This window comes from Alligator mississippiensis, chromosome 1 (assembly GCF_030867095.1).
Source record: "Alligator mississippiensis isolate rAllMis1 chromosome 1, rAllMis1, whole genome shotgun sequence".
NCBI lineage: Eukaryota > Metazoa > Chordata > Crocodylia > Alligatoridae > Alligator > Alligator mississippiensis.
In genome coordinates this window covers 109553361-109697539 of record NC_081824.1, presented here as the reverse complement: position 1 = coordinate 109697539, position 144179 = coordinate 109553361, and the positions used below count along the sequence as shown (strand labels likewise).

Below are 144179 nucleotides of genomic sequence, written 5' to 3'. Positions count from 1 at the left end.
AGGCTAACTTGTGTTCCAGCATATAGAGTTTTGCTTGGAGATTTCTATACACTGTGTAGTGAAAGGGAAATATTTCAGAAAAATTCACACCTCTAGGATAGGGCCTGCACATGCAAGTTAGACAAGAAAAAAACCCCAGCACTTCTAAACAGTTGTATGATTGCATTTTGGGGGGGCCCCACTCGCAACAGTTCAGGGCATAGCCATGAGTGCTAGAGCTGGCAAAACTTGCCTTGCAGCTGTACACAAACTTCTTGAACTAAGCTATGTTTCTTGACCTATATCCCCTGACCTTTGTATGCCCCAACCTCCCCTGCCCTGATTATATTTCTTGCAATGGCAAACTTAATATTTAAAATGTTAAATGGTGGTTTTTTAAATAAGAAAAGCCTTTCAGGCCCTAATTCTTCACGGACACACAGCTGCCTACATACTATACCAGGGGGTTTCAGCCTTTTTTAAGAAGTGTACCTTCTGGTAGTGATGGCTGGACGCAGAGCAGGGGGTGGGGTTTGGCGGTGGCTAGACACGGGGGGACAGTGGGGGGAAGGGGCTTGCATGCAATGGCATGGGGTGGTGGATGGCGGCAGTGGCCGCCTTGTGCAAGCTCCCCCTCTTCCACTCCCACATCAAGCCAGCCTGTGCGGTCTGCAGAGGGGAGCCACTGCCCTCGCCCTCTCCTCACCCTGGCCCTGCTCCTGGGAGGCAGCAGTGCTGGGTGGTAGGTGGCAGTGCTCTGTCCCTGCCTGCCCACACGTACCCCCAGCACCTTTCCAAGTACCCCCAGGGGTATGTGTACCCCCAGTTGACAACCCCTGCATTATACCATCATAACTCCCTGCAAGTAAAGCAACCTTGAGGAATACAGCTGCCATTTACAAACATTTCAATGAAAGGATGGGGCTGAAGAAAGCAAGGGCATGACTACTAACTGGAAAGACATAGTTAGTTGTGTTAGTCTGAAGTCAGGTAGGAGGCAGGGTAGACTTGCAACTTATAGACAACCAAACTAGATACAGATAGAGCACAAGCTGTCTTGGGCTGAAGCTCAGCATGTGATGAAGTCAACTGCAACCCATGAAAGCTTCTGTTTCATAGATTTCTTTGACATGAGGGCTAGAAGGGACCTTGAAGATTATCAAGTCCATCCCCCTGCCCCAGGGGCAAGAAGTCAGCTAGGGTCAAAGGATCCCAGCAAGATAAGCATCCAAATGTTTCTTGAATGAATCCAGAGTAGGTGGTAAGTTTTTCTTTATGTCCAGCCTAAAGTGGTCTTGGAAGAGTTTATGACCATTGGTCCTTGTTATCCCTTGGGGCGCTCTGGTGAACAGACATTCCCCCAGATCCTGATGCACACCCTTTAAGTATTTATAGGCAGCTACCAGATCACCCCTGAGCCTGCGCTTTTCCAGGCTGAAGAGTCCCATGGCTCTCAGCCTTTCATCATAAGGCCTATTCTCTTTCCCTCTGATGATGTGCGTGGCTCTCCTCTGGACTCTCTCAAGCATCTCACCATCCTTCTTGAATTGTGGAACCCAGAATTGGATGCAGTACAACAGCTGTGGCCACACCAAGGCTGAGTACAGCGGGAGGATGACATCCTGGGATTTACTTGAAAAGCATCTATGGATGCAAGCCAGAGTTTTGTTTGCTTTACCAGCTGCGGCATCACATTGGTGGCTCATGTTCATCTTGTGGTCAATCATGACCCCCAAATTTCTTTCAGCCATGGTGCTAGTGAGCATGGTGCTAGTAGCACTGCTGAACCTATAAGCATGCTGCGGGTTTTTTCCCCGAGGTGGAGTACCTTGCATTTTTCAGTATTGAACGTCATCAGGTTTATATCCGCCCACTTACTAACCTTATCCAAGTCAGCCTGGATCACTAGCCTATCCTCAGGTGTGGACACTATGCCCCAAAGTTTAGTGTCATCGGCAAACTTGGCCAGTGTGCTTCTGATGCCAATGTCTACATCATTGATAAAAATGCTAAAGAGAACTGGTACAAAGACAGAGCCTTGGAAGACACCACTGGTCACGGAGCACCATAACGATTTGTTTACATTGACTACTACTCTCTGGATCCAACCTCAGAGCCAATTTCCCAGCCATCAGACTGTGGTGTAGCCAAGGCCGCAGTTGGCCAATTTTTCCATGAGGAGGTCATGGAACACCAGATCGAAGGCTTTTTTAAAGTCCAGATATATGTTGTCAATCTCTTCTCCTTTGTCCAGGTGATATGTCACCTGGTCATAGAAGGAGATGAGATTGGTCAGACAAAACCTACCCGTGACAAACGCATGCTGGCTGTCCCTCAGGATGTTGCCATCAGCCAGTTTATCAAGAAGGGTCTCTTTGATAATTTTCTCCAGAATCTTACCAGGGTTTGAGGTCAAGCTGATTGGCCTGTAATTCCCGGGATCTACTTTCTGCCCTTTCTTGAAGATGGGTACCACATTGTCCTTCTTCCAGTCTTCAGGTACTTCACCTGAGCACCACCAGTTTTAGGATATTTTTGCCAATGATTGGGCTATGACACCTGCCAGCTCCTTGAGTACTCTAGGGTGTAATCTGTCAGGACAAGCTGACTTGAAGATGTCCAGCCTCTCAAGGTGTTCCTTAATAAGGTCTACACCAATGCTGGGTATAAATATGCCCTCACACTGGCTGCCCCACATCATGCTAGGCAGGGCGGTCTCTTGGGCTGATGAAAGACCAATGCGAAGTACCCATTAAGCAGGTTGGCTTTTTCCTGGGTGTCAGTTATCAGTTGTCCCATTTGGTTCAGCAAGGGTCCAATGTTACCCTTGCTTTTTTCCAACTCCCTACATATCTGAAAAAGGACTTTTAATTATCCTTGAGATGTGAAGCCAGATGGAGTTTGATTGCAGCCTTGGCTTTCCTGGTCTGCTCCCTGCAGGCACAGACCAGTGCTGAGTACTCCTCCTTGGTGCGATTCCAGCCTTCCACCCTTTATAAGTCTCTCCTTTTAGGCGTAGGAGGTCCTTAAGTTCCCTGCTGAGCCAAGGGGGTTGCTGTGCCCTTTTGCTACCCTTCCTCTGAGAGGGGATGGACAACCCTTGTGCTGTCAGGATCACTCCCTTGAGGAGCAACTGCTCTTAGACTCCTCTTCCTGTCGAGTCATGGTCCCTTAGGGCCTCGACAACAAGCCTCCTGAGCTTGTCAAAGTCAACTTTCCTAAACTCTAGGACTTCTGCATTGCTGACTGACTTGCAGATTCTTAGGTCACTGACTAGATCATCCCCTTTGGCCAGTACCAGGTCCAGCAACGCTTTACCTCTTGTCAGCCTATAGACTTCTTGAGCCAGGTAGAGCTTATCCATGCACGTGAGGAAGCTTTGCAACCAATCAGATTTGGCTGAGTGCTCTTCCCATGAGATGTCCTGGAAGTTAAAGTCTCCCATGACAACCATGCACTGAGAGCGTGCAGTCTCAGCCAGTTCCCTGGCAAATTCCTGGTCTAGCTCTTGTTTTTGGTTAGGGGGTCTGTAGTAGACTCCTACCATGATGTCCCCTGTGCCATGTTCCCCATGTATTTTAACCCAAAGGGACTCCAGTTGTCCTCCCTGGGTCCAATGTCACTTTGCAGGGATGTGTAGCTTTCCTTGACAGAGAGAGCTACACCTCCACCCCTTTTAACTGCACGATCTCTCCTGTACAAGGTATAGCCATCTATACCTGTGGCCCAGTCATAGGTGGAGTCCCACCAGGTCTCTGTTATCTCTATGAGATCGTAGTCTTTCTTGCTTACCAGGAGGGCCAGTTCCTCCTGTTTGCTCCCCAAGCTCCTAGCATTGGTGTACAGACACATAAGTGTCCTATTGGAAGCCCTAGGCTTCCTTGCACTCCCAGGAGGACACCATTCCAGGGCTGGGGTAGGTGTGGATTCCCTTGGGTGCCCTAACCTGCTGGCTATGTAGGAGTTGCCTAGTGGACTTGCATTGGCAGTTACCCACCCATTCTCCAGTGGGATTAGTGTTATGTCTATATCTACTTTGGTTAATCTATAAGGTGCAAATCTTCCCTGCTTTCTGCATATATATAATACAAGCTTTCATTGGCTGAAACTCACCTCATCATATACTGAGCTTCAGTCTATGAAAGCTTATGCTATATATATGTTTCTAAGCGCTTGGAGGACAAAAAGGTGCTTAGGAACACTCAGCATTGATTCACCAAGGGTAAATCATTCCTGACCAACCTGATTGCCTCTATGACAAGGTGATTGGCTCTGTGGATGTGGGGAGATGAATGGATGTGGTGTACCTTGATTTTAGCAAGGCTTTTGATACAGTCTCCCACAGCATTTTCAAAAGCAGGCCAAGGAAATACTGGTTGGATGAATGGACTATAAGCTGGATAGAAAACTGGCTGAAGCACCAGGCTCAGACGTTGTTAATCAATGGCTCAATGTCTAGTTGCCAGCTGGTATCAAGTGGAGTGCCCAAGGGGTCGGTTTTGGGGCCAATTTTGTTCAGTGTCTTCATCGACAACCTAGAAGATGGCATAGGGTACAGCCTCAGCAAGTTTGCAAATGACACCAGGCTGGAAGGAGTAGTAGATATGCTGGAGGGTTGGGCTAGGATTTAGTGTGACCTAGACAAATTGGAGGCCTGGGCCAAAAGGAATCTCATGAGGTTCAACAAGGACAAGTGCCAAGTCCTGCACTTAAGATGGAACAAACCCATGCATGAGTACAGGCTGGGGACTGACTGGCTGGGCAACAGCTCTGCAGAAAAGGACCTGGGGTTACAGTAGACAATAAGCTGAATAAGCCAACAATGTGCCCTTGTTGCCAAAAAGGCTAACGGCATCCTGGGCTGCATTGGTATGTGTGTTGCAAGTAGGTTAAGGGAAGTGATTATTCACTTCTATTCAGCACTGGTGAGGCCACATCTGCATTATTGGGTTCAGTTTTGGGCCTCCCACTACAGAAAGGATGTAGAGAAATTGGAGGGAGTCCAGCGAAGGGTGACAAAAATGGTTAGGGGGCTAGGGCACATGCCTTCTGAGAAGATGCTGAGGGAACTGGACTTATTTAGTCTGAAAAAGCGAAGACTAAGAGGGTATTTAATAGCACCCTTCAACTACCTGAAGTGGGGTTCAAAAGAAGATGGAGCTAAACTGTTTTCAATGGTGACAGATGACAGAATAAGGATGGTCTCAAGTTGCAGCAAGGGAAGTTTAGGTTAGATATGAGAACATGTTCTTACTAGGAAGGTAGTAAAACACTGATACAGGTTACCCAGAGTGGTTGTGGAATCTCCATCCTCGGAGGTTTTTAAGACCCAGGTAGACAAAGCCCTGGCTCGAATGATCTAGTTGGGGATGGTCCTGCTTTGATCAAGAGGTTGGACTAGATGACCTCCTGGGGTCCCTTCTACTATTCTATATATATATAGAATCATAAAAATAGAATGTGTGTGTGTGCATGTGTGTCTGTATACATACATACATACACTTTGGTTAGTCTATAAGGAAAAAATCTACTCTGCCATCTGCTGATTGAAAGACAGCCCTGTCCTTTTTACTGTCGTTCATCATGAGGGCTACAAATGACTTGGTAACACCTAGGCAGCTGTGCTCTCTGATTGTCACTAACTACCTGTCTCATCACCTCATTATTGACTGTCTGCATTATCATAACATTTAATACCCCAAAGGGCCCTGGCATATCTTATACTTATGGCACAATTAACGTGTTAATCATGCCATAAATTGCAACATGGCACATGTTCAGCCAATTTATAGAGCCATAAAATGGCAAACCAGCCACAAAGATGTTTCATTGGTTGTCCCAGACTGATGTTGACATTCACCTTATTGTCAGTATCAGCCTGAGACAGCCCCAGGATCGAGAAAACAGTTGCCTCCTGTCCAATTGCTAGGATTGGACTGGGGCCTGTCCCAGCCCCACAGTAGCACAGTTGGAAGCTAAGGAATTTTATGCCCCAACCCAGAAGTCGCATGTTCTGCCATGCATGTTTGAAATAGCAGGGCACAGAATTTTTATAATAGGACTGTAAGAGGGAGCCAAAGGCTCCTGCTACTTTAAGGAGAGAGCAGCAGATCCAGCTCGCTGTGTGGATCCACCAACTGGGCAGTTTGAAAGCATGCTAGCTCATAGAGCAGGGGCGGGCAATTATTTTGGGTGGAGGGAAGCTTAATAAGTTTTGGCAAGCTGTTGGGGGCCATGTAGGTAGCCCTGTCCCTTGACAGTTGCCTCATCTCCTGGTCACATTAGGACTGGAAGTCCTGGCCCCTAACTCCTGACCTTTGCCACTGGAAGTCCCTCCCCTTGATGCCCCCTTCCCTGAAATACTCCTTTTGGGAGAGGGGTTCCCATCTTAGAACCAGAAAAAAAAAATCATACACTAGAAGGCAAACACCTACTATAGTATAGTTTAATTTTATTACAAAAAATATTTGTCATGACTTGTGTTTATGTACTGTATATAGAAGGGATTGCATAATAGCTCAACAATAAAGTCTCACTCTTATATTGTGTGTGCATGGTAGTGTGTGTGTGTGGGGGGGGTGTAGGGACCCCCCACACACTCCCCCCCATGGCGTGCAGCCCCCGCTGCTGGCAGCAACAGCAGGCAGGGAAGTCAGGGCAGTCGTGTCCGGTGCAGGCACCCAGTGGGGCATGGCTTTGGCCAGTGCTGCGTGAGGTGGGGGGGAGCACAGCCTGCCCAGCTGTCTCTGTCACTGGGGCTCTGTGCCACGTGCCTGCAGCTCCAGCGTTCACAGTGGGGGAAGCCCAGTGCTGGAGCCGACGGCCATCCCTGCCCCTGCTACATAGGCCCCCACACTCCACTGGGAATGGAGGAAGTCCCACCCCCTGCTTCCCCATAGAGTCAGGCAGGGGGCTTCCCCACTGCAAGTGCCACACTGAGCCACTGCAATAGAGGCAGCTGGGCAGACTGTGCTCCATGCCCCCAGTGCAGCACTGGCTGCCTCTATCACAGGGGCCACGCCTGCAGCTCCTGCACTCGCATCAGGGAAGCCCCACACTGGACTCTATGGGGAAGCAGGTGGTGGGGCTCCTTCCACTCCTGGTAAAGTGCGGGGACCTGCACAGCAGGGAACAGGGAAGGCAGCAGCCTCCAGCACAAGGCTTCCCTTGCTGCGAGTGCTGGACCTGCAGGTGTGTGGTGCAGAGCCCTGGTGATGGAGGCAGCCAGGCAGGGGTTGCGGCTAGTGGCACTGCCCAGCCAGGGCAATGCACTGGGCCCAGCATCCGGGACCAGAATCTGCAGAGTCCAGCTGGAGAATGGGACAGAGCCATGGGCAGTTTGTCCAGGGAGTGAGAGGGAGCAGCTGCCTACCACTGTGTGCCGTCCTGGGAAGGGACATATGAGGGGACACCTTGTGCACAAGGTGGGCGTGGATGTGGGCTCAGGTCTCCCTGCCCTGCTATCCTGCCCCAGAAAGACCTGGGTGGCCACACCACCATGGCGAAGTGCACCCTGCCAGCCCAGCCCAGCAGCAGCAGCACAAAATTGTGTCCCCCGCTGCTGCCAGGCAGGCAGGGGTTGCCTTGCCATGGTGGCATGGCCAGTGTGGGGTTTCCAGAGGCAGAAAAGTGGGGCAGGGAGCCCCAAGCCCACAGCTGGAAGCCCACATCCACCCTTGGTCCCCACAGGCTTTGCTTAGCTCTGTCACGGCAGGAAGGGAAGAGGCAGGCATGTTTCCCACCTTCCAACTTGAAAAGGGTGATCACCCTACTCTGCGGTCTTGGGTGCAGTCTCCCAAAACCTAATAAATAACAGTAAGGCATGGTAGGCAAGATCAGAAGGGAGGGGACCCCAGAGAGCCAGAGTGGAGACAAGGGTTGAGTGACCACCGGGGGCATCACAGCCACCCTGGGCCCTGATCCTGTCACAAGGGCATAATAGCAATTGCACCATTATGTTCATGTCTGTCAGGGGCATAAATTATAGACAGAACCCCATTCTCTTAAATGCTGCCAAAACTTTAAACAAAGTGCCAGCTCCTGCCGCACCTCAAGACATAGGTAATTATAAGACAGCAGGAACCTCATTTTCATTCAGCCTTTGTAGAGCACTTAGGTAAGTATGGTCCTGGTCTGGAACTGGAGCTGTAAGCCCGATATATATTAAATAATCATCTTAATAGTTGGCCATGAGACTCCTGTCTCATCATTGCCTCCTCTTCTCCTTATACCCCATGTCTACCCATTTTGTTTTTAACAGTTACAAATTTAACATTTAAACTTATTAACACTAATGCTTTTAACCATTAACCATGTACACCTAAAAAAGCTGAGGCTATAAAGTAGAGTCTCAGGGAGGGGCCTGGGAAATGGCAAGCTGAAGTCATAACCCTCTGAAAATTGAGGGAAAGCCTGACAGATCCTTAATTGTGTCCTTTGCAATCATGGCTCTATAATCCAGAAGGGTTGGCTTTCTGCTATAGACTTTTTTTGTAAAGGTTTATATCATTGGCAGGGACATTTCCTCTGGGCTAAAAACTTGGCATAAGAAGTCTCATGGTTCACACTGAAAAACAATAGATCTAAGCAAGGGAAGGGTTGGGTTTTATATTTTTTTTTAATGCTCTTGTATACTCCTGCCCTTCCATAATGGCTGTTTCCTAAAATGGGGAGATTGTCTTTAGTGGGGTCTGATTACTTTAGATCAAACTAGTTATTTGGTTTTCAAGGAGAAGTTATTGTTCCCATGTGCAGCAAGTTTTATATGGCCAGCAAAGCTTTGTGATGTTTCTAGCATATGGAATGAGTGCACACACTTGACATTTCACTTTCAGTTTAGTCCAAGACAGTCAGTATGGTTTAACAGAGGGAAAATGGGGATAGGATTCAGGAACTCCTGATCTTTAAGTGACTCTCTGTGTTGACAAGTCACTTAAGACTGATGGTTTTACAAGTGGTCACTGGCTTGGGGTCCTAAGGTTTTGGATGCAAGATCTGGACCTGGTCACCCATATTTTAGATATGAGTGAACTAAATAACAGTTAAAAAAATCATCCAATTAAAAAAACAGGGGTGGAAGAGGCACCTGATAATTGAGGTGCCCCAAATTAGTGGACACGAATGAAAATTTGGAGCTTCTGTTTCTCAGCTTCTCCATTTGTAAATTGGGAGTGTTTACTTATTTAACTACTTTGCTATGAGAATAAACAAGTTAATATATGTAAGTGGCTTTGACAATCATGGCCCTGGTTCAGCAAGGAATTTGAATACAGAAAAAGTATTCTCACTGATCTCAATTCAGGCTTAAAATCAGGTTCATGTTCATACAGTTTTTTGAATTGAGATGTGAATGTGCTACATGCTGTGTAAAGCAATAAGACCATTTTTAAATTATTTACCCAGCAAAAATGCTTTTTAACAAGGTCATAATTTCAAAGGTGTCATCTGAGAAAATACATAGATTTGCTTACATGAATCCCATGCCTACACATCATTTCTGAATGTATAGTTCTCCTCTCAGAGACAATGACAGAGTTGCTGTCTTCTTTCTCAAGATAAAGAATTATGTGTTTTGAAAAAAGGCATTTCAGAGAAAATATACAATGAAATAATGAGCCTTACATGTTTACCTCACCAAGTGATCACCCATCTTCCACAAAGAGACCTGCCACATCTAAGCCACTTCAGGTCATCTTCAAGACTTTCTTATTTTGGGCATAGTCCCAAATTTGTACGGTCTCAGGTCAAACATTACTCCCCATCCCCAATTCAAGGTGATTTAATCTGTACAATTTCAAATCTCTTTGTCTGCTAAGGCCTTTGATTTTTATCACACCATCCTGAGCATGTTTCTCCGGGGACAGAAAAAGGAAACTTCTTGCAAGTTTCTGCATTTGGCTAGCTTTTGGGATTTGCTATAATATTTTTCCATTGCCTTTACTGCAGGAGGCATGCTTATCTCACCCATTTAGCTGCGAATATAATTACTGACGAACCCATTAAGATATAGATAACATTTATTGTACCAACAAAATAGTTTCTGATAGAATAGTCTTTGATTCCACTGCATCAGTCACAGGTACAAAATCCATTTGACCTCAGTTCGAGATATTTTCTGGCAAGTAAATTCTACTATTCTTTTCCCACAATTGAAAAGAAGACAAAACAAAGCAAAAAAAACACATAGCAAGAAAACAATTCATATCAAGACCAACTCTGTCTTCACTAATAAAGGCCATGTTTTAAAAATCTGGCCTTACCTTTCAAAATTCTGTCAAAGTCCACTGGCCAACAGGCAGTATTATACACTGGGGTGGGGAGCAAATTGTTATAACTTGACTGACAGGTTTGTGGATCACTGCAATAAAAAGCATAATCCAAATGACAAAAAATAAAGGGTTTATATAATTGGGTGAACAAACTAATAAAGAACAACATTTCTTCCTGCCATCACACCTGGGAGTGATGCCATTGAAACAACTGATGATCTGAAGATTGCAGAATTTTCTCTTGCATGCTTTCCAAATATTGGTCTATAGTTGTGTTTCAAAGCAAATGCTGGGATTACTCACTGTAACTAACTGGGACATTCTAAAGGCTGAAATAATTAAGTACAGTTTGCAAAATATTGTCCTGAGATTTAAAAATAAAGGGGGTCAAGCATGGGGGCGTGTGAGTGTCCACACTGAAGAAGGAAGAGTTCAGCTGCAATAGCTTTTTATAAATGCCTGGATAGATATGAGGAACAGGTTGCCTTAGCATACAAATATGCATGAGCACATACACACACAAACACTAACCCATTGTCATTTATTTCACAGTTCAATTCCTCACTCCAGCACAAACTCCCTGTGTGACCTACGCAAAGGCCAAGGTTCACAAAAGCATGTAAGTACTTACATTAAAATATTTTGGATGCTCAAAACACTCGTTCACCTGCCACCCAACCTTGTACAGGCCTAAAGTTCACAGGAATCTGATGAGTGGCAGCTTTTCTGCATGCCCAGACTATATATATATATTATATAAAAAGTAAGGCATATATATATAGGAAGAGAGAGAGAGAGAGAGAGAGAGAGATATCTATATCTATATAGATATATATAATATATATAATATAAAATAAAAGAAACTGTGTGAGGAGCAAGAGTATTTTTGTATTAGGAGAGGCTTATACAAAACAAAAAATGTTTTACTATTTTCTGAACCAGAAGCCAAAAGGCAATTCAGCTCAAAAAACATTACTTTGTTACAACAAAACTCTCTCTCTCTTAAGATACAGATAATCTGTCAGTGGAGGCCAACCTTTTTGGTATGAATGCTGATCCAATCCCTTTCCCCTGCCCAATCTGCCACTGTTTTCTGCCCCCCTGCCCTGTGCTACCTGCCCAAGCTGATGCTCTGCTTTTTGCTTCCTGCCTCATCCACCACTGCTGTTTGCCCCCTCTCCAACCTGCTGTGCAGTGACATAACTAAGGTGAAGCAGCTAGGGCAACCTCCCCTGGTGCTAACTTGTGGGAGAGGAGAAACAAAAAGAAAAAACCCAGGTGCCAGCAGCCAACACGCAATCACACCAGTGGTGTACCAGCAACTAGAAGTCTCTGCTGCCCCTGTGACCTGGATAGATAATACACTACTACATGGTGGTGAGGACAGTTTCCTGGGAGATATGGATTTAAATCTTGTCAGAAAATAGGGTTTGAACCTTGGTCTCTGATCCTGGATAAACACTCTGGCCTCTAGGCTGTTGTTAAAAGGGAGGGTACATGTTCACTACCTATAGTTGGTGTGGTCTGGTATGCTATGACATCGCTTACTGACTGGGGGCATGCTGGCGAGTGATGTAGGATGCTCTGTTCCTGAATACCAGCAGGACTTAGATGCCTAGCTTTTCAAGATGCTTAAGACTTAGGTTGAAGTCTGGGCATGCAGATCTTTAAACAAAACATTTTTGTGCAAATATTTTTCTAAAGCAAAGTGAAATTAAAAAAATGAGAGAGAGAAAGATTGTAGATTGTAGCCTACTTGCTTGGGCACTCTCCTGGGAGAGAGAAGACCTGGGTTTCAGTCTCAATGAATATTTAGCTATCGTATTTTAAATAGTATTGGAGCAGGGACTGGAAACCAGGTCTTCCCCCATCTAATAGAAATGACTTAGCCTCTGGCTCAGTGATTGTGTCGTATTGTCTGCAGTGGAAGTGGAACAGCTTCAATGGGAGGGAAAGAAAGTTCTCACATTCCAGAATACATTATAACCTGGTGGTTCACACACTCTTATGGGAGAAGTGAATCTCCTCAAACAGAGGAGGTATTTAAACCTGGGTCTCCCATCTGAGTGCTCTAACCACTGGTCTACTGGATAAGTGGGGGATACTCTATAACATGTTTTGTGAGAAAGTTTAGCACCTCACTCCAGCAGAGGGTTCGAGTCAGAGCTGTGAATCCCAAGTGTAGAGGGAGGTGTCAAAGTCTCTCAAGAGGGCTAAGATTTAAGCTGCAGCTCTCTCATCAAGATTTTCTATTGGCTTAATTTAGACAACTCTGTTCAGCTTTCTGACTTCTATGAATCCCGTCTTAGAAGCCAAACTGTCCTGTGCATAAAATAGGGAGCCTTTGCACCTAACCTGGAGGCTGCAGATTTCTCTAGGCACTAAGGGCCCCTCTACATATGCAGGTAAAGGTGCAATAGGCTTTAATGTGCAATCCATGGAATTGCACGTCCTGCCATGCAACACATGCATGGCAGGAGGCTCGATTGTAGGATCATGCATTAGAGCCCATTGCACCTTATTGTTGGTGTGGGGGAAGCCCAATTCCAGACTCCCCCTGCACTGAAAAGAAGCAAGCTCCCATGGCTGGGACCCCCATCAGCTGACAGATAGCTACTACTATCTCCCAGCGCAGGGGAGGTGCATGAAATCCCCAGGGCTGGGAGATCGGAGCTGCTATGGTCTCCCAGCCTTGGGGGTGCAATCTCCCAGCCCCGGGGGTTTCATGCATCCTCAAGGTTGGGGGACTATGACAGCTGTGATCTCTCAGCCTCAGGGGTTTCAGACACCCCTGGGGGTGGGACATCACACCTGCAGCCCATGACTGCCAGGACCTAGATGGGTCCCAGCACCACGAAACATATCACCAGGACCAGCATCCACAGCTGTGGGTTCTGGCATCTGCAGGGTGCTGCTGGGACCCAGAGTTGGTAGCTGCTGGGGTTGAGAGTCCCCTCAGCTGCAGGACTCCCAGCCTCGGCTGGGCATGATGCACCCCTGCAGCTGGGAGCCCTGTCAACAGACAGGGCGCACAGCCACAGGGATACTCTGCTACATATGCCAATTAAAGCTGGATAGCAACCAGCTATAAAGTTAGAACATATTTTCGAGGTCTAACTTTATGGCTGGTTGGAGCTTTTTATGGTGTGATAGCTACTTTGCACATGTAGCTGGTCTCAAGGTAATTGTGCAGTTAACTGGTTAATTGTGCAAGACCTATAATTTGTAGAGGGAGCCTAGGACACAAAGTTCAGGACAAGAATGCAGAACACTACAGCTTGCAAGTCCTTTTGTGACTGTAGTCTTCCTAGAGCAGATCTGCAAAGGTTATTAATCCCCTAACTTGAATTGATTTCCACAGGATTTAGGTCCCTAGGTACCTTTTAAAAATGTGGGCCTCTGGGCCCCATTGACCCATCTGGAAAAATAATACTTTCCTACTTCACAAGGGTACAGGAACATAAATACATTAACATTAATACCATAATACTATGATTATTTATCCATTCAAGAATTTAAATAAGCAGATATAGTGGTCATGGATAGATAGAGTGGGCAGATATTAGCTCTACAGTCTAATCAAGCAAAGATTTTCCAAAAAGGAAGTAAAAATGTAAGGCATACAAGAGAAAGCAGAGAAGAATAAAAAGTTAAGAGACTGGAGAGAACTTCCCCTCCACAAACTTTGAAGCAGCTACTTTATCTTCTTTCAAATCTCAAAACTTACCTAGGTTGTGCCAGCTAAGGTTCATTACAGTCTGGCACTAGTTAAGCAAGTGAAGAATTGCAACATGCTTTTCTGCAATTCTCTGTTTGTCACCTCTGTCCCAAATTGGCCAACATACCATTTGTCTATTTTATCCTTTAGCATCTCTCCGGCATGTAGACTGCAAGCTCTCTAATAGCTGCAACTGTCTTCTTTGCTATTTTTATGTATCGTGGTTCCTAATCCTTGCTTGAGCTTGCTACATCCAATGATAAAGCAAGCCATCATCATCACCAAAATTAAATGCATCCTTTTTAATATAGATGTTACTACATCAAATACAAAGGGCATTCATGTATACCAAGACAATTTTCTAAATTTTATATAGACGCTGAATTAAGTTTGAGACTTATCAATGGGGATCTACTCAATTTGCAATTTTGTGATTTTCATGGAAGCTGCAAAAAAGGCAGTTTTCACGATCGCCACAAAAACTGGTGTTCCCTGCAATTTTGCAGGGGTTCACCAAAAAAACCCCAAACCTACTAAAAATATCATTCTGGCTCCTCAGTGGGAGCCAGCAGTTGCTGTGGCCCCGTCTCGCAGCCTGCCAGGTAGGGAGGAGGAAGTCGCTAGCATGAGGGGAGCCATCAAGACGGTAGCCACCCCCTCCTCCTCCCACCGCTGATTGGCTGAGGGGGCTGCCTTTTGTGTGGCCCCAACCTTTTTGTTAACCAGCATCAAGGGGCAGGGCACATGAATGGCAGCCCCCTCAGGCAATCAGCGATGAAAGCGGGGCTGCTGGGGCTCCTCAGCCAATCAGCAGGGGGATCTTGCCACAAAAAGACCACATAAACGGTGCCAGGTGCCACAAGTGGTCCACAAATTTTACTTCCCCCCTGTGCACTTTAGGTAGATCCCTATTTTTCAAATATCTCTGATGCTATGTAGCAACTTGAACATACCTCTCTCATACACACTGCTTACTAGTGTGCTCTTAGCTACTGGGAGCTCCTTAAATGAAGGCCAGCCACTGAGTTTTACTGGTCAAAAGTTGCATAGATATTTATGTTTATGAATTTCACTGAGATACAGCATTTGAAAGCACTTTTGGAAATGTAATCCCACATCTGCACTTTATGAGCCTTATTAGTTTATTTGCCACTGCTACGAATGCCATGTATGCTTTGAAGGCACATGCTGAATTATTTTCTGCTAATAATGGTAAAATCTTTGGAGAACAAACGTTCACAAAACAAGTTAGCAGCTTTGACAAAGCCACTGTTTCACTCCAAATGGCAGGCATCTGAAGGAATGTATCAAGAAATAATCCATTCTCTCTCTCATGTGGAGCGCACAGCAGTCTCTTCAATTACTTACAACAAGGAGATAACTTGGTAGTGGAAAATTGAGTTACCATGTAATTAACATTGTTTTGGAAGAGGTTTTTAATGATGTTATCATGTATTTTTTATAAATAAAGTGTGTAATTATTCCTCTTTTTTATTACAGAGATTTAATATTGAATAGTAGCCTGAAGCATATTTCTAAACCACAGGCTACAATAAAACTGTTGTTTTGGGGTTTTTTTAATTCTTAGATCTGACAGATCTTGTTTAAAATGGAAAACTGGCTACATCCCTTGAAGCCCAAAGAGAATATCATTTATTATAGGAGGCTTCTAAATGTCTTCATAAGCATTGGATATTATCTGGAAAACTGCCTCAGTAAAGCAGCCAGTGATTACTGTCTACACGGTCAAGCTAATGGTCTTATTTTTCCTCCTGCTGACTGCTGTAGGTCAAAAACATTTGGTTTTATGGCTAGTTATTCTTGGAATTAATTTACCACCAGCTGTGGCACTACTGTATGTCAAATATTTCTGCTTTTAAAAGTACGCTATATTGTTTTTAAGGGCTAAATCTAATTGCCGCCATTTAAACTTTTGTCTCATCTTTGTTAATAATGGGGATTTTTAACTTTTGTGTTTCTATTTCCCTTTTGCTCTTCTCATTTACTTTTGTCCAAAGATGCTTCTAAGCATTCTGATGGCATCCAAGCTAAAATCATGAATAAAAGCTGTGCCACCATGTTATATTAACTTCCTCACAATAAACATTTTCACAGACTTGAGAGAAGAGCTAGAGTTTGCAGAAGCAATGGCTATTGAGAAAGACTGTCTTGGAAGCATGGATGAATCAAGGATTTTGAAACAGGGGTGTAGACAGTGTGGCACATCATTGTATATAATACAACACTATTTTTCTCCAATTAAAGAGAAACTAGAACCTTTACTAATATGCTAGTGGGCTAACACAACTATGTTCAGTTTATGATCAAAGCAAAAACAAATAACTATTGCAATATGCACTCATTTCCTAGATTTATATATACATTTTAAAAAGACAGGAAAAAACTAGGCAAAAAAGTGAAAATATATTGTCTCCGTCATGTCATTACAGTTAAATGCACATATCCTATTCAGATGCCTCAAACGCTTCGCTATCAGTCATTTCTATGCTTGAGTTAATATTACCTCACGCGAGTTAAGGTTTTTAAAATTTTTTAAATTGTCTACAAGACTGTGAAAATGAAAAGAGACATTACCAAAAAAAGCTAACAGACAGCAACAGTACAGAAAAAAGGATAGTTTGAATGGTGGAACATCAAGACCATTAAAAGGATAGAAGGTTGTTAACATCTGTGGAGTGGAGAGAGATTAGCAGGAACTGGGGAGATGATAATGAGCTATGAAGTCAATTGACTCATTCAGCCGTTCCTAAATAGAAATACCTTTCAGGGGTGGAGCAGGGATCAAAAGGGGGTAGAGGGTGCAACTGCACCTCTGCACCCTCCCTTGGATCCATCCTTTGTAGCAGCAGAAGTGAAACCCAATTGACTGGGTGTCTCTGTCACTCCACACTTGGTATATATTTTAAGATTGTTGCTTTCACTATAAAAATTACTACTTTTCTTATAATAAGCCCCTCTAATGTTTTCCTCCACATGCACATATTGCTTGCAGAGTAGACTATTGCTCTGTTTCTCATTTTAGCCTGTTTACTCTTATTTCATACACGCGAAGCATATCTTCCACTGTTTTGAATGCTTTCAATTTTTCTAGTTTTTCTTTGTCACTATTGTGGCAGATATAGAAAACACAATTAAGTTCCATCACAACACAGGAACACGTTTTCTCTGCCTTCATTTACTAGCAAAGAAAATCCCTACATTCAACTGGGTGGTATTTTAACTGCCTTGTTATACTTTATGCTGTGAGCCACACAAATGTTGACTGGCTTACTGCTAGGTTGGAGTTTGGGGTAGTCATACCTTTAACTTAAGTCAAACATCTGTGGGTAGTGTGGATCAGAGATAATCCTGCCCTGAAATGGCATAACTTTGAGCCACATAATGGGCATCTACACAAGTTGCACTAATGAGCCTTAGCCTAGTTTACTGAGCAGTAAGAGCATGTATCTACACATGTATGCCCTTACTGCGCAGTAAAAATGGCTAGTCACAACTAAATTTGATATTTGCAAATGCAAGTATCAAATTTAGTTGTGATTAGTTAATGCACAGTAACGCACATGTAGATATGACCCAGCACTAAGTTTAGTGCTGGGTCTGCCCTGCTACTAGGGGTCCAACCTGAGCCCAGCCCCAGGGCTCCTGCCTAGTAGCCTTTCCTGGGCCAGAGATGGGCTGCGATCTAGCAACCCCTAGCTGCAGGCTATAAAAGCCTGCAGCCATTTTGTGCCTTGGGGCACACTGCACAAAAGCCTGGTGGCTCCTGTGCAATCCCCAGGACCACTGCAGGTCTCATGCGTCCCCCTGGGAAGAACACAGACTGCCACTGCCTGGCCTGTCCCCTCTCCAGAGCTGCTGCTTAGCCACAGGTGAGGGTTGCAAAGGGCTGCAGGTTGCTGCACCCCTTACCCAGCCCTGATATCCCCCCAAGGCTGCTGGCTGGCTGTCTCTGGCACTAGGGCCACCACCTGCTTCTTGCTGCTGCTCACCTCTGGCAGTGTCTCCTGTCCTTGCAGGTCCTGTAGTAAAGCTTCAAAATGATGAAACTGGTTTAAATTAAACCTGGCTGAATGTAGTATCAGATGTAGCTGATTTGGGTCAAACTGATTTATGAAACTTCTGTCCCAGACCCCTTCCTGGTTCAAGTTAAATCACAGTCCCCCAGCATCCGAGCATGTTTTCCAGCCCTGGGCTGGGCTTTGCTGTTTGCTCCAGAGACCAGAGCTGGTCCCATCCCTCTGCTTCCTAGCTGGAGCAGTGTGGGATGGCTGACAAAGTTGGGGAGAAGGGTGCAAGCCTGGCTGGGGATGCAGCCCAGTCTACAGGGGGATATTGCACACCCCCCACCCCCATCCCCTAAGCCCCAGCTAGGGTCTGGGTCCAGGGAGGGAAAGCTAAATATCCCTCTTGCAACTCAAACTTACTGCTGGCTGCAAATGTGGACCACAAATCCCAGAGGCACTTGGAAGCAGGAAGAAGAGGTGATGAGCAACCCTGCAGAGTCCTTCTGCTGTAATTCTGGACTGCAAATCCCAGAAACCTCAGGGGCAGCAGAAAAAGGAAGTGAACACACAGCCAGAGAGCCATGCTGTAGTGTCCCCCAGCTTCTGGACTAAGGCACTGCAGACATGTGGCTGTATTTCCTGAATCAAAGGTAAATATCTGTTCACTTCTGTTTCAATTTAATCTGTACAGCATAGACTAACCTGCAAAGACTGAATTGATTCTGCCTTGGGCTTTTTGAATGTCTGTACCTAGCCTTTAAGGTGTTAATGTGCACACAATCTATGGGTTAAGAGCTCCAGGAGCTGCCTGAAATTACCATGTAACAAGACCCTAATGCAGTAACTCACATGGAAAGAATTCCACATACTTCATATTCAAAGAATTCCAAACCGGCAGGGAATGATCTAAATCTCCCTGGACACAAGCTTGCCCATTTTGGTAAAAATGAGAAATTCCAAAGGGACAGATCTCCACTAAATCAGGCCCAGTGTTTGCCCATTTGTTGTTACAGAGGGTTGAATACCATAGGCAACAGCTTACTACAGGACAAAACCCTGTTCTTGCTTGTGTAGACAAATCAGTCTGCCCACCTTTGTCCTATAACACCCAGAAACTGGGCTGCCTACTATAGCTATTGACACTTATTAACTAACTACCGGCATGTTAGAAAAGCTTATTTAACAGAAAAGATCAGAATTCCTAACAGAAAGTAAGCCTGCTTTATGCCAGGCTCGTAAAATATATTTGACATCCAGTGTCCTTTCCACCTTAGCCATTGTAGCAGCAAAGACCAAGACTGGAAGTGAGGAGTTGTACCAGCTACAACATTCCCTACTGCTGTTTATTTCCATGCAACTCACACCAGATACTTTGATTGCCACGTCTTATCTCACCTGGAAGAACGATAGCCAGTCACAGTTGATGCAGGTGCAGTGGTTTGATGCACAGCCAAAAATGATGAAGCACAGCTGAAAAGTGGAGATAGACATGTTTCCCTGTGACCTTGGCAGAGATCTTCCATGAAGTAGACTCACATGCACACCATCCCCATGGAAACAAGCCTGTAAGTAGCATTCAGTTTTACATAACCCTACATTCTCATAAACACAGGAGTGCCAGTATCTAGAACAGTAATTTTCAACCTGTGGTCCATGAACCTCTGGGGGTCCACATACGATGTCCATAGTGTCCATGAAAGATGATTGTGATCAAGCAAAAGTATGTAATGTAATGTATTACATTTCAAAGGGGTCCACACTAGAGCTGTGCAAAGCTTTGGGTGCTGATTCAATTCGGAGGAGATTTGGCCCAATTTGGTGGCTGAATCTCTGAATCCAAATCAAATTGAGAGACAATAAAAAGGTCCAAATTGATTCAGAGAGCTTTGGAGATTTGGGCAGTCCCCACTTGCTACTGCAGGGAGCTGGACCCAGACTCCGTGCTGGTAAGTAGGGGGTGGAGGCTGGAGGAAGGGGGAGGGGGACCATGGGGTGACCTCCACCAGGGCCCATCCCCTGCCTGCTCCCCCAGCCCCCCGAGTGTCCTCTGGCCTCCTCCCACTCTTCCAGCCCCGTCATTGGCTGCCCTGCCCGGCCCCAGTGTCCCAGCTCTTTTAAAAAAAAAAAGCCCCGCACTCGCTGGCTCCAGCCAGGCAGGAGTGCAATCCCTGCTGCCTCTCACTGCTCTGTGCTGTGTGAGGGGCTCTGCCATGAGCTCCCCGACACCCACTCGCTCTCCTAGCCCCATCAATGGCTGCCCCACCTGGCCCCAACATCCCAGCTCTTAAAAAAAAAAAATGCCTCGCACTCACTGGCTGCTGCAACAGTTGTCAGGGCCTCTGGGGTCTCATGGCAGAGCCCTCCCCCCACGCAGTTGGGGGCAGTGGATCGTACCCCCGCCTGGCAGCAGCTGGTGAGCATGGGGCTTTTTTTTTTAAAGAACCGGGATGCTGGGGCCGAGCAGGGCAGCCATTGATGGGGCTGGGAGAGCAGGCGGGGGGTGGGCCTGTTCAATTCAGAGATTCGGCCAATTCAGTGGCAGCTGAATCTCTGAATCAGATCCAGCTGAATAGATTTGGTACAGTGATTTGAATCACTGAATCGAATCACTGTCCCCCAAATCGGCCAAATCTAAATCCGAAGCAAATACTAGCCACTTTGCACAGACCTAGTCCACACTTGCATCTGAAATTTCCAAAGGGGTCTGCACCTCCATTCAAAATTTTTTAGGGGTCCACAAATGAAAAACTAATTTAGGGAGACATAATCAAAATGGTAATTATCATGCATCAGACTAGGATCAGACAATTCCAGAAGGAAGACTGCCTTTGAAAAGCAGAATCCAGGGTTTTTTAAGGAGGAAAGAGGGGGTTTTGGTGCCCAGAAAGAAAGTAACACTTTTTCAGGGAACAAAGACTAAAGTAGGGGGGAAGAGAAGAAAGGGAGAGGATTAGGCATAGTGAAGGGAATGTGTGAGGGCAATGCAGAGTGTGTAAAATCTTCCTCCTCTTTCTCCCTACTGAGATTGTATCCAAATTATGGGAATTCTCCATTCCCCAGTATCTGCCCACCAATTCTTTTTCAAATCAATGAATCAGGTGTACCTGAGGAGAAGAATCTGACCTACAGCAGCATTAAAATGTATGGGTGGTGGGGAGCAGCAGGCTGAGAGGGAGGAGAGATGTAAAGAAATCATTCAGTTTGATTCAGATGTCAGGGTTTTATAACTTACTCAGCTCTAGAAAAACAAGTGGAAATTGCAGACATAAGTTTTGAATAAATAAAATCTAAAAAACAGTCCTGCTGTTCTAAGGAGAAAATAATATTTGATCAAAAGACAAAACATGATGGGGTAACTTTTTCATTTCCTGCTCACAATGAAGGTATTACTAACATTATTTAAGCTGTGTTGAGGACATATAATGAGGGGCCAAGCAGATATAAATGTTCTTTTGGAATGTTATTTATAGTTCCTTGGTACCCAATGCCAAACTTAATAAGGTTTATGAGAAGCCAGTGGAGACTGTAAATTGCTAGACTTCTCATTTAAATCTTAGTGCTGACTCCATTTGTTTCTTACATGTTGATCTGACATTCGGAGATAAATCTGATAAAATTCTCCAAGTTGGAGAGAGATTTGTTTTCTGTCAGTGGGAATCTAACTGTTAGAAAGATATGGGGAAAGGTTATTGGGAAGAAAGCCACAGACAGTAACATACTTTACTGGAATCACTGGCTTTTTTATTTATTTGTTATAGTATTTGATAGATTGCTTATGCAGCCATTTAAATGACTCTTATGGAAAGTGTTTATTTGCAATCACCTCAGTGTCAGCAGTGAAATGAGTTGGGACTGAAATTTCATTAAGAAAGTCATATTTCAATATTATGGCCCCAGCAATCGTCGCTTTGTATACATTAAACATAAAGCCTATAGAATGTTTCAATAATGTTAAAACGAAGGCAAAAAAAATGAGGACAAGCCAGACAGGAAATTCATTGTTAATGCATAGACCCCACCCTGCACTCATGCTGTGGTGGGAAAAATAGCAGAAAAAGCATGTTGGCCTCAACTTTGAATTTCCTTTTGATTTGGCCATTATAAAATCACAACCTTAATGTCCTTTTGATGCAAGCTAAACCCCAGGATCCCTTTTCTGGGCCAGGCTGCTCGCTTCTGCAGTAAAACCTAAGGGAGAGAGCAAGAGGGAAGAAAAAAACTATGAGGTTTGTTTTCACCAAATTCTTCCCTTTGGATGGGAGGATGTTTCTCTCCCTTTGTGAACCCTCACACAGAAGTAGGTCACTCCTCAGATCCCAATATTTCTGCATCAGCTCAAGGGCCAGGGCCTGGCCCCTTTTGAGCCCCTCTTTTCCCGAAGATCCTTTGGAACGGATGATTCATTGGGGCCCAGAAAAAGGTTATCCAGCCCACAGGGAGAGCCATCTAGCAGTTAGGCTGCGTACAGACATTCTCTGCACCTGGTCTGCAATCATGTGGCTTAATTAGGCATGCGATTGTAGACCAGGAGTAGTGTGTACAGGCATTTGCTCGTCCCAGGAGCTACTCAGGGAACCCAGCATAAGTATCTTGAGGGTGGGAGGAGGCTGGCAGGATTGTGGAGGGGTTGCTGGATCTGTGGAGGGGGAGTGGGGTTTTTCACCTGGTGCGAGGTTGTTGGGAGGCTAAAAACAGCACAGTAGGGGTTGGTAGGAAGAGCACAGTCCCAGGGCTGGGGCAAGCAGTTGAGCTTTCCCAGCCCCAGGCTGCACTCCAAATGCATGCAGACCTTTGCTAGATTGAGCTAGCCCATTCCTGATATGTTAGTTCACCTACTCTGGTAAACTAATTTAGAATGGGCCAGCCATTTTTGACCCAATTTAAACAGCATGAACATTTGCACAGGTGGGCATTTAGATCAACCTAACCCTGTATGTACCCTTAGTGTCCTGGCCTGGATATTCCATGGTCCATCACTTCCTATATATTGCTGAGTAAGTTACTTAGGGACAAATTCCTGCAGGTATTTAGATGCCTTGGTTTCCCACCTGTAAAGTGGAAATAATAGTAGTTAACAAGAATAGCGGTCATATACAGATTTAAGGCTACACACAGAGATTATTATCATCTTCCTCAGACTTGTTTCTGGAGCAGATTAGGTGTATGTTCCCATGTTCTTATTCCCCAGGTACAGAACCTAGGCCAACGAGAGGTGCTACAAAAGGGAAAGGGTAACTGCCACTTGGTCAGGCAAATCCTCAGCTGTGTGATGAAGAGTGTCACTTAACATAGTCAGAATAAAACCCAAATCAGGCCATTTGTTTTAAGCCCTTTGTGCTTTGGTCACTTCCTCCTTTTTCATTCTCTTAAAAGTCATATAGACCCTTCTGATACACACACTACAGGCCAGGCAGGATCCTTCTGAAGTGGTGGTTCCCATGTTTTCTTTTCAGAGGGTTTTTTTTGTTTTAAACACAAATAAGATCTGATTCTCCCCAGCTTCTGACTGTCAGTGCCAGTGCAAGGCAGGCATAAAGGATAGACTGATGACATGGTGCCAGTTTTGCGCTCTATTTGCAAAGGAATGGATGACGGCATGAGGCAGCAGAGAAGGATTTATTTTCTTGAATGAGGTGACCGTTTCTCTTCATGGCTTTGCATTACAGCTGTACCCTTGGTCACAACTGAGAGCCAGATCCCATTGTGCAAGATGTAAAACAAATGCATGGGAAAGAGGGCCCCTATCTGGTAATGCTTACAGTCTAAACAGGCAGACAGAGCACAGGAGGGGAATCCAGAGCATGGGGAAGTGATGTAACCCATCCAAGGTAATACAGGAAGTTATTGCCAAAGCCAAGAAGGGACACTAAAAACATGTGTACACCCCAGCAGCAGCATGTCCTGGTGTCCATGGGCAGCCAGATCTGGGGATCACCCAGGGCCAGAAGAAACAACCAAGATCTGAGGGGAGCATGCAGAGTCAGAGTTTAGGGAAGCCAGAAACCAGGAGATGTCTGGGAAACTGAATCAAAGATCCAAAAGGTTGGGCAGAGCATGGGGTCAGAAACCTAGCTGAGTCAGGTATCAAGGGTTGGGTCAAGGAGCCATAGGGTCAGGCCAAACTCAGGGTCCATGGGCAAGCCTGGTCAGGTAACCAGAGAATCCAGAGAACCAGGACAGGTACAATCCAAGGGTGCAGCAGCCTAAGTACAATGTTGAGCCTTATTGCCCAGACACTTCTTCTTCCAGGTTATGGGTTTATATTAGAAGGGGTGAAGGGTCAGCTAGCTTTGACTGTCCACTCCAGTGCTAGGGAGTGGCTAGGCCCAGATAAGGGGTTCTGGCCACCTTTATCTGTACCAATACTCTATAGAGGAGGTGGCAGACTCGGATGAACATGTGCACCAGGCAGGCTAAGGCCCCAAGGTTCAAGACCATGGCCTGACCCCTGGCCAAGCCCTCCCTAAGGATCTGGGCAGTCACACCCACACACCTGCTCCAAACCTGGGAGCATACCAGTGAGCCCCTTACAGCCACTCTTGAGACCTTGAATCATGATTGACTTTAGAGCAGTTGCTGAGGATGACCCTAGAGCACCTCTAACAGCATATTTTCACATGTAGGGAGTGCATGCAGAAACAGGTTAATCCTCTGGAATGGCTTGGCCAGGGCACACCACTGTTGTTGTGGTATGGATATGTCCCAAGTCTCCTGCAACCCAGTTCTCATCCAGTGGAATGCAATACTTCTTTAAGGTCAGGTGGTCTATCAGGAGGGTTTTCATTTATTAAGGGACAAATTATCAGAACTGCCCATATACCATAGAGGTCTGATCCAAAGCCCATTGACATCAATGGCAAAACAACTGACTTTAACAAGATTGTACAACACTCTTCCCCTAGCAGCTGCATAAGCACTTGCACATGAACAACTCTGAGTATTTGTGCCACATTTTATTTTTTTAAGGCAGTTGCTGAATTGACTGACCATTAAAAAGCCCTTTTTGCTTAGAATGTAGCTTTTACATCAATATTCTCTAATGTATCAGCATCATCTTTTGATGTGTCACCACATTATGAACCAAAAAAGAGTAACAAATTCTCTTTTCATTCATACCAATATAAATCTGGAGTAACTATACTAAACTCCAGTGGTGTTACTCCTGATTTACATGAGTGTAAGACTGGAATTTGGCTCACAAATGGCAATCAGTTACCATACATTACTCTCCCTGACATTTTGACCATAGGCCCAGTCTGGATCCTACTGAAGACAATGCCAGTTTTATTATTGTTTTGTGTAGGAGAGTGTCCAATTTAGCCATGGGGTGGGAAAGAGACATGCAAATCTGCTTTTACAAAAACAAAACAAATTAATTTAATAGGGGAAAAAAGAAGAAAAACTCCCTGCCAAGAGGTTCTAGCCCAAGATGAGTTGCTTAATGACAAAGGTTTTAGTAACTAGAACATAAGGCTCAGAACATCTCCACTGTGTGAGGTAAAAAGCTGCTCTATATTCACTGGAACATGCAGTGCAAAACAATGATATTGAATGCAGTTACTTTCTACAAACCGGTTTTTCGTTCGTATGTATTTTCCACTCCTCTCTAAGAAATGACTGTGTATTTGTACATTTTTTTTGGCTTCTGTTCTGGCAAGGAGACCTCACAATTCACTGGCAGACTCTCGATATGCCTGAAGAAGGGTGTTTATGCCCGAAAGCTTGCAAAGAACAATTTTTCCAACTACTTAGCTGGTCTAATAAAAGATATCACATTTACCCAAAAAACCTTGTCTGCCTATGTCCTTAGAGCAACACAGCTACAACCAACAACTCTATGCATTTGTACAGCACCTAGCACAAAAGAGTCCTGATGCATAATTGATCCATCTGGTTCTAATCAACCGGTAGGGAAGAGGAGAGAGAGAAAGGAAAAGGAGACGCATAGGATCAGGTATCCTGTATTCTCCATATCTTCCTATAAGGCTGTCCACTTCTTAGGTTATGGGTGGTCTCTGTTCGTGTATCTGGTACAATAATAAGCAGTGCTTATCAAGTAATGTAAAATAGGAAGAAGAATTATTGGTATCATAGGCGACATGTATGAGGGGCATGAGTGGGGCACGTCCCCCCCAAAGATTGGCCACCGCCGGCTTCTGCGGGCAGTCGCGGCTTGCCACCCTCCCTCTACCCCCCTCCACCTCTAGAAAACCACCTCTAGAAAATCCATCCAAGATTTTACGCCACCAGCGTCTGCAGCTGGTCCCTGCTCACTGCTCGCCACTGCCAACACCTCCAGCAGTGTCTGCGGGTTGTCCCTGCTTGCCTCTAGCCACCCCTCCACACCCTGCCACCATCACCACCACTGGCATCTGCAGGTAGTCCCCACTTGCTGCTGATGCTGCCGCCTACAAATAGTGCCCCCCAAGTCTCGGAAGACACCAGTCGTCCATGACTGGTATGTTATTATTGATACAATGATTATAATAGTAATGATGATAATGATAGTAATAATTATAATGTACATTATACAATACATAATATACGTCTGCAACACCTCTTAAGGGCACAACACAGAACTCATAGCCCAAAGGTAGTGAGACCTAAAGTGGTTTTAAACCACATTTGCACTTTCCCCACCCTTTACTGCTCTGTGAAACAGATTTATCTCTAGCACAGTTTACACAGCCCAGTGGATCCCCTCAAATTCATGACAGCCAGCCTGTGCTTACAGATCCTGCCCTGGCATACACCAGGAATTTAACTTTAAGGAATATCTTGTCCATTATTTATATATATCACAATAGCAGCCCAGTCGAGAATCAGGGCCTCATTTGTACTGGGCACGAAAAGACAGTTTTACCTCAAAGAGCTTGATAGTACTATGAGTTTTCTCTCAGTTTTGTGCCCGGGGAGAAAAAATTTGGAGTGCCTTAGGAATTAGGCACACAAAAGTTAGCACAATTTAAATGCAATAAAAATGACACAGATGGGGTTTTTGTTGTTTCATTTTTTTGTCATGTGCCTTTAGAATGTACCACGTTGCATGGACTGGAGTGCACATTGACCCGAGACAGTTTATCTTCTGCCATAGGCGACTGGTAGGGGGTGCACATGTCCCCCCCTGACGGCCAACACTGATGCTGTCGGTAGGGCTGGTGCCCCCCCCCCCCCCCCCCCGACAGGGTCAGCGGCTTCTGCGGGTGCCCCCACCAGGTTCAGGAGGCACCAGTCACTCATGTCTTCTGCTTCCCCTACAAAGGCTTGAATCAAAGTCTGTTGAAGTCGACAAGAGTTAGTAACATCACTGGAGTAACATCACTGAAGTAACATCACTGGATTCTGAATAAGTCCTCAAGTTCCTTAGCACCTTTGTAGAGCTCTGGGGATGTAGTTTGTCCCCCCACCCCCAGAATTTTTCCAAAATGGCACTTCTGCCTTTCTACATTTTTTAAAAAAACAGTACACATGTATTCCTAAGAAACTCCACTCCACATTCAGGATAAACTCATGTTTCCTCCTTCTGCCAGAAGAAAATGAAAAGTAAAGCCTCATCAATTTTATTGCTCATAATTGTGGATAAAATGCAATATATTTGGCTCATATAAATTTGCTAGCAAATTATATTCAATAAAACCCTGGTGAGCAATTTAAAGGCACAAATCCCCCCATGCTGAAAAAGCTCATAAATTATACAAGAAAAAGGAGTGATTTCATCAAAGAGCCACGCTCTGCCCCTGGAATGTTTCAATTGTACTGAATTTATAGTTTTCTGAGGGACAATTTATGACCCCTAATTTTCTGCAATAAAAAGCTCAGCAGGGATTCTCTGAATGAAATATCTTTCACAAAAGAAATAAATAAAAAATACGCGTGAGAGTGAACGCAGACAGTGCCGTGTTTGGAGCGCTGTCCCTTTTGTGTACTTGTTTCAAAATGAATCACGGAAGACCCTAATAAAGACTGCACAGCAAGAAGAGAACAAAAGACCGTGACACTAAAATAAATGTATTAATGCTGTTGGAAAGTGCATTTTTAATAGCAGATTCATCCATGACATTTCAGAATCTGTCCCTTTAAATAAGAATAAGGTGACTAGACATGTTTAGTGGAGAAGTTCAGCATTTTAAAGAAACATGTTATGTAAATACCAAGCGGGATTGATTATGCACCACATATGCACACAAACACAGACATGGACACAGCTCCACAATCTATCAAGCTACTCATATGTTCCCTATCACTGTAGGACAGAGAGCCTCACAAGCATTTTATTCGTCCTCATGGAACTCCAGTGATGTAAGAAACTGCTATTCCCATTTTACAGATGATAAACTGAGCAGCACAAAGCCTGCATGAGTTGTGTAAGATAATGTAAGAAGACTGGGACATAATCCCTCATGTTCCAAACCACTGCATCAGCTGTCCAAGCATCGACCTAAGATAACAATTAGTAAACATCAAACTATAGAAGAATTTGATTTATGCTGTGCAAACTTGCATAGCTGTAATAAATAGCTGCAGCTTATATTTTAGTAGCTTTCATCCAGGAATCTCAAGATGTCTGACAAGCAGAAGATCAGTGCAGTTTAAGATAACTAAAGCTGACCATATGTTGCTACTCACCAGCTCTCCTGCCTCAGTGCTGACTTTAAAAAGGCCCCTAGATTTATAGTACTGTGGCAAAAATACAGCTCATAGTCAGCATGGGTCTGATCTAATGCCCATTCATATCAGTGAAGGACAGATTCCTATTGCCTACACTGGATCAGACCCTTAAGATGAGTTGGGTACAAAAGGAAAAGGAGATCCTCAGCAGTGTGGGCTTTGTCAGCAATACAGTTAGGGAAAGTGCACTGTGCACAAGACATTTCACTGGCTATTGTTTTTCCCATCAGGTGTTATTTCAAAATAGGATGAAAACACTGTTGGGTACAACCTCTCTCTCAACTGCTCAACAGTCTCAGGCTTAAAAGCAACAAAGCAAGGAAGTGTACGATAACTGAATCCTTCCCCATGGCTTTTCAGGAGATGAGCTGAAGCATGCAGTCAGGTTTTAAAGGCTGACAAATTCTAGAGGACTGAGGTCGAACTGTGTGTACTAGGAATGAAATTTACCCCAAGAAAGGTAGTTTGTGAGTATTAGCTGTGCTGCTGGGTTTGCTATTTAGCATCACCCTCTGCTCCCAACCAATCTGTAGGCACCAGATGAATTGTGAATAAGGTAAACTGGGACAATGCATTCATCTTGTGTTGTGAATCTTCAGTTCCAACTCCCCTGATTGCTCAACAGTACACTCACAGACACAGCCCTCTGTTGTGGTATTATATGAGACAATAATGACAACTCGAGCACACCTGATGGTTCCCCTTCTCTCCCCCGAAGTTTGCTTTTCATCAGTTATGGCTGCCTGAGAACACAGGGCATCTCTGCAGCATCAAAAATCCAAATCCAAATACATGTATAAGGGAATGTTGTGTTTGAGTATTCCCATCAACTCCTGAATTGTATATTCTTATCATTCAGGACTGATCACAAAACTGGATGCCAGCTAGGCTATATGGTGGTATTTCCATGTGGCTGTATATTCATGAATTTATTTGGTAACTCAGTGCAACAGAGATGTAGTTTTTCTCAGGCAAACAGTGGTAACTGGCTTCACTACTGAATAACATTTATTTGACAGAAGTGAAAACAACCCCTACAAAACAACAGCTCTCAACAAAATAAAGCTTTCAAAATTAGAACACTGCTATCCTTTGAGTCAGCTGGCTGGGTTGAATTTCAGAAATGACATGTTATTGTATATATTTATTTATATCATAGATACACACACACACACACGCGCGCGCGCGCGCGCCCACTGAAAAAGCTGATACTTAGGAGTGAACAAGCGATATTAACATATGAGGTCGTAGCTCTGCCCTGCAGTGTATAAAGTAAAGCTGACTAGCTTCAGCAGGATTTATTCTTATCCTGTAAAGAGAAAAAAAAGGACCTGTGAAAGATACCATCTGTGTTACTAACTGCAACTTTGGAACAACCAAAGAAACCACCTCTACAGAATCCATCCAAGATTTTACAGAGCACCTAATAAATGCTGGGAACAGGCTTTGGAAGTTTTTAGTTGATTCTGTGTAGAAGCTCAATAGACACATTCAAAATGCTAACTGTGTGCCACATTGCGAGTGAGCTTCATATTAATTCCAGACTTCCCAGTAATCTGCTGCAATAAGTACAAGACAATTTGGGAAGAAATCTCAGACCATGTGTAACTAGAATACTGGGCAACATATCCAGCAAAGGTTATATGTAAGGAAGTGATGAGACCCGATGTCAGATCCTCTACCCAGCCCGATTCAATACAAAATAATTAAAGTACAATATATAATCGTAGCAAATGCAAAAGCACAGAAAACAGCCAAAAAAATTCTTACATTAAAAATACATGCAAAAATATCAGGATAAGAAAAAAAAAATAACAAAAAAAATATAGTGAGACATAAAATAAAAGTTCAGCAGTGCCTTAGAGTGAAAGCTGTGTACAATTTGTGGAAACTGAAGATAATGGACCAAATTCTGCCCTCAGTTACCTAAGCACGTGGGAGGTGGACTTGCCACACCTTGCTCAGTCTGTTCATTTTACTATGTTTTAAGTCATAAACATCATAGAAATGTAGAACTGGAAGGGGCCTCATTAAGTTATCTACTTCATCCTCCTGGCTCTGAGGCAGGATAAAAATAATCTGACCATCCCTGACTCTGAAAGACATTTGTCTAACTTGCAGACAGCACATCAAGACTTGTACTACTGGTGGAATAAAGGGAAAGACAAAAGGAGGGGAGGCAAAGCCAGAGGTACAGGGAGGGACTGGTGGTGAAGGACACTGAATACAGGGTCAAAATTTCAGGAGAATCAATTGAAACCACTTAATAATATATATAGCAAGAACTAGCCTACCTCACCTAGAGGACAGAACCATACACATTGCTAAATATTCTTTCTAGGATTCTGTACAAGACAAGTGAATTAATAGAAAACAAGAGAAATATGCCTGGGAGAAGTGCACTAATCTGCCAAACGCCTGCATATCCCCTGTGAATATCAGATATCACTTGGCAAGTCACTTTTATGCTGAGAAATGTTGGCACTGACGGATGTGACACGCCATGGATATTACGTCCCTGGATGTGTTAGGGAATTATCTACTGCCTTTCTGGCAAAATATTTCCTCCACATGCCACCAGTGAGCAATATGGAAACACTTCCCTCTGATAGATAAGAGGTATGCCCTCCAACCAACAGGAAAATAACAAATTCACAAGTACCTTCTGGTACTCTGAAAACTTAGAATGAGAATGATGGTATACGCCTACTAAAAAGGAACAGGAGAATTTACCAAAGTGTAGACCCACTTCCTTTAGCTTCCTAAAGCTGAACTCCACAGAAATGTACATCCTTGCACTCCCTCTGCAAACATAGGGAAGATTTTGGCTTAGCAATTGCATGGCCATTTTCCATAAGGTTTTCTCATTATTATTATTATTTTTGTTTGTTTGGGGCAAAAAAAGAGGCCAGTTTGGCAGCTGACGAAACAAGACAGGTATAACTGGGATCAAAATATGACCTTCTCAGTGTACTTCCGTGATTGGAACACATCTAGAAAAAAAGAGCAGCTGACAGTGCCTACATCCATTTTCTTCTTGGGTTCTCTGTTGAGTCCCAGCAAAGATGCCAATAATGTTTGGAACTTTTTTCTCTGGACCTAATGCTTATGCTCATTAAACAATGCATGGAGACTCTTTCCCAACTTATTTCTTGCAGGCCACCAAAGAAATGGTAATAACATTCAGTCAGTAATGACTTGTACTATTTGTTTTCTTATCTTTTTGTACTTCCTATGCATGATTCATCCTCTAAGCAAGGGCTGTCCAACTGGTGGCCTGCAGAGCTGCATGCAGCCCCTGAAGGGTTAGCATGTGGTCCACAGGCTCCTAGCACAGCTGGCACTATCCCCCTTCCCCACAACACAAACACATTCACCCATTGCCATTGCTCCTGCTACAGCAGCTGGGCTTTTTGGGCTTCCTGCCCTCCTCCACCTTCTACCTCCTGCCCCTGCTCCTGATGATGGAGCAGCAAACTGGGAGCAGGCTGGGCCGCTCACAGTGCATGCATGACAGAAAGGGGGCCGGGCTGTTCACGCCAAGTACAAGAACAGCAGGAGCTGGGCTGGCCGCATGGCACACACGGCTGGGGAAAAGGGCAGGGGGAAGCTGGACTTGTGCAACCCAGAGGAGAGAGAAGCGGGGAACTGGGCTGTCCACATGGCTTGGGATGAGGCTGGACTGTGCACACTGTGCGTGCAGTGGAGAGTGTGGCCATGGGCAGATCTAAGCTTTTGAAATGGGAGGTGCAGCTGCGGTGGTGCGTCATCACCTAGAGCATAACACACTCGTCTCCAGGTAAGAAGAAACTAGAAGTTTCACTAATAAGTAGGGGCCTAGAGCTATGTAATACAATTTAAGACTGAAATTAAAAAAAAAAACTTTATTCAAATGTTCATTAATTTACTATATCATATATTTTATTTTATATATATATATATATATATATATATATATATATATATATACACACACACACACACACACACACACACACATATACATATATATACACACACACAACAAACTAGGGGCAAAAATAATCCAAAAAATAGTCCTGGAGTCACTGTAGTTATATTACATCTCTTTTTTTAAGCTTCATAAAACAAAATCAAACCCTCTTGAGCATCTGGATAGTTCTTCCAGTGCTTCATTGAAGGTGATTTCCACACCTGAGCTATGTGCACCTGAGTTAACATTTCCACAGTTGAGTTAATGGTTTTCACTAGAGTTAAAAAACAGGCTGCAGGGCTGTGAAATGAGAGCTACGCAACTAGGAGCAGCTGACAGACAGGGGCATCACAGAAGCAAGGAGAGCTGGAGTAGTAGGACCATTAAAGACCATTTAAAAGAAAAGAGGGTCAGTAACACCTGTGGAATAAAGAGTTTAGAAAGAAGCAAATTATAATGAGCCATTAAATCACTTGATTCCTTCACTGATTCCTGAATAGAAATCCTGCTGCCAATGCTAGGCAGTTGGCTTTAAACTTTGGGTGGATCAGCAATCAAAGGGGAGTGCAAATGCACCAGGGCACCCCCCTGGATCTGCCCTTGAGTAGAGTGCACTAGGCTGCCTACGTGCTCTGGGAGAGCAGGGGATACCACCTACATGACAAGCAACCTTTCATCTGCAGCCCATACCTTGTGTGGCCCCAGAACTGCAGTCCACGTGCATGTGACCCCCAACTTCCTGGAAGTTGGGCAGCCCTGCTCTAAGCTGCCCCATTATATTTTCTACAGGGTTTTAGTCAGAGTTAGGTGAACTAGTCACAATTATTTATTATCATCAACATCTGGCAAATGTATTCCTTCTTTTGGGGTACGAATCATACAAAATGTGCAAGAACATACAAATGTATTCACTGCCAAAATTATTTTTTAAAAACCTTTGCTTAAGCAGAAATGGTTTGGTCACTGTTTAGAACGAGTATACTATTTATTAGGCATGTGGGGAGGGGTGTTGTTTCCTGTCCATTATTGTTCTGACTGTAAGGAAGGTGTCAGGTGAAAGTTGGTATGTGAAAAGAGCATAACTAATACAAAACTCTCCACTGAATTTTTGGTTGGGTGTTATCAGGTATGACGAACAGGGAGCTGCTTTGTGATTTATGAGAACTCAGCATTGACCTACTTATTGTACAAATCTATTGGTTGATTGAATTCATAGCAGGCCGTAAAGCAAACAAATGGGGAGTGAGAAAAATGGCTCCATTTAAACCAGTCTTCAGCAATCACTTGGGAGTTGTCCCAAGTGTCATTGGCTTTGAGGACTCTGCTTCAAATTCCTACTGAGCCTACTGAGCTGGGGTTTTGGCAAGCAACTCCAAAAGCCGAGCCACTGACAAAAACAAAGGAACACTGGCTGGAATAAAATGGATTCTCATCTCAGAAGTGCTATCTGGGGAAAGTACTCAAGCATTGGCTAGACTATCTGAAGAAGTTAGTCCTGCCTAGTGTACCATGGAGGAACGATAGGACATCAAGCATGTTAGACAGATATAGAGCCTTCTGGGTGTTTTAATTTTTTTCCTCCTAAATGGCTAGTGCCTACTGGTAAAATAAATAATGCTTCAGTTTTGAAAAACCCATTTAGTGACTAGACGCATACCACTTATCATAGATTGGCCGTGGGAAAAATGGTAGTACCTGAACCCAGTCCAACCTGAAGGGTAAGTCTAATTGATACCAACGGCACAGTAGCCCAGAACAAGTCTAAGAGTGAGAACAGAGAAGAATCCCACTTGAGGAGAAAGGCTGGAACAGGAACAAAGGTATTACTTGCCCTTTATCTATGACAGCTGGCTCAAGTTAAAACCAACTCTTGGATTACATCTTTCCCCTAGTATCTTTTTGGGATTACCAACCTCCTCTAAAACCAAACCCAGAATTGCTCACTTGGGCAAAAGCCATTGACTTCCATGGCAGCTACATACATACATACATCAACAAGGGAGAATATATCCCTTGCTGGGTAACAGAGATCACACATTGGTTTACGTATATAAGAACAAGCAACTGCTAGAACATATTTAATTCATCCTTACCACACTGACCATAAGCCTGCCTAACCAGAAGAAAACATTGCATGATAGGGAAAAGAGGCAGACCACATTGATCTAAGGATACACCACAGAACCCCATACAGCATGTTGAGTAAGCAGAAACCACTGAAACCAGAGCACAATCCTGTAAGGTGCTGGGAACTCTGTTCTACCAATGCAGTTTTTTTATTTCTGGCTGGGATTTTGGTTTTACTGTCCGTTTTCAAGGTCTGACTTTCACTTGCTTAAATTCTGTCAGGTCACCTAAAACGCTTATAATACATGGTTATGATTGTTTTAAAGAATTATTTTCCCTGTGATTGGGAAATTCAAATTGGCATCCTGTTACAGGTTGTTTAAGGTTTCCTGGTGCTACATTTCTGGTTTGTTCATGGGGATTCATTTACAAGAGATGTCTTGGGTATTGGTGGGTTTGAAAATGAGAGTATTTGTGCTGGAGAAAGGGTGGGAGGATCCTTTGAAAAACTTAGAAATGCAACAGGGTTGAAAGTACTGAGTTCCCTACACAGCACCTTAAATGAGATTCTCAGTAATGTCACTGAGGGGAAATGGAGACTGGGCCAGCAGCTCCAGGCACTACCTTTGGAGAGGGCAGGGAGGTTGTGAAAATAGAGGCCGCTGCCAGGGGCCTCTGAAGACTCTGTTTCACCAGTTAGGCATCTAAGTATGCTAAATATGATTCTATTCCATGCTGTCATTTTTATAATACACTGCCATCTTACGTTTACATTTATCCCAAAGAAGTAGGTAGAGGAAGAAGAAAAGGAGGAGGAGGGGGAAGAGGAGGAGGAAGATGAGCTACCTACTTTGGCATGAACTGTCTTTCAGAGACTTGAGCAAGGTAGAATAGAATTGCACTTAGGGGCCTAAGTCTGCTTATACACCTAATAGGTGGAATGAAATCTGGCCCCTTGTTACTTAAAAGCTGTCCCTGATAAGCAACAGCAGGGAACATGCTACTTGTGCCAACCACACACTTCTCTATTCTCTGTCTTGTGGGTCACCAAAGCAATAGCTCCAATTTTCACAAGTGGCAATTCTGGGTGCAAGTCTGAGGCACATTAAAGGGGTCTAATTTTTTAGAAACACTCAAAGTAAATCTTCTTAAGGGGTATCAAGTTGGGCCCCAAAATTACATAACACAGTGTTATTACTCACTTTGGAAAACCTTGGCCACAGTGTACATCTTTCCTTCAGCAATTCATACATCTTCACAGGAACCAAATCTGCTTTTTTAAATGCTTGGCTCACTAACTTCAAGTAAATGCACTAAGTCATTTGCAGGATACATAGCTGGGCATGCTTACATGATAGTAATGATGCTAAAGTAGAACATTTGTTTGATTTATTACGCCACATGAAAAAAAACAAAGCTAACCCCTTTCCACCAGCGGAAGTACCAACTCAGTAAAAAATGGAAACAAGAAAAGCTGAAATACCACCCAGACCTGGTTCAAACATGCAAACTTCCTAATAATATATCAGAACCAGATGCTGCTAAAGATGAGTGATAATTAAAGAAGATAAATTAAAGAAATGTTTTCCAGGGAATGACTCTACTGCACACAAATTGTTTCTGCATGGGGAAAAATATAATACAATTACTGCCTCTGTCTGTTTTTTAAAGTTTCCATTAATAAGAGTCAGAGCAGTTTCCCTGCTAAATCCTCTCTCTCTCTCTGCCTCTTCTGGTTTAATCCCAGTATGGTTTAAGCAGAGTGGACAGAAGACTGAGCACCAGGACTCCACTCCAACACTTACTCATTTTGTGGGCTTAGCTGTGCCACCTGTAGGGTAGTTAAGTCTTGAAACATGATTCAATAAAACTGGTGCTGTTGATCATTGCATCTCCCCAATTTTCACAGCAAACATGTACCATTTACAAGTAAGATATTTTTCCTACCTGCCAGCCTATGAGGCAGGTCCTGGGTTCTGACAGACAGTTTGGATTCTTTCTAGTTCATTTCCCATCACCAGAAATAAACTTTCTATTGGGCAAATTTTGCTCTTGTGATACATTTGCAAACTCGCTTCAGGGAAAACCATCTCCAGCAACTATCTGGGTGGTGCAAAATATATAGACCTTCAAGGACCACACTGACACATGAAACTCCTATATACAGATCCATCATTCATTCATGCTGTGGTTAAGTTTCATTTTAATTAATATGATGTTTATGTCCTGCAAACATTTTCATTTAACTTTAGACTGGTTGCACACAGAAAAGTACCTATGCAACTACCATAGGAATTATCACCGAAATTAAAATGTTACATTATACAAGAAAAGAAGCAGTAAAACTGGTTAGAACACATTTAATTGATTCAATGTTCCCTCTACGGTGTAGTGATCTGTGAGTGCGCCGCTTCGGTTCCGCCTCCCCCTTTTGCTAAGCCTGGATCCGGACTACGCTAAGCCTAATAGACTAGAATCCTCATGTAATGGATCTTCACCATTATTCTCAGGGTTAGGGTCCCCACGAGGGGCAAGGGCACCCTATAGGCAGTGCGGCTCCCATGGGGGCACAGGGGCCCCCTATAAAGGAGGATGGACACTGGATGTTGTCTATAGGGTTCATAGATTGTAAGGGCTGGAAGGGACTTCACAAGATCATCGGGTCCAGCCCCCCCTGCACCAGGCAGGAAAGACAACTGGGGGTCAGGGGACCCCAGGTTAGGGTTGGTTGGTTAAGGTTAGGGTCCCATGGGGGAACAGGGGCCCCCTATAAGGAAGCATGGACACCCTCGAGGCAGTAGGGGCCCCTGCAGGGGAAGCTCGGGCAACCTAGGGGCAACAGGGTCTCAATAGGGGGCAGGGGTGCCTATAGACAGCAGGCCCCCCCACTCACCTGGCTCAAAGTGGCCCCTGTAGCACTCCCCACCAAAAAAGGTGCAGAAAAACATGGCTGCTACCAACTGCCTGGCCCAGCCCCTCCTCCATCCCTGCCCACGCCGCTCCCCACAGCCACCAGGGGGCACTGTCGGACAAGGTGACATGGGTGGGCAGGCGGGCAGCCACATGGGGCAGGTGCAGCCCGGGCCAGTGGGAGCCGCTCCAGCTCTGCAGTATAAAAGCAGCTGAAAGTTGGAAAGCAGCACTGATCCGGCACACCAGTTTCCCAGTGCCGGCAGAACCCGCACCAGCCCCCAGCCCCAGCCCCCACCTCACCTTGCTGCACTGCAGCCCAGCTTCTCTTCAGGTGGGCACATGGCATGAATAAGTTAGTGGGCGGCATGGTATTAAATTGTGCGTGGCCATGCACGCACGCAGCTTGGAGGGGAGGGAACCTTGGTTCTAGCCCCTCTTTACCTCTATTCCCAAGCATTTAACCACAGTAGAAGCCTAGGAAAATGGATGAGGTTTGTAGTGTGCCATTAAGGTCACAAATATGGGCTATTTAAGACAGAAGGAAGTCAATTCCAAAGCTGAGGAGGCTTTATAGAGAAAATTCCAGCTGCAGGTCCTGCTCTCATATATCAAAGTTACTCTTGTGAGAGTACACGTTAAACCACCAACTGATCATTTAGCTGGCTAGTGCTAGAGATCAGTCTCATAAAATAGGCACGTACCAGGCCATTTCCAGCTTTGTAGGCCAAGAAACAAAACTCAATACTTTGCCCCTTATCCATACCATGAAGGCACAAACTACAGCTCTCTCAGCACTGGTATAATCACGCAGAATATACACAGAATATGTCATGCAAAATTTGTTATCTGCATTCTGCACTAGCTTCAGTTTCCAAATAGGAAAGCACTTTGAACAGGTTTAATCAGAGGGTGACAGACAAGGGATGATGGTAGTGAACCCCAAAGTTGTGAATGAAAACAACAAATCATAGCCATGTACCCTGTCTTAAGACAACTGCCAATATCTCCCCAATCGGCTCCACCACTTACCGCAACCTCAGTCTTATCTGAACTAAGCTGAGATCAGGTAGCTCTCACCCATACCCCAATCCTATCCAGAAATATTGTGTAATGGGTTTAGCCACAACAGCTGGATCAGTCACAAACAAAGACATAGATATGGGTGTGTAATTTATACATGAGGGAAAGCTGAAACCCAGCATGATTGGCAATGTTACTGAAAGCCACAGACGCTCTAATTGGTGAGTCATTTCAAGTAAACACTATTGATCTTGTGACTATGCCAGCCGTCAATTTTCACTTTCTCTTCAAAACAGTCAGAAAAGAAGACTGAACAAGCAACGCACTCTGAGCGTTCTTTTTTTAAAGCCAACTACTAGCAAATTGTTCTTTGTCTTGAAAGGTGCACAAATGACATCTCTGAGGAATGACTCTCTGCAGAAGAGTTACAGTAAGCTTCATCAATGCAGCCTTCTTAATATGCCTCTCTTTTACCTGGAGAATGAATGCCTGGTACAAAAGATAATGTAGTTTGCATCAGCCTTGCTGCCGAGACTGCAAACTGGCACTGAAAATGGTGATTTCTGCTATGTGAATAACCATTGCTGTAAAAAAAGTGGGGCAATTCTTTCCAGAAAGCCCATCAATAAATACCAAGGGTAGGGACAGAAATTACACATAAATCAGTTTAAGTGATCAGAAACTGGTTTAAATCTGTAACAGAACAGAAGCTCAGTGCATATAAACCAGTTTCAAAATGGCTGAAACCAGTTCAAGATAAACCTGGTTAAATGTAGTTTCCGACTTAATTGATCAAACTGTTTTATCAAACTTCTGTCCCAGAGCCCTTCCTGGTTCAAGTTAAATCAGAGTCCCCCAGCATCCCAGTATTTTGCAACCATGGGCTGTGCTGTGTGCTCCAGAGAGCAGGGCTGGCCCTGCCTCACTGCTCCCTAGCCAGAGCAGTGAGGGCTGGCTCACTGCCCCACCTCCCCCAGGCAAACCCTGGCTGGGGTCTGTGGCCAGGGAGGGTAATTAAACTTCCCTTTGCCCAAGTGCAGACCTGCCCTATCCTGCTAAAAACTTACTGCTGACTGCAACTGTAGACTGCAAATCCCAGAGGCACCTGGAAGCAGGAAGAGGAAGTGATGAACAACCCTGCAGAGTCCTGCTTCTGTGAGTCTGGACTGCAGATCCCAGAGACCTCGGGGGCAGCAGGAAGAAGAAAAAATACACAGCCCATGCTGGCTACATGACAGAGAGTGGTGTTTTAGTGCCCCTTGGCTTGAGCCACTGCAGGCATATGGCTGAATTTCCTGAATCAAAAGTGTCTGTGTCTGTTCATTGTTATTGGTTCAATCTTTGCTGGTTAAACTAACCTATAAAGACTGAATCAATTCAGCCTTGGGCTTTTTGACTGTCTGTATTTAGCCCAAAAAGATAATGACTTTACAGCATTACTGAAATGAGATAGATTTTAACTGGTTCATTAGAGTCCAGTGGAAGTATGCACCTGATTCAAATTTTATTCTGAGTCAAATTCTGTCCTGCCTTGTATCAGTTCTACTGCTTGCTTATTTCTGTAATAACTGAGCATTCTCCAGAAATTCATTCAGTAACATATTACATATCCTATCCATGTTGGTGGTGACTTAAACTTTATTACTGTCCCTTCTCTAAGACTAAAACAGAGAACTGATCTATTGTAGAGATTTTTTTCTTAGAGAAAGGAGTATTAAAAGCACACAGGCTTTCTGTATTCATAAGCAAAATATTTACTTTGAAAGTGTTGAAACAAAAATGGGAAAAGTAAAGAATATCTATTTTGACAATGTTAAATAACTTTAAAACTGAGAATGAAAATTAGATGCATGGACATACAGCAAAAGTGCTTATTGACTGATCAGAGGAACATAAGAGACCTTGAAAAATACCCACCAGCACCAGTAAAACAGGTCTGGACTAAATTACAGACAAAAAATATAATTAAGCAAGTTATTATTATCCAATGTCTAAACAGATGCTGACCACGTTTATGATGATTTGGATAAGAATTCATCTGAGGTTTGATTTCACAGCTGTGTCCATAATGTCTTGGACCTGTTATGCTGAGAAGTATTTCTAGGGCAGCTTGTTAGAACTGGTGTCTAAATGTAGTGCTTACAGTTTCATATCCTTTCTGCTTAACTGATTAGGGAATTTTCCTTAGCTGCTTATAAAACAGAAAATGATTCTGTTGATCTGACTTCTAGGCTTTATGCTTAAAACCTGTATTTAATTAAATCTCAAGCAGTCTTTAATATTATTCTAATACATTAGGGAATAGAGAAGGACTTGACTTTCTACCAGACCGCCAATGTGTTTTTCTTGTGGGTATATAGTTAACTTGGGTATAGAACATAATTTGCTGCATTTAAAACTCTGAGCATTGCTAGCATGAGAGATGAGTTGCCGCAGTGTCACAGACTCAGTAGTTTGTACATATAAGTAAGAATTTATGGAGCAACATGAATAGCAACAGCCCAAGGAGTTTATGATTAAAACATGATGTTGAGTTTTCTTGATTTTTACAACTAATTAGCAAGGTTTATACGCATCCAACAGAAAAGCCCAAGAGAAGACAAAACTGAATTCAGTGATTAATGATGCATTTCTCCACTTGGAGTGGAAAACTACTACACTCTAAGACAACAGTAAAAGGAGATGTGCAAACACTTGCATCTCTCCATTTGTTTGTTATTTAAGTTAATCTCTTCACTCAGACCACAAAAAAGAGAGAATCCTTTTTTACTGCAGCAGGGATGAATTCTGGACACCAGTGAAATCAATAGCAATACATTCACTAACTTTAACAAGGCCTAGATTTCACTCCAGTTTCTCTCTCACCCCGCATCTTTGGACCAGCACTGCTTCCCCTTACACCTGGAAGGTGAACAAGGAAGAGCAAATTTGAAATCACTTTTATTAAAGAATAAAAAGACAACAGTACTTTTGTAGCTGGATTTCCCCTCTCTTTACAGCTTTTGATTTGAATTACTTACCATGGTTTTTCTTAGGACAGTCCTTACACAACAGCATACCAAAGGAAGGTACGTGCTCTCCTCAAACGTTAGTTATTATTGGTAGCAATTGTTGTAGAAAAGCAGATTCCAGCAGAGATCCACAGCACCAAAAGTCATGCCCATTGGAAGATGGTTAGTTACTAAATGGTTGCTCATGTATACATTTTGAATTAAATATGGTCCCTAACCGAGTGAAACCATTCAGAGCTTTGGCTAGGATTTCACCTTCTAAGCTTTGACATGGTCAGGTGGAGGCAGTTGCTGTACCCTTTAAATCATGTTTCACCTAGTATTGCCTGCATGGATAGATACCACTTACACAAGGTAAATCCATGCTTCCAAACTGAATCCCATTTCCTCTGGGTCCTGTAGCTCTTCCTGGCAGCACTATCTGAGCTCCATGCTGGGCTTAGGAATGTTTCCAAAGGAGGGAAGGTGTCCCTACTTACCTCCTCTTCAGCATACCTGTGGAACAGCAACCAGCACTTAGTGGATGCTTGACGGGTGGATAGTGTAAAGAGCTTTGGGAGACGAGATGTTACATGCATGTATTAATTAATTAACCCCCTAACGTGCCAACATCAGATCTAGTATGCACTAGTGTTACCAGGCAAGGTTCTTTGAGTAGATGTGATCTTTTATTAGACCAACCGCGTAGCTGGAAAAAAGTTCTTAGCAAGCGTTTAGGTGCAATCACCCTTCTTTAGGTGTAGGAAGTCTCTGCTGTTCTGAGACCACAGCATGTGAAAAGGGTCACATTTCCAGGCTCACTATGGGGGTAACATGTTTTGTTCTTTATACATTATAAACTGTTTGAGGGTAAAGACTGTGCATAGAAAATGTCTCACATACTTGGCACATCATCAGTCAAAAAATTATGACAATGCCGTCTTAAAAACATGAAGCAATCAAGGTTTCAAAAGTCATGATTGATTTTTTGATTTTTTTTTTTTTTTTTTTTTTACAGTCCATTAAATTATACTGGAGAAAATGGGCATATTTGCCCAAACGTAAATGGTAACCTAAAGCATGGGCTGTGCCCTAAACCAGATGCCTCAGACAGCCTAAAGTAGTAGAATAATTACCACTGCTGAATGATAATGCTAATTAGCCCAGGATCTAGATAATTTGCCGGCCCCTGGAACTGCAAATACCCCTGCATCTAATTTGGTAGGCGACGTGTGTGGAACAATGTGTTTGAGGACACCATTAGCTGGTACAGTGTATAGATTCACCCAATGATAGATTGGTGTCCTGGCATTATTAGCATCCTAGATTGGTTAATAGGTTTTTTAATGAACTAATGTTATCACCTCTTCCTGTAATGTTTTATTTTCTGCTTTTTGTTCCTAGACAGCTTGGTTCGGCTGGGGAAAATGGGATAACTGCCACTCCAGCAATAGCTCAGCATTCACACTGAATACTATATAGTGGCTGGCACATACTTGAAGAGTAGAGTTCGCTGGGATTTGGGGGGGACACTTACACTGGAACTGTGCCATCCTATATATTTTCACCTCCAAAGCTGTCCTTTTTGTGAAACAGAATAAAAAAATAATGACACAAAACTATTCAACACATGCCCCAGGTCTCATCCAATAGCAATATGGATAACCTTACACCTTGTAGTCTAGATTTTCTATGAGAGGGGAAATCAACACACTGCTTTCTCCGTCACGGGTATTTTAGATGTTGGCATGTAGCTCTGTTATCTCTAATTGAAAGCCAAATTAAAATAAGAGAAGAATTACTAGAAGGTTACATTAATAATATATCCCAGCAGAATCAACTGTGGATATTACATCGGCAATATGATGAAAGATGGTAATGATATTATAATTACACAACAGAAAACCTGCAAAATCAAAACAGGGTCCCTCCCACTCCCTCAGTGAAAATATGGGCAATCTTGTCAAACTAAGAATATCAAGACAGCTGTCCCATGAGGGACTGGATGAAGAAAGTGCCCAGGAGATCCCTTCAGTGAACAAAAAAGAAAATTCCTCAAACTTCACTTGCCTCGTCCAAACAACTTCTCCTGCTCTCCCCACTACTGCTCTCCTCCTCTTACTTTTCATTACCACTACCTAATTTTTAAATCACAGAATCATAGAAAATGAAGGTGGAAGGGACCTCAGGAGGTCATCTAGTCCAACCCCTGCTCAAAGCAGAACCAGCTGCAATTAGATCAACCCAGCCAAGGCTTCGTCTACCCGGGTCTTAAAAACCTCTGACGGAGCTTTCACAAACTCTCTGGGTGACCTGTTTCAGTGATTTACTACCCTCCTAGTGAGAAAGTTCTCCTAATATCTAGCCTAAACTTCCCTTGCTGCAATTTGCTCTCATTAATTGGTGTCCTGTCATCCGCCACCACTGAGAACAGTCCAGCTCCATCCTCTTTCAAATCACCCTTCAAGGTAGTTGAAGGCTGCTATTAAATCCCCTCTCAGTCTTCTTTTCTGCAGACTAAATGAGCCCAGTTCCACAGGGCATACGTCCTTTGCTGCCTAGTTGTGAGTACCTCATCTCCACTGAACAGCACATCCTCCAGGTGGAAAGCCAACAAGGAATCACCACAGGATTACCACTGAGTAAGGCCAAATATGGGAGGATCAATCACTGAAGAAATGAAGAAAATCATGGAGGCTGGGTGAGCCAGCAGCTTCAGAGGACGGAACTCAGCATAGGCTATCTCAGTGTACACTACAGGTCAATGCATTGTACTTCACAATGGCAACTATTCCAACATTTGAAAGAAGGCAGCAAGCCCACTTAATAGCCAGTGAGAAAGGCAGAGCTTTTACAAAGCCCCATGCCCACTTGGGGGTACTTGTCCCCTTCACATAAGGAACGTGAGCACTAGGAATCTTCTGGGCCTCTTTTACAGATGCAGAAGAGTGCGTGGTGAGGAAGCAAACTCCCTGCGCTTTCTCCCCATTCATATGCACGCCAGCTGAACCAGAAGCTGGAATCTAGCCAATGAAGAACATTATTCATATTAATATTAAATAACATAAGAACAGCTGGTAGCATTTCTTTTCCTTCCACCATTTAGCTAACACAATAGAATTTTGGTTAGATTATAACTGGCATTGCTGTTTCCATTTTACCCAGGGTCCAAAGTACTGCCATAACTCAGTAACAGCCACTTCCACAAGAACAAGGAGATAGTCCAGGACACAGTGTGCCCCCAGCAGGTGTTACTGTCAGGCAGTGGAGTCAAAACATCATTAAAAATAGTCCAAGTGAGGTTTTCTTTTTGTTGTATTTCACAAAAAGTTTAAAACAAGCATTTTTAAACTTCTCTGACTCCTTTCCAATGTGCACTGTGAGAAAGTTACCCTTTTATGACATTCCCTGATTTCTGGTCTCCTCTGAGACAAAGCAAAAAGAGTAGCTATTTTCAAATCAAAACAGAACTTATTTATTGAACCCTAAATTGGGAAACCTATTGAAAACAGATTTGACTGGGTTCATGTTGAAATCATTTCAGTATGTTTTGAATTTCAAGACAGACTGTTCCGTAATATGCCCAGTAAATCTATTCTCTCTGACTAAAAAGATTGCAGATTTTACACACAATTAACACATGATATACAAGACCTACCATGTCCAATCTGTAATGATTTTATTTTCCTCTTTTGTTAACATATGGTGTGATTTAAACTGTCAAGTTATTTATTTAAAATACAATTTTTATTCAAGCTGCAACTTCTACAGTTGAACTGTATCTGGCTATATAATAAGCTCTTTCACCATTTTGCTCATATATATATTTCTGAAAGAATGAATTCACACAGGATAGATTCTGTGTTCATGGAAAGGCTTCATTTTAAAGTAGACAATATGTTGCATACTATATATGCTCTTATCTGCTACAAATTTATATATGTTGATGACAAACTTAAAAGGTGCACCATTAAAACTTCATGTTTATGAGTAATATCAATCCATCTAAGTATATGAAAGTTCTCTCCAGTGTCAATTAGGAGTTAACTTTATGGTGCAGTGACTTCTTGCATATACTTTTGGATGCATTATCTGCTACCTGGATTTGTAATCAGGGCTGCACAGTCCTTAAAACTTGCTAGATTTGCTAATTTATAAATGAAGCAACAGAAGTTGCTAATAGTGAATCTAGGGCTTCTTCTCAGCACTCCTCCAATTATTCAAATCAAATCCTTTGGACTAAATTTTAATATTAAATTAATCCATTTCTTCTGCTGCACTTCACACACCATGTACCTTGTATTACATGTTGGATTAGATATAAACAATGCATTTAGACCTCCTGGTTTATGCAGCTGAGCTACACCAAATTACAAGCCAATGCTAATTATGAAGTTGTTCAGCTGCCTTTGTTCTAGAAAAATGATTCTAAAAAAAGCACACATGTCTATACTGCAGTACTGTTAGAGGCCTTATTTAAATGGACAAGAGCCAAGAAATTCAGCTAACTCCAACTCCATTCTTATTCCATGTCTTCCCTCAATCCCACAACATTCCCCCTTTATTAAATCTTAAAAGCGTTGACAGCTTAGATTGGGGAAGCTCCATTCATTTGTAAATATGAAATTAAAGAATTTTAATAACATGCACCAGAAACCTGATAGACTCTGTGCAGCAGATTCTCCCTTAGTGTATATTGGTAACTCTACTAATTTCGATGGAACAATGCTGATTTACACCAGCTAAAAATCTACCACTTTTTATGTTGATGGGAAGGGGTAAGGAGTCTCAATCATGTAATTTCAAGTCAGTTTTTGACCTGACTTGTACCTCTATAGAATTAGTCCTTATTTCATCAGTATAATCAGTGTATTTTGGCACCCACTCTGTTCTGTGTGGCAAAAGGAAAGTGTATTGTACGTACCACAAAAATCCTCAGGAAATAACTGTGAAAGGCAGTTAGTATACAAGGAGTGCCTTGCTTTTCAAAACTCAGTCTCTGAAATCCTCTTCCAAATGCAAAACAGCCACATGATAGACTAATCACCTTACTGAATCTCCTTTTTTTGAAAACCAAGCTCATTTTGACTTACATAAACCCACTACAGGAAAATACCATTATCGTGTCAGCTTTCTGAAACTTGAAAAAAAATCAGCCTTAGTTTTTGTTATTATTCATGGAACAATATTTGGTTTGGTTTTGGCCTGAAGTGTCAGCCCTGCATAAAGCAGATGGTCACACAAATGACATCAGAATTCTGCACAGCAGGGCGCCTCAACCTCCTCCGTGAATGCCTTAACCACCAGTTTGTTGGCTAGTCTAGGATTGGCCTCTCCCTCTCTCTCTCCATGTTTTTCACAAAATAAAATTCAGAGGTTTTGTTTTTGTTCTGATGCATGACAAAAACAAAATTTCAAACCCTTGAAATTTGCAAAATGGTACAGTTGTTTTCCACCCACTCATATTTCGTAGTCACTAGAACCTCTTATGTAGAGATCTCTATTAGGTTTATATATTACAGTCTACAAAGTAGTAAACAACCATATTTCTACTGACGATACAGAATCAAAGAATTGGAAGTGCCACATGATCATCTATCTAGTTCAAACTTCTGCATGGAAGTAGAATTCACTGTTCCTCAACTATATAGCCATGCTAAAAGCTACTGATTAACTACCAAAGGGGCCTTCCGTTCCGAGCACACTGCATCTACCAGGAAAACAAAATACAGCTTTTCCACTCATTAGTCATCATCCTTTTGCCTTTAAGCTGGATGTTCAACATGCCACTTGTGACAATCTACCTTACCCCCTCAATCCAAACATAGTTTCCTAGTTGTTAGGGACTGGAAGGGACCTTAGAGATCATTGGGTCCAGCCCCCCTGTACTTGGGCAGGAAAGAATGCTGGGATCAGATAACCCCAGCAAGATGGGCGTCAACATGTTACAGTTGCCCTGATCAAATGACACCATTGAACCAACAAGAGCATATTCATTTTATGGCTGGCAAAACTCTGATGATTGCCTGAGCTTTCTACAAGTTTAATTTTCTGTCCCTTTTCTCCATTGGACATACCTAGGAAAAAGCAGCCTTGTACTGCCAAGACAACGAGCCAGATTCACTGCTGGCATAAACAGGTGCAATTCCACTCTAGTCAGTGGTGTTGGGCCTATGTGTGCCAGTAGTTAATAGACCCCACATTTGGAAGCAAGAGAGTATGGCAGGTTTGTGGGTGTTTATAAAACTATATTTTAAGACTTCAGCACAAAGTAATCAAGTTTGGCAGCCTAATGGCTAGGAGAACTGGGGAGAGTGGCAAGAACACAAGTACAAGAAAAGGAGAATAGTCAGAGAAACTGAGAAAGGAAAGAAAAATGAAATCAGAAAGAATATGAGGCAATACTTTAAAACATGTTGTGCATAATAAGGTCCTTGATGGTAGTCCAGGAGTTCCAACACTGGCCAGGAAACTGTCAGCTAGAAAGCCCTGACTTGTTATATAGAGTTATTCATTAATAATGACAGTATTCAGTAAAATTGACCTTGTATGCTATAAACAACATTTTATTCCTAAGGCTCAAGACTGGTATTTTTTAACCCAAAATTCATTAGCATCTAAACCATAAAGACTAAGGAGATAGATCCCACAAAAGAGACTTTTCAACCTCATGATACTGAGTCCAAGTTTCATGCTGAAGATCTCTATATGGAGACTGGGGCAAAATAGGTGCCTACTGATAGGACTTGTAAAGGCCAGCACACCAAGTAGGTAACCACCTCAGCTAGACAACATCTATAAAAAAAAGCATCACTGGGGTCCTTGATGATCATGCTCCAAGGGGGCAGAATGGGAAGCAAGTAGAATGTAGGTTGACTACAAGCACAAATCTGTGCTGGGCAGAAGTCATTTCAGTTTAATTTGTTTGGGACAGTTTCTTGAGTGCTGTTGGATGACCCCAGGAAGAAGCCCTGAATCTCATGAGCCCAAAAAGAATGGCACTGAAGAGGAATCTAGATGAGAAGATGATGTGATACTGAGGACCTGTATTATTTGGGACAACATTCACTTCATGTGGAAATTTAAGGATACTGAAACTCTGGAAAGGTTGGAACCAAGCGTCTCTTGCCCAAAAGGCTGATCACAGAAGGACAGGCAATGTCGAGGCCAGAATGCAACACCATTACAAACCACAAGGAGATTCACTGTCTTCTACTACAGGTTGTGAAAGATTCAAGTTGATTAAGATTCATTCAAGAATGATTAACAGTTATATTTAGTATAATCAAGTACTAAATAAATGCGCAGTAACTGGAATTACTGCACAGTAGCACTGGCAAATGTCTAGTGTCTGGTAGATGCGCCCAGTGAAAACTGTTTGGATTAGTCTGGAGTCTTGTACGAATCTGCTGTGAGTATACTGCTCTATCTGAGCAGCTATGGACTGCTTGCAAAGAATCATTGACTGCAATGGGCATGGGATCAGGCTATGGTGCACTCAAGAAATCTCTTCTGTGACAGTTAAAAGTGAAAATGACTGAAATTCAGAAATTCCCAGAAATTCTTTTGAAAGAACTCTATCACAGTCCTGGTCTATTACTGTTAAATAACTGGATGTACTGTTATTTGTAATAATTATTATGTATAATTGTCAGATACTAGTTAAGTATAATTCAGTGCTGTACTATGAACTTCCTTATGAAGTCTAAAAGTTACAAAGTTTGGTCAAATTACTTTCATAAAAATGTTCTTGATAAAGTGTCATGACTTCAATAGATTTATTTCTCTTTTTCTGGATACCAGTTTAATTGTTCCCCTCTTCTGGGCAATGAATTCTTGCTTGTTTGTCAAGGTAGGCTTCACTGCAAGTTACTATATACACAGTTATAGTCTGAATTCACAGTGGAACAATGTACATCCCCATTTACCTGGAATGATTTATAACAAACTCCCCTGTTTATTCAAGCATCTGAAATAATGGTACTTGCCAAGAGGCAATCTTGATTCTGATAGCAAAACATTTTGGACTAAAAGAGCTTTATTTGGCCATTAATAAGTTTGATGTTTGATTTGACTAGTTGATGAATCAACCAGTTGTGTTAGATACTATTTAAACTGGATGTGGCTTGCATAAGATGAGCCAAAGAATGAGCACTATCCATTTATCTTGCCTGCCAACATAAAGTCAACTTCTATCCTTGATTACACCTTGTGCAACTCTATTGTTATAATCAGAGTTGCACAGGGTATTATTGGTGGCAGAACTGGGTCCAAAAAATGAAGTTAATTGACCAACAGAAGGGGCAAAACAATAGCAATTATATTTTATGAGCAACAATTCTTCATTAACAAAGATATGCACTGGATGATGTAACTGGCCTTTTCCATCTCTAACTTCTAATCTGTCACTGGCTAAGAAGCAACTGGGAAAAGACAACAAAGTGATAACTCAGAGCAAGAAAGAAAAATGAATGAGAAAAAAGGGTTTAGCAACCAAAAAAGACACCCCAAAACAAATTAAAGATGCACTACAATTGTCCAATATGTAAAACAGTGACAGAAAGTATGGCCCAGATTTAGAAGTGGTTTGTACACCTGTATTCTTCTCTGTATTTTGCATTTTGGGCAGTTGTAATGCATCATTACTACCTTGAATTTACCCAAAGAACCTCATCTGTCTTTGCTACCTCTTCACACTGGTGTTCTCTCATAAGCTTCTTACACCCACTTTCCTGCTATGCTGAGGAACCAGTTCATTAATCTTATTTCTATTTTGTTTTCACCTTCTTAAACTTCCTTCCAGCTCTTCATCATGTAAATGACACCAATTCAGATTCTTTCTTATGACTAATCAAGTGGCTGTGAATTGCTTTGAGAGTTTGAGGCAGCCCAAAGTGGGAAGGAATCTGAGTCAGTGAAAGAGGGTCTAATCTACTCATCATCTCCAAATATGTGCCCAGATATGTAAATTCCCAAATTCATAATGGAGTTACAGTGTAGCTGAGAAATATTTGCCTGAATTAATTCAGGCTTATAGCACAGGTTTAGCCAGACTGCCCCAGTTCTTGCTGATATGTTATAAACCAAATCTGCTACACTGGTCAAGCTGAGTCCTAATAATGGCTACAATCTTTCAAGTGCTGCTGGACAGACTCTCCTCACTCCATTCATTTTTCTTTCTTGCTCTCCTCACTCCACCTTAATACAGAAGAATAAATGGTATTTCCCCCTATGCACTTCCAAGCCCTAGCCTCATCAGGTAAGTTGACCTCAAGCTCATTTGGGTCTCCCTTTTTCCTCTCTCCTGTTATGGGGTTACAATCTCCTTTCTTTTATCCAGAGGTACTTTATCCTTTTCCCAACTTTGGCTGAACTACAACTATATTGCACCACTCATATATCCATTTTAAACCTGAAAGAGGGGCATTTATAAAACTGCTTTCTTCCCGAGCTAAGGAACTGTTTTTAAAATTAAGCAAGCACCCTCAAAAAATAGAAATAAGGAGTTTCCTTTCTTTAGACAATTCTGCTTGCTATACAAAACAACTAGAGATTACAACTAGAGACCCAGGTCTTTGCAATACCATTCATCAAGCTTTTTTCAGTAGATCTGAAATAGCTAAAAATAGAGAAAGGAGAAAAATATGAGTTGGGCTTTGTATTTGAGTTTCATTAGAAGATGTGGACACACCTAACAAATGAACCATTCCCAGTTCATTTGGGATTGGGTTTGACCATTCACTGGATTGGGGACTGGTTCATAATCGTCACAGATCGCATATCGTCCATATGTATAGTACCCTATCATATCAGGTGGAACAGTCACCTTTCAGATACTGAAGTGCTTTGGCTCCAACACCAAAGGGTGGGAGTGAGCACCCAGCAAAGCATACTTCATGGTGGGTCACTTGCACCCAAGCTTTGTGGGTCCCATGGGGTGAGTGACCTCTGGTTTGGGGAAATTTTCACTTTCTCCTTTCCCTGCTCTTCCATGCATGATTTCAATAACATTCAGTAGCTAGAGCTTAACTGAACTCTTCAATGAACTTGCCTGACTTAGAATGCCGAGGGAAAGGTAAGCGAGTGCTTAGACCTATGCTTTTGGGTGCCCAGAGACTGGTAGGGGACATGATGAGGGGCTGCAGTTGCCTAGGAAGAGAAGACAAAACTAGTTCTTGGAAAGATATCTTTTATTGACCAAGCATTGTGAGGGAGTTCAACGAGTAGAAGTGCCAATAAAAGAAAAAATGGAAGGAGCTAGTAGAGTTCTGGCTGCATACTAGAGTGGGGAAATGGGACTGGAGAAGGGGGATGAGGAGCGATGAAGTGTGGGATGCCTAAAAAACAGACCACATCCACATCATGAACACATAACACCATCCATGTTCACAGTGACCCAGTTCAAAAGAGCACTTGATTCTCCAGATACACTTTTGAACCAATCCAAACAGCTTTATATCAGTTTAACAGGCATGTCTGTCTGTCTATTTGAGGTTTAAACTGCATTTAAACTGTAGGACTAGGTGTTACATGTGTACCCACCCAGAAATGGAAATAAATATCTTTGTTTGAATGCCATTAACAATCACTTGAGGCACACAGATCCTCTCTAACTGTGCAGTTCCTGAGAAAAGAATTGTAACTGTAGGTACTACCTACTAGTATTACAGTTCTGGGTTTGTGCTTTCCTTTGAGCTTTTTGAGACAAAATCTTTGTGTTCTGTACCCAGCACAAAACAGCCCCCATCTGGGCGTTACCACTGTAAACCTAATAAATAATTAGAGGCCACCACTGAATAATATCTTTGCAAAATCAAATTGACACACAGAAATTTCTTGGCCAAGAAAACCAAAAACTCAGCCAACGTAGGATAAAAAAAATGTTATTTTCAGGAAAGCACCCAACTGTAATAATATTTGAATGCATTTTATCATCAAAATCAGCTACATCACTCTTAAACAACTTATCCCATTTAGCCAACCATACAACTAAACCACCCTGTTTTGTCCAAATGATTAGTCACATTTTAAACCAATGATAACATGCAAGATCATGGTTTCCATAATAAATAAAATAATTCTTGAATTGAATCCCAATGTTTCTATTCTCTGTCTCTGATTCCTTAATATTTCTGGCATTAGAAAGTGTGATGTATTAAAATTTATATGACAACCAACACAGGATAGTAAAGAAGTTCAAGCTGGCTAGGCCTTGTCCCTATTTTTTACTTTTGGGACAGGAGTCAGGGAAATGAAAGGCCTTTTGGTAAACTTCATTCTGTCATAATTAATGAGTAAGAAAGAAGAAGAACCCACAAAGGAACTAGAACAAGATGGGTCTTTGGGATTTCAAACTCTCCTCTAGTTCATGTAAACAGAGCCCATTTCCTTTGGTTTCTTATCCCTACTCCACCTTATTACTCGTTTGCACATCATAAACAAAGATTTCATTAGCTTTCCCTATTGAAATATTGCAATAAATTCCCAGAAGAGGAACCACGATCATTACAACAGTCCAGGTTGCTAGAGGCCAAGACATGCCTAGCAGGGACTGAGCATAGCTTTTAAAGTCCTACAAGCTGGCAGGCTGTCTCGCACGCCCAAAAAGAAATGCAGACACCACAGCCACATCCTTTCAAGGCTCTTGCCCCAGCTCAGTTTTGAATACAACAGATATAAATAACACCAAGTAAAGCTACTCAGCTGACTAACACTGGCTACTTCTTCTACCACTAGTCAATGGAAAAAAGAACCAACCCTTCTTTTACCCTTGAGTCCTAGGCCCAACTTCCTCTTCCTTATATAAGGCATCCACCATCACAACAGGTAGGAAATTCTCAACCTTTTCTAGGCTGTCATTGCTTTACCTCACCGAAGGTTCACAGCTGCGATACTACTACTTGTAAAGATGCAGCTGAGCCAGAATCTTGGAATCTTCCCAACCCAAGGCATGACTTTTTTGTGGACAGATGTTCCCATACTACCCAAGTCAGGTACTCTGCTGGAGTGCAACTTCTGAAAAAGGAATCTGGAGAGCCAATAGAGACTGGGAAAACCATTGGCATTTGTAGTTTTCTGTGGGCTCATCTACACGAGACACTTAATGCCCATTGGACTAATTCTACTGTGCACTATTGCAGCTGGCAAAAACCATGCTAATGAGCTAGTGCACAGTAGATTAGTCCAATGAGCATTAACCGTCATACCAAAAATTTTCATGTGCGCTAATGCACAGTAGTGCCAATTATATAAATGTATAGACATGTCCAGTGTAGAACAACTTAGAGTCATAGAGAAGTAGGGCTGGAAGAGACCTCCAGAGATCACCTAGTCAATCCTGAGGCAGGATCTTCCGTATCCAAACTAACGTATTCAACCACAATCTAAACGCTACATAAGACCAACATCAACCCTGGTACAACACAGACCTAATACCCTAACCTGCTACAGGTAAAGCAAGGGAACCATGACAGCCAATAGCTTGCTTCTATGAAATGTTGTCAATCTAGCAGAGCAAGTAAGCTCGTATAAATAATTAACCATGTACTGAGTTCTTCTGCATTGGTATCAAAATTCTAATAAGAGTGCCCATTATTATTTTATTTTTACTATTATTATTACAGTTAATACATTTCTCATAATACCTAGCAAGAATCTAGCTGCAATAGATTTATCCCAGAGCAAATGGATTTGGGGGGATGGGAAGGTGGGGATTTGGCTGTCTTCTCCAATGGAGTTACACCAATGTAAAAATGATTAAGTAGGAAAAGAATCAAAACTTGTACCTAGAAACTGAAGTTTCCACTTCTGGAGAAATTTACCTATAAATTGGTCTTTGACATTCTTCTTTCAATGTTGGAAAAAGCAGAAGCCATTGAATATCAATTAAGTAATGAAGATGTCTGCATTTTTTCCATTTTGGTTCCAGATTAAATAAGCCAACTGGAACATTTTATTTACTTACATAGTTGGAAAACTGGGGGGTAAGGAGGGGGAGAGGAAGTGCTGGAAAAATGTGAAGACAGCAACAATCACAGCTCCATAGTCAAGATACAGTTGAGTTTTGCACTTTGGTAGGGATTTATCTCATCATGTGCGAGACAGCCTAAATTAAAGCACGCACATTTTCTTACAAATAAAGCAACACATGAGATAGGGTAGTTAATGTCTGCGATTCAAGTTATTCTGGAGCCTCTGATTAGAGCTTGGATATGAGCTCTACTGCACATTGTAAAAATGTTTTTGATGATATTTTCCTCCAGTCCAACTTCCCATCCTCACCAGATATATTAAGTAAAAAGCATCTAGTATTTAAAAATATTTTAGGTACCAAACATACAGACTGGTAGAATCTTAAGCCAAAAGGCAGTTAGATTTCCTGATGCATGCCCAGACTATAAAAGAGGATGTAATATTTCACAGTGAAAAAGATTGCCATTGAGGATATTTGCCTGGGCTTTTTTATACGGTCTATTTGGCAGTTATAAGGGAAAAGACCATTAGGTATTTTTCCATCTCTATCGTCTATTATTCTAACTTCATTTTAGGAACAGAATGCCAATATCCATTATTAGGAGCAAAGCTGTAAATGTAGGATTAAGCACATACAGAAACCGTAGGCTGCCCTCAGGTTGTCCATATCTAGCAGTCAGTAATCTGATATTGTCTTACCTCTCACCTTTACGATAGAAAAATATCTATCATCATAAAGTAGGAATTCATTTCTAGCAGAAAAAAGGGGGTAAACTTTGAAAATAATCTGTTAGGCATATGCTGGAGTGACCCCACTGCTCTGTCCTCCCTTCTTGTGCTGATGTGCTGTATCCTGTGAGGAAGGCTATGACAGACCCTCTGAAATGTTGTGACGTTTTTATCTTCACCTTGTCACAGCTCTGCTGAGTGATGAAACAGGTTCTGAATGGGCTACTCTCTCTGTAGAAACTGAGTGTCAACACTGCTCTAGATTTCAGATTTGGCAGAACTTGCCTAAAGGTGATATGGATGAGCAACAGGTCTCAAGTGACACTTCAACTCTCATGCTGCTTTTGTGATGGAGTACCACTTGTAAGGCAAATTTAAACAAAACTATTTAGAAGGCTACTTAGAATATAATTATGGTTAAATCAATTAAATGTGCTGCCAAGGTAAAATGGGAACCTATTTTGGATGTGCTGCTTGCCTACTGAGTCCAATGGAATGCTTTTTTATCTATTTTGCAGACAAGGTTCTTTAGGTAAATGTTGTATCTTTCATTAGACCAACTCAATAGTTGGAAAAATTGTTCTTTGCAAGCTTTTGGGCAGAAACACCTTTGTTCAGGCACAGGGAGAGTCTGCTGTTGTTCTGTGTTCTCCTGGATGGAACAGAAGTCAATATTGAAGCACACATGTAGGTGTGCAAGATTTCAGCAGAGTTTGTGCCTGAAAGCTTGCAAAGAACAATTTTTCCAACTATTGAGTTGGTCTAATAAAATATATCGCATTTACCCAAAGAAGTTTGTCTGTATGCCCTTAGACCAACACGGCTACAACCAACAACCCCAAAACATGGAAGATATCTAATGTTGTCTATTTTGTGTCTCATACGCATAGCATGCTAAGGTTTGTAAAGCTCAGCAGATATATTAGACTTTCTTGATGCTAGCAACTGTAAACTTTCTGTGTTTTCTTTGGAAAACCCAGTATACGTGTTTCTTTTATGAGGGAAATCTTAGAGACATGCTTTAAAAATAAACCATTACAATAAAGGCTTAATTCTCCTGGTCTTCCCAGTCTTGAACTGTTTCTTTACTTCGGCACAAAAAGAACAGACTAAAGTGTGTCACCCATACAGACCACAGGGTTGGGTGAATCATTTCAATGGTGCAGCTCATAGCTTTTTAACTTTTACCTAGGATAGTGAATATTGACAGTACATAAGTGTTCAGCATTCACCAAATAATTAATATGTGCATTGCTTGTGTGACATGTGGTTTACATGATTAGAGATTATTTTTTGTCTAACAGAATGGGAGATATGCTGGAAATGTTTATTTTACACCCAGCATTAATTCCACCATTAAATTTCACACCAGCTTTTCATTTTTCATTTCTGTCTAGTATAATCAAAAGGTCCGGTGAGAAGATTTGTACACCAACATCAAAGTAACTAACCATATGAGAGGTCCATATAAAACTAATTTAATGCTACAATATTAGATACAGTAATGCTGTCCCTCTGAAAAATGATTTATTTTGTGCTTCTTTCCATATCTGAAAGATTTTGTTCCTCCTGACCCTTGGCACAGAAAACTCCCAACAGATATACTGCTGTTAACTGGTTGTGGTCAACCCTAGATACAGAAGATGGTATTGTGGTTGGAGTGTTAGTCTGGGATTTGGAAGATTTTCAGTTCCCTGATCCACCACAGACATCCTGTGGGAACTTGGACAAATCACATCTTTTTAATAGGGATAATACCTACTTCAAAGGAATGCTGTGAGAATAAATATATTAAAGAATTTGAAATAGTATAGCAATGGGCAGTATATTACAGTATAAGAGACAGACAGGCCAAATGACCTACTGAACGACCTTGTGGCTTGCAGCTTTCAAGGAAAAGGAGCTCTCTACCACCATGATGATAAGTAGTGGGAAAAACAGGCACAGAGCTGTTTTATCTACATAAGCGGTCTTTGTCTAAATGGACAGGCATGGAAGGAAATGAGCTCTCTGCCCACATCTATATGTGAATGAGATTAAGTACAACTACCAAGAGAGCTTAATTTTCATATGCTTTCTAACCAAATGTCACTAGAGAAATTCTGAAAGTCATAAGAAAAGGACAAAAACTCAGAATTGGTATTTGGTAGAAAAGAACCAAGTAACAATGGAGAAGAAGGGGTTTCTGTCTTAGTAGAGATCAACTCTTACTGGAGATCTAAAGATCTACTCAAAAGATTTTACAGCTATGATCTTATGTTTTCTCTCCACTTTGGGTTCTGTAGATGCTATGATACTTTGATGGGAAATGATGCAGTCTGCTTTGAGGCCACAAAGGATGCCAGCAAACCTAAGTGAATCCTAGACAATACAACTACTTCATAAACTGAAATCACTATTATGAGCGGGGATCCTGGTTTTCTCCGATAAAAAAAATCCAAAATTCTCGCTTTAATGCCCCCCCCCTCCACATTTCTCCATGATTAAAACAAAACACCATATCAACCCAAAGACTATATAGTGCCATTTTGTTTTAATCATAAAAATGTGGATTTGCAGGGGTGGGGGGGGCAGTGTTAATCAGAGAATTTTGGATTTTTTTTTTAAATTAGAGAAAACCAGGATCTCTGATCATGAGGTTAAGGAGTTGAGCCCTGAGACAGAACCAGACTGCATTTCCCAAGAGACTGAAGATTGGCCTGCCTGAGTGTACTTCAGCACAATCATCACGTCTCACGTCTCATGCTCTTACTCCAGAAAGACAGCATTCTGTCTTGTTGTCTCTCTTTCCTTTGTTGAATATAGGATACCCAGCAGGGACCCTCTCTTGTGTGCTTGGAGATGTCTTCAAGAGATGATAAAATGAATCAATGAAGTCAATCCCGTTCAGAACTCCATACTATTCCACTAGATGCATGTTCAAAGATATTTGCTAAATTTCCATGGTGATAACACATACATTTTTCTCACTGTGTGCAGTTCCTCTCAGACCTTTCTCTTTAGGTGTCTATAGCTTACCCATTTCCTACCCACACCTTTCTAATACTTATGAACTGCCAAGCCTCTTCTCTGGTTTTTACTTCCTTCCTGCTTGAATCTGGGGATGTGATACTTCCCAGAGATGTTCCTCAGCCTCTCTGATTTTGTATACTGTTAGTACTTACCCTTCCAAGCCACAAATCTTTTCTTCCAGCACAACCGTCAACTTGCACATCATGCAGAAGAATTCATTTCTGAGTTCAGGAGGTAAAAAAAGTTATCTCTGATGCTAGTCACAACCACTGTTCTGGCCACCACTACTGTGTGTGGAACCAGAAACAAAGCCTTATACACTGCATCCAAATTCCCTTAAAAAAAATGTTAGTTATGATGGCTGAAGAGTTTGCCCAGCAGCTGAACTCTATCCAAGTCAGCAAAAAGAAAACAAGGCATCATACTAAGTATGTGTTATTATTGCACATTGGCAAAGATCATTTGGTCAAGTGACCAAATGATCTTTGCCAATGTGCAATAATAACACGTATTATAATCCCTGTAGTCCTCCCACCTGTCATGTAATGTCCCATGAAGGCTCTTATTCCAGTCCCAAAGAAAGATCTGGGCAGCTCCTGAACATGGTCTTAAACTGCCATTAGATCCTCTTGAATAGACTTAAAGCTTCCTCCTCCTACGTCTTCCTTAAATGGAGTGATTAGGTAAAAATGACATGGAATAAGGTCATGACAATAAGGGGAATGAGGAAGGATCTCAAATACAAGGTTTTCAGTGGTATTTGAGGTCATGAGAGCAGCATGCGATTGAGCATTTTTGTGAAAGAGCAATATTCCTTTCACCAGCATTCCATAAAGCCTGCTTCCAAATGGCTGGCTTCAGATCCTCACTGGACAAGATATAATAATCTTCCTCTCACAACACACCATTTGCATATGAGGTCTTTTGCAAGGATACCGTTAATGTCCCCGGACACCGCTGGCAGAATTTTGTTGCCATTCGTGCAACCAAAATTGGATAACAATGTTCCTTGGAACATTGGAATCAAGACATGTAGACATGCAAGACTTCAGCAGCATCGACAGTTGCTATCTTCCTTGTGCTAATATCTGAACAGCACCACTACAAGTGGATGATGTTGCCAAGTATATATCACAGATGTTAGGGGCTGGAAGGGACCTCACGAGATCATCAGGTCCACCCCCCCCACATTTGGGCAGGAAAGACAGCTGGGGTCAGATGACCCCAGCCAGATGAGCATCCAGACATTTCTGATATTACAACTGCAGATGTCCTGGTATTGTTTGCCTACCCTTCAGAAAGAGGCCTTACGGTTCTGCTCACAGAGAACAAAACCACACCACACACAACAATTCAGCAAGTCCTTCTACCTACAAGCATAAGATCCACTGCAAGCACCTGGTTGAAAGTGTTGCATCCCAAATAGAAGAATCCTACATTCAACCTCATTTTGACAGATACAGAGGCATTGATCTCAAAACCAAAATATATAATGGTTGCTTATGTGCAAGAGATTGTGAGTCCCTTCTTTTATTTGTACATGCCAAATGTAAAGTCCAAACCAGCAAAAGAAGTTATGCATGTGAGCCTGGTGATTTAAGAGGTCCCATTTCAGAAAGCTGAAAACAATTATGAACCAGATCACCAGGGAGAGAGAATTTACACAGGAAAAGATGGATAATAACCTAAGAATATTTTTACAGGATACTCAAGGGCCTTCTCCCACATCTGAGAAAGAAGGCTATGCTAGTGTGACAGGATCTAATTGCAGCTCACCCAATTGCTTTCACATGATTCCGGCCACTGAATCTTCCATATACTTTAAGCCTCCAGACACCACACAGATCTCACGTTCCTGCCAATAACTTCAGGAGAGGCTGGATTTTCTAGGTCTACTTTCTGGGCAGGTTCCACCAAAGGTCAAAAGTTCTGGCCTTACCCCTGTCGACCAGAGACGGCATGTCTAAATTAATGGATTAATATTTATAATGAGAGTGAGGCCCTTAATCAGCAGCACAGCCTCTTCTGCGAAAGGGGTGGATGAAGATCTTTTCAATGCTTTTGGCCCAAGCTGACTTGCTTTGGGCTTTCCAGAGCAAGCTAGAGGTCTGGTTTGGTTTATCGGTGAAATAATTTGTTCGCACAAAAAGCCATAAAACCAAACTGGTTATTATTATTAAACATGAAAAAGGACAACGTTATGCACAGATATTTGCACACAGATGGGGAAGGGAAGGGGAACAAACTGATGAGGGAAGGTGATGCTTTACTAGAAGTTTTGTCACAGCAGCTAGGATCTCTGCAAGGATAGTCGTTTCCCTCCCCTCCCCTCCCCCCCCCACCAGCTAGGATCTCCATAAGGACGGTCCCCTATCTGTCTGCCACCCGCCCCGCCAACTAGGATCTCCATAAGGATAGTCCCCCATCCGTCCCACCCCTTCCCCCCTGCCAGCTAGGGATAGTCCCGCATCTGTCCACCCTCCCCACCAACTAGAATCTCCATAAAGATAGTCGTCGTCCCCCGCCAGCAGTGGTGCTGCTGCCAGTACACAATCATGAAGGCTGCTCCAATGTGCTGTAATTACAGTGCATCGGAGCAGACTCAGTTAATCAAGTCCCCTGAAGTGTGGCCATTACCACACTCAAATAACCTCCTGAATCTTGTGTATCAACATCCCTGCACTGCAAATGGGGTGGGGGCGGTGGGGGTGCTTGAACTAAAGCTCACTGAATGAGTTTTAGTTCAAGCACCCCTGCTGCCATTTTGAAGTGTGGGGGCACTGACACGAGATGCGGTAGTGCTTTAATTAGCATGGCTCCAAGAAGCGCTCTAATTAAAGCATGTGTAAAAGTGCCCCAAGGGATAGTTCAGGCTCTCCCACTCGCACACAATTATTACATCTTCCTGCACACAATCTAGACAAAACTACAACCAGTGCTAACATGATGAAAAGAAACGTAGATACAAACATCCAAACACCAAGACTAACTGTTATACACACAGAAATGCAAACCACCCGAGGACCACTCACTTACAGCTCCAGAAACAAAAATCCTAAAAGGAAAGATAGCCTCCTTGCTTAATTGAGAGAGCTTTTTTGCTCAATCTCTCCTCTGTCACACTTCAACACAATTCCCACAAAACCAACACCAAGCATCCCACATGCAAAATCCCACTACCACACAGTGTTACTAGGTATTAAATACAAAATTGTTGTACTGGAAGCTCAAAATTATCATATTTGGTGAAAAACTATTGTACGCTGAAAAAATATACAAATAAGCACGGAGATAAGTCTTCTTATTTACTTTATATTGATCACTATAACTTGCCAGTGAGCAAGTGAGAACTGGGTCAAAACTGAAGCATTTATTTTGAGGTAAGCAGTCATAAGAAAGTCCATTAAGACAGTTTGAACACTTTTACTATTATTGATCATACATCGTATCATATAAATACAATAATTATTGTCCACCTGGCAATACTGCTGGTCAGCTTTCTTTTATCTTGACTGGTCAACCCACTAGCTCTAAGCAATCAGGATTCTGGCACACGTGTCAATCATTCAACCGATATCTTTTCATTCCTTCATTCAATCATCTCTTGGCATACCTTAGAAAGGCAGCTGTCACTCGCACCACACTCACATCTCACTTTCCTGCCAATAACTTTGGAAAAGGGTGCATATTCTGGATCTAGTTTCTGGGCAGGTTCCACCAAAGATGAAAAGTAAGTTCTGGTAAGTTCTGTAGATCATGACAACTGTGCATGCTTCATCAACTAAACTCAACTGTGCATGCATAACTCTAACATTGAAATCATAGAAAACTAGGGTTGGAAGGGACCTCAGGAGGTCATCTAATCCAACCCACTGCTCAAAGCAGGACCATCCCCAACTAGATCATCCCAGCCAAAGCTTTCTCCAGCCAGGTTTTGAAAACCCCCAAGGATGGAGCTTCCACCACCTCTCTGGGTAGCCTGTCCCAGTGTTTAACCACTCTCCTAGTGAGAAAATTTGTCCTCATATCTTACCTAAACTTCCCTTGCTGCAACTTGAAACCGTTGTTCCTTGTTCTCTCATCAGCCACCACTGAGAAGTCTAGATCTATCCACTTTCAAACCCCACTAAAACATAAAATACACATACTGAAAATCAGGTGCTACAGCCATTGGTGATCTCTAGACTCATTCTAGGTACAACTCTCCCTCTGCAGACAAGCTTGAACAAACTGGTTTGCCTGGACTCACAGCCACTCATTAAGATTTAATGATGAATAGCTGTTTTCAGTTTGGGAGGGATGTTGCTGAGGTCTTGTCCACAAGGTAGAAATGCATTCAGAGAAATATTCACAATGCAGCAGCACTCATACCTAATACACATGACCTCCAATCATCATAGATAGTTTAAAGCGAACCAACATTGAGGGGAAGTAAAAGCATCTATTAAAAAAAACAACAACAAATGAAAAAAGAATGGAAGTTGATATCAATTAAAATAAACTAAGTCATAAAATTTAAAAAGAGAAGCAAAAAGAACACAGAGGAATGAATAGCAAAGTTAAGAATAACAGGGAGTAATGCATTTTGTTCATTTGTTTCCTTACGTGCATCAAGAAAAGGATCCCTAATAATGAAATTGGTCTCTTGGATGTTCATGGTAAAATGTATCAATAACAATGGAAGAAAAATATTGGTGTTCAAAATATACTGCTGTCCTGCACTTGGGAAACAGTTGGATGGATATAGTCACATCACACTTTGGATGAAATAATGTCCACTTCAACAGAAACGCAGGATGATGTTAAAAAGCAAATACTGCAATTAGACATTTCTGAATCAGCAGGTTTAGATAGCTCGTAACTAAGAGATTCAAAAGAACTGGCTGGTGAATACTCTTGAAAGTTAACTTCAATCTTCAGTAAGTTTGGAACAGTGGGGACTGAAAGAAAAAAATCAGTATGTCTCTATTTAAAAGGGTAAATAAGATGACTATAGGCCTGACTGAGTTAGCCATGTTAGTCTAAAGTCAGAAGGCAGGGTAGACGCACACCTTTATAGACTAAATAAGAGACATAACTCCCTTCTTGTCAGTGCAGAGGCAGAGAAGGATCTTGGAATCATTATTGATGCCAAAATGAACACGGGCTGACAGTGTGGCGACATGGTCAGGAAGGCCAACCGTACCTTGTCATGCATCCACAGATGCATCTCAAGCAGGTCCAAGGAGGTTATCCTCCCCCTCTACGCGGCACTGGTCAGGCCGCAGTTGGAGTACTGCGTCCAGTTCTGGGTGCCGCACTTCAGGAGGGATGTGGACAGCATGGAGAGGGTCCAGAGGAGGGCCACCCGCATGATCAGGGGCAACAGCACAGGCCCTACGAGAAGAGGCTAAGGGACGTGAACCTGTTCAGCCTCGACAAGAGAAAGCTGAGGGAGCATCTAGTGTCCTCTTACAAACTAGTCAGAGGGGACCAGCAGGCATTGGGAGAGTCCCTGTTCCCTCGAGCACTACCAGGAGTGACTAGAAATAACAGTCACAACCTGGCAGAGAGTAGATTCAGACTAGACATCAGGAGGCACTACTTCAGTCAGGGCAGCTAGGACTTGGAACCAACTTCCAAGAGAAGTGGTGCTGGCTCCTACCCCAGGGGTCTTTAAGAGGAGGCTGGATGAACACCTTGCTGGGGTCGTTTGACCCCAGTACTTTTTCCTGCCATGGCAGGGGGTCGGACTTGATGATCTGCTCAGGTTCCTTCCAACACTACCAACTATGAAACTATGATAAGCACAAGCTTTCATGAATTGAAGTTCACTTCATCAGAAGCTGTGAAAGGATCCGCAGAAAGCTGAGCATAAGAAGGAGAGAGAAATTAGAATACAAATGACTAGGGAGAAGGGAAAGAAATGAAGAGAGAGTGGGGAGGGAAACAATCCTAGGAGAGAAAAAGCAAATAACCAGAAAGCCCATAGGAACGAAGGGGGTCACAAACACTAATGCAGGTAATGAGGTAAGAGTCCACAGTCCCTGTTTAAACCATACACATAACACAGTCCAGTTTTTTGTCCCGCAGTTTCCCATTCAAACTGGTTTTTAATTTTGCAAGAGAACACAATCCTGAGGCTAGCCAGGGAGTGTCCTGGGAAGTTCAAGGGTTCTGCCACAGGCTTTTGTGTCTTTCTGAAGCTGATGTCTGTGTTGGGACCCATAGGCCTGTGGGTGTTCATTCATTTTCACACGTAGGCTTGCCCTGTCTCTCCAATGTAGACAGCAGAAGGGCACTGTAAACGGGTGATGGTGTACATGACATTGGTAGTGTCGCAGGGAAACAAACTTCAGATATTGTAGTCCTTTGTTATTAGATCCAGTGATGATGTGGTCTGCATTGATGTGGGGACACGACAGGTCCACTGCAAGGCCTGGTGCCTCAGTGAGGATGGGAGTTCATTAGTCTGTTGTTTGAGAGACTGTTTGAGGTTGGGGGATGTCTGTAAACCAGTCATACATACAAGAACAAAGAACATCAGGACATATTTATACAATTTCAGGGAAACTTACAGGATTTTAGGATAGAGGGTCTATCCTCGGAAGGAACAAGTCTGAAGAAAACATAAGGTACATGAATAAACAGCTAAACCTGAGCTCCCATTATCTGTTTTGGATAATGTGACCAAAACAACTACTGTGGTCCTTAGATTCAAGGGAATACTGAGGAGTACAGACATTATAATATCTCTGTGTTTGGCACTGGTGAGACCACTTCAGGAATATCATGTCCAATTCTAGTGTTCATAAGTCTAGAAGGATGTTGAAAAGTTAGAAAAGAATTAGAAAGAAGCCACAAGAATGATTACAGAATTGGGAAACGTGCCTTATGCTGAGAGAGCTCCATAGCTTTTGTTTGTCAAAGAGAATCTTAACTTGTGACTTGACTGCAGTCTAGCTATATACCTGGGAAACAGAAATTTGGTAATAAAGATTTCTACAATCTGCCAAAGGTCTAATAAGATCACATGGCTGGGAGTTGAAGTTAGATAAATTCATACCAGAAAAATGATGCAATTTAACAGTAAAGATAATTAACCATTATAACAGCTTACTATTTTTTTAGAGCAGGGTTTAAAAAATAAGAGTTGATGTTTTTCAGAAGTATATGTTCTTACTCAAGTATAGCTGTTGGACTTGAAGCAGAAATTGAAAACAGAGAAACCATGTTTTATGTATGAATTCAGACAAGTACTATGGTCCATTCTGGGCTTAAAAATGTGTTAGTCTATGCTTTTGAATACCAATTCCCTGACTAGATATGAAATCCTGTTTAAAAGTTTCAAGTGTAATAATTGGTGCCTTGAGATACTGCCAGACTATTAGCAGCATTTTCCAAAGCACCTAGGTTTTAAGCATTAGGCTCCTAACCTACTTATGTAGTTCAGAAAATTGATTTATAGCCAACCTGCATCTTTGGGAATCTAAATTCCTTTGAAGATTTGGCCCTTAGAAATGTGTCTTGTAAAATTTGGAGAACAAAATGCTGCATTATTTTAAAACCTGAAATTTTGGAAGCTTTGTTTCTTTTGGGAAAGACATACCTTCCAGATCCCCATGAACTAAGAGAGCATAAAGTATCATGGGAAACAATGAACCACTGTTGTCTTCTTCACTGTTAGTGAATTAAATGGGTAGCTCTGTTTCATTAGGTATACATTTCAAAGGGACGAGTGATTCTTAGATGAAGAATCAAAGGAAGGATTAAAAACTCTTCTATCTTCTGTCATTTATAGAGTTAAATGAATTTAAATCCTTTATGATAATAAACTACAAGGATACAAAATATGAAAGCTTAGATTTTTTTTTTACAGCTGTATCGTAACTTCACTCCATCAACACCAGAACGAGTCCATTATGATCTTATCTTGGACAAAGGACATTGCATATTATCTTAAAGCTAAGTTCTGTTCTTCAATAGGTAAGCACAGCTGAATGCACTTCCCACTGTTCCAATAGAATTCATGCAGGGAGACTTGAATGCCTTTTGTAGTTTGGACTGTGAGGCTTTTTTAGCCTAATACAAAGTTGGGGAGTTAAAAATTAATAAGAAAGGAAGACACTGCTCTACAGCACATTTTCTATCCTTCAAAAATAATATTTAGTAAAAATCACCGAACATAAGAACATAATAATTGCCAGTTACTGTATCAGACCATAGGGCCATTTTGTCACATGAGGCAAAGTGGACACTGAAAGGAAGATTGGACAGGTTATAACCAGGGTTTTTGCCCTGTTCCTCTTCCACTTGCAGCCTCCAACATTTAAGGTCTAGGAAGCTCTTATCCAGAAACCATACCCCTAACTGCCATGTTCAATAGCTACTGATGCACCTTTCTTCCAAGGATCTGTCCAATCCCTTTTTGAATTTTATGGCAATGAGTTCTACACTTTAATTACATGCTGTGTGAAAAAAAAACCCCTCTCTTTCATTAGTTTTAAACTTACTACCTACTAGGTCTTTTTTACGATTCCTAGTTCTTGCATTGTGTGAGTGTAAATAATAAATCCCTATTTACTTTCTCTTTACCATTTAGTATTTTATCAAACATTATCATGTCCCCCTCAAAGGGTCTCTTTTCTAAACTGAATAGGCGTAGTTGCTTTAGCTTCTCCTCATATGGAAGCCCCTCAGTATCACTAATTATCTGTGTTGCCCTTCTTTGCACCTTCTCCAGCTCTTCTATATCCTTTTTTAGGTGTGGGGTCCAGAACTGGGCATAGTGTTCAAGGTGTGGACACACCGTGGATTTATAGAGGGGCATAATGATACTTCCCATCTTGTTTACAATTCCCTTAATAACCCCTAACATTGTTTGCCTTTTTGACAACTGCAGAGCACTGAGCTGATGTTTTTAGCAAACTGTCCATAATGACTCCCAGATCTTTTCTGCGTGGTAACAACTAAGATAGAGTCCCATCATCATATATATGGAGTTTGGATTATTTTTGCCCATGCACATCACTTCATACTTAACTACACTGAATTTCAATGGCCATTTAGTTGCCCATTTGCTCAGTTATGCCAGATACTTCTATAGTTCCTCGCAGCCCACCTAGCTCTTTACTTTGAGGATTTGTGTGTCAACCACAAATTTGGCTACCTCACTACTTGCCCTTTTCCGAATCATTTATGAATATGTTAAAGCAGGATCAGTCCCAACACAGAACCCTGAGGGATCCCACGATTTACTTCTTTCCAACACCAAAACTGCCCATTTATGCGCTCTTTATTTTCTATCCTTAAGCTCCTTAGTAATCCACAATTGGACCTTCCCTGTAAGTCCATGACTATTTATTAAGAGCCTTTGATGGGGGACCTTGTCAAAGGCTTTTTGGAAGTCCAGATATATTATGTCAGCTGCATTACCCTGATCCACCTGCTTACCAATACTGCTGGCCTTGGCTCCCCCACCCCGTCCAGTCCTCGGCGTGGCTTTGGAATCATGGCGGCGTTCCCCCGCGCTTGGAGCACTCCGATTGGCTGTTTCAGAGTGCAATTAGAGTGCAAATAGCATTACGGACAGACAGGCAGACTTAGGCTTTTATAATATTAAAATGAATCACTCCTTTTCAAGCATAGACAAGGAATTAGGCAGCTCATGCAGAAGGCAGGGCAAGGAGGCACCTTACAGACTGGGCAGCTTAGAAATTTCAGCTGAACAGCCTGTCGTTCTTTCTGCATGCACTTCTGTGTTCTCAGAAGCTGAAGACCATGGAGCCCCAACACAGGCACGAGGAGACAGCACCCTTTCGTTCACAGCACCATTATGGAGGAGTAAGGCTGGAAGGAACCTGCCTGGGAGTAGGGATAGTCAAGGGGCCCAACCCTCCCACCTCAGAAGCTAAGAGTATGTCTGCACAGCATTTCAGAGAACTAAAATCTAAATCAGCTAGCTCAGGTATCGATGGCAAGGCCATAGGCTTCAGCTACTTGTCCAGGGTCCTGGCAGGCTTATACAGGCCGTGCAGAGTCTGGCCTGAGTTGGCCAGTTGAAAGGTAGGTGTACATGAGCTGCAATCACACCTCTGGTGACAACTTACAGAATACAGACCCGTAGCCATGCCTCACAAACAAAACACTGCTTGAATTTGAGTGAGATGTCTGTCCTGACACAGGAATAGCAGATGGTGAGTATGGGTGAGATGTGTGGAGGAGAGAAAAACTCTGAACAGGATCCTAATAAGTAACAGAGCTTTCCACAAAGCTCTCAGAGGCAGGGAGAAGGGAAAAGGAGGTAGGCTACTTGCCAGAGGTCGATTTGTCCAATTTAAAGAAATTAATTTAATTGCTAATTGCAGCAGAAGTGCTCACAGATGCTGCCTCCAGAGGTAGAAAGTCCAGACAGTAAGCAGAGCAGGATTAGCACCCCCTTGAACTGCCTCAGTGAGGTATGCACCCAACAGTCAGGACTCGTGACGATCCTGTGGCTTAAAAAAAAAAATAGATGAGATGACAAACATGAAACCCCAGTCACCACATTAAAGAGAGTCACTTTTCAGAGCTGAACTGCACTCTAAAATACAGCTTTGATGTTAACACGTTATGGTAGCTGGCAGGAGGTATTGAAACATCCTCCAGGTTTTTTTAAAAGTTAAATCAGAGCCTCACCTTGCAAATTACAGCCATTCCTGCAAACAGGAGAACAAGCAGAGTTTTCAGGCCGAAAATGAAGCCCCTATTTCAGCAGTCAGTGATCTTTCGCACATACTCAAAATTCCCAAGCCCATGAAGGAAAGCGAGTGAGTTAACAACTCTGTGCAATTACAAAATTATGTTGTGCTTATTTATTTTGCCTTAAAAGATAAGAACAGTTGGAGAGTAGATGTTGTGGGGCCTCAGCAAATCTATTGCCAGGATTTGCTGTTTGAGGCTTTCGTCCATGCAGTTTAATCCAAATTAGTAGGAGCTTCAGAAAAGGATTTTGGCAAAGTCACAGCTGGAAAGATTTTTGTCATTAATTCTGCCAACTATATAAAAATACAAAAAAGGGGAGGGGTCGGGGGGGGGGAAATCAAGATTCTTGGCACGTGTTTTTTCTAAACTAAAAAAAAAAGGAAAAAGAAAAAGCAAATGAAAATCCAGATTTAATTAAATGTTCCAGATTTTTGTCCTACCCCATAATTGTTTTGTAACTGCACAAAACCTATTATATGATTATTAGATAATTAAATAAAAAGGGAGAAATTTTCTTAATTAAAGGAGGAAAAAACAGTCCATTTCTTTTCCATTTCCCTTGCCCCAACAGCAATATCGGCCTGTGCATTTTTTTGGCAGGTCATTCCCTGTTGCAAACAGAAGTAGTTTATCAAGTTCAAACTGAAGCTTGTCAGGGTTGCCTCATAGAACAAATGTGCAGAACATCTACAGCTAATAAAAACCCAACCAACTCTGTGCACAGCTGTCATTCCCAGAGAAAACTGACCTGCAAACTACTCTGTCTCCTCTATTTTGACATGACATACCCTGGATCCATCATATTAATAAACAATAATAAGCTACTACCTAATAATCACTAGCACATACCTACCTTCAGTGCACCATAAACATATGCCAATAGCTCTTCTTACCACAGACCCATTTCCTCACTGGCTGCCCATCCATCCCAATTCTCCTGAAACCTTGCGGAGAGGGGAGACCTCAAAGATAACAGTCTGCCTCTAAGGGGAGCTTCAGCATAGGATTTTGGAAATACCAGTCCATTTTTTCCCCTCAGGGTTTTTTTAAATATAAATCTCTTTTAACAGTTACATTTTAGAATAAATTAAAAGAGCAAGGGAGCAAAAGCCAGCTTGAGGAAGGTGATCCCCCCAAGCTATGAAAAGAATAAAAAGTAAAAGTAACAAACTGAGAGTCCCAAAGATATTTCAAGAAACATTTCTACCCTCTGTTCCCAAACACACTAATAGTAAAGAACCAGACCTTGCCCCCGCTCTTTCCCCACTTCCACACAGGCTCCAATCAATGGCAATGGATGACAGTATGACACTTGTCAAATGTTGAATTTAATGTTTTTTCCCTTTGAAAATTCCAACAGACCTGCCAATCCTTCTCTTCCCCCATAATCTCATCAGCATTTTTTCCCCTCAGGGGTTGGGAATGCTGGACTGGCAAACAGAACTGACTGCAAATTGCGCTGAAGTTTTGAAGTGACAGCAAAAACAATTTTGAAAGCCTTCTTCAATCTTTTTCTTTTTTAAAATTGCTTCTCTCAAGCTCTAGTAGGGATTTCCTGCATGACAGGGATCTTAAATGCTGCCTGCAACCAATACCATCACAGTCCCTGGCGTGATTATTACAGTAGTATGACATAGTGGACTTACCTATCACACCTCTCACTTCAGGAACTCAAACTTCTTACAGAGTAATGCCTCAAAATACCCCTATGAAGCAGGCCCTTTACTCCTTCTCTATACAAAGGAGCCAAAGAGAATAGACCTTGGACAAAGTCAGAGACAGGAAAATAATTCATATGAGAGGAGACCACCTGCATAAAAGGACTTCTAACTGCCCTTCCAATGGATCTGAATTACTCTGTAGAAATACAAAGGTTATTTTGATCTGGTGCCAACACATTTCCACATGACATAAGCTGACTGCCCAAAGCAAGCATTTCCAAAGCTGAATTCATTCAGTGATGAACCTGCCACCTGTGTTTCTGTCAAAGCTGCATCCAGGAGTAGATTGGTCAGAGGCTTTTGCGGCTAGTGCCCAAAAGCTTAAATCTGCTTCCAAACAAAATCAACAGCATAATCCTCACTCTCTTCACTGGGAGCAGCATCTACAGCCAGATTTCTAATGAACATTGTAGAAAATAACAGAATTTGTTGAGGACAGTACTCCAGCACCGGGCAGCTGTTTTATTCAGTACTCAGAAACATAACCTGTTGTGGGGCCAACATATGTTATACGATGTATTTGACTGCATTTCCAATGATGTACCCTTGTAGACCTGAAATTATTTCTACTTGAAATAGCTTTTAATGAAGACAAGAGAAATCCTTTGCATGGCACATTTATAAAGTCACTTCAACAAAAAACAGGTTGTTGGAAGATTAACAGATAGGAAACTCTTAGCTGAGCCTATAAACAGAGGATAAAACAGTAGAGTTAGTACTGGCAGAAAAGTTATTTAAACCTTGCAGCCGGAAATCCCAAGTACTCTGTGAACTTTATAGCTACCAACCCCGTCTTCGCACAAAAAGCAGAACCCTGCAAAGAGCCATAAGCCAAAGAAGAATGCTTTTATAAACAGAAAGAAAGGAGCCCATGTTTGGGCTGAAAAGTAAGTAGGAAAGATTACTAGCAGCTGAACTAAATTAGTCTTATACAGTTTAATGACCAAGAGAAAACTACTAGTATTTTATGCTCTTAAAAATGGCAGCATCCATTCTTTGGACAGGCTAGTTTTCCCTGATCTAGAGCTGTTCCAATTTATTAAGGCTAGACTTAACATCTGCAATTCTAACAAGTTTATATGAAGCCTGTATTATCATTAGAACCATCTGCACCACACTCAGTGAAAGTTCCTGTAAGCACCACATACTTTTGTTTAGGGGGGTAGGGGAGAATGGAAATACTGAATCCTTCAGAAGTGTGACCCCTATGAAAGTATCCCCTTTCCTATGAATTACCTGGCCTGAGAATGGATTCAAACTATCTGATACAGATGCTTTTCACAAAGGTGTTTTAGAAGAATCTACTAATTGGGAGTGTAGATTATGGAGCTAGCAGGAGACCCAAGAGAATATGATCCCAGTATAGTAGAAAGAGAAGATTCCAAATTCAGGACCTTCTTGTCCAACAGTGGACTAACAGGGAGATTCTCTTTTCCTTGTTAAGAATTAAGCCAGAAAAGTTCTCTGATGGCCGAGTGACTGTATCAACTGTTTCCATATGACCCAGTTGCATAACAAGGAAAGGGGTTGGTGAGCATGGCACCAGGCCCCTGCACCAACTTACAGGGGATGTCAAAATGGCAGCCCCAGGGGAGTCAATGCCATGGCACAAGCAGCAGCCCTACACCACTCCTGTATCGGCAGCAGCCATATACAAGGCACTGCACTGCACTGCTTCTGCTACCACCCCTTGATAGCCAGTCATCTGGCCTCCAGGGCTCCCCACAGGTTGAGAAATTTGGCAGTGGGGGAGTGATAGAAGCATTAATTGCCACTCCCTTGCTGCCAAATTTCTGGACCTGTGGGGAGCTGTATGGGCTGGATGTGACCCTGTGAGTTAGATTGCACTGGTGTGTGGGGTTGTTCAGCAGCTGGATCTAGGTGTGCACGGTCAGGCTGCTGTGCGTCCAGACTCAGGGCAGGGTCACACCCGCAGACCAACCCTGCATGGGATCAGACCCACGAATCGACCCTGCACCACTCATCTGGCCTGTGCTGGTAGGTTGGGTACCACTGCCATTAACCATTCAGCTGCTGAGCAAGAGGGGGCTAATATCATCATCGCTCTGAACATCAAACAGTTGTTGCACATGAATTTTCTTTGATTCAAGAGCTTACATGGAATTGGATTACAACTGAGCAGCTGAGGTCTAAGTAGAGTTAGGTGCTCAAGTGACTGCGCTGGACTGTTTCTGAGAACACAGGGAAGTCCATGTCTGTCACCTATACTTCTCTTCAAGCGACAACTGATGCACTTAAGGTATCTGGGTGCCTCAGCAGAATTGTGGCTGTTGCTCAGGATGGCATGCAATTTAAGTGCCACTTGAGATGCACAACAGGATCTGGGCCTTGCAGTCTATACAGCAGAAGCCAATTTACAAACAGCCTTTGAGCAGGGAACCATAACAACAGCCAGAATCTCAAAACCATCATCACACTTCTACCCCTCTGTAATCATGTCTACATGATTACAAGCACCTCAGCAACAGGTCAATACATAGCAGAAGCATATAGTTCAATCTGGCCTTTCTACATTAGAAGCCACAGGTAAAAGGAGCAAGGAATAAAGTACCAGGGGTTTTCAAGTACAATAGCTGCTCCTGGCTGGGCAAAGTGACCATGGAGAAAAGAATTCTGAAATCTCCCTGAAGTTACCAGAGGAGTCCTTCCAGACAAGTGAGTTGGATCAGATTCACACAGGAAACCTCCCGGCACAGCCAGTTCACCTGGAGAATCACCATTTCCTGGTTCTTATTATACATCTGTTCTCCCCTTCATAATCCCCTAGGTATTCATGTATGGAGTATGGCAGCCTAGGCACATGCCACAGCCAGGGAGGAGGGAACATAGTGAGAGCAAAGGCTCAGTCTGTCTCTCCTCCCTGCCCTTCCCCCCTCCCAAACTCTATAAACTTCTATCTAGCAGACAGGGGGCAGGATGCAGCCTCTGCCTGCATAACCTCTTTACAGCTCTGCCAGCAAGGGGCTCCAACCTCCTCTTCTGTCCATATGCTGCAGTAACTGAAAAAGGCAAGACCAAGAGTCCAAAAACAACATTTAAAATTATGGAAAATGGCACAAATAGCTTTGAAGGATAGACTGACAGGAATGAGTGCAAAGCAGACTTCTGAATGGCCCATCTCTGCCAGGGACAGGAAACTGGAACCTTGGGGAGAGAGTCAATGGAATCAGTGAGAACAGAAGATGCCAAAAATTCCTGCTGCTGATAGCCGATTTCTGCCTGAGGAAGGAGAACCATCCATCTGCAATGGAGACAAAATTGTGCAAAGATGAAACAGTCCTTCACTACAGAATGCATGGTGGCTCTGTCACCACCTTGCAACTAGCCAAACCACAGGGGTCATAGATTATAAGCATAATGCAATCTGCTGCTTGGATGTCAGATCTTGAGGAAATGGTTCAGAAAAACTTGGACAACTCAGGTGCTCCTACAGGATATTTAGGTGCTGGATGCTAGAAAATTGCTTCTTTGGCTACCTTTTATTCTACATTATTTTTAAACAGTGGATGTTAACATCAGTGCCCCAGTTACATCTGTAACTGCAGCTGGAAAGTGTAATTTTTGTTACTGAACAAGAGCTGTGATGTATGAATTACCAAAAGAGGTGCTGTTACCTGCAATGCAAAAGGGAATGCTATTTGGAGCAAGTAGGGTAGAAACAAACCTAATCATTCTCTTAACACATACACAGCCTGAGTTTCAACTGTCACACATCTTGCACAGCCACTTGAGTTCATTTCTGCAAAAGGCCAATTTTCATAGAGATGTAATTATAAATGCATTGCAAATCTATTTGCAGAAATACCTTCCATGCACTCTAACCCTCAGTCCTTTTGAGAGAAATAAGAGCAAATACCAAATATTTCTGATGAAATTAAAGTCATAAGTTACAAAGGACAAGTTTCAGAAGCAACATTTTTTTAGGTAAATGCTCAATTCACATTTTGTTGCCAAAAAAAGCTTCTGGGCTTCAATATCACTCTAAGTTTAGAACAGAACAATTATATTATGGCCCACTTTAAATCTCAGCACACAGTGGTTTATAATGACAATACTGAAAATAAATCACTGTTTTAAAACTTTCCCAACACACCACAGATTAGATCCAGAAGGGTAGACAAATTTGTCACTGAAAATTTGAGCTGTTCCTGCTGGAACTCAAGGCTGTAACACAGAGAGTGAAACGAGTCAATGGACTAAAGAAGATACACAATGATTGTGCCTGCCTAGATATTACTGGTTTTATGGAGCTCCCAACTATAGCCAGATTACTGTAGGACCACAACAGCCTGCAGTAAATTAAGAAGTGGGGTCTTTATCCAGCAGGAATGAGCTGATATATTCACCAACGCCCTACTGAAGTATATTTGACCACCAAAAACAAAAAAGCCATTAACATCCTGTATTAATAGGCTTTGTGGTTTTTAAGCAAGATATTTTCATGATGGACACAATGTGAATTCAGCAAAGTTTTCCCTTTAAGAAATACAGCATCAATTTCAAAGAGCTGATTAAATTTAATACCATTAGAGAACCATTACTGAATTTTTTGGGGGTTGTTGTTACTGTTTTAACTATCACAGTTAGTTTCTGAACCAAAAATTACAGACAGTTGGCTTGACCAAGAGTCAAGGTTTAGGAATGTGAGAGCAAATCCAAGGTATAGATGAGCTTCAGATGTGGACAGGCTTCATGGGGCTTAATAGCCTCGCCAAGTCTTGTCAGGTCATAGAGGATTTTTTCTTCTTAAATATAGCTGGCCAGGATATGGCAGGAAGAATTCACATGTGAAGCTGTTGCATGCAACAATTTTAAGAAATTCACAACAAGCATTGCTGGTTTTATTGTGTATTATTTTAAAAAAAACCCTAAAATTAAAACGATCTTCCTAATAAGTGATCCTTGATCACCATTATGTGTTTCTAAAAAGTCCAGATGTTCACAGTTTAAGAAGCCAAACAATACTACTACTTTTTGCAAAAGTTAATAGTAAAAGAATAATAATAATGGTTTTAGTCAATCATCATTAGTACTTGAAAGTACAAATATAAATTAAATAAGTCTCAAAAACCTTGTACAATAAAATCTGCTATAAACAAAGGTAATTAAAAAGAACTGTTCTTATGTTGTGGTTTTCATTTTGTTTTTATATTAAAAGCAGTATTTTCTTTCTGAAACAGATGAATGTTAATGTCCAGATGTCTTTACAAAGAAATAAAGTCTTCATTCTTTCCTCATTTTAATCTGTTTATTTTGTTACTTCTGGTTGTCATCTTCTTCCTTGGCAATCCTCTTTGTCACACCACTGAAGTACTTGTCACGAAAAGAATTGTGCCCCTTGTATGGCATGTACTGACTGTCCAGCAAGTGAGAATACTGATCTTGGTCCTGTATGGTATCACAATACAAAAGGCAGACTAAGTATATGCTGTCATTTGTCCTAGAAGTTACTGCAAAGTCAACATCAGGCACTCAGCTATAAAAATCCTTCTAAAGCTGTTTGTTCGATAAGTAGTACACATTCCAACAAAGTCTATCAGAATTAACAAATGCATTCTACTCCAAAGTTCAAACTTAAACAGACTAGAGAAATAGACTTGCAATGAATTTTTATGTAATTTAGCTTTGCTTCTCAAAAGAATCTGTACAAGTGGATCATTTAATCAAATGCATAAATTCAAAACTTTTAAAAACATATTCTGGTCCAACCATCAGTTTTCTATGAACATTTGATAGCTGAGCTGTGCTGCTTTAGCTGAGGTTTAGTTTCTCAGATAAACACCAGCATATGATTACCCACTGACTGGGTAAGTACCCAAGTACTCATGCAGGAAAATTTAAAGACTGGTTCTGCAAATGTTACTACTATAGTAAAACTTGATCACTCAAATATTTGTGGAAAGCAAACACAGAAAAGGGAAAAAATGGACACAGATTCTGCAAAAAATAAAGCAGACAGCAACAGAACTTACTAAGCTATAATGTTAAATCTGTGATTGAAGCTTTTATATACATTTATATAAATTTACATTACACACATGCACAAAGACAAATCTTATTTTAGTCATTTATTGTGGCCATTTTACTTGAGACTTTTTGTTTACCAACTCCTGGCTTTGTGCAATTAAGTTTTAATTAAGTACTGTTATCAAGAATCTACATTTAAAATATATCAAGCTGTACTCTGGAGTTCTAAGGAAGCAGGGTGGCTATTTTAAACGACAGTCTAGCATTTATGGTTTATGTAAGTTTACTCTGCTTGTCAACAGTACTGAATTGGTATAAGAAACCTCACACAAACTACCAAATGCTACAGGAAAAAGAAACCCTTAAAATGTTTCCCCTGAATACACACATGAAATTTACTATTGTTTTACTTTAATTTTTAACTTGATGCTTTTTTAAAAATGAATAAATGTGTTTACTGCTTCCAGCACTAAGTTAGGTTATTCACTCTCACGCTGGACTTGAAATTAAGGTGGTACAAGTATATTTTGTCACTTCAATACAAACAATAACACAGAAATAAATCGGCACTAAAAATACCAGTCTCAATCCTTAGCCATTAAAGTGATCACGTTGCATTGGCTTTTGTTTTTATTTATACGATATATCCAAGAGCATAAACATTGTTACGGTAAATAAAATGCTACAAAAAAATCTCTGAGTAACTGTTTATACAACTTTTTTTGGCTCGAACATGATTGACACAACTGGGACCACGCTCCTGGCAGGGGACCCACCAGTTTAGAATGTACAACACTGAAGACCTACCCTGTGCATTTTCAGTAAGGAAACTTATTTGTAATGCGCTGATTTGTGGGCATGTGCACAACTGCCCTCTGCTGGATACAATCAATCAGACACGTTCCTGTGCATGCTGTTTTCATTTACTGTTCTACTTTCCGACTTTCCTTTGGCTCAAAATAGCCATCTAAACTAAAGCCTTAAAGGAAATATACGGTGTAAAAACACAAACACATGTCTTGCCAGCAGTATGTCCCAAGTGCTTATCAGTCCAATTTGTGTACTGAGAAGTTAGAGAGCGAGTCGAGAAGGGTGACATGGGTAAAGCCATTACAGAATACATTACTTTATAGCATGTGTTCTGTTGCCTGTGACAGGTGCCCCACCCTGACACTTCCTTGGTTCATAACCCTGATGGTGTGTTACTATCCTAGGCACAGAAAACACTTCCACTAGGAGAAAGAGGAGGAATGAAAACAGTAAGCCTGTTTTTCCCCGCAGGTCAGTCTGTATCAATTCTGATAGTGAAAGATTTTTTTCAGAAGAACATGGCACTACTATTTCTAGATCAGAGTTTTTTAACCTCTTCAGGTTTGCAACCCCTAATCGAACACAGCAACCAGATGTTTACTCTAAAACATGAAAGAGGTATCAAAGAAAATACTACATTATTTAAGGATTTTGAGAGGTTAACGAAATACTTAGCCTTGAAGGCAATAAACCTTCAAAACAGAGAAAGGAAAGAAGTCTGCAACAGAAGCTAGAAAAAAATTCAAGACAAGAGCAATGTGCTTGTATCCAGTCAAAGGGAACATCATTAGCTCAAGATAACACTCTTAAGGTGGACTCTGCTGTGGTACACCAGGCCTTGGGGAGAGCTTGCCATGCTCCAGCGGTCAGCAATATTTTCTGACAGCATGCAAGCAGTTGTTATCAGTAACAGATCTATTACAGATCCCTTTAAGCTTAGACAGAAGTTAAGCAAGGCTGCATCATTGCTCCAACACTCTTCTCAATATCCCTTACTGTGATGCTATCTGACCAACAAACAAGCTTCCAGTCAGAGTAGAGCTAAAATAGACCAAGACCACCTCAACCACAATCATCGAGCTCCAGTATGCCGATGACGCTGTAGTGTGCACTCACTCAGAAGTAGACCTTCAGGCAATCACTGACATCTTACTGAGGCATACAAGACAATGGGACTGACACTTAACATTCAGAAGACTCAGGTCCTCCATGAACAAGGACTTAACGAGCAGTCCCCAGCTCCAATAATTCAGATTTATGGTGAGGCTCTGGAGAACACTGAGCATTTCCTACACCTTAGAAGCCATCTCTTTCAGAAGGCTGAAATCGACGAAGAAATGCAACATCACCTCATGTGTACAAGTGCATCCTTTGGACACCTGAGGAAATGGGTGTTCGAGGATTGCAACACCAGATTTGAAACCAAACTCAAGGTTTATCAAGCAGTCATGATTCCCCATCTTACTGTACAGAAATGAGACATGGACAACATACAGGAGACACCTCAAGTCACTGGAGATGTACCATCAACACTGCCTGCAAAAGATCCATCAAATCCAGTGGGAATGCAGAGGCACCAACATTTGCATCCTCTTGCAAGCAAACACGAGAGCACTGATTTGATGATCATCTGACATCAACTTTGTTGAGACGGCCACATCATCTGGATGATCTAACTCCAGACTCCTGAAGCAAGTTTTATTCTACCAGCTCAGTTAAGGCATATACTCAACAGGAAGGCAGAGAAAGTGCTTCAAGGACATTATCAAGGCCAACTTGAAAAAAATGCAGCATTGACATCAACTCATGGAAGACTATCGCCCAGGACTGTCCCAAATAGAGAAAGAGTCTGCTGTGAGGATTTCAGTACTTTGAACCCTTACAATGACAACAGGACACAGAGAGGCGGGAGCAACAGAAACAGTGTGTTGTGGACCAAATCAAGAATCCAGACCACCCACCCCACACAGAAACACATGCCCAAGTTACAACAGTCTGTTGGTCCTGGATCAGCCTTGTCAGCCATCTTCAGAACCACAGATGCTGTTCGTCATCTTCAAATTCGAAGATGACCATGACATCACTGATTGGTTTGGTTCAGTTTCAAAGCACGGCACCTGTACACTGTCCAGGTTTTACATTCATACATCAGAATTAGTAACACAATGTTTTGCAGACCTTCAGTTTTGTTTGTTGACTGATGTCTCTGTGCTCCCACACATTTGCACATAATCTGCCGAAGGTCACACTTGCTTTAGCAATTCTGATATTGGTTTCATCACTGATGTGAACTGCACATGACAGTGTACTGCCGAGATAGGTGAATTTGTCCAGTGCCTGGAGGGTTTGGCCATTCACTGTTATGGTAGGCTCTACATAAGACTTTCCTAGTGCAGGCTGGCGCATCACTTGTCGTCTTAGTGTTGATTGTGATATCAAAGTTATCACAACTGGAAGAGAACTGATCTATACTCCATTGCATATCAGACTCAGATTCGGTATTCAGGGAGCAGTCATCAGCAAACAGAATATCATGAACAGTCACTTCCTGTAATTTTGTCTTCACCTGTAGTCTCCTCAAATTAAAAAGTTTGTCATCAGTCTGGTAACTGATGTCAATCCCAGTGTTATAGTCACAAAAGGCATCTGTAAGCATAGCAGAGAATATCATACTGAAGAGGGTTGGGGCCAAACAGCCCTGCTTGACTCCACTGGTGACTGGGAATGGTTCAGATGCCTCCGTCATCCACAATGCAAGTGAGCATGCCATCATGGAACTTCTAAACTATTGTGATGAACTTCTCCAAGCAACCAGATTTTGCCATGATCTTCCAAAAGCTCTCCTGATTGACTATCAAATGCTTTTATCAGGTTAATGAAAGTCATTTACAGGTTTTGTTCCTGGCATTTCTCCTGAAGTTGACTAGCTGCAAACACCATGTCGATGGTCCCACGTCCTTTCTTGAAACCACACTGATTCGCAGGCAAGAGACCTTGTTCAATGTGTTGCACAAGGTAATTCAACAGAATTCTGGCAATGATTTTACCAGACAGCAAGAAGATGCCCCAATGGTTGACCCACAGATAAAGCAATCATGGAAGGTCCTCAATTGCGAGGAACTGCCTATGAGCCTTTGGTTGGCAGGGGGTAGGGAGGAGGACAAGAAGTTAGTACAACCAGCAGCTAAAGAGCCTCATGTGCAGCACTGGCAGAAGCTGAAACTGCTGTTACCATGTGTCCTCGCTTGTAATGTGCACTCCAATTTCCAGCAGCTGAACTTCAGGAAAAGGTGCGCTTGTATGCAAGAACATATAGTAATTCTGTAGCAAAAAACTAGAATTCAGCTGGTCAATATCAAATTCTTTTCTCAATTTCAGACTTTGATACTAATATTTAAAACCTACTTTACATGGCAGGCAGACCAGCAGACTTAGGAGGTACATCTGTTTTTTTTTCCTGGAATACCACTAAAAGAATGGCAAACTGAACAGGTAAAATCTGAACATGGGCAATAGTTTGCATTTAATCTCACAAAGACAAATACATGCCAGATCTTTCTGAAGTAATTTATTCAAATGACATCATTATATTGCTGGGTGTTGACTAATTACTGGGAGTCAGAATATAATGATAGATGTTCACAGAAAATCATCCATACCATCCCAACTGAAATCTGCTTTTGAACAACAGCTGAAGTTCGTATATTTTACATATGAGCTTTATTTCTGCAAAAGTAATTCTGCCAATTTTTTAAAGATGTTTTCTCCACATGCTCGCTACAGAAGGTCCCTGGGCCTTGTTAATGAACAAAACCTGGAGAAAGCAGAACAGCAGATTTCACACAGTATAGTATTGGTGTCAAATCCCCTTTGATCAGTAAATTGCCAGCTTCCGTCAACAAGGGATCCCTTAGCACCCACTCTTTAAGCAAAGCAGAAGGCAAGGGCAAAGAGGTGAACTTTCATGTTTTAAATATCACCTTCTAACTCCCTTTCCTTAATGCTCAACATTACTTACTTCAGAAAGAGGAGGGAAATGGGATGCTACAATAGCCGATACTATTTGAGGATAAATAGTGAGAATAGGAAAGTTAGTCACTTTGCTTCCTGATATATTAGAGGTATAATATCTAATGGTAATTGTGGACAAATTGGTGAAATTTATCTAGAAGGCACTGCTTTGGGACACAGAGAGAGACCAACAAGGAACTGCAGCTACTAACTTGAGTAAGTATATCTCCTCTTTAACAGCATTACAAAAAAGTGCAAGATTTTTCCCTTTAGTGAAGGGTCATATTGAAGGTTCCCCTTTGCCCACTGTCAAGTTCTTTGATAACAAGATGATGATTTCTTCAACATCCTTGGTATTGACCTCAAGTCATCTACATCCTCCCCCGGGGCAGCTGTCTGCAGCTAAACTGCTGGTTTCTATAAAACACGTGCCCTAAAATGGCTTATAATGCATCCTGTAATAATTAAAAGCAACAAGGCTGAAGTCAAAGTAAAAGCCAACTAACTGCTTACAGGCTATTAGATTGTGTAGTTTCATACTGATTATTTTATAACGAACACTAAAAATATATCACAGTGTATTGCCAAAAAATGAGAGAGATGGGGAAGGAGGGAAAAAGACTAAAAGTAAAACTGTGTGTGATGTTGTTGTTATTATTTAACTTTGTGCAAGAATTAAAATCCAATGCAAAAGTTTTTTTTCTGAATCTAGTGGGCCTCAGTTCAGCCTCAGGGTAATTATCCATGTCCGGCTTTTGTTTAAAAAATCTTCCTACCCTTATCACAACTTCCCACTGCTCTACATCTGGTGCCGAACAGTAGCTATAGAAACCACTTGCACTAATGTTATACAGCTATAAACAACACCAAGACATTTCAAAACTATGGACAACAGGGTCGCTCATATCTAGCAACTGAAGCTGGTAAATACAGTAGGGGAAACTTATAATCAATAAAGATTCTTAGAGTGACCGTATGACAAAGACATGCTGGAATCACTTATCTCTGCAAATCTCTAAAGCACTTTGCTTTAGAGTTTTTTCATGGGCAGTTAGGAATGAGCATGTTAGACAAATTCTCATTTCCATCTTGACCTGCAGTCTTTAGGCACGTCTCTTAAGTGCAATCAGCACTACCTCTATTGACCTTGTGTCCAAAGGTACTGATTAAAAACTTTAGAAGAATAATTGCCAGGAAAAAGAGATGTGAAATATTTCTGTTAAAAAGCCTGATGTAATATAGTAGTAGCAAGACAGATATGGTGACTTGATGACCCTCCAACAAAACTGGAAGACAGGCAAGTTTGTAAGTAGAATAGTAAAATACATACTCAGTATGACAGGAATTTAAAAGTTTAATTGCTTGGTCCATTCAAGAATACATACAGAGTCTCTAGATCATTTCTGTAAAAATACTGGAAATTGTTTTGTCCCATCTTCACAAGGAGTTAAATAATTTCTTTGAAACTAGAAACCAAATATAGGCAATACAGATCTATCTATACAATTTCTGCCGCCTCTTCCCAGTGTGATGTAAATAGATTTTGTATGTATTTTGGAAAATAATTTGGCACAATGTAAAGTGCTTCAACTGGCCCAACTTGCATTTAAACTAAAACATAAGACAAAACAGATTCTACTAGATTAGAAGCCACAAGTGTGACAGAATTTGAAGCAACTTGGAAAACAGTCACTTGTATGCTTTGCTTTTGGAAGCACTTTGGTCCTTCTACATGAATGCCTACAGTCTCCAAATACTAGAATTCCTTATTACCAATCTGAACTCTTCAGCTAAGTTGACACCTGGCACATACTGTTCTACCTTGCCTTCTTTAGTTAATCATCTTCACTTTTTTTCAATCATCAATTTTCTCAGTGTACATTTTATGCAAATCCATACAGTTAAGTGGCTATTAAGTCATCCTCCAATATGGCCACATTAATTTATTAAGAGGGAAGGGAGTAATTTGTGACAGGCACCTTCATCCAAAGAAAACTTGAAAATGTTTTCTTTAAAACTTCCTGTTCATTCAGTGCTTGTGTTAGAGTAATTTTTTTTGTATTGGCTTTATCCAATTTGCGCTAAATGAGCTTGCATTTTATTCCAAATTTACAAAAAAATTGCAGCTTTTTTATCAGCTGAAAAAGATTTATTTTCAAACAGGACTAGAAAAAAAAAATGAACTGTTGTATTAGTCTGGGGTGTTTTTGAAATCCTTATAAAATTACAATATATCAATATTTTTAATTGAATTAGTATCTAATTTCATCTTTCATATTAAATACTTTCTTGAAATTAAGAGACAACTGATTTTTAGCACAAGTTCAATCAGATTTATTGCTGATGAGATTTTCAACCACAGGTCAAACTCCTGTTGAGATAGGGTTTTGGAGTGTTTATATGGTATTTATTGTAACATATACAATTTATTCATTACTGATAATATTGGCAAATACTAGAAATATTGCATGATGACTAAGTATAATCTAAATATCATTATCTTCATGAAAACTTTGTAGTTCTTTCTGAACACAGCGGATGAGATGCACTAGAAACTAGTGCCTAATTAAATGATGTGATATTAAACATCTTAAAGAGGCACTCACAGAATGCTGGCATATAAAAACACACTCACAAGCAAGAAAAAATTGCCAGAGGTCCAGTTCTCTTTTTTCATGCCATCCTACAAAACTAAATTGATATGAAAAAGAACAGGAAGTATGATGATTAAGATACCCTAGAGAGCATGATGCCAAACCCTAGAAACTATCAAAACTTTTCTTGGTGGAAGGCATTAACAATACAAATCTTTACTTATTACTTGGACACACGCCATATCAGTGTTCTACTTTTCAGTGTCCTTAAGCTATCTAAAAGACATCTAGATCCCCGAGCAGAGACACCCACATAGTTTCAACTTAGGAAGAAGCCTGCCAACTAAATTCAGGTGAGCAAAACTAACTGCTACAGCCACTGAACTGACCAAATAGAGAAAGGACTAGGTGACACGACACACAACAGTGCTAAATAACAAATGCCTATAAACAGAAAGTGAAGTGGTTCAAATTTGACCATATGGATCTTGAGTACACTCGGGTCTCTGTGCAAGAGTTGCATTCCGAAAAAACCTCACATGAAGCGAATCCATTATTGCGTGTAATTAATAGGGATACGCACCAGCATCACTCTACTGCCCCCCCACCAAACCATGACAAATTCAAACAGTAATCACACAATACAATAACTGCTGTGCGGAGAGGCTGTGAGCTCCATGCTGCAAGCAGCGGCACACACGGGAGAGGCACCCAGGGAGGGAAGCAAGGCGGCAGGGAACGCCGGCTGCTCACGGCTCCTGGCTCTGCCCTGCTTCCCTTCCCCAGGTGCCTCTCCAGCCTCCTGGTGCAGCAGGGAGCTTGTAGCCTCTCCACACAGCCCTGCTGTTCTCAGCCGTGCCAGGTCGTACCCACCAGGCTGGAAAAGCACCTGAGGCAGGGAAGCAGGGCGGCAGGGAATGGCGGCTGCTTGTCCTGCACTGCCCTGGGGATGTGCCTCCTGCGTCTGCTGCTCTTTGAGGGACACGTCCTCACGCACAAGAGGCACGTGGCCAGGGCAGTGGGGTGTAGGGCACAGGGTCCAGACAGGGAGGGGAGCTAAGCCAGGCCCAGGAATGGGGCCAGGGCTCACTGTGCCCGTGAGTCTGCCCCTTCCCCTTCAAAGTGCACACAGCAGCGAGGAGCTAGCCCTCCCCCAATGAGACATCAGACGGTCCGTCCTGCTCCCCAGTGGGGCCCTGCAGCTGCACACTACAGTCCCAGGCCCCAAGCACCCCCCAACTGGACAGTGCCCTGCCCAGCTCCCTCTCTACAGGGGCCTCAAGCCCACTTTCCTGCCCCCCCATACCTGCTGGAGCTGCCCTTGAGGCTACTTGGGGCCACATGCACATACTGCACATGCACGTGGTGCCCCCTGTCTCACCACCTTCCTTCTGCTTCCTCCCAGCTCCCTGCAGGATGGAACTCTGCCAGCCTGCAGGGACCTCATTGCCTGCCAGCTTCGCATAAGATCAGATTTTTCTCGCACAAAGCGAATTTCTGGTATAAATAAGGTCGTTGCATACAAACCAATTCGCATAAAGAGAGACCCGAGTGTACTACTAATGGCAAACCTGTCACTGTATCAAAATAATACAGAAAAAAATGTATTTTTCCAGATAATTTAAACTCTTGGTTTGTTACTGCCAAAGTCAACTGCACTTACTCAGAAACACATGTGCAATTTGTTACAGTAATTTAAATGCTGCTTGACAATTTAAGTTAGATATTATGTATTAGGATGGGAACTTCGCTGAGTTGGTACCGTGTGCCCCTTGCAGGCCTACATACAGGAATCTACTTTGACTCTTCACCATTGTTTTAGGGGGTTTTTTGGGGTTTTTTTACAACTAGTTAAGACTGTACAAGGTGAGAGAGAGTCCAATGCTGGTAGTATAGTTAAGAAGTGACATGATACTTATCCATACCTCCCCCACACTTCCTATGATGGGTAAGGATTCCTTCTAATGCCAGAAACACCCAGTTTATTCCAAGAAAACACCGGCTTCTTCAATAGTGAGCATGGGGTCAGGAAGCTGCAATGATGGTACATGATGAACTGAGGTAAATCTCCAGCTTGGGAAACACTGCCCTAGGTCTATTCCAGGGTCATTTCTTCCAAGGCCAGGGTAGTTTCTCAAAACAGCTGCTGCTTTGTGTACAGCCATTCCCACTAACTCCAGTTACCACCCCCCAGTGTTCTCCATCTCAGGACACATCCATAACTTAATATTGTGCTTCCAAACTGTTCTTCAGTTTTTTGTTTTCTTTAACAGAGTTTAAGCAGAAGACAATGGCAAGAAGATAAGGGAGACCTGCTCATCTGAGACACTTCTCAGGAGAGCTTATAAGTATTAAAAAAAAATCTTCCCTTTCCTATAGAGGAGTTGGAGGTAGGATATTATGACAAATGCCACTGTCACAAAGCTGATGCCCCTTCTATCACTGAACTAAACATTAAACTTACCACTAAAGAGAAAGTAAGAGAACTGACTATAGTTTATTTAACGACCAAGTTTTCCAAGGTAAACACTCACAAGCCCCACTGAACTCAAAGGCTGATCCTCCCTACCCTGTCAGCCAGTGTGCCCTGCATGACAAGTTTACCAAAACTAAAAAACAAATCATTGCTTTACAGTGCTTGATTAAAATCAGCAACTTAAAAACCTGATGTGTTTTTTTCTTTTTTTTTTTGAAGTGGTACATGGTAATTTTACAAAACCTCTCATTCCAGTCATAAAAGTCTCAATCACAGCAGAGCTGAAGATCAAATGCTGAAGAGAGAAAACCCTCAACAAATTTAACCGCCACTATTTTGTACAACACTACTAGGAACAATTTACCTTAAATTCTTTCACCTTTTCCATGGTTAGCAAGCGTCTTGACGTGTGACTGGAAAGCATCTGCTCACAGTTGCTAATAAGTTTCAGGCATGGATGCTGGGGTATAATCTCTTCTGTATATCTGGAAGAAATAAGCAGTCAAAAAGCTGTAAAGCTTATGAACTGTAACATGTGCATCTGAAACACACCATTCTATTCACACTGGCTTAGTCTACAAGCTCCCATGCATTTTATAGCCTTATTAAGTTTTCAGAAACAATGCACGCTGACAGTTTTCAGAATTCATAGTTATATTAGCCATTTTCTTATTATACAAAAGACATGGTACAGATTAAAAAAAAGTTTATTGTAAACAGGCACAGTTTTCATACAAATCTCTGTATAAATATTTACAGATTGCTCATGCTGTTAGTTTGGAATTGTTCTATTTTAAAGTATTTTATAATTTGTGTTTCTACTGCTACCAATACAAGCTGATAGGAGCCTTATGCCTGGACTTCAATCTATGATACCTCTAATGGCCATTGACTTACTTGCATTTCCTTTGTCAGGTGGGAAAAGCTTTTTCAAGGAAAACTGTTAGCCTCTGGATGTCAAAGGGTAATAAACATGGGCTGGTTAACAACATGCACTATATGTTAATGCAGTTAAACACTCTGTACTGGAGGACAAAAACATGCAATTAAGGAAGCTTATTCTAAGGAAACCCTATCTTGCAAGAAAACTATCTTCCAAGAATCTGCATCCACTGAATTGTTTTCCCTCAATCCTTAAAATGTCAAAGTGGACTTCAGGATTTATGAGATGCATGGGTGAGAGATAGGGGAAAGAAGTACTTGAGAACAGATAAATACATTATCAGGGAAAGCAGGAGTATAAGGCATCTTCATCAAGCAGTTGAGCTGGTCTTGGCCAAGCAAACCAGATCAGTGCACAAGGCCTTTTGGGATTTACAAACCAAGACAACCTATGTTTAAGCCTCCTGAGGTCCAAACCAATAGGCCTCTTCAGAGCATACTTAACACACGGACATCCCTAGGTTCAGCACAAGGCACAGCAGCTGATGCCACATTCACTGAAAAACATGGCCCAAGAGAAAGTGGTGTCAGTGTCCATGGTTTACACAATAACCTAGTGGGTAGATCTAGAAGGTAGGAAACCTTTCCTTATTCCTTCCTCTATTCATGGTATACTTATGAGAAGTGGTCTCAGAAAACATGGTATTCATTTGCAGAACAAAGGTAAAAAAGGGGACAGCAACAAATTCCAACATAGGTCCTATCTTCCTTCCTACACAAACCACTCTTTTCAAAAGTGCACGACTGCAAGACAAGGATGGGGTACGGTAGGCCAGGCCTGAAGACACTAGAAGCAGACTGCATAACAGGCTGCCTAGTTCAAGCCTTGCCAGACAGAAGGGTACGAAAAACAGCAACTTTGGAAAATTCCTTGCACCACAGGTTTGGAGCATGGTATTGGTGGTAGCTGTATCGACAAGTAGGGCCCCTGACAGTTAAATAATGGTGTGATGCAGTCTGATCTACAATCTCAACAGTGTAAATATTTTAATAGGATCTTGTAACCCAAGTAGGTTGCAATAACAAGTTTCCCATCTCAGGGAGCCAAGGGGCTTCTGCTTCCTCTCCCCCTCCCCCTCCCATTGGGGAGTTTAACCCACCCCATACCTGGCAGCTGAGCCAGGTGCAGACAAACCCAGCTGGTTTGTTTCCTTGCTCTCAGGCTGTCTCTGGGACTGAGGAGCAAGGATCTTAAAAGTGCTAAGTCACAGTGAGCCCCAGGACTATGACCAGAAACCCCAGCCCACTTGATGGGCTCCCCATGTGTCGGCATACTGCAAACTGCCCAGTGCAGCCCCATGAAGGGCTGCACTGTGCAACCATCAGCCTGCTGAGGCACACGGAGCCCCATCAACTGATGGGCTCCTGGCACTGGCACCTAAAGCTGCTGCTTATAGCTCATGCATGGCTGCTCAATGTGGCTGTCAGCCAAGCCCCACTGCCACACACTGAATTTACGGTGTGATGTCCCAAAAAAGTGTTCCACAAAATGAGATAATGACTGGTTTCTCATTTTGTCACACCATTAATCCCTGAACATGTGGCAGGATTCTATTTATGGAACAATTAACGTGTTAAATTGTATCGTAAGTATAATGTCTACCGGGAGCCTAGAAAGTTTCATGCAACTTCTAGTTTGTGGAACCCAAAAACATTAAATCAGAAACACCATTAACATTTGGATTCTAGAAGCACGCAGGAACCCAGCTGTGCTAAATACTGTACAAATACAGAGCCCTGAAGATCTTACAGCTTAATCATTGTAAGACAGTTCCTTTTTTCCCTAAAAATAGCCTAAAGTAAATATTACTTAATACCTTATTTCACATAATGATACTGGAAGGCAGGAGAACAGTATCTCCCCTGGATACAAGACTCACATTTTAATCATTAATCAGTTCATTTACCCAACGTGATTTATAACCAAGCCCTGAAATGGGTCATAGCCCACCTCCAACTGTAGCTAAAATAAGCATATACTGTTATTGTTGTTCCCCGCACTGCTGCTTAGTTTGCAGAAGTCTGAGCATAATGTGATCTGAAACCCAATTAACAACTTAAGATGACCCTACCATAGTATAGCCAGACCCAGACTCACACCCTGCTCCAACCTACCCCAACACAAGGACAGCAGAATCCCTTTGATTGTCACCTACAGCCCCTAGCTTGAACACCTAAGACACATTGTTAATGACCTCCAATCCCTCCTGGAAAATAACAACCATCTCAAGATAATTACAGGGAACAAACCTGTTATGCTCCCAAACCTCTAATGGTGTCTCCAGCAAGACTACCCAACTCCTCTTTTCATTAAGGCACCAGACCTTGCTCTGGACCCAGATGCCAGCCATGCCCCCTCATCAGTAAAGTCTGTATTATCACTGGACCAAATAACACAATTTATAACATCTGAGATTCATTTACCTGAACCTCCACCACATTGTATACCCCATCACCTACTTGCAGTGCCCCTCTGCTGTCTACATTGGACAGATGGTGCAATCTGTATGTGTAAGAATGAATGAACATCTACCTGACACCAACACCAGAGATGCACACAAGCCTGTGGCAGAACATTTTAACCTTGCTGGACATTCCATCGCCGACTTCAGAGTGGCTGTTCATGGACAACAAAACCTTGAACATCTAACTTGAATGGGAAATTTTGGAACAAGAAATCATCCACAGTCTGGATTGTGTTAAGTATGGTATAAACTGAGACTACAGATTTTTCATCCCATTCCTTGAATTAGCTTTTATAAAGATGTACATCCCTCAATGGGACCACTACTTCATTTTTCTCTCTCTTAGCAACCTTGCCTCTCTCGGCAGACTCTCCTTTTTCCTCTCTCTTTTCCTAATCTTTGTATTCTAATCACTGCTTTTTATTTAGCAGCAGTGCCTCCTGCAGTCTCTTCACAGCATCTGATAAAGTAAGCCCTCTGCTTACAAAAGCTTATGCTATACATCTATGGTTTAATTGGTCTATAAAGGTAAAAATCTACCCTGTCTTCTGCCCAACTTCAGGCTGTAGCTCAAGGTGGGGAAAACCATCTGGTCATTTTTCTCAAGAGCTATTTTAACACTTGTGTTGATCAAAATTTCTTTTGTAAGTACACGTATCCTGAATAGAGATATGGATACACATACACCCTATCACAAAGAGCAAAGCCAAAGCCACAATACTAACAATAGGAGTACCGTGTGTCACTTTGGACAATATTAACAATTGGAGCCCTGTGTGTCACTTCGGACAAAATCTCAACATGGTAGAGGGTTACTGTCACGCTGGAAACACCTGCTTGACAAGGAGAAGGGAAAGGTAATGGGAAACACTATGAAGTTTCTTCTTAAAAACTGCTCAGAAGTAGCATAAGACGGTAGGCCCTCTGTTGCATTAACTCTACAAGAAGAAACAAAAGGCTTCAGTTTGTGAGCTCCATGCACCCTCTCAAACAACCCTTCAAATACACTTTCTGAATCACTTGTGCTTGAAAACTGGTAATGCCTGATGCATTGTGAAGCCTAAACAGACTATAGACAGAAAACAACCCAAAGAATTCTTACCTTACTTTACAATTATGCAAGATTTTTGATACATCCAATACTGTCCAAATGGCTATTACTCTTACAAAGGTGGGCACTCTGCCACCCAATCTTAAAAGTTTCTCTTCAAAACTATGCAAAAGCATGACAGCAAAAGAATTAAAATAATTTAGTCACAATGACTTCAATGTCAGATTGAAAGAAGAATCTATTTTGGAGTGTGATGCTATCTTTCAGAGCAAGAGATTGTTATCACTTGGTTAAAACACTTTCTTGTCTGTTGGCATTAATAAATCCAGTTCTTTCCACAGGTAATCATAACACCACTGGGTAAATCCCAGAATGTTGGCAAATAAGAACAGCTGCAATTGCTTTAACAAAAAAAAAATTTTGATTTTAATTTAAGAAGAAATGAGATTACCACGGACAAAACAGGAAGGCAGATGTAGTCAATGAATACCTGACAGCTTGGACTATTCAATAGCTGGTTTTTTTTTCCTTTCTCCTCTCCCAAATTGTTGATTTTTTAACATGAAAAGCTACACAAAACATTAGAAATGTATATTTGCTGTGTTTAAACATATTCATAATCATTTCCATTGTGATTTTTTATTGAAGAATTTCAAATTGTGTTACATATAAAGAATCTAGTAGGTAATATATACTATTTTACAGACAGAAAAAACTATGGCACAAGACAAGTTGCTGGCTTATCCAAAACAGACCCCAGAATTTGTAACTCCAGTCACCTGCTCCACCCTTTGAAGTTGCTCTGCTCATTGACTGGGACCCTAATTTATTAGCTGCATAACTACAGAAATAATGTTGATATCCTGACATACAGAATGAACTGGTATTTTTTAAGATGCAGGAATTCAAACATGCACAGTAGCCAGAAATAACTATATAGACAAACTTTGTAAAAATGAATTGCAGAATATAAGTAGGCAAAGTGTTTTTAGTCTGCGCTTGTTATTTTCCAAGAAAACAGAACCCCAAAAATATTCATTCCACCATTCAGAGAAGCATACAAGCTACATAGGATAGATCCTCTGAACTAGCCTTTGACTACCCATGTTTGTAAAAATTACCATCATAAAACAACTACATATATCACGTCAGATTTTTAGCTCCATAATATTAAAAGGATATCCCCTTGGTTTCCATGGTAGTGCTGAGGTGTTATAGTTTGACAAATCATCACCAGGGTGCAACCACAGAATCAGGAGTTTCCTGCATACCATACAGGAAGGCAGCATGTACTTCTATAGAAAGGGTCTTATGACAATGAATAAGCGTTTTTTCTGGGTTTCTACATATGAAGTTACTTAGACATAGGTACTTACACTTAAAAGTTCCCACTACCTTTATCCAAACCAAATTTCAAGTACAAAAGCCCTTAGATACAAGAGGTGTTGAAGTTTAATATGATGTGTATACTACTTTATAGATTCCAGTAAGGAACACCTATGGGGCCTGAAATGTTAGATTAAATTTATCTTGTCCCTATGAGCAACAGACAGATTTTTATGTATTCCAAAGCCAAAATTTGCACTTCATAACCTATTCAAATGAATTTAAAGAACTGAGTCTGCTGATAGTCTAAAACAGGCGTGCTCAACCTCCGGCCCACAGGCCAAATACAGCCTGCAGAACCATCACATGTGGCCCATGGGGCTCTGCATGGATCAGGAAATTTGGCGATAGAGGAGTGGTGGCTATTAATACAGCCACCCCTCCCTGCTAAATTCCTAAATGCCAAGTACCACGCGACTAGTTGGGGCCGTGCTGAGCTGCAACCCCTATCCCTGTGGGGCCAGGCCATATCCCTGCCCCCTCACGGCCCTGGATTGGAGCTGATCCATACTTCCTCTTCCTCCCCACCTGGGGCCCACTGCACCTGCCCTAGGCACCAGACTGGTACCACCAGCTGGATGCGGCCCATGGACTGACTGGAAACTGCCCAGCCAGCCCTGCAGTAAAAAGGTTGAGCACCACTGTCCTAAAATAACTGATCAGATATCTGAAGAGTCCCATTCACTTCAACAGGTCAACAATGAAACCTACAGGTGACAACTTAACTATCTATATTATCAGTCATGTCACTGTTCATCATTTTATTGCAAGCATCCAGCTAATATGCTTAGGCTTACTAGGGCTGTGCGAAGCTTTGGTCACTGATTCGATTCGGCAGAGATTCGGCCCAATTCAGCGGCCGAATCTCTGAATCAGAATCGAATCAGGAGACACTTGAATCTCTCTGAATTGAATCGGAACCCTCTGAATCAATTCGGAGAGATCTGGAAAGATTCGATGATTCGGACATAGACCTTTAAATGTTTCTTCTACATGCCTCAAGGTACCAGGCAGCTCATGAAGGCTGCGATGCTGGGGCACATAGAGTGTCGCACAGGAGTGCAAGAGGGTCCTCGGCACACTTGGCAGCAGACCCAGAAGTGGACCAGAAGCACTTCCAGTCCACTTCCATGTCCGCCGGGGAGCACATGGGTGACCCCTTCTCTCACCCCTGCTCAGTGACTGGTGCCTCCTGGGTCTGGGGGGGCACCTGGGTTCCCCCCGCAGCCAATCGCTGAGCTGGGGGGCGCAGGGACGGGGGGGTCTCCTGTGCACTCAGCAGCGGACCCAGAAGTGGACTAGAAGTACTTCCGGTCCATTTCTGGGTTTGCTGCCAAGCACGGGGCACATACCCCTTCATCTATCCCACCATCACAGCGTTTACAAGCTGCACCTGGTACCTCAAGGTATGTAGAAAAAACATTTAAAGCCATGTCTATGGCTGAATCACTGATTCTCAGAATCAGCATCAAATCTTCAGATTCGGATTCAGCTGAATTGAATCAGGACAGTGATCTGAATCAGTGAATCAAATCTCTGTCCCTGGTTTGGGCTGAATGCAAATCCGAATCAAATACAGACTGTTTCATACACCCCTAATGCTTACCCCATATTCTCACACCATTTCCTATAGACTTTCTGCTCAACTGCCAAAAACTTCCTCCTTCTAGCCCGCCTCACAACTAACAATTCACAAAATCCATAATAATAATAGGCTCATTCTGTCTATCCAGAGCACTCTGATTGGTTGTCTTGGCAGCCAATCACAATGCTTACTGAAAGAACCATCATGCTCCGGACAGACAGAATAAGTGTGTTATTATTATAGATCCTAAAGCATTTCAAACAGATGTGCAGGCAAGTCAGAGGTAGAATGATGCACTGGGGCCCCCCACCACGGAGCAGGCAGCCTCTGCCAAAGAGGTGGGGGGGGAGAGGAACTTGTTTAGGGGTCCGATTTCCCCCTGGAGCCTGCCTGCCTCTCCTGCAGCCAGGGGGTGAGCTGCCGGTGGGCTGTGAGTTGCAGGGGACCCCGGTGCATTGCTCCGTGGTGACAGCACCCCCTGGAACCACCCTGGGTGGGATGCCAGCGAGTGAGTGCTGCCCGGGGGGCACTGCTGCTGTGGAGGGAAGCACCAGGGTCCCCCACAGCTCCGGGGCTGCACGGCCCGCCAGCAGCTCACTCCCCAGCCACAGGAGACCAGGCAGGCTCTGGGAGAAAAAAAAAAGATTGGGCCCCTGGCCTTTCCTGAGGTTCTAGGACTTAAATGCCCTTTTTTCCTTCACACTAAGGATTGGCAGCTCACCCTTACAGATTCCATCCCAGATAAATCCCCACATAGAGAAACATCCAACTCCTAGCCAGCACAGACCTAATTCAAGGCTGTGATGCTAGAAATCAAGCAACTTTCTGCCCTCTGCAGGTCTCTCTCTCCCTTCCTGAGCAGTTTCTTATGTTTGCCAATGACTTCTCAGTCACCTAACTTTTGGACCCTCATAGGAAAGAAATTACATTGACCAAAGCAGTGATTCTCAACATTTTTAGACTCAAAGCACCCCTCATTAGACTTAAGGCACCCTTCAGAAAATGCCAGCTCTTAGTTGTCACTTTTTTTTTGATTATGGAAAAATAACAGAGAAATTCTTCTGTTGCGAAGAACTCAGAAAGACCACACCCAAACAGGATTTACTTGGCATTACAGATTTGTATCTGAAATCTCTGGGTTTACCTTGTGAATCATGTGTAGGCTTTTATATACCCAACAGTGCTAATATTGCACAGTATCCTTGAAAGGATATCACAGCACCCTTATTGAGAATCACTGGCCTAAAGCTTCTCCAATGAAAGGGCCAAGTTCTAGAAATAGGTAACCTAGTGATGTGAACTCTTATTTTATTATATCTATGAGCAAGCCCTGTTACAGGACTTGCCCTCAGATGGGCCTCTAGCAATTACTTATTAATGTTTTTTAATAGTAACTGTGTGCATTTAGCTCACACATTTACCTGGGCTCCAGGAATCTCATTTCCCAAGCTTTACCAGCACCAAGTTTTATAAGGAAACCCAAGTGAGTGCTCTAGCAAGGAGGGAGATCTCTCTTTCCAAAAATTATTTCAAAATCTGCTCTCCTTTAACTAATCACAATTGGTCTGATCCTTGCTTTTAAATCTCAGTGATCTGAGCTCCAGATCTAACCCTGAAATCACATCAAGACTGTCATATGTCAACATGCTACATATCAGAATCAAAGCATTTAGAAGAATACATACTCAGGTCTGTATATCGGCAGCCAGTAAACTAATCTTCCTCCCATCACCAGGTATTCTGCTGAAAACTTTAACAGGTCAAAAAAGATATCACTCAAATGGTAGTTGGAGGAAACGAAGACGTGATTTTCTGTGCTAGATGATATTAAAAAAAAATGAATAGGCAATATCCACAATTTAATTTTGTTTTCTTTAAAACAGTCTGACATATAAGTTTCCTAAGGGACTGATATGTGACATTCCATTAAGATTAACAGCAAATCCCAATTTTTCCAGTGCCTTTGAAAATTCTACTTTTCAAGAGAAAACTACTCAACCAAGAACACTTTTTTGCAGAAAAATCAAGAATGGCCAAATAGCAGAGAAGCTGCCATACTGACTGTGGAGAGAAACTGCCAGGGTAAAGAATGGTATAACTGCATGAGAGCAGAGGGAGAGACACAGGGGAAAAGCAAGAGACAAGCAGGTCAAACAAATAGAAAAGTCAGTTTTAGAAGGAATCCTATAATGTACCAACCATTAGTAGGCATGTTGGAGAACAGAGAGGCTGAAGTAAAGCTACTTTGTACAGCATAAGAGGAAGTCTGGTACTTGGATTCTAGACTTGGACTCTAAGAAAACACTCTAGAAACTGGTCAAGGCTACAGGTCAAAGAAGTGGGTTTTATGAACAGGTACTGACATAATAAATTTGCTAGCAATGCAGCAAAGAGTAACTTTTTTTTATTTCTATGGTCAAACCACAATATTAGAAATATTTTTCATTCCTGTGGTTACTTCTTTATTAGGGAATTTTTACAATGATAAAAGACTCACCTACCTTTTTTCTGTTGATTTAGAGATTTCTTTTTGGGATCCAGTTCTTCTAGTTGCCTCTCGGATGCCATACGGTGCTATGCAGAACAAGTACATAAGAAAGAAGAGGAGTTCATCTTTTGTACAAATAATTTCATGAAATTATACAACAGTACACTTGTGGTGGCTATTACAAAATAAGAGTTTACTAAATTATCTTCTACAAAATATTTCATGTTCCAAAGGATTTTTTAAAGTTATTTCAGAATGGTCTCGTCAGGAAAGCACTATGCAGTATGCTTGCCATATATTAAGTATATCATGTCTTTTTTTTAAAGTTCTATTGTCTAAGAAATTCATAGATTGTAGAGTTGGAAGGGACCACAATGGGTCATCGTGTCCGATCCCCTGCCCCTGGCAGGAAAGAGGACCGAGGTCAGATGATCCCAGCCAGGTAACTATCTAGCCTCCTCCTGAAGACCTCCAAGCTAGGTGATAGCACCACCTCTCTTGGAAGCCCATTCTAGATCCTGGCCACCCTTACTGTGAAAAATTTCTTCCTAATATCTAACCTAAATCCACTCTCAACTAGTTTACACCTGTTATTCCTAGTCACTCCCTGGGGCGCCTTAGTAAACAGCACTTCCCCTATTCCCCGTTGACCTCCCCTAATAAATTTATAGGCAGCCACAAGATCTCCCCTCAGCCGTCTCTTGTGAAAGCTGAAGAGATTCAGCTCTCTCAACCTCCCCCCCGTAGGCTCTATCACGAAGGCCACTAATCATGCGAGTGGCCCTCCTCTGGACCCTCTCGAGATTCCCCATGTCCCTCTTGAAGTGCGGCACCCAAAACTGGACACACTACTCCAACTGTGGCCTGACCAGTGCTGCACAGAGGGGGAGCATCACCTCCTTTGTTCTATTAGTCATGCACCTGCTAATGCATGACAAGGTGCGATTGGCCTTGTTGATGGCCTCGTTACATTGCCGGCTCATGTTCATCTTGGAGTCAGTTATGACTCCAAGATCCCTCTCTGCCTCCAAGCTGCTGAGAAGGACACTCCCCAACATATAGGTGTGCTGGGGGTTCCTCCTTCCCAGGTAGAGTACCTTACATTTATCCCTTACATTTATCTGTATTAAATTGTATCCTATTTCTCTCTGCCTAACCTGTCCAGGTCAGCCTGAATCTGCTCCCTGCCCTCCGGTGTACTAACTCTGCCCCATAACTTGGTATCATCAGCGAACTTGGAGAGGGTGCTCTCCACGCCCTGGTCCAAATCACTGATGAAGATATTGAATAATATCGATCCGAGGACCGAACCCTGCGGGACCCCACTGCCCACCTCCCTCCAGGCTGAGAAGGAACCATCCACCACCACTCTCTGGGTGTGGTCCCTAAGCCAGTTGGCCACCCACCTGACCGTGTAGGCATCCGCTCCACAGTCTGCTAGCTTCCCAATGACAATAGGGTGCGAAACTGTGTCGAAGGCCTTCCTAAAGTCCAGGAAGATGACATCAGCCTTGGCTCCCGCATCCAGACAGCATGTGATCTGGTCATAGAAGGCTACAAGGCTTGTCAGGCAGGATCTACCTGTGACAAACCCGTGCTGGTTTCCCTTCAGCATCCATTCCCCTGCTGGGCCTGCACAAATGTGTTCTTTGATTATCTTCTCTAGCATTTTCCCAGGGATAGAGGTAAGACTGACTGGTCTAAAGTTACCCGGCTCATCCCTTCTCCCTTTCTTGAAAATGGGCACCACATTGGCCCTTCTCCAGTCCTCAGGGACCTGGCCATAGCACCATGAGTGCTCAAACAGCTGTGCCAGCGGCTCAGCTATGACACTGGCCAATTCTTTCAGCAGCTGTGGATGGAGGTCATCCAGGCCTGCTGACCTGTACCCATCCAGCTGCTCCAGGAGCTCCTTAACTATTTCAGAACTAACCATAGGTGGACTGGTGCCATGTGGACATCCGTCAATGATCAAGGTGGGGGAACTGCCTTGGTCAGTACATAGAAATACTGAAGAGAAGAACTCATTGAAGAGCTCTGCTTTTTTCCCCTGCCTCAACCACCAATTGTCCTGATTTGTCCTGCAGGGGCCCTATGTTGCTCTGAGCTTTCCTTCTGCCCGCTATATACCTGAAGGACTTTTTATTGTCCTTGATTGTTGAAGCCAGCCTGAGCTCAAGCCCCGCCTTGGCCTGTCTAACTGATTCCCTGCAATAGCGCGCCAGGGAGATATATTCCTCCTTGATGGCTGCTCCCTGCTTCCATTGCCTATACATCTCTTTCATAGTTTCATAGTTCAGACTTTCCTGAAGTTCCCTGTTCAACCAAGGGGGTTCTTACCATAAGCATCAGGAAAATGCTTATATCTCCATTTTTTGAGATGTAGAAACTAACAGTAACATACACTCTAATCTCCTACCTTTTTTCACATTGTGTACCACCTTCCCTGGCAAGCAGACGCAGTGAAATCAAGTGGACCATGCTGAAAGAAAAGTTATGCTTGCCATGAGCAAGGTAACAGAATTTAAGTCTTCACTGATCTGCCAAGTCCTAGGACTATAATGTCCATCAGACTGTGCTGCACCCCATTCAAAACAGACAGTGTCCAGTAATTAAGTTTTAAAAACAGCAGACTTCAATCTACTCTATTATTGCTGGTACTTAAGTGTGCATGAAATGCATTAAAATTCCAGTATGGAAACATTTCAATGAGCATGTAACCAAAACCCAGTGAAATCAATAGGAGCTTTTCCACTCACTTCAATGGGCTTTGGACCAAGCCATAAGAGCAGCAGAGTGCAAATGCATCTCCAGATTTAAAAGAACCTATTCCAGACAGCAGTTTGTCTTAATTAAGCCCTAGCATATAGTGAGACTGAGAACTATTGCAATATAGGAACCAACAGAAAAAGATCAGACTGTTCGAGTGTAATATAAATTAAGTAAACTCTTGTTTGTGAGCCTGTGTTATAATTCATTACTTTGGTTTAACTGGCTATTGCCCTGCCAGCCCCTCAACACCCAGAAATGTCAGCTTCCTGATAACTGGTCACTAAAGAATAATTCATTATTATATGTATCCCTTTGGAATGGTGAATTAACCAGAGCTTACTGTAGTGCTCTGATACAGAGGTCACATTTAATTATGTCCTCAGAATACGTTCTGATATAGTCAAAATGCAGCCTCAATTTCTACAACACTACTATTAACAGTCATCATCTCTAATACGGAATCCTCTAGATTGTATCTGGAGGACTCTTTTAAAGAGATGATCCATGAATTCTGCACAATTTCAGGCTAATTAAAAGTCAGGTTCCAGTCTATTCTATACAGGTTCTTACACCTAAATTATGCCCATACACAAGCTAAATAAGTAACTCAAGCCACCAGCACTCCAAGTGTAGTCAGCAGGATTACTGGCACAGTAAATCTCTGCTCAATGCAGGGCCAGCAGGCTGGCCCTGTGTACTGGCTTTTGATTCTCAGATGCCAACTCACCCTTCAGTTTTGTAAAGATTCAATATTCTCCTGCTAATGCTAGTCACAGGTAGGTGTGAAAGTGATCAAATACACCAGCAGTAATCTTTTAGTTAAAATACATAATTAGTCATTACATTTGGGACACTAATAAACTTACGATCAGTAATTACTGCATCAAACAGCATCCCCTTCCTCCATATAGGTGTTGATGCATCAGACACCAGAGCATCAAGGTAGTACTTCTCTAAACCATACTGCCGGAGGTTGGCTCTGATATTTTCATCTGGTCCTCTCCATTTCTGGTTCTTTCTGCTAGCCTTGCCTATAAGAAAAAAAGAAAGAGCACAATTCAAGAAAAACAAGTTGCAGCCAAAGTGTTCTTATTTTCCATTGTTTTTTTCACAACATAAGCAAGGGGTTGACAACTTATGGTCTGCAGATGTGGAGTTTCAGCTGCAAGCACTCCCCCTGTGCCACCACAGGAGCAAGCAGTGGCAGAGGCCAAGACCTAACATCCACCTACTGGCCTGCCCCTGACCCAGGGTGGGTCATTTTGTTGAGGTTGCATACCCCTGTAGTAAGAGTTAGTTGCCTCAAATAAAAAGCAATACAAGGTCTTTTTTCTCTACTCTGGTTCTACTTATTACAGGAAGAGATTGTGCTTAATTTCTGAAGGGTAAAAAATTTCACTATTCAACAGAAAAAGATCATATTGTTCCACTTACATAGATGAGAAGAATAGAACTTCCTTATTTAGAGGAATGTGAGCAAAGTTCATTTATGAGACATTAGTACACACCATACACAAGCCAATTCAGAAGTCATATTTAGTTTCCAACTAGAATCTCTCAGGGAAATAAAAATACTGTTAACACCTTTCAAAACCTAAAGTATTAAAGCAATAGCTATTATATGACACAACAGGATAGTGCAGCTCATACTAAGTGTTCTGTGTTTTTAAAATCCCTTTATTGGGCTAATAGTGGCTAACCTTTTCTCCAAATTTAACACAGAAAACAAAGATGGATTATATATGTATCTGTGACTCGGGTGACAATAAGCATTTCTCACCATGACAGTACTTCCCAGGGATTTAGCAGGAAGAGAGAAAACATCTGTTTCTAATTTTAATATGAAGAACTTCCCCTCCTCTTGTCTGCAAGGCAACATATCTACACCTGGAGTATAACACAGCACAGTATCTCAATGTGAACATATAGCTGTAATACTGAATTCCACTACTCTACACTGTACTAATATGACTAGGCACATTACAATAATGTTCTATACCTTTACCTTTATACAAGTTCAAAATGTTGACGTTAGCAGCACTCAATAACCAGAGCCAATACAAACTGGTATGCAAGATGATGGGATTAAAATTCAGCATCCATTGGAAGAAAAAACATGTCTCAAAGCATAACTTCATCCATTCAGTCAGTCTTAGAAGCGTGGGAAGAACCTTGCTATGCTTCTCCATATGACTTGCTGGCTGATGTGCAGTGGCTCACCCAGCCAATCCACCTACTACCCTCACCATACATCAAACCACATCAGTTCCCATGGCTCTAGATGACATCTCTTACATGTTCTTCACCCTGGATGTTAAGACTTCCTCATATATTAGAAAATTTAAAATTAAAAAATCCCCAAAACAAGCACCTGTGTTTATAATTTTACAAAGATTTAATACTTAGAATACTATATAGCTGGGACATCTGTAAGCAAGCCAGTAAAATCAGTTATTACAAAAAGTAAGGCCTGTAAAAAAGAATGCAACTTTTATGCCCTAATCTACAACTACTAACTTCAGATGGTACTTAAAAGCAGAATGGTTACAATAAAGTAATTTAGAAATATTCAGCATACCTAATCCATGAATTGTGTTATAGTCTATATCTGTACCATATACATATGCTCCAAAATGTGCTGCTGATATAAGGAGGCCACCTGCAGAGAAAAGAAAAAGATGGAATGCTATCAGAGATGTTGCTACCAGGGATATTGTTCTGAGGAACTTGAAGATATTAGGAACTTTCAAATCTAGACCTGAAAGCTGAAAGAAAACAGATGTGCCAGCATGAGTTAGAATCAGAGGACAGTCAATCTTAAGTATAATACGAAACAATACTAACATTATGTCTCCCTTGTACCAATACTTTTTCCTTTTATTCTCACTTTTTTTTTTAACTGAGCCTGATGTTAGGGACTGCCTGCAAGCTACTAGATTTCAAACTGACAGTATCCTTTTAAAGTTTCGTATATGGCAAGAACAAAGGGAACTTCCTTGCCTGGCTACTTATGCTATGAATAGGACTGTCTACAGCTGACCTAGGCATGCCCTGATTTATTAATAGTATCAAAAACTTAAGTTTTGTTACACCCTATTATTGTGAGCTGTAGTAGTATAGTAGCAGGCAACCACTGACCCTTTGGATCATGGTGTATACATAAGAAGTCTATTTAGGTGCCTGATTAATCCATTTGTGGCTGACAAGCCCAATTCAAGAGCAACACATCTTGTTACAAGTTTCACAGATCCATATGTTGTCTGAGTTGGAGCCCAAGTTTGTAGCATGCTGCTTTCTTTCTCACTTTGCTTCCATCCTCTGGATCAAAGCCACTTCATGTTGAGCTGCATCCGGTGCCAGATGTTCCCTACAGATCGGATGGGATTCTGTGCACTCCTCACAGCTTTCTACACTGATGCTGAATGACTTCATATCATCAAGGTATTGGTTCCTCCACCCCTTGCTACATGATTACAGTCTTCCTGGGTGTCTACACACAACTGCGGAGGTTGCTCCAACACGCTGCAATTACAGTGTGTCAGAGCAGACTCGATTAATCAAGCCTGCTGGAGTGTGCTAATTACCATGCTACAGCCAGCCTCTCAGTCTCATGTATCAGCATCCCCACGCTCTTGGAGCTACTCTAAAGCGTCGCCATCCACCTCCCCAGGCACATGCAGAAAAGCCCCCTGAGACTAACTGCCATCCCAAAGCTCTAGCACGACTCAGAAAATCTACCCAAGAGATTTGCAGGGAAGATTTACTATGGGCAACTAAGTCTGCATCATCTGCACACAGGAAATCTCTCAGAACCAGCTCTTTCACCTTGCGAGCTGTAGGCTTAGTAAAAAAGCTAGTGTATGATTTGCCCTTGAAATTGAATTACCCCTGTATACCACATGAAAGAGATCAGGTGTTTTCATTCTGCTCTGAACAGTATCCAAAATAAAAAAAAGAAATGAATGACACAGTTAACACAAAGAACTGCATTGTTAGGTTGAAATTGTTAGTAAGGAGATGCCCATCACAATAAAAATAGGATAAGAGCACAGGACACTGAGCCCTGAGTGTCCTTGCTGAGTACCAATACACAAATATTCCCACTGAAGTCAGATTTACCCATGTTAATCAAAGGTGCATGGTCTGGTTCTCTGTGGGAATAACACAAATTTTCACATCAACCAAGAACCTAAAAAAGCTTCTCTCCTGCTACTGCTACATTTATCCAATACCACTCATCGTTACTTAAACATTCTTAATGCATAGCGTACATGAAACGTTAAAAGATATCATTGTACAGCACCATAAAAATTCCTAAATTTAAGCTAAATTCAACTAAAAATAAGGAAAGAGAGGAAAAATAAGAGATCCCAGCCCACCATTCTTCCTTGTAAAATGGATGAGGGAAGAACAAGGTTACTCACCCTGAAGGAGTCACCTGTTTCCCTTCTCGTCTGCAATCCCAAAGAACAAATGGGCAGTGCCTCCAGAGAGTCAAGACAAATTTAGCTAGCCCTGTCCCCAAGTATGATATACCACCCAGTCCTATGAAGAGAATGAGAAAAAGAACTTTGCCCATCTAATAAAAATATTTCTTGATCACAAAAAGGAATACATGAGATATAAAAACTAGCAACAACAAGTCTCTTACTTTACAGAGTCTGAATATGCCCTGTACCTAATGGATATAATGAAGCTAAATACCTTAATTTGGTCTGTACCTTAACCCACTGTGTTAAACAAAAGCAAAGAATGGGTATAATAAAACCTCACTGTGCCCTTGAAACATTATAGGTGATGGATCTAATAAATGAATGATGGTGCCTTTTAATGGGAGGTCTATTTCCCATACTCCTTATTACAGGAGTAACTTTGGCTACCCTCTGGGATTTGAATCAAAGATCATAGGAAAATGGGACCTCACAAGGTCATCTAGTTCTGCCTCCTGCTCAAGGCAGGATTGCCCCTGATTAAACCATCCTTGCCAAGTGTCTGTCTAATCTACAGGCCCATCAGCCTGACCTCTATCCCGGGGAAGGTCTTGGAAAAGATTATCAAAGAGACCATACTCAACAGACTGGCCAATGGCAACATCCTGAGGGATAGCCAGCACAGGTTTGTTGCGGGTAGGTCTTGCTTGACCAATCTTATTTACTTTTACAACCAGATGAACTATCACCTGGACAAGCAGAAGAGATTGATGTCATATACCTTGACTTTAAAAAAGCCTTTGCTCTGATATCCCACAATCACCTCTTGGCAAACCTGGCTAACTGCGGCCTCCACCTCACCACGATCTGCTGACTGGGGAATTGGCTCTGCAGTAGGACCCAGAGGGTGGTGGTTGACGGAAGTCAATCGTGGTGGTGGTGCCCCGTGACCAGTGGGGTTCCTCAAGGCTCTGTCCAAGGGCCTATACTATTTAACATGACGTAGACATTGGTGTCAGAAGTGGACTGGTCAAATTCGCCAACGACACCAAACTCTGGGGTAAAGCATCCACACCTGAGGACAGGAGGGTGATCCAAGCAGACCTTGACAGGCTCAGGAAATGGGCAGACAAGAACCTGATGGTGTTTAATACCAAAAAATGCAAGGTTCTCCACCTTGGGAGGAAAAACCTGCAGCATGCTAATAGGCTCGGCAGTGCTATGCTGACTAGCACTACGAACAAAAGGGACTTGGGGGTCATGACTGACCACAAGGTGAACATGAGCCTTCAGTGTGATGTTGCAGCTAGTAAAGCAAGCAAAACACTGGCTTGCCCCCATAGATGCTTCTCAAGCAAATCCCAGGACGTCATTCTCCCATTGTACTCGGCCTTGGTGAAGTCACAGCTGGAGTAGTTTTGGGCTCCACAATTCAAAAAAGATGTGAAGAAGCTTCAGAGAGTGCAGAAGCGAGCCACATGCATGATCAGAGGTCAGGAAAACGGACTTTATGATGACAGGCTGAGAGCCATGGGACTCTTCAGTCTGGAAAAGCGCAGGCTCAAGGGTGATCTGGTGGCCACCTGTGAGTTTATCAGGGGTGCTCACCAGGATCTGGGGGAACATCTGTTCACCAGAGCACCCAAGGGATGACAAGGTCGAACGGTCACAAACTCCTCCATGACTGTTTCAGGCTGGACATAAGGAAGAACTTCTTTACTGTCTGAGCCCCCCAAGGTTTGGAATGGACTGCCACCGGAGGTGGTTCAAGCATCTACTTTGAACACCTTCAAGAGACATTTGGATGTTTATCTTGCTGGGATCCTATGACCCCAGCTGACTTCCTGCCCTTGGGGCAGGGGGCTGGATTCGATGATCTTCCGAGGTCCCTTCCAGCCCTAATGTCTATGAATCTATGAATAACCTGCTCTTGATGGAATTCCACAATTTTTCTAGATACCCTGTTCCAGCCCTTGATCACTTTCATAGTCAAAAAGTTCCTCCTAATCTCCAACCTACATTCCCCCTGCTGAAGCCTGAAGACATTGCTCCTAGTCCTGTCCCTACAGGAAATGGGAGGAAACCCCATTTCAATGCTCTCCATAGCTGCCCTTCAGGTATTTGAACAGAACTCTCAAATTCCCACTTCAGGCTTCTCTTCTCCATATTAAATAACCCTAGTTCTTTCAGCCTTTCTTCATAAGTCTTGCCCCCAGGACCCTAATCAGTTTTACTGCTCGGTGCCGGACTTTCCAAACTGGCCACACCCTTCGTGAACTGTGGATCTCAAAACTGGGAACAGTACTCCAGGTGAGGTCTCACCAGTGATGAATAGAGCAAAAGAATCACTTCCCTTGACTTGCAAATGACACTCCTATTAATATAACCCAGAACACTGTTGGCATTTTTTTTTTTTTGCAACAAGAGCACATCTTTGGCTCATAATCAGCTTATAGTCCACTTTAACTCCTAGATCCTTCTCTGCAGTACTGCAGCCTAGCCGCTCATTTATATATGAGTCTGTATTTATGCATGCAATTATTCCATCTCAAGTGACCTTGTTCCATCTCATCTGACTAACTGCAGACCGCTTCTCCAGCCTATTCAGGTCAACCTGGATCTTAGCCCTACTCTGGAGTGTCTACAACATCTCCCACCAAGACACTGAAGGAATGATGACTACTCATTGAGTACAATCATGCAAACAGTTATGTAACCACCGTACAGAAATTATATCAAAGAGAAAAAAATCCTACCATTTGCAAATTTTGAAGCAGTTTTCATTTGTCAAACAAGAGCAAGCGTTTTTCAATTATGGTAAAAAATTTCTAGACAACAAAAGCAGCTTGTTCAGGAGGACAGTGTATGGTATCCAGATAAAAGATTTATTTTTTTCTGCCAGGTTCTGAGCCTTCTCCATAACTGTGAAAAACGTCAGAAAAACTTACACAGTTTGAGTGTCCATACATACTACATAGAAGAAATAACAGGGACTGTAAATTCTGCTTTGCAATAGAAATTATGCCTCTTAATTCAACCTTATCAAAAGAATTTCTCCTCTCAAGAGCAAGGTCTAATTGCCCAACATTGTAAAAGGTCAGTAATTTTACTCACTATGAAAAATGAACTTGGCCCAAGAAAAGAGAATGTTTCAAGACTGTTTTAATTTGGCTTCTCTTTTTAAAAATCAGGAAAAAACAGGGGCAGATATCAAATCTCACCTAAGCAAAGACTCTGACTAGAAATAGTTTTTTGCAAATGTATCTTTTAAGTCTTTTATATGTTACTCTCCAAACTAACAAGCTTGAATTCACTACATCACTTTGAGTGTATGGAAAAAGTTATTTCCTAGTGGTACAATACCATTTTCTGGCCTACAACAGAGACTTGTTGGGGACCTCTCTTAGCTTGAGTATCTAGTTTAGGAATTTCCTCTAATAAGTCTATGAGTAAATGAAAAAGACTCTCAAGTAAAGTTAATTCCTATACACACATATGCAGCGCACACACATACACATTCTGTACCACCATATGTATTACTGTCAGAAACCTGCAATGGTCATACACTTCAATTCCAGGCTCATTTATTGTTGTGTTCTTTGTAAGCAAAATGCAACAGTTAAAATTCATACCCATATGAAATTGCTTCTAGCTTTTATGCAAAAGCCACTTTAAACCAAATCACATGGTATATAAGATTAATGATACAGCATGCGTCTTGAACTTTTGTACTGTCACCATTACTGCATAAACTCTCTTCCGATTTACCCTTGGTGCTCAGTTCTCTAAATTTGATTCTCTAAGAAAGTGAATTCTCCTAATAACTGCCTTGCAGCATCCATTTAACTTTTTAAAAAAATACCAATAATGCAGTAAGATGAATGCACATACATGAGGAAATATATTTCCTCAACCCTTCAGAAAGTACTGTTCCTCACACATGGGGAAATAGGAACAAAAACAAAGACGTTTAAGAAGCATTTATTATGTGCCCAGATAAGTTCTGTGTGTACATAAACATTATTCTGATATAAAACAAGCAACTAACAAACCTTCTCTACTGTATGGAAGCATGGACATCACATAGGATATTTTCTATTTCACAAACAGATGAAAAAAGCTGCCTCTTGGTCTATTTTTTTCCATAATGATTTGTTGCCATGAATTGTGAACCCTTCTAGATACCTGAACTAATTTCTCCTTTCACGCAATAGAAAAAATACCTTTAAATCACATCTAGTTCACCTATTGCCTTCTTAACCCAACAAAGCTTAGTGAAATGGGGGCACAGAAAGGAACCATGGGGGCACAGAAGGGAATTGGTAAGGCTTTACTCACCAAGGCACCCCTGGGGGTTACAAGAAATAACGGCCATAAGCTATTTAAACTGGACATTAGGAAGAACTTCTTCACAGTTCAAGTGGCCAAGGTCTGGAATGGGCTCCCAAGGGAGGTGGTGCTCTCCCCTACCCTGGGGGTCTTCAAGAGGAGGTTAGATAGGCATCTAGCTGGGGTCATCTGAACAGGGGGTCAGACTCGATGATCTATTGAGGTCCCTTCCAACCCTAACATCTATGAATCTATGAAATCCAGGTAAGTAACATCTCTCGCCATACTTCATTTATATCTTTTATTATTCCTTTCAAGAACCTGATAAAAGTTCACAGAGAAACTCGTATGTGATCAAACGATACATCCCAGCACACAGGATATTCTATTTCAATTACAGACAGGACAAATATGTCTCAAGAAAATCTACTTGCACGCCATGCCAATGATACAATAAATGGAATAAGGGCTCCCCCTACTGGCTTATGAGCAAAAGCTCAGCCAGAAGTGAAAATATTTCCAGTTCTGTTATGTTGCCTTCAGGAAATGAGATGAGAAAGAACTTATTTTCATCCTTGAAAATTATGCTCTAATAGCTATATTGGCATGTATTGTTAGGGTTACCATTAAAACCTTCACAACCATCCTAATGACACCTCTTCAAAATATTAAGAAGCAGCATTCTCAGAAGCTCCGGGGGGCTTCAGAGCCTAAATTCTGTTTTCAAAAGTTGTTTAGAAACCTAAGCAACTAAGTGGCACCTGAACTGGGATCCAGAATCTAGATTTTTTTATTTACCTCTTCTCATTTTTCTAGTAGCATTGTTAGAAAAATGATAAGAGGGACATCAAGAATCAAGAGACTTTGTTTTACCTTTCTAACAAAATGATTTAAGTCTTCTGCAACTACAAGCACCTGCCCTATGAAACAAAAAGACTGTCCATGGCCCAAACAGTTTATTTATTAGGGTCCTACCTAATTCACAGAGGCTGCCTCTGGATTTTGTGATCCTGACGTGGCGTCAGGCACCATTTTCACAGTGGAGCATGCTGGGGGGGCCCCATGCCTCTGATTGGCCAAGGGACCCCAGAATCCTGCCATTCCCCAGAGACTGACAGGTGGCTAGGATAGGGATGGGACTTCTGAGGTTACTTGGTCAATCAAAAGGAACCCTCCTGCCCCTCTCTGGAGATTGACAGATGGTCATCCGTCAATGTCCAGGGAGGGGCAGGACTGGCAGATGCATGGGGAGGGAGTGACACTTATGCTCCACTGTGAAAATCTCCTCCCCCCTTTCCCCTGTGCTTCAGGATGCAGTGCTTCCCACCTCGGTTTACAGCTCCACCCCCACCCTTTTCCTGCTTTTTTGTGATCCCTGCACTTTTTTTTACAGGGACCAGGTTTTTTCACGGGGGACCGACCAAATTCCTGGTTTCCATGAAAATCGCAAAATTGTGCATTTGGTAGGTCCCTATTTTTTATGTAAGGCCCACAAGCAAAATATTGTTTTTTATTTTATCCCCACAGCAGGAAAAAAGTTACCTGTTCCCACAAATGGATCAAACACAACATCATTTGCTTTTACTCTTGCATGGTTTGCCATAATGAAAGATAAGCAGGCATCCATGCTCGTGTTCCCAATAAAATGTCTTCTTTTTACACTGTACGATTCAATAAGCTCCCTTTGGCCATCAGCAATCTGTAAACACATTAAAAGAGAAAGACAGAGTCTTTAGAAATATCTTTAGAAATAACAGGAATACCGGGCATATGTTACACTACCCCACAATTAAAACAGCAGACACTCTTCATTCTCTTCCCAGTACCTGGGTTAAATTCACTGAAAAAATAAAATTGAGATTCCTGTCTTAGGAAGAGATGGCCTACCATTACAATTCTCAGACAGAAAGTCACCATAATAGACTTTAGGTTGAGGAAACAACTGTAACTAAAGGTGAAACAAATTGTAGAGCTCTTGCCAAAACCAGCCATTGTAAGTCTCGCAAATTCTGAAGTAAGGTTAAACTTACAAAATTCCAAGGATGTTGAGGAATGAAAATGCATGGTTAGACATATATACAATGCTAGCTTCATGTTAAGGTCCCAGTTCAAAACATAGGTCTAAACCAGTATGGGCAATTATTTCGGCTGGAGGGCCACTTCACGAATTTTGGTGAGCTGTCAAGGGCTGCATGGGTAGCCCCGCCCCCTGTTGCCCTGCCCCCTGGTCACCACGTTGTGGCCAGAAGTCCTGCCCCCTAATCCCTGCCCTTTCTCACCAGAAGTCCCTCCCCTTGTCCCCAGAAGTACTCCTTTTGGGAGGGGGTAGTATGGCCCTGGAACTGAAAGTTACATTCTGTCACATGGTCTATTGCAGAGGCAGGCAACATTTTTTGGCCAGAGTGCAGAAAAAGCCATGATGTTTACCCTTGTAAGGTGCTGGAGTGCTGGCATGCCAAAAAAACCAAAACTGGGGCGGGGTATATGGCAGGATGCACTGCATTATTAATATAGTTAATAATCATAAACGTTTCTTTTTATGGTAAATACCAGGTTTTCTAAAAATTCTGAACTTGATGACAATAAATAAAACTTCATAGGGGGGAAAGGCAGGTGCAGGAGCAGGCACCGCGGGTAGGCTGGCGCAGCCACGCCAGGCCCTTGGGAAGGTGGCCGCCGACGGAGAGGTGGGGCTGGGAGGGGAGCGGGGCCTGCCCCAGAGCTCCACAGGCTCAGGCCGCAGCTGGGCCCACAGTGGCACCCAAGGTGGAGCCCAGCCTAGCCCACACAACTCCATGGGACGGGGCACAACTGCCCTGCCCACAAGAGGATGCTGCCTGCCAGGGGCAGAACACCAGGCTTGGGGGGCTCCCAGCTCAGCTTCTGTGCACACTGGGCACAGTGCAAGCGGCACAAAATCCCCCGGGCCGCGGCAGGAGCCTCCGGGACTCTGGGAACAGCTGCACACTTACCTCCGCTGCCCTGGCCCATCCAGTCCCAAGTGGCACATGGCTCAGCCACTGCTTCTTGCCGGTGTCAACTCGGCTGGGCCCATCGCATTCTGAGCAGCATGCAGGAAAAAAGTGGCTGGGTTGGCTTTGATGCATGTTGCTCAGGACAGGATGGGCCCGGCTGGGTCGGCACCGGCACAGAGAAGTGCCAACTGAGCCAGCTGGTCTGAGCTGCATGCCGCTTCCTTGTGTACTGCTAAACACAGGCTCCACCACGGCTTTGCCTTGGTGGTGCCAACCCAGCTGGGCCCAGCCCAGTCCATCCCATGCAGTGCATGAAAACTGCATGAGGCTCAACAGCAAAGCCAGCCCAGTCGCTGCTTCCCCACGTCCCACTCAGGATGGACTCAGCCCAGCCAGGAGGGCGCCAGCAATGAGAAGCAGTGGCTGAGCCACGTGCCTTTTGGGACTGGCCGGCAGAGGTAAGGGAAGGCACGGCTGAGCTGTATACCGCACTGGCCAGGCCAAGCTGGTCCTGAGCAGCACTTGGCTCAGTCGGCTGAGCCTCCTCTTCTCCTCGCTGGTGCCGACCTGGCTGGACCTGTCCCGTCCCGAGTGGCATGCAGGAAAGCTGGCCCAGGCACTGCTTTGCTGTGTGCTGCTCAGGACAAGATGGGCCTGGCCAGGTCGGCACCAGTGAGCAGAAGCAGCTGAGTGGTGCATGCTCCCGCCACTCCCTGCAGCCCCCGCCCCTCCTCACACCACTCTCCATGGCCCATGGCTCCCCCCTGCCCCACCCCCCACTGCTCCCACCTTCCAGCCCCCCTCCCCCCTGCTTCTAGCTTGGCCCAGGAAGCACCATGGGACTCCTGGCCACTGGGCTGTTCCAGTGGTGTCGACCCCACCCCCTCCAGTCCAATCTTTCCTTACTGCCCGCTCGGACGGAGGGAGAGGGGTGGGGGTTCACACAGCCAGAAGCTGCAGAAGCTTCTGGTTTGGGGCTGAGGGTGGGAGGGGAGCAGGGGGGGACTGGGTTGGCTTTGCTGCTTAGCCACAGGCTTCCAGTGGGTCCTGCTGCCACTGGCTGCCTGTCATCTTTGACAGGCAGCAAGGGGCAGATAAAAATTAATTTTCAAAAAAATTTAGAGGTCCCACAGGCCAGATAGAATGCGCTGCCGGCAAGCACGCTGGCTTCAACAATTTACTTAGAGGAAAAAAATCCTAAAACTTTCAATTTTCTTATTTCTAACACAGGTTGGGGAGGACCCACAGCACAAACGAAGTCAGAACACTATCTTAGCATTTACTGATCTTAGCCAAACCAGGTAAACAAGCCACAGAAGTCTGTTTTCTGCTGCTATTTTAAACATTTTCAGAGAACCACCACAGCTGGGACCAGAGTGGTTTACAGCATCTCCACAAATCAAAGCCATCTTACATTAATGACAGACCTGGACAATACTCTCAGTAACTGACAGGTAATGACAAACAGGCCTTCACAATTGCCTTCCTGCAATCAGAGCTTTAAACTGGTTTATGTGGCACAGCCCCTAACCATCTCTGTATCACTAGGTTGGCTGATTCTCTTTCCTTCCAACTGTCGTTGCAGAAATGCCTCCTCACATAATGCACACTTAGAGCATAAGCACCATTTCTGCTGAAGCAGTATGAAAGAATAAGCCAGTTTCCCAGAATGCACTGATACAAACCTAATGGCATAATATGAATTGAATATAGCTGAAAATTTATAATGAACATGCTTAATTAATGTAAACAGGTCAGATAGTCATGGCATAGCCAGTTTTAAAAAAAATGGTTACATTTACTGCATAGTGTAGATGTGGTCAATTACCAGCACTGCCAATGTTCTGTTGTGCAAATATCCCCTTCTTAGCTTCAGAAACAAAGACCCCAAGCCTCAGATAAAACACAAATCAGAGCGAGGTGGAAAGTAAAAATAGCTCTTGTTTTTTGAACATCCTACTGAAATACTAACTGTGGGCTGCTATGAATCATGAAGCTGGATTAACACTGCCTCAGGACTTCCAAATCTGCAAACCATTCCATATGGCTTCAAGGAGCTGTTCAGAAAAGCTGAAAATGTGACACTAAATGCTGTTACAGCCATCCCCCTCCACTCTCTCATGTTCTTCTCTGGGCCAATAACCCAAGGGGTGGGCCTTTCAGGACTTCATGCTCTGCTGAAGGGTGGATTAACTGTGGGGACTGATTAATCAATCAGATCCTTTGCACTGTTAGAGCTGCTGAAAAAATAGAAAAATAAGGACACCGTAATTGATCATGCTCCCAATGACTCTCCTCTTCTAAGAGACACCTTGACTCTTTGAATTACCTGATATATTAACTTGCGTTTTCCTACTTGTGGTAAGAAACCTCCATAATTGTGGCCTACCAATCCTGTACACAATGGCAGAGATAAACTGATCAAATTTATTAAAAAATAAAAAGTTTCAAATTTTCTTACATTTTTTTTTTTTTAAAGGAAGTTTAAATAATGCTAGGATTTGTATTTTTCTGGATATATTTGAATTATCATCTAACACTAATTAATGAGTAGATTTATTACTCACCCATCTACCAAAATACAAATGCAGAGGGTCCTCTGGAATGTTGTTTGGATCCATTCCATAATCTTCCAAAATCCAGAACACATGTTCTGGCTTCTTTAAGTTCACTTTCCCACCAAATGGTAAAAATTCTAAAGCCTGTATAAGCAAGGGGAAGTTGGTGCAAATTTTAAAATAGTAAATTCAAGAAAACATCTGTTTAAGATTTTAACACTTACCAAAAGTGAAACCGCACTCTTTAGTTTCTCTCTGACACAAAGAAATCTGACTAATTTTACATTGAGACACCAGAATCCACTGATTTTTTTATTAAAGTTCATGCCTCCACTTGTTTTGTTGCTTACTAATCAAACAATTTTCATATTAAAAAACATTTTATAACCAAGTCAAGCCAAAAATTCCAAACCTCAGTAAGAAGTATGGATATATCAAGTTTCTGAATATAGCCATATTTCCTGTAGTCTCTTAGAAAAACTCTAGCCATACTAATGAAAAAAGGGCTCTCCCACTCCTAACCACATACACAACCCAATAACTGAAAAACAGCTGAAGAAATATTGCTCAACCTTGCTCACTGCAGCCCAACACCAATAAAAATGTTATCATTAATACTGAAAAATTTATTCGCAACAAATTAACATTTGAAAAAGATATTTATTATAAGTGGTTATAATGGAAATATTTTGCAGTCTTAAGTAGCAGTGGTCAATACTGGTGTAACAAAGAACAGAAATACATAAACACTAACACTCATCTGGCAGTTCTTGATAAGAGCACTATTAGGATTATGAGTAGGGAACAGGGTCCAGCAGATTTAGCACAGAGCTGTTTATCAGAAGATTATTCACAACTTTGCATCTAGTTCATTGTAGGACTGGGGTGAGCCTCTGAAAGTTTTCTGAATACAAATGCCCAATAAAACATCTGCATAAGTGGCCAAATTTCCAGAGGGACAGTGTTCAGAAGTCATAAGCCTATTTTTAGTTATCAATTTTGATCACTGATCTTAACTGTCAACTTAGCCTGTACAACTGCAACAACACTATTTGTTTCTCCTTGCAGTAAAAACTTCTGAGATCTTCTATAAAAAGTGCAAAGGCTCAGATGTTCAAAGAAGTCTTGTGTGAAGAATTAAAACTCATACTCTATTTTAATGGGTTTGGGTGGCTAACTCCCTTAGATGTTTTTGAAAACCCCGTAAGAGCAAGTGTCTTAATATATTAGAACTAGCACAAACTGATGACACATATGTAAGTTTTACTTTTAAAAAATCCACTTACATCTATCTTTCTTATTTTCTCCACTTGCGTCAGTGTTTTGTTAAAAGTATGAATACCTATTTTGTACGTAGAATCTGACTGTAGATATGGAAGCTAAAATAAAACAAAACACTTTTGGTTAGTACAGCCTGCAATACTACCTTTGGTGACTGAAATTTATCAGCCATATTCTTGATATTCATACCATTCTTTCTACCGGGTAGTTCTTCAGAGATGTATACAGCTCCTCTGCAGATTTTCCATGACCCCACAGTTCAAATATAGACCTGGAAATTGCATAACTATTAGGTTGTTTTCAGCAAAGAAAATAATGCCTTATAAAAAACCATCCTATTTCACAGTGATTATTTCTGCCCATTGCATTTTGGCCAGATTCAGGAGAATGCTTAGACATGTTCTTAGGTATTGTTCTGAATCAAGATGTTTCCTGAATGAGGGTCTCAGTAAAGTTCTCTCTCTTGCAAGATGCCCTATGAAATGCTACCAAAATATTCTTTGCTTAAATTCAATGGAAACAATTATGAGATTCACAAACAAAAATTCACTCTTCTTTAAAAAGTCAAGAAATAAAATAAAGGCTAGAATTCTGTTCTTAACTTATTACAAAATGTTTAAGTATTATTTCACTGTCTCTGGGTGTATCTACAAGTGCAATTAGTACACAGAAATAAACAAGCTCCAGAGTTTTTTTGCTCCTGGGTATGCTGTTTGAATGTGCACCCACAAGAAATTAACTTCAAACAATCAGCTTCAGAGTTTATTCATGTGCAGCACACATGGAGCCCACGTAGAACAGCCCTGGCTGGCATGGCACTCTGAGTCAGCCTGACAGCCCAGGGCTGCTCCAGCCTGGCTCAATGTGCTGCCTGGGGCACGAGGGTGCTTCAGTACAGGGCTAGGTGGCAAGCAGCCCCTGCACTGAACCACCCTCGTGTCCCAGCCAGCCAAGTCAGTGTCTACATGTGCACTGCTGCATGCAAAAAAACTCTGCAGCAGGGTAGTACTTATATTTATGAGTACTACTCAGCAGTGGGGTTTATTAGTTTCTTGCACCTCAATAGGGGAACATATGTAGATGCCAAGGCGTTGAATTAGTCAGTCCTGCAGTAAACGCCTTGCATAGATGTACCATCTGAGTAGTACTTTGTTCCACAGTAATGCCCAAGGTATAAGGGAATAGCAACTGGTTCTTACTCCATTTTAACATTTTATCTTTTGCTGTTTTAACCCAGATCACTACTATTTTAAACACCTTTCAATGAATCCCCTTTGCTTTCTAAATGGTTAGGTTTAGCAAACTAATTCTTCTTGGAATGTAGAAGGGTAGACAATCTATTATAGTGGCTCCTTTGGTTTAGTCATAGAAACACATGATCTTTTTTCCAGTATCCAAATATTTCAACCCAGTGGCCTTGTAAAGAATGTAAAGAATCTCCTTTTAGTTATGGAAATAATTTGGGTATTGCTTGTTGTATATTTGCACATAATTACTGTGCATTCACAGTGCAGCACATATAGTAAAAACCCTTGTAGGAATAGCTTACTTCATGTAGCACTTTCTCTTTGAAATAAAGGTCTGAAACATGAGGAAATTCTTCAAAAAGCTCAAAGGTTCTAGCCCACAAAGCGAGCTACACATGACTTAACAGTAACAAAAGGATCTCAGCCCCGAAGTGTGCCATTTTATTAAGAGTGTTCCCCTACTAAACTTGGAAGCTACATTTCTAATCTGCATTTGCCCCAGAAAACAGATTAGTTTTGACGAGTTCACTATTCCTAGTCAAAACATTGTGCATCTATCCCCATTGTGAGATTTTTAAACACCGCTTATAGCTAGAGTTACAGAATTACTGATACTACAAATAGTATTAAGCAGAACTGTAGTATTTATCTTTGCATTGTAATTTAATGTTCAGGGGGTGCCTATTAAGACCTACTTAGTTTCTGATTTACACTCCTACTGCAAAGTTCATAGATACATACATATACGCATATGAAACATCATAACCAGAAGGAAATACGATTCTACATCCTACTTACCACCAGACAACTTTGAAGTAAAAAGACTTTTCCAACTTTTCTCCGAGCCTAATCTGTACAAAATGAACTGTTCCAAACAGGAGACTTTACCACACCTGCAGCTCTCCTGTGAAATATGAATTCTCATTTCTACTTAGTAGAACTTTTACAATCTTTGCAATCTCTTACGCCTGAAGAAGGGTGCCTGTGCCCAAAAGCTTGCAAATAAAAATTTTTTTTGGCAAATATCTAGTTGGTCTAATAAAAGATATCACCTCTGCCATGAGTTTTGATTCACATTTTTTAAACACACTTTTTGCTAGCAACACAGAAAAATTGCTACCTCACTTTCATGCTTAGCAATTCACTTGAAATCTCACTTTCCTGTTTTTAAAGGGGTCTTCAAAGTAATTAATTTTTTCTTTAATACAGTAAAAGTTCCATTATCCGGCACCTTACAAGCCAGCATGCTCCGTTAACTGGCATGCCGGCTTGAAAGGCAAAGTGAAACTGGAAGTGCCCACCGTGGCACTTCCGGTTTCTCCGAGCCCCCACAGGCAGTGCAGGCTGCTTTGCCCCCGGGGCAAAGCAGCCTGCACTGCCAAGCCCCCACAGTCCATGGGCGTTAACAGGCTGCACGGGGCCCGCCTCCCTGTCCTGTGGGGCCCACAGGGCCTCAGGAGGGGTGGCAATGCCCCAGGCATGGCGGGAGAAGCGGCAGCCCAAACAGGCAAGGGGCTGCTCGATTAACTGGCATATTTTGTTATCCGGCATCCCCCATTCACAGGGGATGCTGGATAACAGAGCTTTTACTGTAGTACAAAAACTGCATTTCTTGAAATCACCCTCACTCTTTGGTGACCTTTAATAATTGCTTTGCCGTGTCATACTTCCACAATGTCCCATCAGTATTATTTGAAGTACAATCCACTCTCACAAGAAATATAACTATAACCACATGTTGTCGTATGCAGAATAAGTACAACAAACATTCACACATCAGGCTTCCTATTCCCGTATCTTTGAGTATGGTTTGCAAAGTACCTATTCACAGGACTCGGGCTTATAGCCTTGGTCTGAAAAGCAAAATGGCAATGTTATCCCATCTGGGTAGCCAAAACTAGCAGGACTCTTGGAAGTGGTGTAACTGATTCCCTTCCCCTAGAACACCCTGCAAAGATATGTGCTTCAGTTCTTCGGATCTAAGACTCAGAATTCAGAAACAGGAAGGGGAAGCAAAGAAGCAGTTACTCTTTGCTCTTTTTTCAGTTTTTCCAAATCCTAAATGATTTTTAAAAGATATGGCAAACACTCAAATGAATTCAGTCTCTCCCCACCTACTTTTTTTTTAAATTCACTAATTTAGCATGATAAAATTCAACTAAATGTGTCACAACTTTACCATAGGGTCATTATTGTTACTAGTAAGTACTGTACTGTGCAATAATAAACACAGTGCAAGACTGAGGAATAAGGACTGGAACACTTTTCAAGCAAATTTTATTCCATGTCTATAGAAAACATTTGTAGTTTCTGCAGCTAAATTAAAAAGCAGCATTTGTTGCAGAATGATAGGAGGTATGGGGTGGAGGTATGTTCTGATTTCCTGGACTTCCCATCTTACTTTGCACATACTGTCCGTTTCATTAGTTCTCTAGTCATTTCTTCTGAAGAAATATCAAGAATCCAAAACGGAGACTGAAATTAAAAAAAAAAGAGTGCTAAGAAGAGGATATTATATGAGATTTATGATGCAATCAAAACTGCACATTGTGGTTATTCATAGACTAGTAAAGCTCCAAGAATACCTATTTTTCTAATTCTAATGTTAACTGAACTGTAAATATGAGGATGTAATATTTAATTTGATACCTTAGACCTTAAATGCAAAAGAAATAGTACATATATTTCTCTCATGCACTATTTGAGACATGATAAAATGGATCAGCCACCTATTTATTCACCCTTCAAAAAAATACTACAAAAGGACAATTAATACCTGCCTACGCGTATTTCCCTATGATTGTTTTCTGCTTCTGAGATTTAATGCTCTTTAAGTGCTAAACTTAAATTGTAAGTAGTTTCCCTTAACTTCACTTTTCTAGGTATCCTACACATACAATTTACTGAGAATTCATTTAGCTTCTGCAGCTACTTTCCATTCTAATTGCTCAATTGTTTTAGAAAAAGCAACAGATTTACAGTATGTGGTGCTGTTTATTTTGAGATTAGATTCTGTAAAAGGTATGAAAGGGAGTAAACCCACAGACTGAACCATCACATGCAGATATAAAAAGCAGATATTAGGTCAGTAATGGTAAGTAAGAAGTAGGCATTAGGACTGCTTTTTTAAAGTCAGAATCAATAACAGTTTTTGACGGCTGCACTGCTTTCCTAAACACTGGCAATGTATTTAGCTACTGCAATTGAATGAAGAAAATATAACTAGCAAATGAGTTACTTGGTACAGTGCCCATATATTTCCTGGTAAAACATACTGTTTTAACTTACATTTACATGAATTTCTTGCTGATTGCTGAATCGTCCACCACAAAGAGAAAGCAAAGACTTTATTTCCTACAAGGAAAATAAAGCACGACATTTTTTTAATACAACAAAACAAAGGTATTAATCTCTTACCATTCTACCAGGATTAAACTGACCATGCACAGATAACAAATGCTACAACAGAAAAAAAAGCTTGAGAGAGATGCCAACAAGGATACTGCAACAGATCTTAAAATGTATTGCAAAATGGTCCCCAAAGAATCATACAAAAGTGCATTGGATATCTTCTACTCAGACTGAAAAAACAAGTCTTGATTTAAGAAGTAGTCAGAAAAACTGAAATGTTATTATAGACACACAGAAACTACACTAAATTATACATACTTAGGCTTCATAAAACACATCAGGTTAACCATAGAAAAGTTTCTGTGAGTTTTCCTAAAACTACTCAATGGGGTCCTTCAATGCTATTCAGTACATGGAAGTAAAATCTGGGGGCCACCTTTTGCAAACAATTCTCTCTCTTGGGATAAGATCCCTGTAAAAACTACACTTCTCCAGTTCGGAGAGCAAATATTCCACATTTGCTAATGAACTCCTTATAGGACAACCATGCTGCATTGGAGTCACTTTCTTCTTCTGACTGTACACCTGGAAAGGAACTCCTGGCTTAAGTGATGTGGCCTCTGCTCTATAATTCCTTTCATAGACTTAAAGAGCTCCTGCAGTTAGGGGTTTCTCTCTTTTTTTTTTTTGCCCTATTACTCTTTTTTAGGGCTGTGTTAAATTTCAATGAGTGTTTTGTTTCAAAGCTGTTTCAACATGTTTCAAGCTCAAAACAGTGAAATAGAAACGAAACAAAAGGCTTCAAAACAGCTTTCAAATGAAATGAGGGTACTCAAAACATTTTGAAAGTTTTTAAACATTTCGCGTTTCAAAGCAGCCCGGTGGCGGGAGATGGGGGACAGCCAGATCTGTGCTCTACCTCCCGCCACCACGCTGAGCTCCATGGGGCTTGCAGAGCCAGGCAGACCACAGCCCTGGCTCTCCCCCACCTACCGCCAACAGGCTGTGCTCAAAGCGGCTCTGCCAGCCCCACAGAGCTGAGCCTGGTGGCAGGAGGCAGGGGAGAGCCACTGACCAGGGCAGCACTCCAAGTGGCTCCGTCACTGACTCTTCTGCTGCCAGGCTGAGTTACATGGGGCTGGTGGAGCCGCTCAGAGTACAGCCTGGCAGTGGGAGGCGGGAAGAACCAGGGCTGCACTCCAAGCAGCTCTGCCACCCCCACGGAGCTCAACCTGCCCTCCCAGAGCTGCCAGACTCTTCCAGGGGGCCTCGACCCCCAGATCTGTGCATGGGATGACAGGAGGATACTGCTGCTGCCTAGAGCCAGCTGCAGCACCAGTCTTCCCAGCATAGGCTGCGCCCAGAGCCAGATGCAGGTGGCCAGTTGCAGCCTCCTGTCATCCTGAGCGCAGACCAAGGGGCCCACACCCCCAGGAGGAGTCCGGCATAACACCACAGCCCTTCCGGGGGTACAGACCCCCAGATCGGTACACAGGATGACAGAAGACTGCCACCGCCGGCAAGTCACACGAGTTTTGTTTGTCAGGACCTTGAGGTGTGGTTTCCCAGAACCACCTGCACCTATTTCCTTGAAACTTGGCGGCAGGTTTCATGCCCTCAGAAGGGGCTACCATCTCTGCAGTTTTCATCTGAATCAGGCAAGAAATGACAAAGTTATGGGCACTTTCATGATTCCCCATTATAGCCTATGGACAAAACATCAAAACACATTGAAACAGCAAAACAGTTTTGATGAAACAGAACAGTGCTTCGAAATGAAATGACTAAACGAAACACTGTCCCTTTGAAACAGTGAAAGAGAAGTCAAAACGAAACAGTGGTGTTTTGCACAGCCCTAAAAGTTGCTTGCTTTGATGGTTACATTTCCAGCCTAAATTCATTCGTGGCCACCTTGCATCCATTTGTTCCTGTGCCAACATTATCCTTTAGTATAAACAATAGACCTTTCCCATCCGTGTGGTGCTTGCACCCCAATATTTTAGATAACGATCCTATTGTCTCTAAGCTTTTCTTCTGCTAGAGTAAGCCATCCAAGTTCGTTTAGTATGTGTGTACACCATACCAGTTTATCACTAGGCAAACAATAGGACAATACGATCATTATCTAGTAATATATTGGGGTGCAAGCTGAAGAACCTTTTGCTTCTTAATGAGTATATGCTGCAAGACCCTAATCAACTCAACTTCTGGTAACTCCCACTTGGATCTTTTGCTTTTGAGAGAGCTTTCCTGGCCAACCCACTCTTTTTTCCATTCCTTGTAGACATTTTGCTTATTAGTAATATCTTTCTTGGGCCGGTCCTTTATCCAGTTAAGTCTGGAGCACTTTCTTACAAGCTGTTTTTTTTTACTCCTTGCTTGGGATAGATTTTTCCCAATAATCTTACAATCTTTAACTTGAAAAAATTCTAGTTAAACACACTCTCACCACTTCAAAAGCTACAGGATCAAAATGTAAATGAAACACCACTTGTAGCTTCTACCTATAAAACAGAGAGGGAGGTGGTATCTACTAGTATGAACAATTTGCTTAAGATTTGGGAGATCTGCTGGGCCACAAACTTCCTGTGTGAGTCCAGGAAAGGTCACAGCCCTTCTCCACCTCTGCTCTGCTCTGTAACTGCACCTCCAGAGGTGTCCTGAGAATAAACATTTTGCACTGTAAGAAGGCTATGAAAGTACCCAAGATAAGTGCAACAACAACAACCATACATGAAAAAAATGCTCACGGCACTAAGCTTAGACTCAAAAACATTACTGAGAGTCATTAGGAAGAATAAACTAAAAATAAACTACATTGCTACAGATCTCTGCATAAACGTATCTCATTAACACCACCTCTTGACAGAGAAATGCACAAAGCTATGGCAAACTCTCACCAAATATATCACCAGGAACCAGAACAATAAATTAAAGGTGGAAATAGGGTGACCACCCATCTGGACAGTCCCAGAATGGGAGCCACAAGTCCCAGTCCCGGGCTGCACGATTCCGGGACAGCGTCTGTCCTGGATTCACAGCATTTTGTGCAGGGATCCGCGGGAAACAGTAGTTTTCCCCTTGCAGGCTGGCAGCATTCCAGCCTCCAGGGGGCTGCCAGGAGCAGGATGCAGAGGGCATAAGGGAGTGGGGGGAAAGTCTGAGGCCCCCACAGGGAGGAAGTGGGGCAGGGGTTGGGGCACTGCCCAACCAGGGTGGTGCATGGGCCTTGGGCACGGCATGGGACAGAGCCGCAGGTGGCTCATCCAGGGCAGGGCACACGCAGGGTGGGGGATAAAGGCTCCTCCAGATTTGTGTGCAGGGCAGATGCAGGCTCCCTGCCCCCGGGAGCCCCGTGCTGGCTGCGCCGACATGGCAGGGTGCCGCCTGCCTGACTAGCAACAGCAGGGGTGGCGGCAGCAGCAGCATGGAACAGTTGTGCCTCCTGCTGCTGCTGGGCAGGCAGGGAGTGTGCAACTGGCATGGGGCTCTCGGCGGAAAGGCAGCAGGGCAATAAGCCCTGTGCCCACAGCGGGCAGCCCACATCTGACCCCGTCTGGCCGTGCCACCAGCAGGGGGAGAGTAAGGGGTTGGCGGGCATGTGTCCAGCCTTTCCATTTTGAAAGGGTGGTGGGCCTAGGTGGAAACCTGAAGGAAAAGCGCAGCTCCCACCAAAGGTTCCCAACAGACAAGTGACGGGGCGGGGCGGCAGCCAGAAACATTAGCTTATCCCTAAGGCACTGGCCTGCCCTAGCTGACCCCAGACCAGCCAGGCTACCGCAGGGATGCTCAACCTCCCACCCCTTGTGCACGTGCACACATATGTGTGTACGCCCAAATGCACGTACTCCTGCGCATGTTGGCATACACCTGTGTATGCGTACACCTGTGCATGTATACACACATGCTTACATTTGTGCGTGCATGCATACACCTGCATGTAATGTGTGCATACACGTGTGCATGCATACACCTGCGCGTGTATACACACGTGGGTACATGCATGCGCACGTGTACACGTCCGTGTATACGCGTGCATCTACGTGTGCGCATGTCACTCCGGCCCCCCCCCCGGCTCTCCCGTACCGCCGTCAAAGGCCCCTACGTGGCTCGTGACGCACGTATACACGCAGCTGCCCCTCCCCCGCCACGCGGAACCCACCGCCAGCCGGAAGTCCAGGTGCTCCTGCGCCAACAGCAGCAAGTAGCGTCCTCCCGCCATCACTTCGCCAAGCCCCTCCCCGTGCGTTTCAGCTGCGCATGCGCCGCGCTAGCACCCCTCCCCCACAGCTGCGCATGCGCCGCGCTAGCGTTCTCCCTACCCCCCCCAGACACGTGCGCATGCTTCGCCGAGCCCGCTTCACCTGCGCATGCGCCACCGCTGTTGAGCCTGAGCCGGCGCCTAGTCACTGCTCCCTTGCGGCGGGAGGAGGCGTAGCGCCCTGAGCAAGGCTGGGGTGCCAGCCGCCCGGCAGGTGCCTGAGCCGGCAGCCGCGCTCCTGCGGGCCACGGCGCGGTACTGGGCCGGGGTGCGAGGGTAGGCGGCCCGGTTGGGGATCTCCAAATTGTGGTATTTTCTGAAAAACTGCCATGTACTGAAAAATATGCAGATAAGCATGCACATCAGTCTTGTTTACGTGGCATTGTTCACTGTAATTGTGCAGTGAGAACTGCATCAAAGCTGAAGCCCTAGTTTATTGTGAGGCAGGTAGGCGTAAGAAAGTGCTGCCAGCAAACCCAAGAGTCAGTTAAGACTATGAGTATGACTTGGGTTTTGCACGTGCTGTATCGGTCAACTGCCCCAAAAATCATCATCTGCTCTAAGTGCATTTACTAGTATTGATTATGCATTGTACGAGAGTTGCAACGATGGTACAAGTAGGATAATCATACACCTGGCAACACTGTAGACTTCCCTCAGAGGCGCTGGCTGGGTGTTGTTGCTGGGGCCATGACTGCGGTGTGCCATTGCTCTTGCTGAGACCTAAAGCCAGAGGTTGCTGGTTACAGGGTCTTGCAGGGTTAGGTCAGTCCCCGTCAGACCAATCCCCATATTTGGGGTCAGGAAAGCATTTCACCCATGGTCAGATTACTATGGACTGAAGGTGAGGGGGGTGCCATCCTCTGTAGCAGAGGGCACAGGTCTCTGCAGGGATCTCTCCAGCATTTATTATCCTTTTACAGAAGCAAGGTGTTGGCTGCCAGGGTCACCCTACGTTACCTGTGGCAGGTGAGGGTGTTACGTTTTGCGTTGTGTCAGGCTTGACAATGGTTTTACTAGAAGGTTAGCGTATGGTTTGGCAAGGGCTGATCCCAGGAGAGGGTTGAACTAAATCAGCATTTCTCAACCTGTGGGTCACAACCCAAAAGTGGGTTCTGAGAATATATGAAAGGGCCGCGAACAAACTTTAAAAATGGGTTCTCCTTTAAAGGAGACGAAGGTGGGAAACAGCGGGTTTTCCCTTCAGGCTGGCAGAGTTGCAGCCTGCGAGGGGCAGCTTGGGACACCCCCATCCCTGCAGCGGGTTGGGAGTGAGGGGAACCGGTAGGGCCAAGGGGCTGCTTTCTACTTAAACTATTTACTAGGTCCGGACTAGCCATCAACGTTTACAAATGAGTCTTGGTACAAAAAGGTTGTGAACCACTGGACTAGATGACCTCTGGAGGTCCCTCCCCGCCCTACTTCTCTACGATTTCTACAAAATTCTGGTAAAGAGGCCATAGTGCAAACAAGGCGTGTGCCTTAAGCTCCTTGTGGAAGAGGCCATCTTTAAATATAGCGTTCAGTGCCATGCACTTTCATCACACTACCCATACATGTAACACATTAATGCTCTTAGGAACTGAATGCAATGGGCTGAGCATATCGCAAGAACCAGCGAGAGGCAGGTTTTGGAAACTGAGGTAGAGGGTATCAGACCTCAAGGTAGACACAGGCAGCCATGGGTAGATAACATAAAAACTGTTCTGAAAGGGATAGGTGAAAATGCAGCGAGGTGGGAGGATATAGGGGGAGATGGAAGGCTGTAGTTCAGGCCTGTGAGACCAGAGAGGGAAGGCATGAAAATGCTTTGAAGGCTCTGAGAGGGAGTCCACATCTTGCTCAGCAATGACCTTTCTAGCTGGCACTAACAGACCTGATAATTAGTATCAGCCTTAAGAGACAATGAAGTCATTCATTTTCCCGGCTGTCAGGAAGACCTGGCAATTAGTATCAGCTTCACCCAGTTCACTCTCCTTTTCAACATCCATTCTCTGCCACTGCATGACAGGAGACTGGACCAATAATCTAGCCCAGTAAATGGCAATTCTCATGTTCTTGTGTTATAAACCACAATAATTACAAGATGTAAAAAAAACCAAAAAACCAAAAAGACCCCAAAGAAACAACTACCCCTGCTATGTTGACCTGAAAACTTCAGCTTATCTTGATTTCACTAAGGGCACAGGCAGAAGTACAGCTCCCTGCTGTAACTGAGAATGCTTTGCAGGAAGTGTTCTGAGTTACAAGGATCCACTGGACCAAACAGAAGTTCACTGTTGTTTCCAGGGGGAGGGGAATCTAGCTGCGGGCTGGGAGCCTGCAGCTGGTATCCACTAGCAATGGCCCCTCCTCCCTGTGAGGTTGGAAAGTTTTCAAAACAGGAGGGAGGAAAGGGAGCACAGGGAGCTCATTCTTGGGGTTCCTCAGAAGATGTTGGAGGGTGAGTGGTTGAATTGGAGCCTCCCCACCTTGGGGGCAGGGGGAAGGGGGCTCCAATACACTCACCCCACCCTCCAGCAGGGGCTGAAACCCCCCCGGTGCAGGCTGAGCTCCCTATGCTCCTTCACCCCCCCATTCTGAAAACAGCTCAGAGCTGGGAGGCAGCATAGACAGATGTTACAAAAGACACTCTGTTTTGAAGTATGCTCATCTGATCCCTTATGCAGGGGTCAGATTGTCACCTGATCGTGAACGACTCGTGCCCCCGGCACAAAACTTCCCTTCAAAACATTTTGCTAAACAGTACTTATTGAAATATTGAATGTCTGTCACTATTCTTTTCTACCCCCAGTCAGTTAGAAACCCTCACAGTACTCAAGAAGAGTGAAAATATGATACAGTGAAGTTATTTCCCCTCCTGAAAAAAGCACACTGCTCCATGTATCCAATTGTAAGATGACTAAACCTTTGCATTCCAGTAAAAATATTTCCTCCCCCCCTCCCCTCCCAATAATTTCCCAGGCAGGCCATCTCCAAATATATGCAAGTCTTAATAGCCAAAGTGTAACTCCCTTAAAACAAAAATCAATGACACAAACACTAGCAGATGGCTGTCTCAAGGTGGATAATCATTACATGTGGTAAATAATTACTAACCACACATGGGCTAATTCCAGGTGTGTTGTTTTGTTTTATGAAATATAATAAATATTATATTTATATAAAACTATGATGAGGTTTAGGTAACAGCCTATGTATGTGCCTATACAGTATGGTAATCTCACTGCAATGTCATCTTATACTAGACTTGTTTGACTGCAGGGTTGCCTTAGCAGGGACTCTACCTCCCTGTAACAGCAGTACGCCTGTAACAACATTAAGGGAGAGCCATTTACTCTAGTTCTATACTCTTAGGGTTAACTGAAGTATGGAGATATGGGTAGTACCACTCTAAATCATTCTTTTCTGTTTCTGCATGGGCACTAAGAAGTAGAGATAGCATTGCCTTAGTATTGCTGCTAAGGCATGTGTTCTGTATTTAGTAACTAACATCATCTGTGGGAATCTCATGAGCATGTAGGCAAAACCTCATAAGGTTTTGCCCACCTTAAAAACTGTTCAAGCAGCAGAAAAAAATCCCCACCCCTTTCCACTGATTGGTAGGCTGCTTCCTGATGACTGGTTTATTCTCTTGTCTGTCAGCTGGCAGCTGCATCGATCAGGTCAACAAGCCCAGAAGAGATTATTTGGGGCATGCGCTGAGCTGACAACAGTAACATTTTACAAAGGTGTCACTGCATAAAAAGTAAGTACAACAGTATATTTTTACTAGGCTGCATTGATCCCAGGCTCACTAGAATATACAGTGTGACTACACATATCTGGAGGCAGAAGGAAATGTATGCCTTCGTAACTGACTCAAAGTTTAATTTGTTTAATTTATGGACTTGCATTACTCCTGCAATTTAAATAGTTCAGTTAGTTTCCCTGTATGCTTTTCATTGTTGCAGTATTAGGGGGTGGCGTAATGAAATGTTCAGATATGTTTAATGCTTTCATTGTCCCCAGGCTCCAGCCCTCGGCTCAGGCAGAAATCAAAGGGGCCCTTCAGTCAGTTCATGCAACAGGGTGGAGGGAGTTGAAGCATATTACTACTACTAGGTGATGGCTGGGTTTCTTAGAAGATGAAGAGACTCGTGTATATTTCTGAACTTTTATTGTATTTATATAAATGCATGATGAGATCTAGCTAAGAGCTATATGCAGCCAAACTATTGTTATTATTGTTCTGTATTATTTTTTTTCGCAGGTGGGAGTGAACAGCCCACTGTCAGCTCCACAAAGCTTTCTTGCGGATGGAGAAAAATAAAAAACTATTTGCTCAAACAACCAGAACCCCATTCAATGCTGTGGATGATCTGAGAAAAAACTGGCAGAGCTGGGCAGAAGATCACATTGATTATCAGAAGAAGAACCCATTCAGCAATGATGACAGACTTTTGTCCAAGCCTGTTCATGCCTGCTGCAAAGGAGATCCCACTTATGGAAGACCCCCTGAAGGATCTAAGACAGAGCAGAGAGGAAAAGATGCCCACACGCATGTGGGGAAGGAAGTGGAAGAGTTATGCATGATCATAAGAAGCATTGGGGAGAAAGGGAAAGATGGGAATGTGAGGGTGAACTTCCAACGGTTGTTTGAAACATATGTGACTATTTCCAATAAGGTAGTGGGAATTCTGCTGCGAGCAAGAAAACATGGGCTGGTTCAGTTTGAAGGGGAAATGCTCTGGCAAGGAAAAGATGACAATGTGATCATCACCTTACTTGAATAAGGTTTTGCGACCTAATGAATGCCACTGCATGTTTTCTTTCAGGAAAACAACATCTAAATGCCATCTTGAAAGAGGTTTTTGTAACTAAACTTCAAACTAGCTAATCACACAGGACATGGGCAGGAAGGGAACGTTCAGTGAAGAGGCTGAATAATGCTTCCATAGAATGCCAGAAGATAAGGATGGAAATAAGCATATGGACTGGCTGATCCATTGCTATGCCATTGGATTGTTCTTTACAGTATATCATCTGCTTTATTTAGTCAGCTGTTAAAAATCACTCCAGTGACGGGGTGTCTCTTGGGGTTCTGAGTAACAGAAGTTAAAATTCTTGCTTTCGGTCTGCACTGGTTCTTATGCTAACAAGTTTAGAAGTATGCAGGGAGTAAAATCTGCATGGAATGTAAGCAGAAAGCTATTTTTTTTCAAAATTGCACCTATAGGGCAATTTGGGTTGTTTTTACATATCAGGACTGTAGATATGAGTATAGGGAATATCACATACTACTTGAAAAAATTAATAGCTTAGTGCAATAGAATACTCCTTCAATAGCCTGCATAATTACCATGAGGGTACGAGTTACGTCTTAAATATGTTTTTAGGGTAGTACATCATTATATAGTATAGGAAAGTCTATTCCTAATCAATCTTCTCCACAACCATTAGATATCTCTTTTTCTATTCTTCCCATTTTTGCACCTTGGATAACTTCACTCTGATTGTATCTGTTCTGGCCACCTGAAACTTACCTCTCACCCAAGAAGTTTACATAGCTATGCAAAAACCCCTCCAAGCAACTTGAAGGTGTCGTTAAGATAAAATGGATCCCCTTCAGGACAGGAGGCTGCCACAACAAAGGGATTTGGAGGAGGACTTTAAGCATAACCTTGGCCAATGGTAATAGCACTGAATACCTTCACCTTTTCAAACTCCACTCCTCACAGAAGGGAGGACAAGAACCCTGAAGTGCCAAATACATAGCTACTTAAGCTACTGCTTAAGACATGCCTCATTTGGCTTAGGCAGAAAGCCATATTGATTTAAGCTTTCGATGCACCCTCTCAAAAGAAGAAAGGACAGTGTTTTGGTTCAAAAATTCAACTGGAAGTTGATGCATATGAATTCCATTCCTGGCTCTGCCATGGACACCTTGGCCTTTTCTATATGAGAAAAATCAAGACCTTTAACTTCCTGTGGATGCAGTAACATAATTGAAGGCTATAAATTACTCAGGAACTCTATTTATACATTTTCAACTATTTAAAACTACACCTAGTTGGGAATAAAAATTTACTGTTGCCTGTGTACTTAGAGTCACACAAGAGTTGTGTCTAAATCACTTAATAGGTCTGTGCCTCATTCCACCTGTAAAACAATAGCATTTCCTTACCTCAGAGGGATGTTATTTATATACATTGATAAAAGAGTCTTGATAAGTGCAATAGTTTATCATGCTAATTACTGATGCACAAATAGCAATTGGCATCTGCAAAAGAGTGTTAAAGAGGAACATTTTCATTAAATATATTAATCAAAATGCAATAATTTTCTATTTTGATTCAATTTGAAACTGAGTTTCATTTCATATGATCAAATTTAAAATAAATTGGCATCCACTTTTACCATTTCATTTCCTCCCCTTCCAAAAGTGTTGGGGGAATGTAAAAAAGGAAGGAAAGGGGAGATGCCAGAAATGCTAAAATACTTCATTTTGAATGCAAATGAAACAAGATTTATTTAGATGCATCAGAACATTTCAAACAAGTAGAAAGCATTTGAAAATATTTATATTGGTCATTTTTGTCCAAGTAGCTCAGCAACCAAATCTGCTAATGAACTTCATTAGATTAATAGAAGCTGGGCACGCATATTATACATAGATTTCATAGAGCAGAAAAATGCTTTTCAAACTTACAGTATGTAGCATTTGGTATGTCTAGCTTAAATGCGTTAAATCTAGTTGATTCCTCCTTTGTGGCACTTGTAAATCAATCCTTTCAAGAATATGATCAGGTAGTACAAGCATTGAGGGGTAACTAATGGAACACTGGTTAGCACTGTTGGGCAAAAAAAATGTGGTAGGCTGCCCCTTTCAGAAACTGTAACACAATGGAAAAGACCTTTTTGGATTGCAGCATCTGTAGCTTGTATCATCCCAAAATGCAACTACAGCTTCTGTAGACATATTTGAATCACCAGTAAGCTATCAGTGAAGCTGCAGAAGCATGTTTCAGGAGTTGCACACGTACCCAGGACCAGCGTTGGTCCTGGGTAGTTCCCACTGAAGTCTGTGCAGCTGTGGTTTGGTTAGAGCTAGGTTAAAGATTTCAGCACCAGTTGCAGTAATACCTCTAGATACAGTGTAGACAGAGCAGGTAAGGTCCAAAGGACCAGAGAAAAGAATTAGATTAAGCTTTAGGAGATATGACCATCTTATTGCTTTCAGGGTCATACACTGCTGTACAAAACCCATTGAAAAGGGAGCTATGATTTTAATGAGATTTGAACAGCAATAAAGCCAAATTTACTATTTGTAGATTGTACACGTGCAACCCCTAAAGACAGGGTGTGGAATGGTTAAAAGGATGCAAGACTTGCCATACTGGGTGGGATCACAGGTCTACAAATCCAGTATTTTGCTTTCAGCAGTGACCAAAACTTGATACTGCAAAATATAATTATATATATATAGTGCAGTAGGCCAGTGTGTTCATGGATATGCTCAAGTGTAAAAATTCCTTCCTCAAATTGTTTAAACTATCAGGAAGACATCATTTCTAGTACTAGTGCTTAGAACAGAAGACTAGGAGTTGGGAGATCCAGATTTTAATCTCAGCACTAATATTTGTTTATGCAATTTACAGCAAGTTATTTTATTTTTCATAGGATTCCCCATTTGTAAAACAGAGCCATAACTCACCTTTGTAAAGCACTTTAAGATCTTTAGATTAATAATTATGTATCTTTTATATAATTTATGATACTCAACCAACATTGCCACTACCAAGAAAAAGTGAAATCATTTTCTAGAGTTTTTTCTTTTTGCCAAAATTCATGTTCATGTGAAGGATCAATTTTGGTATTTTAAAAATTGTCAGATTCAGGAATGCAAGTTTGAATAATAAAAAACATGCATGCTTCCACTGAGTGAAGTTGTTTTCATCTTTAAACTCTTTGCAAAGTTGTTTCCTCACAAAAGTGAATTAATTGAAAGTATGCTACCAACACCCCAGCCCCAGATCCTTTAGGTTTTTAGCTGTAGCCTGTTTTATTGTATCCCTTTCACTTGAATTGCAAGTTCTTACACTATAGGGACCATCTGTATTTAGTCTTGTATTTTATCATTTTGATTTTGTCACATTTAATAGTGGTTTTCACCAATCTATTGTTCTAAAGCGAGACTTTCATCCAATTCACTTGCTAGATTAGACCTCAAGCTAATTAGGACTTGCTCATTTGAATTAAAGCTAGAGGGTCACCCCTCCACTCAGACTCAGACCAATCTCCTATTTGGGGTCAGAAATAAATTTTAGCCCATGGGCAGATTGGTATGTCTTCCTCTGTAGCAGGAGGAGGGGCATAGCCCTCTACCTGGGACCTCTTGAGCATATATTGACAAGATGTTATAGAAGCAGGACATTGGATGCCATGGTTCTTCTGCTTTACCTATGGCAGGTGAGGGTGTTTGGTCTACGTTGCATCAGGGTTGAGAGTTTTATGTAGATCTTAGATTACGGTTGTATGGGATGGTTTGGATTGGGACCAATCCTGTCTGTGGAAGGGGGTTGGACTAGATGACCTTTGGAGGTCCCTTCCAGCCCTAATTCTCTGTGACATTTTTCTGCCATTGTAACACTTGAAACCCTTCCTTGTTTGCAGTGTGTGCATTTGATACCACTCTTCAGTCCATTTAATTGCTTTGCTGCTGCTCAGCAGCATGTTAACATGAGAGCATTAGGCTAAGGTATTGTTCTGCAATGGGGGAAGAAAATATTATATGCCTTCTCCCCCCTCCCTCAAGGCCAAGGGGAAGAAAAGCTTATTCGCACACACATCTTGGTTTGAAGGTGTTTTAATCCCAGACCCCAATCCGAGCCAAGGAACAACATGATCTATAGACAGTAGTTTAAGAAACCCCTTCATAGGTCCCTTCCCGTACTCCAAGCTCCTACACAGAAACCAGAAAACAAAGGATGATGAGTTTGGATGGGTTTACTTTCCAAGATGCTTTGGTGCTTACCAGGATCTGGGGGAACATCTGTTTACCAGAGCGCCCCAAGGGACGACAAGGTCGAACGATCACAAACTCCTCCAAGACCATTTCAGGCTAGACATAAGGAAGAACTTCTTTACTGTCTGAGCCCCAAGGTTTGGAATAGACTGCCACCGGAGGTGGTTCAAGTACCTACTCTGAACACCTTCAAAAGACATCTGGCTGTTTATCTTGCTGGGATCCTATGATCCCTGCCGACTTCCTGGCCCTGGGGCAGGATGCAATGATCTTCCGAGGTCCCTTCCAGTCCTAATGTCTATAAAAACTATGACCATATTGCTAAATAGAGGCAGGTGTGTGAAGGAGATGGCATCTTCAAGATGTGGTAATGAAGGACTAGATACTGGCATGCCTTAAAACAATACTGCTGAAGAAGAGCTTTTTAGAAAAGCAAACTGATTGATTGTGTCAGCTGACTGGGCTGACAGTTCTTGAACCCACTACTGGAAGTTATTCTCCACTGGAAAGAAACTGATAAAGGCCTCATAAGGTTCTGTCTGTCAGTAATTAATACGACTCAACTTACAATTAAAAACCTTAGGTCAGATCCACAAATATGCCTAGATCCCAGAGTGTAAGGTATCTGTGCTGCCTATACAATCACATGGAAAGACTTGGGTGCCTAAAAATGGCCTTTACAGTGTTAAGCAGGGGTACACCTGAGCTAGTACACAAGAAATGCTGACAAGAATGTCTGATTCCCACCTCTTTTCTAGACTTAGGTGCTTGATTGCAGTCCTGATTTTGACACCTAGACCAGACTGAATTCAGATGTTAACATCCATCCCCACCTCCAACTTAGACACTTAAGCACTCCATTTCACTGGCCAACTGATCCATCCATAGTTTTTAAAAACAGGATCATTAGCGCGGTGGGCAGTGCCCACCATTTATGCAAAGCCTAGTACTAGTGCTTTACCCAGGAAATGGGACATTTTGGCTATATGCCTTCCCCAGCCTAAGAAACCTACTTTCCTCTGACCTTGATGGTAGGGAGGTGGGAAAAGGCTTTTTGAAGCTGTGCCATGGCACAGCAAAGAATGCAAGTTCCATAGGGTCAGACAATGAATGGGGAAGAGGAAACATGTTTCTGTAGCCATTTGATAAGAGTGTTCATTTGTCCAATCACTCCTTAACACAGAGAGATGCAAACAATTCTGGGAGGAAGGATCAGCACCCAAAACTTCTCAGTCCTACAGGAACATCTTTGTTATTAGAGGCAGGGTGCTACAAATAAAAAAAGAAATTGCCTATCTTGATATTTATCTTTTTATTGAGCTTCTTCATCATATTTTAAACTGACTTGCATCACAGTTACATACATTTATTCAGTACCATAATATTCATACATGGTATTAATACTTCTTTAAAAGGTGTTAATGTTGGTGTCCTAATATTTTAGGAAGTAAGAAAGCCAACTTACACCTCCTCATCTATTGCAAAGAATTAGTCAATGTATGACGGTTTTAATTAACGCTTTCCTAACACAATTTAAATTTTAAGCCCCAGACTCCACGTGAATAAGCTCTTAGAGTGTTCTGTTCTTTGTCCTGACCCATTAAGGCATATATAAATAAATATTACAACACATTGCAGCACTAAGGCAACAAGGTGCTGGATCAGGAGATAATATTGCCAAGACTCTGTTCTCAGAGGAGCTTGTTAATGTAGTACTTATTAAAAAAAAAATAATAATAATAAATAAAATGAAGAGCTACCATCACGGACCAGTTGGACACAATGCTGGCAAGCACTATGAAAGCTCTCACGCAACTCTGACCACGCAAGTGCCACGTTCTAATTTTGGCTGGCAGAGCCCCAGCTATGCCAAATTCTAAGCAATTTTGTGGCAGTTGTGTGTGGTGAATTTCACCAAGTGATGAAACAAATAACTCATTTCCTTTGTGGCTCAGAAAAATTTAGAAGTCCAACTCCAAGAAACAATTTATTAACCAAAGACTAACCCAATCTAAAAGTCCAGTGTATTAGTTCATTCTAGCACAACCGCTTAAAATTATTGTAAACACAGTAAATAATCTGGCGTATTCATACACACAACAGACAAACCCTCTTAGTCTAACATACTAACACTCATACATATAGGTAATTTACATTCTACTGCGTTATCACATTCTGGGCACATTATGTTTAGCGCTTGCTACATTCCATTGCCATGCAAGTGAAAGAGTTACATATTAACATGGATTAGCACCAGAGAAGATAGTGTCTCCTTAGCACTGTCCTCACTAATAAATGGACATCACTACATAAACCAAGTACATACAAAAGGAAATCTGTAAGTTGTGAACCCTACTGAAATCCCAAAGTGCTTTTTTAAAATACAAAACTAGCATTCACCGTGGCATAACCTACATGCTATTTGTAGTAGTTGCTAAAAGTCTACCCAATTTTATCATTACAAATGGAATATATTATACTATGTTTCCCTAGGACTAGCATTTCATAGATTACTCAGGTTTCTGTTCAAACATTTTACATCTCATTGTCAGTCCACCTGAGTTCATTCACAGTAAGAATTAGGTTGACAATTAAAAGTGAAAGGCATGTTTGTTCTTAATAAGAAATACAAACTTTTCTTTTCCTTTTTTTTTTTTTTTTTTCCAATCCTGGTATAATCTAGGTCTAGGAAAGGTAAATTTAACTCGCAGCATTTTCAGTCTGCAATCGTTCAATCAGCTGTTCAGCCTGTAAAGAGAAGAAAACATCTTTTATCTACATGGTTGACTCTCCAGTTTATTTACTATGCAAATTATTCTGGCAAATACAAGTCAAAACAATAATTGTTGCATTAGAACACACTACACTAAACAGCACTGCAAGTGCTTGCTACTTCAGACAAGACATGCAACAGACATCCTATCATATGTCTGCTTAATCAGGTAATTCATAACTTTTCCATTACTGGAGGATTATTAGGTCAGAAGAGAGAAGGTTCTGTAGTGGTTAGAAAGTGGCTTGTTAAGAATGGGTCAATTTGACAGGATGTTTTGGGGATGTGCAAGGAGACTGGCATTAAAAATCAAATGATTTCCAAGTTGGCTGGCACTGAAGGGACAGGGTAGAGCTGTTATTTTTGCTTGCCTAGTTATTCGACTATGGCCATGAAAACAATCAGTTTCTGCTGGAGTGTCACAACCAAGGTTAAAAATCATTCCCGGGAGTTTCTCCTGGGAGAGCGACCATTCGCTTTCAGTCTCTATTGAGAGAGGCCACAGCACAGTCCTCCAGCATCCCAAGGTACTTTGCTTCACCCCCACCCCCCCCCAACCCTCAAGAGACCATATCATTCACTGGACTCTAGCTGAGAAGGGAGCAGAATGTGCCCCCTTCACAATCCCCACACTGTGTTGCAGGGAGACACAGACTGTCCCTGAGCATGCTGGGCCAGGCAATCAGAGATGCACACTGCTGCCATCCATCTCCAGACAGACTGAGGGAGTCCACTAAGATGTGTGCATAGGAGCCCCTTGTTGGTACACAGCATCAGTGCAAATCTCTGCTTTTCAGGGGTTATTGTCAACTTTACTTGTCAGCCCTATTAAGATATATTTTTTGTTTAAACCTGTATCTAAAGGTTTTATTAAAAAATCACCAGCTTCTAGGGCCTAAAGGATAAACAGTTGAGGTGCCTAGGCAATGCCTTCAAGTCACTTGCCTCACTAGAACCAATAGCATGCTACAGGTCTTACATCCCAGACCAGGGCTGTCCAACTGCTGGCTTGCAGGTGTACATGGTCCCTAAAGAGTTAACCTCACGCCTCTGGATTCATGGTCCAGGCTCTCCCCCCCACACCCCTCCCCTTCCTCCAGCTTCCACTGCCTATGACCTGGGGAACTTTTTGTTGGGGGAGGCACATGGTGTGGTGCAGTGGGAGGATCACATGGCAAGGCATGAAGCTCAAGTGGCATACAGTCTGGAGGGGCATGTGACCAAGAGGTCTGTAGCCCCTGGTCATTCAAAAGCCAGGTAGCCCTGTCCCAGACCACTGTGCAGAAACAAGGTGAAATAGCCCTTACAGTTCATTTGCAAATACAACTCGATAGTTTAATTTTGTGTTGTTTTACATTAACATGGTTCTAAATCAAGTGGCCCCCAAACAATTACAATAAGGAAATATTCCAGAACATTTTTCATTCTCTCATTTGTACCACTTTAAGATGCTATAAACCAGATAATACGTCTTGGGGTTTTTTTATGCTAGGACTCCTCTGACTTCCCATTTATCTTTAGAAATCCTGTGTTAACATAATAAGTGCATCTCAGCAAGGGTTGTTTTTTTTTGGGGGGGGGGGGGGGGAGGGGTTAGCACCTATGTAAAAAGGGCTGTCCCAGTTAACATGGATACATTTTAATGCAGTAGGTTCTCTTCTTACTCAGCATAATTGCAATAGCAAAAGCTTCCCCACCCTGTCCTGTGAGCTTGCCAGAAAGCTTGAAAGACACGCTACACCAGATGGGCAAACTCTGGCCCATGGGCTGGATCTGGTCAGCTGTAGACTATTTCCCAGCCACCCTGGGCAGGGGTGCACAGACAGGGGATCACAGCTCTGCCCCAGCTCCAGACTAGGCTGTCACTGCTGTGAGGAGCCAGGGCACACCTGCAAGGAGCCCGGAGCATGCAGGCTACAGATCGTGACTCTGCTCTGGTTCTGGAGCAAGCTGCCCCCATCCCAAGTTCCCACCAACTCTAGAGCAGCCCCCTGTACTGCTCTGCCATGCGTGCTGCCAGTGTAGCTCTGGCTAAGCATCCATGGCAACCCCCGCCTGAGCTTTCCTAAGCAGGTGCGGCTGGGGTCTCCATGGCTTGGGCCAGACTCCATGAGGGCAGGGGCAGCTGGGAAATGGAGTTGTCTGGCTGCCAGCCAGATCAGGCATTTTGCCCACCCCTGTGCTAAGTTATTCAGTCACACGGCCAGTTCAACTTTTGGCATTTCGCAGTGGAGACTAGCAACAAGAGAATTTTTTTTAAATGAAGGAGACCCTTTATTGTGGACTGAACCAAGCCCACAGGATTTTACACAATAGCTGCTGTTCAGCAGCACATATAGCAATAATAGTTTACCAGGTGCCCTTCATATCCCATTAACAAATCTGTTCCACCCTAGCCTCACCATATATATGTGTAGTTATAATTTTAATGTGGGCCACCCACCAAATTCAAATAAAAAGAGTATTTTCCATTCATATTTTACCACTATGTTTTTCTTAAAGGTAAAGGCCTTAACACTTCTACATTTGCTCTAAATTATTTCATCCTAAAAATTTGCATAGATAAAAGTTATCAAAATTATGGCACCAACAGTTGGTTTGAACATGGACAATAACACTTTCTTGCAGAGTATTATAAGTATCTTAAAATATGAAAAGTGCACTTTCACTTACTGTGATAAACCAGTAGGAATTGATTCTGTAAATTAACCTGGACAAGAAGCCCAGTTGACTGGCTGGGGCTAGGACATGAAGGTGTAAGTGGGAGATTGAGCAGAATGGAGGCCAATGGAAACCCATTCTTAAGAAGAAAGCAGGGGAAAAAAAACAAAACAATACCAGTTATATTGATTTGGACATATTAAATTAGATACAGTAATAAACCATATTAAAATTGTTGGTTATTCTGAAATACAGCAATGACTTCAGACATAGCAACAGATACATTTACAAGATCAAATACTTGCAGTTTTCATTATTTGCGTTAATGCAATCTGTAAAATAACCCTTATAACGTAAGTAGCAACTCATGTGACTTCTATCATTTCATTTTTAACTAAGGGCAGATAGACAGCATCAGCCTATGGAACTTATTTCCTGACTCCCTTTATTTTTGTATTTATATACACTTTGTTACTAAGAAAATATTTTTTTTCAATATGATATTACCATAAATATATGGTAATATCATATAAATATATTACCATAAATGCATGGGATCTGCTCTACAGCTGGAAAATCAGTAGTCCACTGTCCCTCTCATGAAGGTGCCCTCAATTTGTTTTAACTATGGAAGGTATAGTCCCCGTATCCAAACAGGAGCCCGAATAATATTTCCCAAAGCATCTAAGAGGGGGTTAAAATTATTTCAGACAAAAATGATTTTGAACACATTCAAGATGACTAGTGCAACCACAGCCAAACTGCTGGAAAACCGATTATGTTCATTACAAGTTTAAAATACTTTTGTTTAATAGTCATTCATATCATCTGTATAGGATGAGACTACAAAATTCAACTCTGCTCTGGATTCAAGGACTCCAAAGCATGCTGTTGGTACCTGGTTAAGGCAATCTTTTGAATGGTTTGTTTAACATTTTCTTGCTCTCCTTCATTTCTTGTCATGAAGACAAACAAATTTTAGAAAGGACACCATTTCGTTACATGAGACATTTTCAGGGAAACCAAACAAGAAATAAATCTTGTACAGAATAAGGCTCTCAAACCAATTCTGCACAAAACATTTTTCAGTGTATAGTCCAATGACCATGCACTCGGAAAGAGAGCCTGTGCTGTAGTTTCAAATCCTAATAAATTCTCTATTTTAGCCAGATAACCACCATGTTGCCATCGCTGCCACTATCTGTCCAATACATATCCAATATATATATATATATATATATATATATATATATATATATATATATATATATATATATATATCCAGAAAGTAAACTATATACCTTATATCATTCAAGTCAGTAAAGTTATTTCGCTGTAGGATGGTTTTTCCAACTTCCATCATTTTCTTCACTTTTAAAATGAAAAAATAAAAATAAAAAACAAACATTTAGAATTCATGCAATGCTGTGCATTTACTAACTGCAGGCATCTAGAACATGGGAACTTGTCTGAAACAGCCCCAATTTTGGGGCTGGTCTGAAAGTGTTTTGTATAAATATTTACACTATTTAAAAAATCTAATATAATAAAAGCCTTAGTCTGCCTGTAATGCTCCGGGCCAACTGCACATGCGCCAATTGGCTGTGAGGGCCTGGAGTGTTATAGACAGAGGGGGACAGGGAGCAGCGGCACCACGGGGCACTGGTTGGGTCCCCCTCCCCCAGTCATTCATAATGGGCAATTTGCTAGTTGTTATCTCAATAATGTGGTACCAACAATGGAGGGAAAGCTTAAGGCACTTGAAATACAACAGTAACTCTGATCTGAAAGCAGCTCAGATTACATCTCCCTCTCCCCATCTCCCACAGAAGAACCCAGAAAACTGAAATAGTAAGACAAATTGGTTAACAGAACTGTGCACAATTACATTTGAAAGTTAAAACAAAAAGAAAACAGCTGTATTAACAGGTGTCTGAGATCATCTATAAAGGGAAACTAACAAGTATAGTTATAGCAAAATAATTACTCCATGGAGTAACTACTTTATAACGGTTACTTATATTCTGGAAGAGATGCCCACACTACAGCTTTATTGTGGAATTTGATGGCACTAATGAATCTATAATACAGCAATCCTCTTACTCCTTTGAATAAAATGCCTTCATCTACAAAAAAAAAAAAAAAAAGCACTGAAAGATATAATACTGCAAATAATTCTGATCTACAATTATTTTCATTCACATTAGGAAGGACAATGGCCTTACCTAGAGGTATATGTTCTCTCTTCAGAGTCTTGCAGTTTCCTACGTGTTCCACCGGCACCACTAGATAATGGTGCGGGGCTCCAGGTCTGATATCTCTAAAGCAAACCAGATCTTCATGCTAATGGAATAAAACCAATGGAGTAGTTTGTTATTAAATTGAGGATATTGGCAGTCCGCAGGTAACAATACCAGTTTTCCTGAGGCTGAACTGGCATTCATGCACTATGCTGGAATACTCTACTTACTGTAAAATGCATTTTGAATAGTAAATCAGATCTCTTATTAACTATGAGTTTGGCATTACAGGATATTCATCCCAATGATCTGCAAGGTTTTTGGAGTCAATCCAGAAAAACTTCCAAGTAGTTTTCTATTTAGCCATTCTGCAGCCATGCCTCTCAAACATCCAAATTCCAGTTCCCACACAGCTAAAAAACACTCATTATGCAGAATGAAATTTGCTTTTCCTTTTAATAAACTTTACACCACTACCTCTGTGGGCAGAGCGGGTTGTTGAGAACAGAGGATTCCACCTGTTTACAGGTTTGAGAGCTCTCAAATTGCAAAGCACTCTCTTACAGGCAGTACTTGCACACTGTGAAGGTACAACCTTGCTGTGCTAATGGATCTCTTACAAAATGTAAAGAAAATGTAATCCTTAATTCTTATAAAGCAATCCTCCAACTGCTTTACTATCTATTTATCTCCTGAATCCCTCCCTTCTAGGCATCGTTTTTATATGGATAGGTTCCAAGCTCAAATGCAGTGGATCTGTTGCATTCTAGCTTTTAAAGCTCTGACCTAATTTGCTTGCTGCCCATTAGCATCATTGCATCCACCACCGACTGAGCAAAGACTCATATGAACTTACTTTTAGAATAGCGGTTCTAAATCTTTTTAGATTCAAGGAACCCCTTATTAGACTCAAAGCACCTAGCAAAAAACACCAGCGCATTTTGCTGACAACCAAAAAGTGGGCATAATTGTTCTGTTGCAAAGAGCTCAGAAAGCCTGTAAAATACCAGAATTTTTTTTGACACTAAGGTTTCCTATGTGAAACCTGTGGGTTTATCTTAATAATGTTCATGGACTTGATAGTGCTAATGTGTGGCACCTTGAGCACTCCTGAAGAAGATATCAAAGCACCCCGTGGTGCTGCAGCACCCTGCTTGAGAATCACTGTCTTCAAGTAACACTGTAGCTCTGAAGGTCTGGGAAATATTTAAGCAGCAAAGATTTCTGTGGGCCATGGTTTTTAGGGGAGCAACTGCATGGCTTTTAGGGGACATTTTTGAACACTGCATGGACACATTTTTGAACACAGCGTATTCTGCATTCTTAAGAAACTAAGAGCTACCATTTACTGGGTCAACTTCCAAATCTGTTTCCTGTGTGGTCACAGCTAGGAGAAAATCAGAGTGTAAGCAGAGTTTTTGCCCATGTGCATCACTTTACGCTTCCCTATACTTCACACTATCTACTTACCTGAATTTCATCTTCCATTTAAATTGCTTATTTGCCCAGTCGTACCAGATCCTTCTGCAAGTGCTCACAGTCTGCCTGTGGGTCTTCATCACTTTGAATCATTTTGTTAAACACAGATCTGGCCACCCCCACATCACTGTCCACCCTTTTCCAGATCATTTACGAATATATGAAACAGGACCAGTCCCAAAACAAATCCCGCAAGGGAATTTCACTGCTTATTTCTTTCCATCCCCAAAAACAACTGTTTATACGTGACCCTTTTGCTTCCTATCCTAAAATCAACAAAACCAGGACAGGGCACAGAAACCAGAGTGTGGACACAGCACAGATTTATCAAGAGGCATGAGATACTTTCACTTTGGAAAGTGAAACACGGCCCACTGACAAAAGGCTGAAGGAACTAGGAGTATTTGGTTTGGAGAAGGGGGGGAGGGGTGAGAATTTGACAACAGTCTTCAAATACCTGTTCTAGGTGGCCACCAGGAGCAGAAAAAGGAGCAACAGTTCTATATGGCAGCAAGGGACGCGCTTAGTTTTGAGATGAGAGGGGAGGCCAAGTGCTGAGACAAGCTAGGCAGAGGCTGTGGCAGCCCGCTCCTGGGGCGTTTTTAGGAGCGGGCTGAACCAGTGTTGCCAGATGTACAATAATTAATGATCCTATTTAATGAATAACAGCAAAAGGGTTCAAAACATACAATAATTTTGGAAGCAGCTAATTGATGCAGCACATGCAAAACCCAAGTCACTCTCAGAGTGTCTCAACAGACTTTTGGGATTGCTCTCAGCACTCCACCATGATGGCTGGCCTCAAAATGAAGAAAAGTGCTTCAGCCCTGAGGACCCAGTTCTCACTCACTCACTGCAGGCCCACAGTGAGCAATAGAAAGTACATAAGAAAAGGACTTATTTCATACCTTGCAGGTATTTTCAGCGTACCGCAGTTTTCCAGCAAATACTATCATGTTGAGCTTCCAATATGATCGTTCCCGATTTAAAGCCTGCCCAGGCTGCGTCAGACACACACTTGCCCGGGGCGATTTCGCGGTAGGACTGGCCGCCCCCGCGTCCCCCGCTCCGCGTCCCCGCCCAGACCCAGACCCGTCCCCCCGCACCTGGCAGGGCAGCAGCGCAGTGCCCGGCTCCTCCCGGCGGCCAATGCGGCAGAAGACGCACTTGCTGTCGTAGCCGCCGCCGCCGCCCCCGGCCTCCCCCTCGGCAGCTCCCGCGTCCGCCGCAGCCTGCGCATCCTCGGACGCCGCGACCTCCCCGCCCGCCATCGCGCCCGGCAGCGAGCAGCGCACGCGCGCTCCGCCTACAGCGGGACAGGCGGGGCCTAGAGGATGTTGGAGGGAGGAGTTAAATGCGCAATCCAGTGCGAGCGCCTGGAGGCGATTGCGCAGGCACAAGCACCCTACGCTGTGGCTTCCAGCTGCGCCTGCGTCTGCCTTCCCCGTTTCACAGGTCTACGCTTGCGCATTCTGCTGGGAGGAGAGGGAGGAGTCGCGCGCGCTGTCAGATGCGATCACCTGCGGGTGTGTGCGCCTGAGTTCCGGCAACTGAACTTTCGCGCTGGCCCCGCCCACTACCTGACCCCAGCAGCGGCGAGGGGGAGCGGGGAGCGCCGTTTTTCTCGCCCGTGTCTCGGCGGGCGGACGGCGGGGTCCTCCCTTTCTGAGTTCCAAACGGATGAAGAGGGGGAGTGGGAGGGAAGCCGTTGCCGGGGGAACTAAAGAGGGCGGCGGTGGGCAGGAGCGCGAGGCAGCCACGCCCCCTCTCCCGGCCTGTCCAATAGCGCGCGGGGCCGGCTGGGGCCGCCGGGGTTGTGGCCTGGGAGGGCGGAACGGCGCGTGCGCAGTGGCCCCGCGGTTCTAGCTGCCGCCTGCCGAGTGCCGGCCGGTGCAAGGGGGGGGGGGTAGGTGGGACACCCGGACGGGGCGTTAAGGGAAATTCAAATGAAAAAGCAAGTTCTTGTAAGGCTTCTTCCACTGGTTTTAAAAAAAAACACAGCTTTCATGAGGGGGGAAAAAATCTTCTCTCACAGTGTCCCCCCCAGGCCAGTGCCCTGCTAGCCCAGTAGTCCCGCTAGGCTTTAAGAAACACGGGCCTCCACGAGAGGCTTTGCTGCGCAGTAAAGCCTAATTTACAGCACAGTAAAGAGTCACTATTTACACGTATAGCCATTTACTGCACAGTAAATGAGTCTATTGCGCAGTAAGGCAAACAGCGCAGTAAAGCCAAATAGCATTAATTGCTCACGTAGACGTGGCTG

General features: G+C 42.5%; 2 protein-coding genes and 2 long non-coding RNA genes across 5 annotated transcripts; 2 read left to right on the top strand and 2 right to left on the bottom strand.

Annotated features, from left to right (window-relative positions):
* The first annotated feature begins 66177 nt into the window (after positions 1 to 66177).
* LOC109281172 (uncharacterized) lies at positions 66178 to 75557 on the top strand. The gene is made up of 2 exons (XR_002087741.2): positions 66178 to 66278; positions 70449 to 75557. It is a non-coding gene; the product is annotated as an uncharacterized LOC109281172 (long non-coding RNA).
* A 52-nt stretch (positions 75558 to 75609) lies between these two features.
* Positions 75610 to 123761, bottom strand: TRMT11 (tRNA methyltransferase 11 homolog). Its single transcript, XM_006266644.4, has 13 exons — positions 123658 to 123761; positions 119433 to 119498; positions 118546 to 118619; positions 115087 to 115168; positions 114903 to 114995; positions 113626 to 113760; positions 109626 to 109782; positions 101903 to 101983; positions 100191 to 100355; positions 96566 to 96638; positions 95750 to 95881; positions 87000 to 87120; positions 75610 to 76165 (listed from the first exon to the last, which is right to left on the bottom strand). Exons 1-13 carry the CDS (start codon positions 123715 to 123717, stop codon positions 76034 to 76036), a joined length of 1371 nt encoding a protein of 456 aa, XP_006266706.1. The 5' UTR covers positions 123718 to 123761; the 3' UTR covers positions 75610 to 76033.
* Positions 123762 to 127334: 3573 nt separating this feature from the next.
* Positions 127335 to 131679, top strand: LOC109281177 (uncharacterized). The gene is made up of 2 exons (XR_002087748.2): positions 127335 to 127504; positions 128009 to 131679. It is a non-coding gene; the product is annotated as an uncharacterized LOC109281177 (long non-coding RNA).
* Positions 131680 to 134060: 2381 nt separating this feature from the next.
* Positions 134061 to 143382, bottom strand: HINT3 (histidine triad nucleotide binding protein 3). 2 transcript variants are annotated; one of them, XM_059733524.1, is made up of 5 exons: positions 143023 to 143382; positions 140423 to 140540; positions 139499 to 139568; positions 138210 to 138336; positions 134061 to 135511 (listed from the first exon to the last, which is right to left on the bottom strand). In XM_059733524.1, exons 1-5 carry the CDS (start codon positions 143185 to 143187, stop codon positions 135464 to 135466), a joined length of 528 nt encoding a protein of 175 aa, XP_059589507.1. In that variant the 5' UTR covers positions 143188 to 143382; the 3' UTR covers positions 134061 to 135463. The 2 variants fall into 2 exon arrangements, with proteins under 2 accessions (XP_059589507.1, XP_059589509.1); XM_059733526.1 differs by lacking the exon at positions 143023 to 143382 and adding an exon at positions 142825 to 142977.
* Positions 143383 to 144179: the final 797 nt, after the last annotated feature.

Excerpts from the sequence above, each read along its gene's own strand:
- TRMT11 (XM_006266644.4), bottom strand. The coding sequence starts at position 123,717 with ATGGCGGGAGGACGCTACTTGCTGCTGTTGGCGCAGGAGCACCTGGAC. Across the intron at positions 109,783-113,625 it reads ATTTGTATTTTGGTAGATGG|ATTGCTGATGGCCAAAGGGA; the intron begins GTGAGTAATAAA and ends ATGTGTTTACAG. Across the intron at positions 87,121-95,749 it reads CTGCCGATATACAGACCTGA|ATATACAGAAGAGATTATAC; the intron begins GTATGTATTCTT and ends TATTTCTTCCAG.
- HINT3 (XM_059733524.1), bottom strand. The coding sequence starts at position 143,187 with ATGGCGGGCGGGGAGGTCGCGGCGTCCGAGGATGCGCAGGCTGCGGCG. Across the intron at positions 140,541-143,022 it reads CTGCGCTGCTGCCCTGCCAG|CATGAAGATCTGGTTTGCTT; the intron begins GTGCGGGGGGAC and ends TTATTCCATTAG. Across the intron at positions 138,337-139,498 it reads ACTGACTTGAATGATATAAG|AATGGGTTTCCATTGGCCTC; the intron begins GTATATAGTTTA and ends TTTCTTCTTAAG.